This window comes from Tauraco erythrolophus, chromosome 2 (genome assembly GCF_009769465.1).
Source record: "Tauraco erythrolophus isolate bTauEry1 chromosome 2, bTauEry1.pri, whole genome shotgun sequence".
NCBI classification, from domain to species: domain Eukaryota; kingdom Metazoa; phylum Chordata; class Aves; order Musophagiformes; family Musophagidae; genus Tauraco; species Tauraco erythrolophus.
The window spans coordinates 49,143,996-49,288,174 of NC_141466.1; the positions used below are offsets into that span (position 1 = coordinate 49,143,996).

A 144,179-nucleotide genomic window follows, 5' to 3' on the forward strand; every position below is an offset into this window, starting at 1 on the left:
CGGAGAAGTAAGCATAAGATGGTTTCTTCATCTTACACATCTAAACTTGGACACAAAATAGGTATCCTTTCTGTCTGCTTAATCCACATCAGGCAAAATGAAAGATTCACAATTTCTTCTTCCTAGAAGACATCGGGCTGTGATGTCTGTAGCGTGGAAGCAGGCAATTGAGCTGAATGCTGTTCTGATGACAGGGGTCACCAAATGGTGCCCTGATCCAGAGAGACTTGCCTCTGCTCAGAGCTTATCAGGGCCTTACTCTTCCTGGGAAAGGTACTGCATTTCTTCTCTTCCTCCCACTGGCTGCAGTGGCAGTGGCATTGCTGCGATTCCCAGCTCGGAAGCTGTCGTGCAGTGCTGTGCTACCCTGGTAGCTGGAGCAAATGCACTGTTCCTGAGTAAAATTAGCCAGCAGATCACAGCAAAAATGAATCAGCCCAATCTCAGGAGGTTTGATTCTTGGTCAGTGAAGCTACGGAATTTCTCATTTAAAGAGATTAGGAATCATTTAACAAAACTCTTATTTCACCCAGGTGAAATACTCAATGTTCCAAGATAACGGGCTCAGAGCGTAGCTCACACAGGCGTAGGCAGGCTAGCTTACACAAGGAAGCAAGGTAGAATCCTGCAGGGAGTGTACTCATGGCAGCACAGAGCTGAGCACGGGGCCATGCTCAATTATTTACCCAGCTAATTAGGTGGGCTGCGCAGCTTTCACTCGCTGACTCCATTACGTTGTGGGCACATGCCCAGCACACGAGGTAGGACTGGTATGCCTACACAGTCTAGACTTGCTACCAGCATCTATGCAGATGGAAAGCTGTTGGTCGACTATTCTTTTGTATTTTAGATTGGCACAAGGACATCTTGGATAAATAAACATTGCAGCATCAAAATTCTGGAACTGACATAGGTGAAACTCGGTAGTGTTCTTCCCGCATGTACTGGAGTAAGTATCAGATATGTAGCAGCAGTAGCTGATGTTGGTGGTCCCTGCAGTACCCAGAGATCTGGTTCATGGCCAGAAGCCAAAATGTAAAAACAAACAGAAAAGGAAATCTGACGCCTTTTGCTTATCCTGTGTTTGACAGCTGAACACTCCTGTGTGAAATGCTTCTTCGTATTGTAACACAACGGCCCCAAGGATTGGTTTGATGCTATTGCTGGCACATACAAACAGCTTATTGTGTTTCTGCTGAGCAGCCAAAGATGCCTAAAATCCATTTTGTATGTCTGGAATAAAAAACCTATACGTGCTGTGGACATGTTACACAGGATGGGTTGTGTATGACTGATGCTGGCCCAAGCTGATCTGCCTTTGTGGAGTAGTATTCACAGGTCCCTGTAATACACCCAAATAGCAGAACTGAAAGAAAAGGGCTGGTTGCAGCAGAAGGGTTATCAACTTGTTGCAGCTAGAGTAGTAGTAGTCATAAGCAAAAACAGATCATAAAGATTTCTCCAGTGTTGGCTTGCATACTTTTCTGCACCAAAGACAGATCAATATTGATTTTAATTTAAGAAAATTTAAAGAAAGAAAGAAACAAACAATCATGTCAGGGGAGCACAACAAAAGAGTGTATTAGTGTAGACTTTTATCATCCAAAACAATGCTCTGAATAGGTAGAACAGCTTTTAATGAGGTTGAATGCATTTGATCAGATTAGAAGACAGAGAACATACAGCATTTACTTAGATAACAATTGAGAAAACGTGCACATCATCTCCTAATTCACTAAATAGATAATAAAAAAGAGGATTTGAAAAATAATGAAAGCTTATTCTTGCTCTTTACAGTGCTCTGAGATTATCCAGTCAACATTTCCTCCCAGCCATAATCGGCCATGGATTGTCTCACCATCTGTCTCTTCAACATGAGTTTACGACTATGGCTCTTTGGTTTGTGAGCAGAATACCTCGAGATCATTACATTTCTCCCAAAATACTGCTTTACCAATGAAATCTCATCACATATAGGTATAGACTATAATCAGCTTTGCTTGCCCAGGCAGCAGGGTTTGCACAGGGAAGTGACTGGCACACGGATCCCACCTGACACAGCCTCAGGATGTGTGTCAGTGACATCTGAAGTGCCCTCGAGTTCAGCAGCGTAGATGCAGCTTAAGTTAACTGATGGTGTCAGTTGCTTGTGATGGGGATTAAGAGCATCACAGACTGCTCTGAGCAATGTGGCAGAGAAGTTGTTGCACTCCCAAATCTTGGCTGATCTAGGGGTAATCCTTGTCATTAGTGCCCACGGTCTGTGCTATCCAGCTCTCCAGACAGAAATCTCTTTAGAAAGGAAACATTAAAAGCACTAAGCGTAGTCTGACAGGCATGTTTGCAACTTCACATGCAGGCAGAAAGAACAGAACCAGAAAAGCCCACAGGAGACAACTTCTACAGTTTGCTTTGGAAGGTGTGAGTTAATACATTTTTTCGCGCCACCCTTCAAGGCGGCCATGATGCTCAAGGTGAAACCCATAGAATTTCTCTAATGTGGAATAATAGAACACAAAAATGAAAATTCTGCAACCCCATAGCTAAGTTGTATCATTTTTCTTGAATTTAAAACCTTTCTTGTTATCTGTATTTGGGCATGTAAATATACAGATTTCAGTGGAAATTAGGTACTTCAGTGCTTGAGAAAAAACTGCTAGAGGCTCACCTGAATCTTTTGATGGAAAAATAACTCCTTAAATCGGATTTCCAGTGAATTCTTATGAAGATTTTGTCTCCCTCAAGGTGTGTCATTTTAATCCTAGGTGTTCTGGTTCATCTTCCAGGCTGGGACACACATTAATAGTAACTGTGATTATCCCTGAAGCATAACAATACGCACAACAGGAGAACTTGTAGTTCTGCTCTCAAGGCCTGTTTTGCTGGAGGAAAAAAAAATCCCTTTGAACACCTTTGAAGGTCATGCTGCGAATGACTGCCCGCCTCTATAGCCTGGTTTATGGAGCTTGGCCAAAGCACTTCAAGTGCTTTCAGTCATACATGGAGATTGTTGCATTTCAAATGGAGTCACACAGTAACTCTTCATTTGCCTAGGAAATTTTCAGGTCCTTTCAGATGAAGCTGTTTCAGTGTTGCTGTTTTGATTGTCTCTTAGGAGGCGAAGAGTGTGCCTGGCAGTTCGGTAGCTGGGCTCTAAGGAAAATGCTATCATCAAGTAAGAACAAGTACAAGGCAGCAGCAAATCAACTAATTCTGAAAATTTTTTAGCTAGATTTCTCAAAACAAATAGCAGCTAGATCTAGCAATGTGCATGCTGCATTTGCGAGGAAACGGGATGTAGATTCTACATGCAGCTATAAAACCCCTAAATCAGAAAGGTGAAGGAAGTAACCCAGAATTTTGAGCTGTGGCATGGTGCAAGCAGCTGATGAACCATCACAGACCAACACTGAGACTCCTCGTACCAACCACTGGTACCTGTATGGTAGGTGTCAAGTCTATGGTAGTACATACTTCTATCTCCTGACTGTAGGAGACTGGTCTCAAGTTCTAGGCAACCATCCCATATGAAGCAAGTCATATGGATACATGTTAGGCTGCATCAGTATCAATAAAACAGAGGCAGAGCACCTATTCTGCAAGTGGCACCACACAGTTTACACCCACGTAGTTAATCAGTCCCTAAAATATCCCAGGTAAGTGGCCTTGTCCAGGCCGTCTGATGGGAGCAGCCGAGGCCAGGCTCAATCCCAGACAGCCAGCTACTATAATTGCCAGTCAGTGCTCAGGTTGTGGCCCTGGTCCTGGCCCCTTTACTACTACAGACAGTTTCAACCACCACACATACAGGATGCCTGCGAGGAGAAGACAGTTTAAAGGGCTAATCATGGCTTAGAAGGCAGCAGTGGCTTTAATCTCTGTGCTTTTACAGACTCATCGTGAGGCTTCATGTCAGGCACACACTTTTCCACTCGGTTTCTTCCTAGCTACGGATGATATTAACCTGCCTTCTTAAGGACTATTATTATGTGAAGTATTATTGCTATGAAGATATGTAAAGCAATCTCAAAACACTGTTATCAGCTCCACGGTATCGCTCTCTGCAGTACAAATGAACTCTTACAGAACCCGCCGTTATAGTTGCACCTTTCAAACAAATCACAGGTTTTTCTCACCCCCAAATGCATTTTACAAAACTAATTTCTCTCTATGCAGTCAGGAAATAAAACAGGACAGAAGAGAGAGGAACAGTGAATTTTAAGCACCAAACCACAGCTCAGGCAACCCTTCCCAATATTCAGTCCTCTCTCAAAGGGGCAGTAAGCAACTTTCAGCCCTCAGCCTCCCCTCCACAAGAAAAAAAAAAAAAAAAAAAAAAAGAGTTGTAGATTCCCATCAGGACAGAATCTGTCTTCAGGTGAATGAATGTACGGTATCCCGCACTCCTGCGATCTGATGTTTTTCAGTACCTTACATTAAAGAGATACGATACAAAAACAGGAGCAAAAAGGAAGGTTTTACTAGCAAACACACAGTTCTCAGTAATTCTTCTTTATTTCTAATAGTGCAGGTACACACAAAAAGGCTATTGCTGAGGCTGATGAATGCAAGTCTCAGAATTCAAACACAATCATGGGATTCTATATATATCCTTTAGGGCAGATTAATTAGAACGAATTGCCAGTTAGCAACTCAAAATTAATTTCTGCTGTTAATGCTTTTGCTCTGCAATACTCATTTTGAATATTAATGTTTCTCATTTTTATGCATCTGCTGCCCAAGTGCTGATGCATACTTGTTGTGGTTTAGGCCACTCCGGCAACTAAACTCCACACAGCTGCTTGCTCACCCTGCCCCCCCCCATCCCCCAGGAATGAGGAAGGGAATTAAAGGAGAAAAGGGAGAGAGACCTGTGGGTTGAGATAAGAACAATTTAACACTACTACTACTGTATGAATATATATACATGTGCAATGATAAATATATACAAACAAGTGATGTACAGTATAATTGCTTACCACCCCTTGACCAAGGCCCATCTCATCCCAAACTAATGATCCCGAAACAGATAAGTCCCGACACCGCAATCCCGGATGAGTGAGAGGCCCGAAAACAGAGTGAGAGAGAGAGAGCACTGCGAGAGTCTGAGAGTGACAGCCCCGGAAGAGCAAAGGCCCTTCTTTCTGGCTGACCCTCACTTTTATACTGGGCATGACGCTGCATGATGTGGAATACTAATTGGCCAATTTGGCCCTCAGTCCTAAGCCTAAACACAAATCATAAGTAGAGTCGTGGACCTCCTGTCCCAGCCATGCGCCCCCCTATCTTGTTGTGGCACTGGCAGAACACGGCAGCTGAAAAGTCCTTGAGGCCTCAGTGCCAACTCTAAACATCAGTGCGCTGTCAGCGTTCTTCTCAGAGCAAGTCTCAGACTAAAACCAAAACTCAGAGCTCTTTCAGCTGCTAAAAAGAAGAGCTGACTCTGTCCCAGCTGAAACCAGGACAATACTCGACATAGACAGCACAGTAGAAATTCTACTGCTTAGACAACATTTGGGTCCATTGATACAGGGGTCAAACTTATAGCAGACTGTATCACTTTCAGAAATTGCATTTCCTGGTGCTTAAATTGTAGAAACTATAAAACTAAAAAATGTTAATCTTTGTTGCTCTAATCACATATCCTATTTTCTTTTCATGAGTCCATTAATATAAATTCTATGCATTAATGCATGCCACAAATTCTAGCTTTCCAGCTAAAGTGACGACCCAAGAAATGTACTTCTGAAGTTAATTTTTACCATGTTTTTTATTAAACATTTTTCTCAGTTTATACTTTGAACATAAATACAGAAGTTTTATGGCTCATGTTATAAACAACATTACTATGTGTTAGAAAACATATATAGAATATACTGTAGTGGTTACACTTGCTCTCCCCTCTTTTCCTAGTTTTTTCCAGAAGTTCTATTAATCTAGAAAACCAGTATCAGAAAGCAAAATCCAACCTACCTAGCAGCAGTCTACAACTGCTACAAAGACTCTTTGCCAGCTGTAAGAAAAACTTTGGTTCCTGCCTGTTTCCAGAGTAAGGTAATACCAGTTAGTCGCATATCAGAAAACAAACATTGCACCTTGTGCTGTTAGTCAGTAAAACTCTAGTTTATGACAACGTGTATTTTTCAAGACATACAGCTTCTCTTTTGCTTTACAGCTTAGTAGGATAAATAGATACATATTTTTGAAATAGTATAATGTAAATGAGGGACCCAGTTCTGCTCGCACAGAAGTCACTGGCAAAACTCTGATGCACTTTCAGAAGAGCAGATTTGTACTTTGTTCCTACTGTTTTATTATAAAACTGAAGAAAATTACATTTCAGCTGGAAGATAGGATGAATTTCACTTTAAAACTCTCAAGTGTTATTGCTAGCAGATCCTGTAATATCGCCATGTGCACATTTCCAGTCGCATGTGTGGTGGATTCTGCTTATTGCTCCTACTCATAAAGATCCATGAGAGAGCTGACATGATCCTCCAAGTCCTAAAGGCATGGGAGCAACATCCCACACCCAAAGAGCACGTAGCAAAGGGATACTAGATTATATATGCTTTACACACAGAAGAATCTTTTAACATGCTTTTCAATATACATACATTAAACTGTACAATGTAGTACTTCCACACAGTGGGCAAAGAGCAGCTCCCAGGGCTATAGCTATGGAAGAGTGTAGGAAATGCAACTGGCCTTGATCCCTCAAGGCCAGGCAAGCCCAGCCAGTAGGCCAGGGAGAAGAGGAAAAGTTTGGGAAAATGTTGTCAGCTGCCTGGCTTAGAGGCACTCTCTGCTTTTTTTTTTCTTTTTTTTTTTTTTTTTTGCACCAGGACTCATGCCAACACTAAGTCCAGGCCAACACTGACAACATCCAACTAAAGTTGCAAGATACACAGCGAAAGACACAGAATAAAAGCACAAAACGGTAATGAAGACCCTAAGCCTACAATCCCATCTGTAACAAGTGTCCTTTGTGACTCACTGAAGTCTGTGCTATTATGGCTCAAGAATCCTGTTCTGATCAGGATGGAGGATGTGGGCAAAACCTCTGAGAAGAAACCAAGGTGTGTATCTGATTTTTGAAATGCTTATTTTTGTGCCACCTAGCAGGCAAAGACCAACTGCGCTGGCACTCCCTCTGTCCCACCTATTTGGATGCAGGTGGCTGGGAAGACCTGGTGCTCTGTCATATTTGGTTAAGTGAGACCATCCACTGGTTTTTGGGGTCACCTTGATAGAGGTTTGCTTTTCACCACAGACAGACTGAAAAATTAAAAGACACACAAATCTGCTGCTAAATAAAGAAAACAAATTTCAGCAATATTTTTTTTTAAAAAATGAAACCTACTGCTATTTTGAAAACAAAGAACCAAAACAGAAAAAAAGAATCAAACAAAATAATTCAGTCTCTAGCACTGTTCACCTTGAAATGTCATGTGCTGGGAAACACTATAATTATAGTTGATGTTGATTTAAACTAGGCAGATCGAAACAAAACATGGTGGACTCAAGTATGGCACTAATCATTCTTATCCAGCTGGACTGAGTTGAGCTAATGAACTACTAATTAACCACTCAACTCAAGGTACCTATCCTGCCCACAAGAGGCAGGCCATTTCCTCCTGGCTGTGGAGGATGCAACAGCGTCCCTGGTGCCGCAGCCCAGGCTGGTGAGCAACAACTGGTGACCCCGACGTGATACATCGATGAGACCCTGGAAAGCCCTGGGAAGCCCCGACTCCCTCGCCGAGCCGAGAGCCCTGGCTGCAAAGGAGCCCGAGCCAAAAGAGCCGGAGCCGGGAGCTCGAGCGAGAGTCCTTCGGAGAAGAAGGTAAAGCCGCAAGCCCCGACGTGGTATTCGCGGAAGGGAAGCGTGCTGGAGTTGGATGAATGGGCTGGGTCTCTGCTCATCTTAAAGCCTTTGTGAAAACAAAAAATACTAAAACAAAAAGGGGGAATTATGGCACTAATCATTCTTATCCAGCTGGACTGAGTTGAGCTAATGAACTACTAATTAACCACTCAACTCAAGGTACCTATCCTGCCCACAAGAGGCAGGCCATTTCCTCCTGGCTGTGGAGGATGCAACAGCGTCCCTGGTGCCGCAGCCCAGGCTGGTGAGCAACAACTGGTGACTCCAGTGTGATACATCCACGAGACCCTGGGAAGCCCTGACTCCCTCGCCGAGCCGAGAGCCCTGGCTGCAAAGGAGCCCGAGCCAAAAGAGCCGGAGCCAGAGCCGGAGCCGGGAGCTCGAGCGAGAGTCCTTCGGAGAAGAAGGTAAAGCCGCAAGCCCCGACGTGGTATTCGCGGGAGGGAAGCGTGCTGGAGTTGGATGAATGGGCCGGGTCTCTGCTCACCCTTAAAGCCTTTGTGAAAACAAAAAATTGGAAAACAAAAAGGGGGAATTATGGCACTAATCATTCTTATCCAGCTGGACTGAGTTGAGCTAATGAACTACTAATTAACCACTCAACTCAAGGTACCTATCCTGCCCACAAGAGGCAGGCCATTTCCTCCTGGCTGCGGAAGATGCAACAGCGTCCCTGGTGCCGCAGCCCAGGCTGGTGAGCAACACTCAAGGAGTTTGTGTTAGAAGTACCAGAAATAATTTCAGGGCAAACCACCTCTTACTAGGATAATAATAGTATCAAAGTAGCCAGAAGTTTTACTTGATTCTAGTCAATGCATACATCTGATGAATGTTCTGCTTTGGATATATTTAATTTGCATGTTACTGAACTGATGGACAGTTTTAGCGTTCTTACCATAATCAACTGAAACTTAATCGTCCTAATTTCTCAGTATCTTTCAGTCTATTGATGAGGGAAAAGCATATTCCCAGTGACTCCTCAACATGTCATCTGTATTAAACATATTTTGACTGAAGGATGTGTCTCATCACCATTCTTGGCAATGTCTTTCTGAGCTGAAGTCTTTGTCTTATATTTCACAAGTGCAGAGGCTAGCGCAAAAAGCAGCTTCAGTAGGAATCCCTAATTCAAAGTTTCCTTCGGAAACACATAGATTCATTAAGAAACAACAATTAGGTCTCTATTTAGAATTCAGCCCTCTAACACTACCAAAGCAACCTCTTGTCTGACTGAGTGAAGGAAGCTGTGCACACTGTTTTCCAGTTGCATGACCATGCTTTGCTGAAACTCTGAGTGAAAAGAGGTGACCACCACTCACATATGACCATATCTCTGCCGCTGTGGTTGCGCTGTGACATTATTTGATAGATGTTTGCCCGAGGACATAGCACAAATCAATTGACGCAGGACCTATACCCACAGTGACTACCTGCACTTCCTATACATATTTCAACATCAGTGTATGTCTTCCCAGTTAATGATTTAGTAAATAATTCCATTATTCACTTACTGGATGTGCATGCCTCCTTAAAAACGGCATAGTCCATGTCTAGCTTTGAAACTGAGTTGCCAGGAGAAGAATTCATTAGCACCACTCAATACACAGCTGTCCTGTATCTGTATTTTCTATTTCCCCTAAGCCATGGCATCCTTAGAACTTTCTCTGCATTACGAAGGCGAGTCACAGACACGTTGCACATACCAAGAAAATTAACATGCTTTTCGTACTGCAACATTTTTAATAATACTGAGCATTAGAAATAATAATAATTTTAAAAAAATATCTATTTTCTATGTTGAAATAAACAAATACCAATCAATTTATATAACTGCTTTTGACCAGACCAAACTCTGGCTTGTGGAATGATGTTACAAACTATCATAGTAATTACCAAATTCATATTAGCTTGCATTAGACTACTTATTGTTTAAAAATATTTCCTAATTTGTTAAAATCTACAGTCCATGCAATATGTCACTTTTGAAAAAGAAACAACAGCTGATTTACATAAGCAAAAACCAGCATGAGACATGGCGTGTGTTCCTTTTCTTCCCTAAGTGCTATAGAACATAATTATGATACCTATAAATGTGAATATAAATAAGGTAGAGATTCTAAAACCATTTAAAAGTGTCTAACAGATCCTTTTTGTTCTAAGTAACAAGGACAGCATCAACAGCTAAATGTTTTCCAATACTCTAAGACTGCAGAATGTTCTAAGTATGTGAAGAGTCTGTGTTGCAACCCTTAATCCTGTCATCAAAGCCTAATGAAATTGCTCCCGTGTGTATAAGGTCTATCCATTTGGGTCCTAAGCTGGCATTTGCTGTAAAAGGATATCAGACTTTTTTTAATAGCAGAAAGTATCTTGGATTTAGTTCAGTTAGATATTTAACAGTGGGATTTGCCAGACCATCACTGAAGACACTAGTTCATCTTGTCGCTGCTGCTTGGTCTTCTTGTTCACTCTTCTGTGTCCTTGGCCACCAGAAATGACTAATACTGAACTTGCTTTCATTTTCTTGGATCTCTGTCTTTTACTTTTAAATGAGATATTTTGATCCTTCAAAAGCTCATAAATGTTACTGTCCTCTGGCCTATGTTCTAGGGAACTTGATCCGTGAGACAAAGTAAGGGATCCAGAAGATGATGACAAGTCACTTTTTTGTGCAATGGATCCTACTGAACCCCCCAGCCAGACTGCGGTGTCATGAGGGTTGCTAAGGGAAGAGCTTGGTCTTTCATTGTGCAGAACGTTCTTTTGGTCGTCGTCCTTAGGTTCTGAGGCAGGAGGTAGGCTACTCCTCAGTTTGTTTCTGTTCTTCTTGTTCAGAGATGCAGCCGTTACAAGAAACTTGACTGGGCCATTATGTGCATGATACGACACCATTCCTCTTCCTGGAGTCAAAAGGAAAAGACAATTAAAGAACCTTATTTATTTTACCACAGTGTTCCACCATAATTAGTTGATGAAATTTGCTCAGAAAAGCGTAACTCTTAAAACCCTATTATATGCATCCAGTCTGTCTTTCGCCTTGCGTGTACATAATTTACAGAAAAAATAGAAAAAAAAATAATCCATTGTACCACAAGTGTTTTAGGACTGTACTAATAAATCAGCTGAAACACAGCATTATGAATTTTAGTTGACTTACTCTTGTGCTCTGTTCTCACATAAGTACAGAAACGCTGCTAACTTCTTTTTGTTGGCATCGACACAAATGTAACACTGAGTTTTCTCCAGTAATTCACAAACAAAATATGTGGTTTTCAATTAATCCTATTGTATCTCTGTACCTCTCCAGAACAGCATAAAAGCATCTGTGTCATTGTAACAGACCCCTCCACTCTATACAACAGGAACTAAAACTCATCCTTCTGAATGACTGTCTAGTTACCACGGCAGTTTCATAAGGAAATGACTGAACAATTATTTTTTCATTTTTTAAAAAGTATTTAAACAGTGGGATGTTGGTGGTACACGGAAGATTTACACCATGCAAATCATTAGAATGCATGAGAAAAAATTGCATACAGCCAAATTCAGTATATGTGGCTTTTATAGCAAAAAAAGAAAAAGAAAAAGTAGGATTCTACAAAATCAGCTACAACATGGATAGCTAGGCTATCAAGGGGAAAAACCCACAACCCTACAAATCACTCAGTCCATTCCTAACTCCCTAAATGCATTCCAGGTTATAATAAAACGTATTCTGTTCTTACAGAAAGAGCAGTGATATAAAGACGAATTATCAGTATTGGAAGCACAACTGGAAAAAGTCACAATTTTTCAGTTCAAATTCCAAATATGGTACCAAAGACTATAAAATAGATTTCCAATTGTAATGTTGCTATATATATAAAGTGACAATTCTTGACCCAAAACACATGCAAAAATATACAGATGACATAAACAACACTAATCAAAACAGAAAATGGAAGAAAAAGATGAGGTTTTTTGATTTTGCAACTATGCGTTTTCTGGTATTGCATTTATTTTCACCTAACACAGGTTCCATATTTTTAAGAAGCATTTATCCTGTGTCATACTGGATGATTATTGCTACGTATTTTGCTGAACACAGAGGATTTAGTTTTCATTTTGCAGAGTTACATAAGCTCCCCCCCCCCCCGCTCCCCCACCCCGCAAAGGAAGTTGCAAACAGCTTGCCTCAAAATCTGCCAGCTTCTCTCCACAGCGCAGAAGCTCGAGCAGAATTCTGAACCCAAAACATAGCATGGCAAAGCCCCTATTAAACACAATTCTAAAATCTTGCTTCTGCTAGTAGCTTAAACATTTGCCAAGTGATGCAGCAGCATTCATGTGCTTGTATTTCAGACAGGGTAATGGTAATATGAAAGTAACTCAATAAACACATCTCTCCAAAATGCAAAAATTTTAATCACTGTCAAAAAAGTGAAATATATACTCTCATATATTCCAAGTCTCTCATTTGAGGAGAAAGGGCACAAAAGCAATTTACTGAATAACAAGTTAGTCGACATACTAACTTTCTGGTAGCTACGTCTCTAAACCTTACGTAGATATTTTCCTCAAATCTGGAGGAAAGATTGCTTGCATTCTCTCCTCATCCCTATATATTTGACTGTACTCCGACAGGATTAATGCCTATCCTATTCTTATGCCCTAAAGAAATGCAGTTGTCCCGGCTCAAACACCTGAGACAAAACCAGACAAGTATCTGGATACACTGTAAAGCTCAGGAAGAACAAAAAAATATAATTTCATCACAAAGCTCTGACATATATCTGAACAATACATTTAATTTGGCAGGTGCACTTAAACTACTGACAGAAGAGAAATGAAATCTTCATTGTAAAACCATTGTACTCGATCTGTTTGAGAAATTGCACTTACCGGTTACTTTGGGAATCCCCTGCAAGCGTGGCACTGGCAATGCTACGATTATACCCAGGTTTGTTCCAACCAGCAGTAAGCCATGGCACACCAGGAGGCTGGTCACAGAAACACGCTGCTGCCCTGCAAAGTTGAGGAAGTGCTCCCTTACTTACAAGGGACGATCCTTGCCTAGATCAAAGTCACTTCAGGCAAACATAACCAGCTGTACCGTCTCATTCTGCAAAGCACTCATCGCAAAGGCAAATATTTTGCTGGATTGTGGTATTAAACTTTACATACAGGACAATTTAAATACTATTAAACTCCTGAAACATTATGTTCTAAATCACTAAACCACAGTATCTAGAAGTAGACACAGATAATCTTTACAAATATGCTTTTACTAATAAACTATATTTGTATATACTCAATAGTAAAACTGAAAGGCATTTATTTCACTTCACAATACTCAACAATATATTGCCATAACACACTATACTCAAGACTCAAACCTGTTTGTGATTACTTTTTTCTCCTACTTTTTATTCTGTGGAACCATATGAGAAGTGCTATGTTCCCCTGTTTGAGTTTGGGTCCTCCCATACAAGAACGGCATTGGCATATTGGAACAAGTCCAGCAGAAGGCATACAAGATGGTCGGGAGGTCAGAGCACACGGGAAGGTGCACAGAAGACAGAGTCAGACTCTATTCAGATGTGCACAGTGATAGGATAAGACACAACAGATCAAATTTGGAACATGGGAAATTTGGATTTGAAGTAGGGAAACGCTTCTTCATCATACGGGTGGTCAAATACTGCAACAGGTTGCTCAGAGAGATTGTGCAGTCTCCATCCTATGTAAATATAGTAAAAATTTGGCTGGACAAGTCCTTCATCAATCAAATTATTCAGGTCTGCTTCAAGAAGGATGGACAAGATGACACCCAGAGTAATTCCCAATCAAAATTATCCTATGATTTGCTACAGCATATTATTTGTGGGATTGCTATTTTTCTAATGAAAACAAAGTCTCTTTTGCTTGCATGCTTACTTAATATGTTTGATTCAGTTTAAACGGATTTTCAAAACGGCCTTCACAGGTTTCAGAAATGGAAAATACTGCATGGCCAAACTTCTGCCACAGCCTAAGTTTATGTGGAGGGGCATTTAAACTCTGCTGGAATTCTCCAGATTCAAAATCTCCATGTTCATGGATTTATGATTAACTTCACATGCAAGAGAGCAGTCATTCCCATCTTCACCATAGTTCTCAAGTTGTTAATCACTTCATCAGTAAGTAGGGAATTTGGATTCCACGTCTGATATAACTTGGATGGACCCACATGTTCCACACTTCAGAAAAGGACCTTAATTATGGTGTATCACAAACGAATGCATTTTCCACCTCTGATGGAAAATGAGCCAAATTACAACCAGAACATATGAATCACAGACCCAATGGGAAAGCAGGGAACGAGCAGCTTGACTGTAGCCCAAAGCAGCCAACTGGAAAGCAGAAGATGGACCCACAGTTCAAGCCTTTCCTCACAGAACTTTACAAAAACAAAGTACTAACCCAGCAGTGGTGTGTTGTAAAAGGCACATGTAGGGCCAGATCTGGAATCCCAGCTCTGCCTACCCCAAACCACATTCTAAAATACCCGAAAGGCATGATGATTAAGTCATCCTTGGCAGCTCTAACAAGCATGAGTAAGTTGAAGACGCTCCATCTACTCATGCAGAACTTCAGAGACACTTATGCTGTTTTCCATAAACTGTAGGTGTTTATACTGGTAGGACTGTATCATCCCTCTTCAGCTAGATAAGCATGGATGCTCTATGCCTATCGATTAATTACAAGTCTGGAGTTTGCTTTTTTGATGGAGTTTTTTGTTTGGTTGGTTTGGTTTTGGTGGTTCTTTTTTTTGGTGTGAGGTTTTTTTTTGGTTTATTTTTTTGAGATATTAATGGGATTAATTTAGTTCCCAAAACAAGGTATACACAGGCACTCCTTCAGCACAAAAGAAGTTCCCACGGTGGTGCCTAAACACCTCTGTGTATTGGAGTTTTCAAAAATCAGTATTTGAATTCTGTAATTTAGCGCTCAGGCTCTAAACCAATGCCCAACAAGTGCCAGGTAACTGCACGTTAGCCTAACCTCACTCCATTTCACTTAGAGCTTGTTTTACAAAGTATAAACATACTGAAGTATAATTTTTAAACTCTTAAAATTATCAAAACCTCCAATTTTACATTTGCCTCTCAAACCCCTTGCAGAAGCAAGATGCTCATGTTTTTAAACAGTAGATCTTTAATGCTTTTTAAAGTGTTTGAAATGTAATATAACATGCATGATTTCATACTCCAACCTTGAAGCAACTTCTAACCAGGAATCTTTTACCAGGGAAAACTGGTAATATGCATTACTGTTTCTGTAGGTGAAAACAGCAAATTATCAGCCAATAAATTAGAACCTTAAACACTGAGCACAGCCTTAAGCATGAACCATCTACAGTGAGGTCAAAAGGAAAACAGCTTGCTTTGAAATTTGGAAAAGCAGGAAACATCTGTATCTGAAAATATACTTTGAAATAGCACATAACAACTTAATATGATATATAGATTAAAAAACCTTATTAAACTATTACCTTAAAATATTAATTTGTTATCTGCTAGCCAAGATTTGAAATCATACTTTTTTTTTGTTATTTTGTGACCTTTTATTTTGATATATTTCAAATTCAGACAAAGAACCTGTAAAACCAATTCTCCAGAATGCGTTATGCAGAAAGCACAGAAATTAATAAGAAGGAAAAACGGTAAACATAAATGTCAAAACTAAATACTCTTATCTTTAAATGACAACTTTGAGACCACACTGGCCCAATACAATGACAGAACTGTTAAAATCTGTAAAATAATTTGACTGAGATCTTGACTTTATGAAGAACTGAAGCCAACAATTAAGCTTGTACATGGACAAATGGTTTTATTGCCTATGTTCTGCTCTATGTTCACCCTCTCAGGTCTCAGTTACAATAACCACCAGACCCAGGTAAATCCTCATGTGTTTCCACATAGATCTTCTGAAGTCAACCCTAGGTAGATGCAAGGGCATACTGGTGCATGTCCTCTTACATGACCATGCTGCTTTTACTATAAAAAATAAGCCCACTGTACAGATCTATTGGCCTGACCTAAATTTTTCCCCAATCTTTTTAATGTTTCCCAGCAGTAAAATCATAAAACAACTGCATTTCATGGTCTGGCAGCTGGTGGAGTGGTGACGAAAAAAGCTGTAAGCCTCAAAGTATAGTTTGTTTTCTGTAGAGAGGAAATGATACATTTTTTTTCTTTGCTTTTCTCATCAGTTTCCAGGAAGCACACATGCCATTAGAGGATACGTGGATGTAAACAGAATATGGCAACTTAAGCAGAAATCACTTCTTTGTTAAACAGGTAACCTGTTATTGTCCATATGAGCAATGAAATTACACCTATCAAGGTCAGAGTAACCTCTTTAAAAGGACAAACTCTTTTAGAGCTGAAAGGAAAAACATGTTAAAGGTTGTTCTTGAATAATGAAATATTGAATGACACTATGAAAAAACAAGTGGACCGTCTACTTATGCACAGCATGATTTTTGTGTGTGAGCTGTGATAAAAGCTGGTGAAAAGCTGCCTTTGTTGAGATTTCAGCTACAGATCACAAACACTAAGCATAAACTTGCTCTACAAATGAAGTACATTGCACAAGTGAAGTGTGTTTATTTGTCTTCCAATGTTAATAGCTTTTATTTTTGTTCCCCTGCTGCTCAGTATGCCCTCTGTTCAGCTAACAGAGCTGTGCTTGGGCCACTTAAAAGCAATCCAGCTATACTGTGGTTTACTAGATAGTAAAATAAATATTTACCCGGACCTGTAACAATGATGGAATGATGGTGCTCCTCCTCTCAACCATTCTCGTCCTTCCTCGTATGGCATTTGTGCTTTTTTTTGGTGTTTTGGTACAGAACACAAGCTTGTTATACGTTATTAGGAACTGTTTTTGATAATCTATGAAGCAAAGGTACTGCGGAGCACTCTGGACTAAATGTCTATCCCACAGTTGCCTCTGTGACCCTGGTTTAATTTCCAGTGCTACATTCCTGCACACAAATTTCCTGTAACTCCAGAAAACAAGAGCCCTCCCAGATCCACTCCTCATAAGTAGACTGCCACAGATTCAAAAAGTTATGTCCAGCAGATAAAAGGTTCTGCCAGACACAGTCTGCTTTTTTACATTACTAAACTTTGCTGAATTGTAAGGACAATCACCTCCTGTGCCATTTCCCTTGCACTTCATTCCTCTGTGATTCTGTCCTGGCCACTGCACTGCAGGGTTGTCTTCCTCAAAGGGAAGGAGGCACATCCTTTACAACAAAGAGAGCAGGCAGGGATATTTCAAGCTGTCTTCTCCTAACAACAAAACTGGGAAAATCTAATGTTATGAGAACTGGTTACTAAGGTTATGAGAATCTCCTACTCCTCTGTCTTAATTAGTCACTAATATTATCCTTTAAATACAGGACTATAACTCATGGTGACCATTCCTGACAGTGACAGTAATTTTTTTCTTTTACTTCTACTGTACAGTAGCAAAATAATTTCATAAACTTGAAAGTGACGTTCCTCTCATTTACATTGCTTTAAACAAAGACACAGATGACGTCTCCAGGTAGCCGATCGGACCAGTTTTATATATTATTGTTTCTACTAAAATCTTGACAAAAGATTTCCAGCTTCTTGGAAGCTATACTGAGATCTTGCTTGGAAGTTATATCGAGATCTTGTCTTTTTAATCTCTCTTCTTAAGACTCTTAGCAATATTTTTACGCCATTTTCTTCTGACTCATTTCAATACAAGCTGAATTTTTACTTCTCTGGGTTGTTTTTTTTTTGTTTTTGTTTTTTTTTTTTTTTTCACATTAAGGAACTCCTGCTGGATTTCAGAGAACTAACCGAGGTGTTTCCTTCAAAACTAAAAGATGTCCTGCAGCACATACAGCACTTCTAAACATTAAGCAGAGTTCCTAAAAATCCTCAAGTAATGGTCCAATACGTATTTTGTAAATATGCAGCCATTTAACTCCTTTTCTGCTTCACTTTTTTTTCTTTTTTAATCTCAGTATATACTACAGAGAGCTTAATTTATTATTTTAGTTCCAAGAGGTCCTTACTGCTGCTTTATTATGTAAACCTCCTACTCCTCTGTCTTTTAGCCTTTGTTGTTGCAGCATTGTTGGGATCATATAAACAGGCCCGAGAGCTGCTGCTAAATAACTGAAATTCATTTCATTTTTAGAATGGATTCTCCCTTGGAACATTTGCTATAATAATGTTCTATTCCTGAAATAAATTTTCATTTCTATTCACTGGAGTGCTTTTCGTGAAGACACCGAGGAAAAAAGAGGGAAAAAAAAAAAAAAGGAACTAAAATGAGTAAGAATGACACTGAGGAGATATAATTAGCTAAAACTCTTTTACAAAAAAAATTTTTATGTTACATCAGCAGTTTTATTACCATGGCAATGAACACTAAGGCTAAGTTTTTGAAGATTTTTGTATGCAGAAAATATGTATAAGGGAGGCCCTATTTCCCCCCCCACACCAAACAGCAGAACATATTAAAAGTTAATCCTCTTTTTACAACTATCTTGATTTCTTTGCATCACTGTGATGAATTCAATCAAATGACCTATTTTAAAGGCAGGCGATTTGCTGCTGTTCAGTGTTGGAGCTACAATCAAACCCCACATGTAACAAACACCCTGTCTAGAACACGATATAAATGGACAAAATTTAAAATAAAACTTTAATGCAAAGCTAATGTCATGGAAAACACGGTAAGAGGATAGAGACTGAAGAAGTGAAACATGTCTGATGCTAGCTTGATACCTAACTCTTGTAAGAATATAAATATAATCTCAGTGTGGGAAGAATTGGCTTCTGTAGAAACGAAGCAATAAAGCTGGTGCACACATTGCCCATAAAAACTGCAGAAGCTTGGTCTATTGCAGCTTATAAACAGAGAGGCACAGAGAAAATGGTTGTCCCCTCACAGACATCTCATGTTCAGCCACGCCGTATCAGTTTTCCATCTCTTCTCCTAGCACCGCCACAACTCCCACCTGATGTGCTTGCTGATGCTGAGGTCCTAGCCACTCACTTGCAAAACTGATACGGGCCAGTGCAAGTGTCTGCGATGCTGATGATTTGGCGATGATTGAACAGATTCTGTCTTGAAACACTTAAAGATCTGTTAACCTCCATCCTAACAACCACAGGTTCCATCTTTACTTCTAAGACTAACCTTCTAATTCAACAAATTGAAGCTTCAATCAGCAAAAGACCGAACACATTCTGAAATGGCAGTGAGTGGTTCGGCTGAGTTCAGTGGGACTACCGATGTAACTAAAATTAAGTAAGTTGTTTTTTGGTCTGGATCCTAGGCAAATTGACTCCATCGTGTACTTTGATACTAAGTTCCAGAAACAAATTCTAAACTGTGCAAAGCAAACACATTTTCATGGTGGACTGCATTGTCCTGCTGCTTCACAGTCACAAAAAAAACCCAAACAAACAGACTGAACAGTAGAATCCACCTGCTTATCTACATAAGTACATTTACCACCTCTAGGGAGGAGAGCTGCTACTCAACCAGCTCACTGCACACACTGTTCTTCTGGGCAGGCGACTGACCGTGATTTACTAAAGCAAATAGTCACGAGAGTTATCAGACTCAAAGTCCAAGAAGGATCTTCTGACTCTGACCTAATCTACACCAGCCTGGAGAACGACGGTGATAAAGACAAAATAAAAATGTTATCATACAATGTGATTCAGCTACCTGGCAACATATTGTGAACAGGTGTGGCAATGTTAATATCCTGGAGGTGTTTCAGTGTCTCAGTGTGGAACAGGCGAAGCGTAGATCCAGATGTGAAGGCAATCCAGATTCCCACTCCAGCAACAGCCATGTGAGAGATTACCATCCCTTCCTCTTGATGGGCTTCGAAATGGCTCTGTAAGAAAAAAAAGGACTCTGTGGGGAAATTCAACTGAACATCATTCAACCTTCCTTATTAGCTTCTCAGTGTAGGCACTGTGTCTTTGTCCTCCATGTCAAGGTCAAAGCTAGCTTCCTCTGCTTTGCTCAGGATATGTTCTGACTGCTGCATATGATGTGTTAACCTTCCTGTTACTTTTTTTTTTGAAAATACATTATCATTAGTACGGAAAGATTCTCACCTTTTGATCAAAAGTTTTAGCTAAGGATAGAGTAACTTCACAGTAACTTAGATACTGTATTTATTAAAAACATTGCATGGTAGGGGCTGGCAAGCCAGTAACAGTGGAGGCTTCAAAGGATTTTGTATTTCTCTATTGATACTCCTTTGGGAAAACTACCACAGATGAGGTTCCTGGGAGTGAGCAGATTTTTTCCTGAGATGTTACTTTTGCCTACAGTAGGACTGCTCTTTAAATAATAAAAAAATATTTTTCTTCTGTTCTCTTATGGGGTCTTTTCAGAACAAGGATAATAGAATCAAGGAAAAAGTAATCTTTAGAAAGTAGAGTGTTTATGAATATAAATACACCATTATTTGCTCAACTACGTACATAACAATGTAAGCTTTAATACTGTGGCTTTCTTTTTGACTCAGACACTTCTGAATTTCACAACTATTAGCTATTTTCTTCTCCTGTCCTTCAAAATTTTGATGCTTCTCATTAGAAAAGCCAAAATCCTCCTTCTGAAGAGAAGCCGTAATGCAAGACTTTCAGGATAGAATCTTTTTCCTTGATCTAGTGCCTTCATAGTTACAACTTCTGCATGATTCCAGGAAGACCGAAACCTCTCTACATGCCCCTGTTAACATGCAAGATAAAGTTGTAGTAAAGTTCTTTAATCATTAGCAAGAAGTAGGGGTATTTTTTTTCCAGTTTTGTCTTGTAAGTAAACTGTCTCTGAAGTTAAACACAGCCTTTTAATGTTGTGCCAGCTATTATCAAATACAGAGAGCTATTCTGGTAAAGATAAAACTTTCTTGGCTAAATAAATGACAAACTGTTCCTTGGATACAAATCTGTGTCTGAGGGTATGGAAGTAAAAATCTGCTCTAATATTCACACTACATATTATATATACTCTTAATTATATTTGCAGATAAAATGCAAAAATACCACCTTCTTCCTTGTAAAAGCACACTTAAATTTTCCAGTATTACATTCAAGAGTTACATTTTGGTCATTTTGCATCAAAATCTAAATTACATGTTTTTCAGGCTAAGCTCTTAGCTTAAGACAGCTATGTTTTGAACATATTCGGGTTATAGACATATTGTTCAAATTCTCCACCGAAATTCAACAAACAGGCTAAGATCAGAGAAAATAATAGAAGTTTAAGCTTTCACAAAATCTAACTTTTGCTGCTATACTTAGTAGGCATTTAATTTTCTTTTCATACTTTACTATTCCATAAATTAGTACTTCCCACTGAGAAATTTTTCTTTTCATTTCTTAACACTATTCTTCAAACGTTCAGTTTTTATTAAATGAACACTGAAGTTTCTCTTCAGCTATTTGGCAGCGGTTCAGTTTTTGAGTGTGTTACTGTCTTACCTTTTGACTCTTCAAATAAAAACACTGCAAAATGCAAGGCAAGCACCTCTGGCAGGCAAATTTATAGTCACCGTTTTCCTCAAGAAACCTCCATTCTTTACCAAATGATATACACAATTTGAAAAATCATACAGTTTATTCAAGAGAAGAATTCATCCATGAACAACATCTTTCAAATCCAGAAACAGCTCTTGCGACTAAGTTTCCTGATATTCTCATAACACATTTCATTGCAAAAAAGATTTTAAAATAATTTCTGTTTACAGACTCATACCTCCCTACTCTGATGATCAACTGACTTTTGAAAACTTCTCAAGGACAGATCCTAGGCCACTGAAGTGAACCCTACCAGTAACCTGCACTATCAGGAATTAGAAGAAAAATGAAGCTGATGGTAAAAAATGAATTTTCTCCACAGTGGTCTGACCACAGCTGACAATTCTGTTGGTGCCACTGTAAACAACTTGCACAGGCATTTTTGTCACATTCCACTTTTACCAGCCAACTCATTATACTCCCACTTAATCTGTCCTGCTGCTCGTACAGCTGCCTGCTGAAACACGTAGACACATTTAAAGAAAAACTGTAATATTGTCAATGCCACAAGAAATATATAAAAAGAACTATTCTTCTCATTCAAAAGGTCTTGAAACACAGAGGAGGAACGTACTCATATCCAAACCTGTGTGTTCTTGTACAAATGCATAAGTTTTTTGTACAGAGGCTAGCTTTGACATCTGTTTCAATTACACATCTATTTGAAAATAAATAGCTGGCTTCTTTTTAATATTTTTTTTCTTCTCATAGCAAGAAATACAGGTACAAAAGGACAAAAATAACTTGTTCCATCCATTATTAAAAAATAGATAAAATTGAGCTTCATTTTACTTTTCTCTTTTAATTTTCATAGCTACATTCCTTTCTATTCAGAGCCAGCTTTTCCCCCCCCTCAGGCTCTCTCGTTCAACCTCTATAGCAACACGAGAGATGCCGAAGACATTCTGGATGCCGCAGCCTGCTTGCCCGGCAGCGCAGCCCGACACAGATCACTATTGTTTCAGCAGCACGGGGCATAGCTGCAGTCTTTCTTTTGAGGAGGTGCCCACTTGCACCAAACAGCCACGCCAGGAACTGAACCATGATTTCTCAAGCTTCATGGGACATGCATAATGGGTAACATTGTCCACGAGGTAAAGCAAATGACTTCTACTACTTTAAAGAAGTCACGGTACTCGGGCAACATACACATGTACACACACATGTATTGGCATTTTCATTTATTTCGTTTCTTCAGCTGAAGATTTCAGCTTGTTCTACTTGAATCGTTAAACCAAGAGTAACTCATGAATAGTTAGCCAAGTTTTAAAAACAAGACAAAACAAACCAGGAGGGAATGCCATTCAACTGGTAACTTTATTCTGTTAAATACTTTGGCATTTTTTGTTGTTTTTAAACAAACACGGACTGCCTGTGCAGAGCCTAAGGGTCTACAGGCACAGAGACCACTCTAGGATCGAGGTCTATACCCAAGAGCAATACAACTGTCAGAACTAGGGTCAAGACTAAGGACAAATTTCTTCTTCACAGAAAGAGTATCAGAGTAGGTAATTAATATATAACAGCAATTGATGCATTTTTCACATGTCGTTTGCCAAGGAGCTTGAGGCACTGTGCCAGTTTGGGGCACTGTGCCAATAAAAGACATTTCCTAAAACAGTCTATTACAGTAACATATCATTAAAACAAATGAATTAAGAGTCTTATCCATATCAGAGGGAGGGGGGAAAGAATCAGGAAAAGTGAGTAACATCCAAAACCAATATAAAGGATGCCAAACCTGCTCATTTACTAACAGTTACTTTAAAAAGGCTTAAATAGGAGTCTTAGAAAAGCATGGAGTCATGGAACTCCATGTTTGTTTTCAGAGGATAATGTACTTTGCACTCAATAAACCAAAGACAGTTAAATATGACATGCCTATGAAGCAGGGAGTGCCTCACAAGGACAAAGTTTACAAAACAGTCCTGAACAGTTGCTCATGGGCTTGCACAAGTATGGCCTTAAAAACCAGTCGAGTGCCTTTATAGATAACATATACTACCCAGAGCATATAAAACGTATGCATGCTAGTAGAAAGCAATGAACAAACAAGCAGCTGCAATCTGAAGAATATGGAGAAATAAAGGAGTTCAGCAAAGAGGAAACTCTGTGCAACAATTGGATTCCTGTCGATAGAGCACAAAGGAATACTATGCAAAAATTCTTGAGTCAAATTATTACTACTAATTGAATCCCCCTCAACAAGAGACGGCACAGAGGGAGAACAAACATTTCCTTGCTACTGTTTCCCTCCATATAGCAAAGCTTCTACTCTGCACAGTAAGGAAGAGGTAGCTTATACATATTCAGCCGCTGATATTCTTAAAATATTCCCTACAGACCTTTCCTCATGTATAATATAATAATGAAACAATATTGCCAATGAACATGGTACGCACATCATAGCAGATCACTTTTGGAAATATAAACCCAGAAAGTTATCAAAGCAAGTCAGGTAAATGAGCAGGTAGCAATAGAGAAAACGTTAGGGAGCTGTTTAGTCTGTTGAGATGATGAAAACAAGATCAGTAGTTGCGTATGTCTTCGGATAGGTAAAGTGACAACAGAAAATCATCATTTGTTTCCAATTCTATGAGGAAGATGACATACTATGGTATGGATATTCGATATTCGTGTTAAATAAAAAAGATGACCTTCAGCCAGTCATACAAAAAAATTATCACGTTCTTGAATAAAGTTATCTGTGCTGAGAAAACATTATTCAATCCATATACACCATTTCCAGTTGCGCTGTTTCTTATATGTTGTTTGCTGCAGCTTTCATTGCCTGTATATTAATTATAGTAGAAAAGTCAGTGGATCTATAATAATCTGAGCTCCGAATACAACGGACAGGTTAGTTTACAAAGCACTCTGGACACGAAAAGAAACCTCCTGTGATGCTTTTGTAGGAAAACTTGTAGGAAAACTTGTAGGAAAACAGCTGAAAAATGAAACTACCACGTCTGAGAGATATCGACAGAATATTTGTTATTTTATCTCTCTGAACTCCTGATTTCAATACTGCAATCCATTATGCTATGCTATATTTTGAGAGAGTGAGCTTTATACATTCTTTAATCCTCAAAGCTTGGCTAACCCTGGTTTTGTTCTCTTGTGCCAAACCAGCATAGGATAGCCCAAACTGCAGCCGTACAACCTGATCTAGGAAAAGCTTTGTAGACAAAATTAGGCCAGAATTGCCAAACTTAGTTACAGAGATCTGGCTGTATGTAACGAGCCTCACAAAGGAACGAACTGGCTCCTACCATTGCTATGTGTTTCCTGGTAAGAATCAGAAAGACTGATCATCAAAATCTGTAGGACAGTAGTTCCAGGTGTCCCAGAGGCTACCTTGCCCCTTCAATGAAGCTAAAAAAAAGTCACTTTCAAGCACCTATCCAAACCACTCTTCCAAAATTTTTCACTCATCATACCATCCAAACTATCAATAAAACAAGCATTAAAGAAATACAAAGTAGGAAAATATACGATCCAAGCATCTACTTGGACGAAACAAATCAACCCAGAAAGCACAGCTAAAGACGGAGGAAATGAGGATTTTAGCTATTTCCCTGCAAACCCATGACAATGACTCACAGAATCAATTGTACCAAACAGACGATTGTTGGGAGAAAACACGATCATCAATGAAACAAAAAAGCAGCAACAAAGCACACAAAGAAGGCAGCTGTGAGCTCATCACACTCCTGTTGGAAGAACTTCATGGCTGTAAACATCATGCAACTCAGTGTAACTGTATAATTAGAGAGGATTAATTCCTAATGTTGCATCAACTCTAAACTTTAGACCACTGAAACATTCTTTTGGTGGAGGCTGCAATTTTGACAGAAATGAGGGCTTAATGCTTTCTGGAAAATGTGATCACAAATATGAGCTTGAATCCTTAACACTCTTCTCTTTCCTTACAGAAAAGCTGACTTTGGTATGATTATTCATTGGAAAATGTCCTTACGCACAGCAAATTTTTGTAGGCCACTGAGAAGCAAAACTCTTGAAAAACATTATGAAATAATCACAAGGTAACATCTAACTATGTAGAGGCAGTCTCTTAATTAAACCTTCTTCTGGAATTAACAGACAGTTCCTACAGGCACCCACTTCTTTGCTGCCTTTCTTCGGATCTCATTTTTAAGCAAATCCCTTGGCCCAATGTGATAGTTTGATGTGTGGGGGGGTGTTCTGGTGGCAGGGGAGGGGATTTGCTCTCTGTGCCACCAGATCTGAGTCCCATCCCCCCCGGGGGAGGTTGAGCCAAATTGGCGCCTCTGCGAATTGCCCTATTTAAGTTGGGACAAAGGGGCGGGAAAAGGGCTTTTTGCTCAGGAGCGAGGAGAGAGCAGGAGGGCGCTGCCCTCGCTCCCGGCTCCCGGCCGGGCGGCGGCCCGGGCCGGCGCCATGTGCTCAAGATGGCGCCGGGGAGCCGCATGGGGGACTCGGTAAGCGCCCCGCTCCCGGGGTGCCTGCCGGGCCGAGCTCCCCCAGAGAGGATTAATATCTAAGAGAAAACAACCACAACGACCGGGTCAGCCAAGATGGAGCAGGAGGAGGTGTACTGGAGCTGAGGTTTCCCTTGCAATCGGTGTGAGATGGCAGGCGGCCCCCTTGCAGCCAGGGTGTACTCGGCGGAGCAGAAACCCACTCGTGGCCCGTGGAGAAACCCACGTCGGAAAGGAGATGCCTGAGCCCGGGAGAGGTCGTGGAGCAGGGGATGCGCGACCAGGTGCTGTTAACAATGGGGCATGGAATGCACGACGAGGTCGTGGAGGCATCTGGAATCCGTGGGACGACCCACGCCGACACGAGTGGCAGCAGCTCCCTAAGAGGCCGAGACTGGTAAAGCCCAAACTGGTGCGATCCATGGGGAGGATTGCAATCCTGTGGGCAGGACTCATACTGGAAAAGTTTGGGGACTTTTTCTTCGTGAGTAGGGGATCCACCGAAGCAAGGGAAAAATGGTGTAAAGACTCCTCCTCCTTTAAGAAAAGCGCGGCAGTTAACAGCATGGATGAACTGACCTGCACTCCCCCATTCCCTGTCCCCCTATGCCGCCGGGGGGGAGGTAGAGCCAGGAAGGAAAGAAAATAGGGGGTGGGGAGGTTGTTGTTTTAAGATCTGGCCTTGTTTTCTTTTTCTCCTCTCAAGTAACCGGTTTTCGTTCCCTTTTGTCTTTTGTTTAATAACTGTTAATAAATTGTTTTGGTTTATGAAGAAAGCCTGAGTAATGTTTTGCCCGGGACCATGCTTGGTGGGTGCTCCCTCTCGGTTCTTGTCTCGACCCTCAGTCCAAAAACCACGACACCCAAATACCCTACAAGTTCCAAGCACCTTATGGAAACCTGGGGGAAAATGGAAGCAAACCTAGGTCTAATGAGATAGCAGAGAACACGACAGCAAAATTTCAAACTGTGGGGAGTGGGATTTAACAGAACTAAAACCATATTTCATGAAAAGCTTCCTGAATCTTGAAGCTTCTTAAACAGATTCTGTTTAAATTTCACCCCTTAGACCTTGTAGCATAGTATGTGAGCAGTGCTTCTACAAGTGCTTACCTCTACTGAATGTGTCACAGTGCTGATGATAAAAATTTGTCCACCACATGCAGCCCAAATGGTCTCCTCCATCACAAGCAGACTTCTAACAGGCAGAACCCCCAGTTTAACTATCTTCTGGGGTTCCGTGTTCCATGTGCCATCTTCAACAAAAAAGAAGAAAGGTTATACACAACAAAAGGGTCATCTTTGTTTTAAAACAGTTTTGAAAACACTCTGTCCCAAGCCTACCACTAGAACCTCTGCAAGCTGCTACTTCAAGCTACATGGAGATTTACATGTTTTAACTCGAGCTTCCAGGATAAGTTTTTAAGGGTAATTCAATGTTAAGGGGTGGAAAAAAGCCAAAACCAAACACTCATACATTTGTCAACTGAACAAATTTTATATGGATGAATTAATAAACAAGGAATCTCACATTGCTGTTGTGATACAACTGCTTTCCTTTCCAGAGGAAATGCAGTCAGAAAGCCATGGCTGAAATAATTTTCCCCAACTCAGAGCTCACAGCCAACCTGTTTCAAGACGAATCAACTTCCAACTAGGACAGAATCATATTTCATGTGAAAAGTAGTCTGCAAGGTTTTTACTTTAGGTTCTAACGAGCTCAGATAACTCTCCAAGAGCATGTTAATGGAATGGACTTCCTGATACTAGATGCTTCATTTAAGAAGGAAATTTTTTTAAAAAACAAATTAAAACTTAATTTTGCATCATATCTTCACTTCTATTTTTTTTTCCCCCCTCATCTATAATCCACAGTGTTTTCTATGGACTGCATTTAGTAGATCCAAATTACATTATGCATGTTCATATGGCACAATGAATTATTCAGAGACCTTCTGATAAAAACTGCATGCTGCCACTTACTGCTCTGGTCACTCTCACTTGCTTTCTCTTTGCAACAAGGGTTAGCAGATTATTTCTCTCCAATTTTAATAGCTAGCAACATGGGCTTCTTTAAATATTTGTATTTGTCTTTTATACGTACATTTTGACATACTAAGTATGTCAGTAATCATTTCAATACTTATATTAGTTTATTTCTATTGTAAACACTCATTGAACATAAAGTCTCAAAGATCGTATTTCTATCCATTAAGCTTTAGTAATAACATCAAAATCTGTTAAAGTATCCGGTTTTACAGTCGGACAAAATACGTCAAAAAGGCCCCATTTCCCCACTTTAAAGCTTTCTTCCTGTGTAAGCTGCAAAAAAGTTGTAGTTTCAACTCAGTAATCACTTAAATTTTGATTTGTGAGACCAAGGTAAACACATTCCCAATAACAAGTGCACCTATTGTTATCTGCTTAGGTAAAGGGGGACCAAATTTCATCCTTCAAAATAACAGCAGCAGTGACAATAATGAGAAGACTCAGCTCTGGAGAACTTGTCACTGCTTCTTCCATCTGCATGATACAACCTTCGTTGAGTCATTCTCAGGATGTGTCTCTCTTCCGAAAGCATCTTTGTAAAAATGACATTTACTTCCAGGCCGTCAAAATAATTTCCATTATTTCGGTTTGCAAGCGAGAAGAGCGTTTCCAGTTATTAGCCTGCAAACTCTCTCAGCGATGCCGAAAGTCACTTGGTGTTCTTCATGACTCATATGTACCATTAGCAATAAACAAACTTCTGGAAAAGTTTGCATTTGCTAGCAACCACATTATCCTCAAATTAAATTCTTAAGCAGAGGCTGCCCATACCCTAACGGATGCTTTAACCACTGTAGGCAGCTCAGTGCAAAGCCTTCAGAGAGCAGAGCCGCATGCACGTGCGTATCCTGACTTTAATTGCGTAAGTTATACTGACTGCAGAAGCTGTAACAGCATCCATTATGCAGCACCCTCATGTTTCCTGTTTAGGGATAAAACCAGCACACTTCTAGTATATTTGCTCTAGTGAGACCCCACCTGGAATACTGCGTTCAGCTCTGGAGTCCCCAACACAAGAAGGACATGGAGCTACTGCAGCGAGTCCAGAAGAGGGCCACGAAGATGATCCGAGGGCTGGAGCACCTCTGCTATGAAGACAGGCTGAGAGAGTTGGGGCTGTTCAGCCTGAAAAGAGAAGGCTCCGGGGTGATCTTATAGCAGCCTTCCAGTACTTAAAGGGGGCCTACAGGAAAGCTGGGGAGGGACTTTTTACAAAGGTGTGTAGTGATAGGACAAGGAGCAATGGATTTAAACTAAAAGAGGGGAGGTTTCGATTGGATATAAGAAAGAAATTTTTCACTCAGAGGGTGGTGAGGCACTGGAACAGGTTGCCCAGAGAAGTTGTACATGCCCCATCCCTGGAAGTGTTCAAGGCCAGGTTGGATGAGGCTTTGGGCAACCTGGTGTACTGGAGGGTGTCGCTGCCCATGGCAGGGGAGTTGGAACTAGATGATCTTTGAGGTCCCTTCCAACTCTAACCATTCTATGATTCTATATTATCACTGTTTCTTTTCAAGGACAAAGAGAGTGAATTTGGACAGAGAACATATATGCTAAGAAAGAAGTTACCTTTTTTTCTGTAGTTGTATTTTCACGCTGAATAGCACATTATGATGTACAGACAAAACTGTTCACTGAACTCTAAAGTTCTTTTTCTTAAATACATTCAAGCTATACACTGATCTATACATAAAGCGTAGCTGATACTTCAGTTACAGGTGAACAGTGATTTTCAGGATTCTCAACTGTGGACGCTGAGATTTAAATTTTGCTTAAATTTCACTTCAAGCACGTAAGGGTTTTTTTTTGATCTGGATCTTTACATCCTTGACTTCCATGCAACTCCTCAGGTGGCTAAGCATTCAGCCATTTTATTAATTTCCATCAAGTCATTATCTACCATTTATAACAGCTTTTGAGTGAAAAGGAAAATTAGTACTGGTGTCTAATGGTGGGTGTTGATTGCAAAATAAGAATTCTAAAGCAACTTACTGGAAGGTAAGAAGGTGAAGTTCAATGTTACCAACGTTACAAATACTACCAGCGTTATGGATTTTTGATTCATCAAATACGCCTATCAAAACTCAGTCCTCACAAAACTATTTTGTGATGGGGCTGTTAGTACACCACTTAACAATCCAGTTAGCTTTAAGATTTCAATGGGATTTGACACAGGAAAAAGGTGAGAGTCAGACCCGATGTCTTTCGTGTTACCTTGTTTTCATGCAAAGAAACTGCAATCTCACTTGATACTGGCCATGAAAAATTTGAAGCCCAGTATTGCTCTATTCAGATACCCAGCCATGTGATAAGGCTATTCTGTAGCACTTTTTTTATTTTTTCCTGTAAACGTTCCAGATCAGACAGCATTTGAGACAGATGAGCAGGAAAAAAGGGGGCTGCAGGGCGGGGCAAGGGAGAGACTCTTTAGCCTGGTAATTAGGGCAGTATTTAAACGATGGGTCAGCTGTGTTCTGGTCCTTGCCTCAGTGAATGCTTAATTAATTACACAAAGTAGAATGGCACCAGAAGGAGAAATTAAGCACTGCACATCTCTCTCCTCTTATTCTGTGGCAGCCAGAGAAATCTCTTGAGAGTTAGAAGCACGGGTATAAATCCTCTCAAGCAAAACAAGGGATTAAGACTGGTAATTCAACACACTTCTGTGAATGCTTTAACCACAGGCTGCTGGCTAAAAGCAAGATCACGACTTCATTCTGCTGACCAAGAATTTTATTGTCCATCACCAAAATTACTTAGCAAGTTCACAAGTTGTTTCAAGACTATCAAAGTCACACCTTTAAGAAAACATAATTCTCTGCCTCTCTCCAGATCTCAGGAGACCCTATTCAACACTTGCCTGCACAGACTTCATGTTTGATGTTGGCTATTTCATGTTATCTGTCTGATCCAAAGTTCATTGCTTCTAAAATCTAAGTGAAAAGAAGCATTATCTCTATTCTACTTGTGTAAACACCTGCAGATTCAAGACGTACTTATGTAAGCAGGTTCAACAAGGTAATTGGTGCTATCCCTGTAGTTAAACTCAGGCGCAGCACTTGCAAAAGATATGGAATGGCTTTGTTTGACGTTAAAAATCCTTAGTTAGTTATTGTATCAATAGATTGGTTTTCTCCTAAGAAAAAAGAAAAGAAGCAAGAAACAGTAGCTGAGATAAAACTTTTGTCAACAAAATCTCAAGGCCTACAATAGGACAAAGCCAGCACAAGGAGCCCAGCATGGCTTCTTTCAGAGTCTTCTAAACTATTTTCTGAAAAGCAGGAATTGAGCAAAAGAAAAATAAGCCATGGAGATGTATATACTCAGGCTCCCAGAGACGGGCTGGAGAATACCCATAGAAGAGTCAAGTATAGAATCAAATCTAGGGGCTTCTGGAAATAAGATATCATAACTTCAGATATTTTCAGATATTTGCATGTTAGATTAACATTTAAAACACGAGAAAACAGTTTTTAAGCACTATTGTGTCTATGAACTATTATATCTGTATTATGACACTATTTGTAATAGTATCTGTAAATTTTATTTCTCTGATAGTTACATACCATAGTTTATATCCCAACATTGAATAGTATCTTGCAATGCTTGTAACAGGCTGCTTAGCTGCATCCAAGTAATATATTTTAAGCTCATAAAATATTTCTAAGACTTTAATGTATAAGGACATTATAGGAAAATGCACTAATGAAAATAAGTCTCTTGGTTTTTATGAATTTTAGAAAATCAGTTATTCTTCTAGTCACTCAAATATAATCAAACAGGTAGGAAAAGATTTAAAACAATATTCATTTTATAGGACAGAATATTGGCTATTTTATCTTTCTGTGGTTTGTTTCCATAAAATCCAATGAAGGAAAGTAACATTATTTTATAGTAATTTATAAAAATAAGTTTCTACTTACTTAATTCATAATGTATTAATTTTAGTATTTTTTTATAATTATAACTTGTTGGTACTTTCATGTCTTTATATGAGATAACCTAATAAAATACAGTTTATCACCTCAGAAAGTCTTTTTAAAGTTTGTAGTAGTTTTCCCTTCCTTTACACTTTCAGTCGAGCTGAACTGAACATACTTTTTTGTTGGTAACTTCCTCTCTTGCTCAGCAGCACTATTGATGATTTCAACAGAGCTGCCAACACAGCCCTGGGAACAGTGGTTGTTGGTTAATTTGTGCAGTGGAGCACAAACATTTTTTCCATCACATGGTACATAAACCAGCACTGTTGAGGAATAAGATGGTAGCACAGAAGTAAAAAGTTTAGCACGTTTCCTATCACATGGACATAAGCTGAGAGACTCAGATCTGCTCTTCTAAACAAAGTGTAACTAGGAATGTCCTGCGCTACACATGCATGTAGTCATTTTTTCCTACATATGCAACAAAGTCTTCATGCTAGTAGCTGACAGAGTTCTATCTAAAATTACAGAGGAGTGGTGCTGGAAGTCCCAGCACGAGGTATGCAAGTAAGACCGACAACAATGTCAACATATTTCTGGTAACAAGCACTGAGTGATACTGCTAACATGGATAACAGACTCAAGACAACACTACGTATTTCTTTTTCAGTATCACTGCTCTAGTCCTCTCCCAAACAGCTAAAATACCATTCCTTAATTTTCATAGCGATACCTCTCTCCATGTCTACTTCAAGCAGCAATCACACGCCAGAACTGCACTCTTCAGATGCGCTGGAGCCATGTGTGGATTCACCCAAGCTATGAAGTTTGACATCAGTGCTTTATATTCCACATACTCCTCCTTTCCAGCATTTGTCAAAGTACACAATTGTCTTGCCAAATTGATCAAGGTATCTTGCTACTTGTCCTGGTTTTAGCTGGGACAGAGTTAGCTCTTCTTTTTAGCAGCTAGGAGAGCTCTATGTTTTGGTTTTACTCAGAGGCTCACTCTGAGAAGAATGTTGATAGCAAGCTGATGTTTGTAGTTGGCCAAGGACTTTTCAGTGTGCCATGTCCTGGCTGGAGTGCAGAAGCATGGTGGGATAAGGGGGGAGCATAGCCGGGACAAGGGGGCCACGATTCCCTTTGTGATTTGTGGTGGAACTTAAGATTGAGGGCCAAACTGGCCAATTAGTATTCCATATCATGCAGCGTCATGCCCAGTATAAAGGTGAGGGTCAGATGGACAGAAGGGCTTTTGCGCTTTGGCTCTTTCGCCACTTTTGCCCTTTTGCGCTTGCTGCGCTTTTGCTCTATTGCCTTTTTTTCCCTCTCTTCCAGCACTCCCACTCTCAGAGTACACTCTCTCTCTCTCTGCCCCTCTCTATTTCGGGCCCTCACGTTCATCCGGGATTGCAGCTTCGGGACGAGACGGGCTTCGCATACGAGAGGGTGGTGAGCATCTATACTGTATTAAATCATCTGTATTAAATTATTCTTATCTCAACCCACGGGTATCCTGTTTATCCTTTAATTCTCTCCCTCATTCCTGGGGGTGGGGGAGGGTGAGTGACCGGCTGTGTGGGGTTCGGTTGCTGGAGCAGCCTAACCCACGACACTACTGAACTGACCTACTTGCTACCCCTTCACTATTGTAACTGCTTCCCCCTACTCTTATATTTCCTTTCAGTTTTGGTCCTTTTCCTTGATAATAATCCTCTGAAAAGGATCACTGATTAGTATCATGAGGCCCCTCTGGACAGGGAAGTCACCAGAACTCCTGACCAACTTCAGAGCTGCTTAAGTTTTCACCAGTGAAGTCTCTCTGAAGAATGTAAACTTCTGTTCTGTGCATGGCCAGAATTGCCTCAGCCGTTTTCTTGTTTCACATTCAATTGCAATCCGCAAAGCTGAGCTTTTGTGAACCTCAGGGCCAGAACCCAGCAGTGTACACCTATGGGAAAAGGCTCCGCAAAAACCTACTAGAAAATACAGCTTTCATTAAAACCTGCAAGAGGTTCCTCTTATGAGTATGCGGGCTCAGGTCTCTACAGAAAAAGAAGATTCACATCAGTATCTTTGGGCTTCCAGAAGAGACCTCTAGCCACCCAGGCGAGGGCCACTCAGAGTGGCATTCCCAATCCCTTCTTCATGTTAAATCTGAGCTAATCTCAAGGGAAAAAAAAAAAAAAAAAAAAAGAGTTAAAGACTGGGTAAGAGGCAACAGAGCAAAAGTTTACATATTAAATAATCATTTGATAAAGATCTCTTCAGCTGAGAGCCTAGTGCCTTAGCTGTTCGGATACTATAGGATAATCTACATGTCCTATTTCTCCTATCTTGTTTTTTTTTTTTGTTTTGTTTTTTGGTTGGTGTTTTTTGTTTGTTTTTTTTTTTTTTTTTAAAAGAGGCATGATTCATCCTCAGCTTAAGAAACTGATCACAGGTGCAAGTGGTGCGCTCTGACTCACAAGTGGCACTTCTCCAGCTCAGCAGCACCTGGAAGTAGGATGACATTAAGAAATGCTTTGTTTGAATTTCTCACTGGTTTGTTTGGACATTTCTCTACTCACAGTCACACAAAAATTGAGGTTGGAAGGGACCTCTAGAGGTCATCTGGTCCAATCCCCTGCTCAAGCAGAGTCACCTAGTGTTGACTGCCCAGGACTGTGTCCAGATGGCTTTTGAGCATCTCCAAGAATGGAGACTTCACAATCTTTCTGGGAAACCTGTGCCAGTGCTCAGTCACCCTCACAGTAACGAAGTGCTTCCTGATGTTCACAGGGAACCTCCTGTGTTTTAGTCTGTGCCCACTGCCTCTAGTCCTGTCACTGGGCACCACTGGAAAGAGCCTGGCTCTGTCCTCTTTCCACTCTCCCTTCGGGTGTTTATAGACATTGATGAGATTCGTCCTTTCCTAAGCTGAACAGTCTCAGCCTTTCATAGAATCATAGAATCATCTGGTTGGAAGAGACCTTCAAGATCATTGAGTCCAACCATTCACCCTGCACTGTCAGGGTCCCTAAACCATGTTGCTCAACACCAAATCTACACATTTTTTAAACGCCTCCAGGGATGGGGACTCCTCCACCTCCCTAGGCAGCCTGTTCCAATACTTCACAACCCTCTCTGGAAAGAAATTCTTTCCTCACAGGAGAGATGCTCCAGTCCCTTCATCACCTGAATGGCCCTGTGCTGGACACTATCCATTATGTCCATGTCCATGTCTCCATTGTATCAAGGAGCCCAGAAACTGGACCAGCACTCCAGGTGTGGCCTCACCAGTGCTGAGCAGAGGGAAAAGATCACCAAGCGTGCCAAGCACTGTGAATTTCGTTCCTGGGGCGAGCATGGAAGGGCTCGCTGTGGGTGCTGTACAGGAGTGAGGTGCTACATATACCAGTCCTGTGTCCAAAGGACAGGCACTGCAGTCAAAGCAGCGTCTTCTTTGTGCATATATTCTCTCATCTGAACCAAACTCTTTCTGAAACTAATAATATATTAATTCTTCTACTCTTTGCCACAATCATTCTGAGTTTTTATTTTCTTTTTCCTGTTTCTCTTCATAGTCTTTACAGGACTTTATGGAAAGGAAATGCATATCAATGTCTAAGAAAGGAAGTAGCTGGAACTGACGACAGTCTATCAGGAACAATACACCTATATTATATAAAGATTGTGATTTCCCTTTCCTAACGTGCGTTTGTGAATGGAAGTCAAACACATGCTGACCTTTTTTGCTATTACATCACTCAGAAAACACATCTGCTGAGCCGTCTGCAATCATCACAAAGGGGTTTTGTTATGTTTTTTTAAACAACACAATACAATGACTTTTTCCTTAACCTCATCTAGAAGTGTTTTGCCTGGAAATATTCCTAGTAATTCTGCCTGAGGCAAACAATAAATACACAATATTTCGGACTGATAACTGCAAAAGTTAATAGCACTGTAAACAAGTTCCCAGCACACAAGGCGTCAGAAACTTTACAATCTGCATCGCTACCATTCCTATATGTAACAGCATTTAATGCATTAGCTGTTTCATGGTTTCCCAAAGTAGTCTTCACACCCACATAAAATTAAGGATTATTAAGGATAATTATTAGGGTTCCTATTTTTAGGATTAACACATTAGCTGACCTACACCCTAGTCTTTCTGTGATGTTTTCACAGATCACCATGTTAGTTCACATTTAAGAACCAAGTAGATTTTATGTTATTAGTACCCCACTGACTTTGTTTTTAACTTATGTTCAAATACATCCAAGCTCCAGTAATTTTAAACTCATAAGTGAAAATACACAGATACAGAAGTGTCTCAGCAAAGCGTGACCACCCTCCATAAAGGAAGTCTCACTGTGCATCTTCTACCCCTAAACATCACATGTGTTCCTCGGTTTACTATACCTACTTCTTAATTTTCATTTTAAATTACTTCAAGACTTTCTGCAGCCAGAGAGCACTATGGATACTGTTGATCTGTCAAAGTTGTCTTGTGAAGAAAATCAAGAGAGAGCACTTGCTGTTTCTAAACAAGCTGGATATTTACATGCATTGAGCCATCTGAAAACAACAGGAGAAATTAGAGCTATTTGGGTACTGAACATCAAATGATAGGAGTAATGGGTCTTTGACTACATATATAAAGGCATTGAGCTTCAGTGACTGAACTGATCCACTATGCTTTCTGCGCATAGAGGAAGAAGCAAGGATTCTAATAGAGACTGTGAGGTGGATTTTCATCCCAGAAGAAAGATTACCCCTTTTCATTCATGGAGTCCCACAGTAGGCTGCACAATCATTTTACCTATGTATCCCATAGCATTTGCCCTTCATAGGCTTCAAATCAAGGTGCCTTGTAATGCAGTGATCATATTTCATGTTTACTTTTAAATCTCTATTTAATTTCCTTTATGCCAATAGACCAAAACCCAAGTTGAAGCACATAGCTGGAAAGTAACCCCCTCTGTAGAACAAACTGTGACCCTGATGAATTGCACAGAGCTCTTTGGAGGCTGCATTTCCCCTCCCTCCCGTTTCACCACTCGGATTCCTTTGTGTGGTAAAATAGGTCAGTGCTCATAAAAACACCCCTCGAGGGCTGCCTGCCTCACATGACCACAGTAGCCAACTACAAGGAGTATGAATGCTAACATGGGAGCAGCTGATTTGCACAACTTTCATGAGGCAGGGAGAACTGAAATAACACACACAGACCAAACAGTAAGGGAAAGGACTGTAAGATCTGTTAGAAAAAATAATGAACATGTATTTCCCATCTCAGAGCTTCAGCTGGGACAGGCTCTATGAAGATCCAGCTGCACAGAACTGCTGTTTTCAGAGGAAGATAAACAGAGGACGCTATGATACTGGTCAATACAACATAACCTTCAGCTCATAACGTAATTCAGTCTGGTTGACATCTCTGCCTCGTCCTTAACATCCTCTGTAAATATGCAGCCCATGCATCCTTTCTTACCTATTCTGCCAAGGATGCCACTCATGTTTCTGAAATGGTCTTTTCTGGAAGAAATTGAGTAACAGCAATTGCAGTCTTAAACTGCTTAAATACACCAGTTCCTTTCAGAGAAGATGCTAGGTTCACTTTACTACCCCACTCAGGTATGTACAGAAACTGAAACATCAAAAATGATGGTATGTGACTAGGATCAAGGCCTCACTCCTGTGCCTCCAAAACAAAGAAAAATTTGCTATTTAGTGGTAAAAAAAAAACACCAAAACTTTTAAAAAGAACTAGAATCTAATGTCTGGCTTCAGATCAGAGACTACAGCTCAACAGGAAACCTGCTGGCTTGCAGATGACAACTGGTGAAAGAAAATCTCTTTCCCAACACTTTTTTCAGATTCTTTGTTGCTTGGGGAAAAAAAAAAAAAAAGTCCTGTACCTTTCTGAAACTAAGTCTTTATATGATCTAACACTGGACATGTAATTTTTTCCAAGATTCAAGATACTGAGCTTGGCTCCTCAGAGACTGGCAGGATTTTGTAGCCAAGGTACAGGGCCACACAAATGCAACTGCAGTATTTACAGAGACCACCTCATTAGACAAGTATGACAACCATCACTATGCGGCTCATACTAATAAGGTACCCCAGATCTCTGCTGGCTCTGCACTTTGCAAGGTTAGGTGTCTCTGTGTTAACATCTCACTTAAAAACCTCAGGTTTCAAACTTTGAGTAAAGCCTTACTGATTTTGAACTAAATTAACTACGTGTGTATGCAATACTGCAGGAAAGTTAGTGAGACATCCTGGAAGTACACAGAGAAGCACACAAACCAGCTCTGGAGAAGACAGTTCTAGTTCAGAAGTATTACCTGGGATTCTCCTTTACACAAATTATTTTAGCCAATTACTTAACTAGATACAAAACAACCAGTTGTGATGCTAATGAAAAAAAGGAGCCCTACTGTGAAATACATGAGCCGCACACATAGGAAAGACTTCTATCTGTACAGTAAAAAAGGAGTTATTTCAAATGAGATATATAAGAATCTCTAACAATAGGGATTTTTGTCTTTTACAAACACCGATACTAGGTAGTTGTGTGGAATTAGTGTTGTGCTGTTGTGATAGTTTGATGTGTGGGGGGGTGTTCTGGTGGCAGGGGAGGGGATTTGCTCTCTGTGCCACCAGATCTGAGTCCCATCCCCCCCGGGGGAGGTTGAGCCAAATCGGCGCCTCTGCGAATTGCCCTATTTAAGTTGAGACAAAGGGGCGGGAAAGGGGCTTTTTGCTCAGGAGCGAGGAGAGAGCAGGAGGGCGCTGCCCTCGCTCCCGGCTCCCGGCCGAGCGGCCGCTCGGGCCCGGGCCGGCGCCATGTGCTCAAGATGGCGCCGGGGGAGCCGCATGGGGGACTCGGTAAGCGCCCCATTCCCGGGGTGCCCGCCGGGCCGAGCTCCCCCAGAGAGGATTAAGAGCTAAGAGAAGACAACCACAACGACCGGGTCAGCAAAGATGGAGCAGGAGGAGGTGTGCTGGAGCTGAGGCTTCCCTTGCAAATCGGTGTGAGATGGCAGGCGGCCCCCCTGCAGCCAGGGTGTACTCGGCGGAGCAGCGACCCACTCGTGGCCTGTGGAGAAACCCACGTCGGGAAGGAGATGCCTGAGCCCAGGAGAGGTCGTGGAGCAGGGGATGCGCGACCAGGTACTGTTGATAATGGGGCATGGAATGCACGACGAGGTCGTGGAGGCATCTGGAGACCGTGGGACGACCCACGCCGACGCGAGTGGCAGCAGCTCCCTAAGAGGCCGAGACTGGTAAAGCCCGAACTGGTGCGATCCATGGGGAGGATTGCAATCCTGCGGGCAGGACTTACTTTGGAAAACTTTGGGGACTTTTTCTTTGTGAGTAGGGGATCCACCGAAGCAAGGGAAAAATGGTGTAAAGACTCCTCCTCCTTTAAGAAAGGAGCGGCAGTGAACAACATGGATGAACTGACCTGTACTCCCCCATTCCCTGTCTCCCTGCGCCGCTGGGGGAAAGACAGAGCCAGGAACGAAAGGAAAATAGGGGGTGGGGAGGTGTTGTTTTAAGATCGGGCCTTGTTTTCTCTTCTTCCTCTCAAGTAACCGGTTTTCTTGTTCCCTTGTGTCTCTTGTAACTGTTAATAAATTATTTCGTTTTAAGAAGTAAGCCTGAGTCATGTTTTGCCCGAGACCATGGTTGGTGGGTGCTCCCTTTTCGGTTCTTGTCTCGACCCTCAGTCCAAAAAAAAAAAACCACGACAGCTGTGTAAAATACAGTATACTGCCTGTTATCATATAAACTTCTGGACTCTTGCAACACTGAAGACCTAGGGTTTAAGCTAAAGGGCACAAATCAGTTTCCATGTGTATCATATAATAAAAGTGGGAACAGTATCAAAGTATCTACTATCCTTCAAAAAGAGAAAACAAAGTGTGAAAAGTCTTTTCAGAAGCACTGAAAAGTAGAGTAACCTTACTTCAGCAGTTTTATGGAGAATTCAGAAAATGTAACAGTGGAAAACTACCTCTGCCAAAATATACTGACATGCGAGTTCCTCAGGATGTTATCAAATCATATCACTACATTACCTTCTGCTTTTGTGTAGATTGAGATGTTTCCATTTACCAAGCCAGCAAACAAGTATTGTGACATATACGTTAAGCTCATAACAGTTGATTTTTCAGGAGTGAAGAAGTGTTGAAGTCGAATTTTCTTTGAGCCTTGGCAACTTTTGTAAACTGAAATACTATAAGAAGAAATAAGAAAAAAATAAACCTGTGAAATTATGTTTTATTTAGTTCTTACTAGAATACACACAAAAGATGTTTAAAACAAAACATTAAGGGGGAAAAAAGATTTTCTCCTTCCATTCACAGGAAGACAATTATGGAAAGAAGTATCTTGACACTCTAAAATGTCTATGTAGACAATTTACGATTACTTAACACTGACATATGACAACACTTTTCATATCTTGTCTGGAGAAACATCTATTCAACAAAGAGACACGACAAAAGTTCTGCTCAAGGTCCTTATTTTGAGTCTATCCTAAACTTCTTATTAGTTAAAAAAAAAGAGAAAAAGGATTAACTATTACCCGGAGAACTAGAGAAGAGAGAAGAAAAACTCACTACTGGACATCAATTACACTTAGAATTCCCACCATTCCTACAGATTATTTCCTTGGGTATGTTAGGAATATTGATAATTACATTTGGAATTAATTGCACTTCAAAAGCAAAGATAATAAGTACAATTACACGTTGGAATTTCTGGAAACAGCATTTTCCTTGTATAATTTTTGTCTCCTTCATTTATATTGGTTAGAAATCCCTTCAAAAATCATGTGTAGTCACATACTTATGCCCTCACTAGCTATAACAAGATCTATTTGCTTACTGACCTGTAAGTTTAGTAAATGTAGCTTTGTTCTTCAATCAAGTGATGACTCAGTAAGGTCATCAGTTCAAACAGAGTAAAATAATTCATGTCAATAGTAAACAGCAATATTATTTATTCGCATGACAAATCCTGCACAATATCACAGTGTAGACAGTCAGTGGGTTCCTCATTTAACACTTTGTCATTCTGAAAATTTTCCAATATCTAAAGATTATGTTGTAACATTACAAAAGTAATATTTATATTTTTTAGACATGATGTATGATGAACTAATCCTCCTTCATCAAAGATATGTACTATTACAATTTCAAATACTACATAGTTTATTTTAATATCATGTGGAGTGTATTTTTCCTTGATTTAGGTAGAAAGGATAAGTTGAGGTCATTAGGTATTCATGGATACTTTTTAAAAAAGAAAACATACTTTCAAGAAAAAAATATCTCACACAATTTTGCTATAGAATAGTAAACCTAATGAATAAATCACACACAGTACACTAAAAATGAGAATCACCTTCCTTCTTCCATGCCAAGGCAAATAGTAGGCACATTAGAAGCTTTTGCAAGAACATTTTCAGAGTCGAGAGTCTTATTTTGCTCTTTCAGTTTCTCCTCCTCTGGTATGTAGACCATGCAGAGAATCCGTGATTCCACATTGAAGCACTCAATAACCTTGGGGCCGGAGCTTTGAAATGAGACTATTGCAATCTGGCCCATCTGATTAGTACAACTGCCAATCTGAATTGGAAAGAGGAAAGAAAAAAAAAGGACAAAGACTGATACCTGCCTCCAGGAAGATGAGCGTTAACAAGAAGGAATGACTGGAAAGTTAATCGAAGAGTGCATCTCAAGTTTTATGCATGAATATGAGTTTTCATGCATTAAGACATGAACAAGAAAATAATTCGGCACAGATACAAGAGATTTCAAAACGTTATATACACAAAATTCCCTGGTATACTCACAAAATGTGTTCTTTTTTTTGAAAGGATGAATATTATGGCCTATTCTGACATCTGACTCACAAGTGTGTACATAATGCAATGCAATTACAATAAATATCTATGAAATATATTCTATTACTGATTGGTATTCTAAGTTATCTCAGATTCTTTAAAACGGATAATATAGCTCAGGCACATCCTTTGCACAGTAACAGGTCTACAAATAAATGCTCTGTCCCAACAGAAAGAGAGATTATTAATATAACCCCTTTTGTAAACTCGCTGATACAGGATCCTGATCCTTGATCTCCCTGATCCAGAACAAATATCATCAGTAAGTCCACAAATTTGTACGTTTTAGGGATCTGCGAAGAGTAAAAAAAAAGTTTACCCAAGTAGCAATGTGTTTTTATATAGTAACTCTTTATGTTTATGTGAAATGAAAAAAAAAGTAGCAAAGAGGAAAAAAAGAGTATTCTGTGGCAGTAGAAAGATTTTATTGGCATAGATCTCTGATGACTGTTTACAAATAGCGAAGACAAAAAGACATTATATAGGTCCCTTGAAAAAGATCGCTGACAAAAAGCTATCCTAACTTCCTTAAAATTTCAATATTTTAGTAACTAGAAAAGCTACTGAAATCATTAGCTTTTTAAAAAAAAAAAGTATTGGCTATCTTACTTTGTCTGCCGGAATATCTGCGTATTTGAGGTCACAACAATATGCCAGAATGTTGGGTTTTTTCATATGTACAGACTTAAACAGATTATTTATGGCTAAAACATTTTTAAAATATGGAAACAAGACAATAGGACAGCGTGAGCTCATTTGGGTTTTAACAGCCCTTGTTATAAATGAACACATAACTCACTTCTGAATGTGCTCAACACTTTGGAATTTGTTCTGTGCCACACTAACAAATCACACACACGTAAGTGATGCCCTACAGAGAACAACGAAATCACATGGACAAAATTACTAGCTATACTTTATAGAAGTCTATCTTCAAAAAAAAAAAATCCAGAAAAAAACCAAGCCTAAACTTATTTCAAATTCCTATGTTGCTGAGAGTCACAAAAAACAATGCCAAGAAACAAGAGACAACCCCTTTTTTTAGCTTTTAAAGGTTACTCTTACCCAAAGAAAACCATGTTCCATGGCACAGGAATCTGACTCTGTTTCACCAGGCAGGTACGGTTCAGGATTATAAGCAGCACATTCAATCTTCAAACAAAGGAAGAGAGAGCAGTCACCACATTAAAAAGATATGCCTGTTTCTGCCTAATTTAGCCTGTAATTAACTAAAGCATTTAAGGTTATCAAAGAATCACAGAAGGCAAGAAGTCAGTTTAGTACGTCCAGCTTCCCCGTGGGGTCAGCTGCACGCGTGTTGCTCCTGGCACATTCTTCATCTACTCTTACAGGCATTAAAAGCCAAAGACTACGAATTCTCTACCTGATCTGCTCCAATGCTTCATGACCTTTAAGTTTTACCAAATACTCAACCTAATGTCATCCTTGCTGTCATCATTAGCCTGTTACTTCTCATCTCAGCCACCAGGTACCTCCTTCCCTTCTGCAGTGTCCTTTTACACACAAAGCTGCTATATGTTGTGACCCTGCCTAAGTCTCCTCTTCATTAGGCTAAATTAACATTATAACCTAATTAAATTTTTTAAATGTAAAAAATTTTTAAGTAATTGGGTTTTTTTATTACTCTTTATAAAATTCTTATTATCACTTTTCAAACTGGCATCTCTCCAGCAGACATATCAGCTCCATATATTTGAGAGTGCAGAACTTTCCCACCTGAACATGCTATTCTAGCAGAGTTGTTAGCAGCACTACATCATAATCACTACTTCTGAAGCCTATTTGTACACATCCCATTGATTATTTGCTCTTTGTAACAATATTACATTCTTAACCAATCCTTACCTTGCTAGTCTATTAAAAATTACTTTTACAGACTTTCTATTCAACCACCTCCTCAATCTGTACCTTGTGAAGCTACCTATTTCTGCCTGAGCATATCATGGGCCTGTTTTAGTGACTGTCGTCCCTTTCCCCTGCCCTAGCACCCCCAAATTATTTCTCCAGGTGCTTTACTCATTTTGAATGCTAATGCTATCATCCGTAACACTCCTACTCCCTCCAATTCATGTCATCATGTTACCGTCAGTAAATTAATAACTATACTCATGATTTTATCATGCGGGCCATTTAAGAAAATCCTGAAAGCTACACCAGACCAAAGATCTATATTTAAGTCCATCCCAACTCTGAGAATCATTCAAGCACCAAGGCTCTGAAAATAAGCATTTTTATGACCAGTCATGGATTTCTATTATCCCTAATTTCCCTAATGTCCATGGCAGAGCTCCCTAAAGCTTATGTAAACACTTTAAAATATATACAAGCAATTCATAACTGTGCAGAGAATAAAAAGGCTCCTGATGAGGTGTGACACTATGTTTTTTGACAAGATTCTGTATAATTCACGCTAATGTTCTTGTCTCAGACACCAATGTCATTATGATTATATTGTGGTACATATAATCATTTGTACATTATACATTTATATAATCACCATCTACACAGAGACAATTTGGTTATTATTAACTTAGACAACTTCACCATAACCTGGCAACATCATCTCACTACAGTGAATAATTAAAAAAAGGAAACAATCGGGTGTCAGTTAGTGTTCTAAATTCCCGGTTTATTTAATTTTCAAAGGTGTAAAGAATTTCACAAGTCTCCCTGAAGTCAGCAGGCATCACCAAGCGATTAGTAGTAGTAAAAAAAATGTTATGTATTCACTAAAGCCAATTCATTATAAGGATAAAAGACAGAAACTAATAGATGAGAAAAAGGAAAAAAAAGGAAAAAAAAAAGAAAAGCTATCCATGCCAGTCTTAGCGCGTCTCATTTAACACGTGCTGAAACTATCTGCTTGTCACGGTGAAATACAGTAGTTGTGACAGATAAATACATCACTAGTGAAAGAAAAGACTGCCTGCAATGCTGGATGGTTCTTGGGCTGCTTGTTACACCTCTGTTCAACTTTGCATCTTAGTCAAAACCGACGATGTTTTTCACAGTTAAACTCTGGTAGTTCTGCTCTCAATCTTGACAAGAAGCCCTTTGCCTGAGGTGTAAACTTGCTCTGATGGAAGATGATGTTACAGGCTCCCTACACTACCAGGTAGCCCAAGCAGCACACAGAGACACAACTAGCAGGGTCAGCCAAGAAAAGGGTCTCTTACCACCCCGAGCTGTGGCTGACACTCAAACTGCAGCTGAGCCTGCAGAAAACCACCAGTAATACTTAGATCATCTTTTCCAGTAACATCGAGGACTTGAGAGCATCAGGCATGACAGCTGGGCTCACACCCACATGTTGTCTTTAGGAGCTGCAAAATTGGCAGAGTTGACCTGGAGGCTCAGGCAAACACTGCCACACACTGTCTTCTGCTGAGGTGGCCAAGGCAAAGACCATCACCCAACTGTATGGGCAACAGACTTTCCTTTCCTTTCCCTTCAAAACAAACAGATCCTGTTGTAACTTGATTATAGGAGTTGAGCTTGGGCCTTCAAAGCTCCTGGCATGGACCTACAGGACTTACAAATGCATAGGCTCGAAGGAAACAAATATTTTAAGTTTCAGAAAAAAAATTAAATTAGTTTGGTGATCTCACCAGTGGTGACTTTAGAAAGTATTCAATACAGGCAGAGCTGAGTGTTTAATAACATAAAAGATGTCTGTGGTTGTATGGGAGACTTCCAGTAGACTTTGGTTGCTGTAGACTATAGCTCTGCTCTGAAAACCAGTATCACAGGAATGGTTTGATTTAACACTGTTAAACGTTTCAAATGCATTTCCAGCTATCAATTACTTTCCCCCAACATCCAGGCCTGTATACTCACACTTGAAGTGAAGTGGCCAGCTGAACTTCCCTCCTGAGTAGGCTGTCCTAGCAACGAGGGTCTGCAGACTTACTGCTTTAAGCAGTACCCATGTGATGATGTTAATTTAACATTGGCATTCTGGCCACGCATATACAATTTTATAGCCGATAGTGCTTTTGCATAAGCCTAACTGACTGATGGCCAAAAAGAAATCCTGTTGATGCATAGGAAAAAACAGTATCCAGCACCCTTCCCTTCCCTTCCCTCTGTTGGTCTGGACACCCTGCACTTATTTTCGTCACTAAAGCCAGAGGTCAATATGACTTCAAACTGACACATTACTTTAGGAAATAAGTCATTAAGACAATTTCTGAATCATTGTTCGGAACAGAACTACATTGTATATAATATCCCATAAAATCAAACTTCAAAAATTATTTTAAATCTATTACTCTCTGTGCACTAATGAAAATGAGAAATTTGAGGACAATTCAAACACAAGTACAGGACAGCTATCATGGACATCAGACTCCTGCACTTTGTAAGCTGCAGGTTACTTTGGAGCCTCAAACAAACACTTGGAAACCTCAAGACCAATTTTGACCAAAATTCCCAGCAGTTCTGTTTTTACCAAGTAATGAGCTTACACCTGAAAGTGAACACCACGCTTCGTAAAAGTAAACACCATGTCCCTTAGCGCCTCAAAGATTGCAGTATTTCCATTCCTGTGACCGTCTTGGACCTTCCAAGATCCTGCTATTGGTCTTACACCAAGGTAGTAATTCAAGAGAACTAACGGATGTAAACTAATAGATGTATTTACAATACAGTATTCTTTAGCAGTTATATCACACAGGAAAAATCAATTGTAATTTCATATAACAATTCTTTCACCTTAAACTCCTGTTGCTTGGCCATCATCACTGGCATGTGTCTAACAAGGAGAGGATGTTTCTCCTTTTTGATTTGATTCCCATCATCTTCTACACAGAACCAACCTAACAGGTTATCTTCCGCTGTAATGGAAAGAACGAACATCCCACAATACTTTCACTGAATAATTACTTACACCTCTTTACAGGAATAGAAAAGAATTTTATTAGGATTGGTTGATACTGATCAGGCTGTTCTTATGCCATATATGCATAAATGACAACTTAAAACTATGAGCAAAAATTCAATATAGTAGATAACATACATATTGATAGTATAAAAAAGGATCACCTTACACTAGCAAAACATTAGGATGTTCTCTCAATGATCTCGTCAGTAGGTTATTAAAAGAGGAAAAGGCACGTCAAACCTCTCCTCAGGCTCCAGGAAATCTGTTTTGCAAATAGCATTTCTCTGCCTGTATAACTGACATCACTTCCAAGTACTACTTATTATAAGGAAACTCCATCTGGAATGATGGATACATCCATTCTCTCTTCTTTTGTTTTTGTTATTTTACCTGCCTTCAGTGAAATACTACAAAAGCACTGTATTTCGAGGATGTGCTGATGAAGCTTGCTTTCTAGCAAGTGCATGTCCTCAATGTTTCTCAACTTAGGCATCCAAAGCCAAGGTATTTTTGGAAACCTATACCCCCTGGGCAAACACAGGAGACTAATAACATCACAGGACAGCACATTCTTTATTGCTTCCACTTAAATCAGGTTTGTTTGTGATAATCCCCCTAGTGCACATTGCAGAAATATGTTTAAAAAATGCACCTCTCTCCAAAAACCTTGAATTTTACATATCCAACTACAGAAATATTGCATTATATTAAAACCACACCCATAAGTTTATTTCATGCTCAGAAGGCTAAACAAATAAACTCAATAGCTTTACTGGTATTTCCTAGTTAAAATCATTCTGAGCTAAAACTGAGAAATTTAAACCCGAAATTCAAAGTTTAAAGAGTTCATAAGATGTGAAGAAATAAGTTTACAACGGAATAACTTCCTCACTTGTCTGTCCTGTAGTATATCTCATTCTTGTTGATTTGGAGATAACCATTAGTAATGTTTATCACAGACTTCATTAAAATACTGTAGAAATTATATTCCTTCATAATGAAACGCCCCATTCTATCTATAACTGTATTACTTTGTAGTGATACACAATCAATACTATTTATCATATTGCAATTCTAACATCTGCAGATAGATTTTTTTTTACAAAAAAATTCATTTTCTAAAAAATGAGGTTTTTTTTAAAAAAATATTACATTCTACATTGAGAGCTATCTTAACTTGATACAAAATTTAAGTAACTAAGAATTACCAAGGGCCAGTTTAGCCATTTGTAAATTGTTGATCCAAGATTGTTTGATGGCAGGGGTAAATGTATTGAACACAGCTGTAAAGAAAGTGGGCCGCCCAGACCTGCAAGACAAAAAAAAGCTACTCTAAATGCATGGAGTATGAGATACAGTCAAGGCTAGAGATGTTGAAGCAAGATGAAATTTCATTATTTTCTAATACTCAAAGACACAGCTCCGATAAAAGCATGCAGGCTACGATATGCTATATGCTCATCTTCCCACACTTTACATGAAATGGTATGAGAAGAACACGCTCTTTGATGGAGCAATATAACAGCAGCTGTTCCCTATTAGCTGTCACTGCCACAGTCCCTCTCTTGCTTCTTGCATCTGGAACGCAGGGTTGAAGAACAGGAGAAAAACTACAACACTGCCCTGGAATGTAAAAGTACCCAGCATTGTGGCATGAAAGCAGAAGTCGGAGGCTAACTGTGGAGACAGATGAGGGGGAAGAGCTACAGATTCCCAAATCCTCCGTGATACATCTATGCATAATACATAAGCCCGTTTAGAAAGTGCTGTAATCAAGATTATTACTGACTTGTCCTGTTTTCCTGGGAGTTGCAGCTGAATTCTACAGCGATCTGCCGCTCTGATTTCATCTTCTTTTTTCAAAATCAGTTTTTGTAAACCTGAGGTCCAGTCATGGGCTACAGATTGGTTCAAGTTCTGAAAAATTAAAAAAGCTGAGATTCAACTAAGGTGATCTCTGCATATAACAAACAACTCTTGGCACCTAGGCCTCATTCAGTCCACATTTTAATCATGAATAATTTAGCCATATTTGTAAACACATTTCAAAAACATCTGTAAAAAATTCGCTAACATATTTTATCTGATGATTTAATCTCATATTGCTCAGAGTTTGATCATACACAAGTCACATTCTCAAGCGTCTGTCAGATTAGGAAATGTAAATTGCATCAGATGCACGCACAACCCTTTTACTCCATTTCAGTGAGTAGTTATACAGAACCCACAAATTCTGTTTCTAAAGAAAATCTCATGAAATTGTCTACAAACCATATTGCTAATATGTTTTTGTTCAAAACTTTGAGCCAAAATGCTGAAACAACAACCCTCTGCAAGCTGAATGTTGACAGAGGGTTAAAAGCACACCTGAGTGACACTTAAAGCATCAATAGTAATGAGCATTCATACACAAAAGTACACTAATTTTCCAGTGTCAGAATTTTATGAAAATGGAAGTATTTTTCAAAAATAGAGAAGATGACCTCATTTCTCAACTAAACTGTTCTAATTATCTTTCACATCTCTATGTGGAAACATCGACTGAATTTTTAGTTTTCAAAATGTAGTTGGCTCTGACTGGCAGTACAGGCAGAAAGGCTTTGTGTATGTTAATGGACGAAAGTCTTATGGTATCTGTGCCATATATATTCCCACCAATGCAGCTGAAATTCACCTTCAAATACTTGTGAAATTTTGTCTAAAAGTACTGTTTCCATAAACTTTCTTCACAGCACATACTTTCACAAAATCTTATGTTTTATTTAATGCCCTTGGCTCTGAAGGCAAGATATCCCAAGAGAAACTCAGCTTTCATACACATATTTTCACACACACATATATATATTTACAGCCTCTGGTGGCAGGTAGAAGTCAAAGATTGTGCCTAAGCATACATAAAGCGTATAAAACACATGGCAAAAAAGTAATTTTTTTAAGTCTTAAGACTGTGGAGAACTCATTCCGAAATTCAGTGTTAAAGTACTGTATCTGTTTGCCAGAATATAAGCTAAATAAAAGGGATGTGAAAAAAGCCAAAGCAAAATTCCTCTGAAAATCCTTTTACATTTTGGTGATTTGCACTCAGTTTTAAGTACAGCTCCCCCGAAAGCCAGGATTATGAGCCTGGATGGGCATCAAGAGCTTCCTCCAAGCAACCGTCCTTCTACTACCTTGTCTAACTGCAAGAATCCAATTTCTTAAGATCAAAATGTAATTCTGTTTCCATGTAAGCTTATTAGCTACTGAGCAAATGCAGACACTTGTAGTATCCACCTACGCTTAAAAACAATAAAGAAAAACAAGATGAGAAAGACAGCTGTAATCTACTTATAACATTAAACAGTTAACTGTAAATGAATTACTAGAGGAAAAATTATTACACTCTTTACAGAGAGAACTAAAGAAATGTCTTGCACAAATCCTAGGGAGAGACAATTATGCTACTTTACAACAGGAACATATTAGAAAAATAAATCCAGCTTTGTTTATTACCTGATAGTTTCCTTTAAGGCTGCCTATTAATTGACTAATTTGACCAACTACATTCAAGTCATGTAAAAGGTTCTGCAGATCATGGTATAGTTGCCCTGGTCCCATATAGAGCTTGTCTAAAATGAATAAAAACATAAGGTTATATATAATAAAAAGATGCAATTCCCAGTTGAGGGAGGAAAGCACAACAAAGATAATATTATTAACATGTATCTCTATTTCTTAACACTATGAAAATTAAGCTTAATCAAAATTGGTGACACTCTAGATTGCAAAAACAACTAATGCATCGATGTGCAGCTAGCGTCTTCATTACTTCTGGAAATCAGAGTGGTTTATTTATACAGATATCATTGACATTTCACTTTGCTGCTCCAGGTGCTTTCAAAGTCCCTGCAGACAGATAATTGTGAAATGCATCCCAGGAAATTATACATAGTAATATAGTAATAGTAATATGTTATCACATATTAGCTTTGCATATGCAGGCACTACTATAGGTATTTACTTTGAGCTCATCTTATCATAGCCTTTTATAGTTAGAATTCAGATTCAAGTTTGTTCATCTAGTATGACAGAGTGCACTCTGTGCCCGTGGCAAGGGGGTTGGAACTAGATGATCTTTAAGGTCCCTTCCAACCCAAATCATTCCATGATTCTATGGTTCTATGTGCAGTTTTAATGAGCATGCTCTAGAACTGCGACAAACATCGAAACTTCACTGGCCCCAAATTCTCTCGCTGACGTGGAAGTTTTACTTAGCGCCAACCAGCAGACTTGCTGTTACACCTTAGTTTAAACATCCTTCCTGAAGGTTGCTTTTGGACACATGATGAAGCCAAAAAATTTATTTGTAGCCTTCACTATGGTGGTTTAGAACTCAAAATTTGTTTAATTGATCACAAGATGCCAGTTTGCTTTCACTTGGAGGGGCGTCCAGTATACCCGGAATCGACTGCCCCGGGGTGGAAACACAGTCCTACTATTTGCCATGGACTGATCCAGACTACACTGGAACAGAAGCCAGAACATTTGCAATACATTGATGACATCATTGTATGGGGCAACACAGCAGAAGAAGTTTTTGAGAAAGGTGAAAAAATAATCCAAATCCTTCTGAAAGCTGGTTTTGACATAAACCAGAGTAAGGTCAAGGGACCTACACAGGAGATTCAGTTTTTGGGAATAAAATGGCAAGATGGGCGTCATCAAATCCCAATGGATGTGATTAATAAAATAACAGCTATGCCCCACGTTGGGTACCAATTAAGACTGTGTAGGGTTTGGTTGCCCCAGAGGTCTAACCCACGACAATGTTTATAACATAACACTAACTCAGAAAAATACTCTGATTGGTAGGATAAGATGTCTATTTAAATGCACAAAGCTTGCAAAGCCCCACTAATACACTCTGACTCCCAGACATGATGTTAGGAGCAGGATGGCTCTTGCGGAAACAATGTTCTCCATTTCCCCAGAAAACCCCACCCCAACTCATACAGAGTCAGCATGTTTTCCTCTGGCTGAATGACAGGAACCGGCTGGATTATCTTTCCAGGAAACCCTGCAGATTATTTAGCTCATGCACTGTAGTATCCAAACTATGGATCCTTCATCCTTACTACAACTTTGGAAGCTAGTCTGTGGGCAGGAAACTCCACTGGAGCAGAAGGATTTCAAACCTGTGTTGGCAAGAACACGATCTAAATATAATGCTGGCTATCCACTCTACAGACAGATCAGGGGCACAGACACGAGCCATGCCACTTGGTCTGGTTGCCAGGGCACACCAGTGCCGGACAAACAGCAGCTGCCAGCTGAGACACTGCTAGCAGCCTCTGTTCCCCAAGTATGCTACAGGGACACAACACACTAAACCAAACACAAAGCTACTGATACAGCATAATCCAGAATAAACAGAAAAATAAACATGCATAAGACAATCCTTCTTAAATCATTCATGTTTTCTCAATTATGTGTCAAAATAACTGCACTGTCTAAAGACATTTTCCTATCTGGAGGCATCACACAGATTGAAGCCACTACTGGATCACAGAATCATAGAATGGTTTGGGTTGGAAGGGACCTCAAAGATCATCTAGTTCCAACCCCCCTGCCATGGGCGGGGACACCCTCCACTACACCAGGTTGCCCAAAGCCTCATCCAACCTGGCCTTGAACACTTCCAGGGATGGGGCATGTACAACTTCTCTGGGCAACCTGTTCCTGTGCTTCAATACCCTCACTGTAAACAATTTCTTTCCTAGATCTAATCTAAATCTGCCCACTTTCAGTTTAAAGCCATTGCCCCTTGTCCTATCACTATATACTCTTGTAAAAAGTCCCTCTCCAGCTTTCCTGTAGGCCCCCTTTAAGTACTGGAAGGCTGCAATAAGATCACCCCGAAGCCTTCTCTTCTCCAGGCTGAACAGCCCCAACTCTCTCAGTCTGTCTTCAGAGGAGAGGTGCTCCAGCCCTTGGATCATCGTTGTGGCCCTCCTTTGGACCCACTCCAGCAGCTCCATGTCCTTCTTGTGTTGGGGACCCCAGAGCTGAACGCAGTATTCCAGGTGGGGTCTCACGAGAGCAGAGTAGAGGGGCAGAATCACCTCCCTTGACCTGCTGGCCACGCTTCTTTGGATGCAGCCCAGGATACGATTGGCTTTCTGGGCTGCACGCACACATTGCTGGCTCATGTTGAACTTCCATCCTCCTCCAAGCCTGTACTTGTGCTTGGGATTGCCCCGATCCATGTGTTTTTCTTTATCGTAATTCACTATATTAATCTAGGAGCCTGCCTTAAACCTTGAGAAGTATAAAATTTCGAGGCTCAAGGAAAGCATCAAGGGTTACTTTATCTCTGAATTCTCGCCTTCACTGTAGGGAAATGCAACATAAACTTGAGATACAACACATTCCCATAAAATTTCTAATTATTCTCTTGCCTTTACATCTTCCGGTAAATTGAATCAATGAAAGGATTTCAGTGTATTGCCCTTGAACATTAAGGGGATGACTGCACTTAATACTATTTACCCAGCCAGAGAATAGATGAAACTTTAATCCATCCTTCTTTGCCTGTTCTGAATGTTAATTAAAAGAACAATCTAGCCTTTCTTATCTTAAAAACAAATCATTCCATTAGAAGAGATCATTATATTTATTGTATACAATGAAAAGAAATTACTGTAAAGTAGACCTCAGAGGAAGTGTTTTAAGATTATGGTCAGCAGAGTATGTTTGCAGATCTGTTTAAAAAAAATTAAACACTTCTGGAACTGCAGACTACATACTTTCGTTAAGCTGCATTTTCACTTTCTTCAATCCAAACAGTTGAAAAATCAACATCTGAAATTTGTAAACACTTGTCTCGTTGTATCCCTCTTCTGCTAGCTTACACCTCTTTTCTTACTAACGTCTACAATACTTATAATTTGTTAAGCACAAGAATCCCTAGTTCCTAGACACATCAAACTGCTGATTTCAATGAGGCTACTTGCAAAGCGGTGGGTCACTGTTACTAGAAGACTGGTGAAATCTAGTCAAAAGCCACAATAATGTGTTTGGCATTGTAAAGAACACAAATGAAATAATTCTTGCCTCAGATTTATGTAACAAAAAGATAATTTCTGCAAAACAAAATTTAAACTGCTAAGAAGTAAGTAGCAGTTTAGTTGAGTTTTTGGCAGAAGTTGATTCACTTACCTGTCATTTATAAACTCCACTACTAAAAAAACCAAACTGCTGCACTGAGAAACTTCCTACAAATATTTCTGAAATGTATATCTGAGTTTGAATCAAGAGAAAATTTACAGCTATGAGGCTGTGAAAAGCTGAAGGTTGTGAGGATTCCCTTGTAGAGGAAGGATATTTTCACTCAAATGAATCACATTCTCTGTGAGTTTTAAAAGCCAGGATCACTCTTTGCAGCTTCATAAAGACAGAGTTACTGGACATTTCATTTCATTACTGAAAGCAGGTTGAAAAACGGACACTAACCTGCAACACATAACTAAGTATTCAGGCAGCTCTTCGATGCTGTAGGACTTTATACCATAGTCTTCAACTGAGGCCATAAAGAAAGCTTTAACTACTTACACAGATGGACTTGCCCTATGCAATATATACATCCACCATGCCTGAAAAGAGCTGTCCTCTACAACCCTCTTTCTGGAGCTTCAAATGCTCTTACAAATATCCTTGTTCCAGCCTTGGGAGTAAGGTATAAATCTTAAATTTCATTCAGTAATTGTCACCTGAGTCTATTTTGTCTGCACAATGCATATTTTATAAGCTTTTAATAAGTCAAGATAAAAAGGATGCAATAAGACTGTCAAAGCAAATAAACTAATCTGGCATCTGAAATTCTGTCACACATAAAAAACAAATGGAAATCATCTTAGGCTCATTCATTAAATACCACGTTCTTAACACAGGAAAGGAAGCCAAAAAGCAAATCAATAAAGAATTAAAGAGAGCCTGCTTCCACCTTCTGATGTTCTAGAAAAGACAAACGGCCAAATTAAGAAAAAAATTTAATAGCCAATCCAGGACTAGATCAACAGCCACAGCTAATATCATTCTTTCACAGAGGTCCTTAGTGGGCACGAACTGGAACACAGAAAAGTAACTGGGCTTCAGAGATCAGCAACGATGGACTCATCAGGAGAGAGTTCTGTGAGAACTGACCACTTCGTTTGTGTCTGGGTAACGAGTTACAACGTGAAGCTATAGCAACTTCATCTCTGAACTGGGTCCTGTAAAAGTTACTCACAATGTCCTTTGAAATGGGATTAGCTTCTCAGTGGTTAACAAAACGTGGACTACCAGTTCATCTGACTGAGAATTGTCTGATGGAGGGTTTTTTCCTGGGTGAAGGTGCCGGGATCGGGGCGGGGGGGGGGTGCAGGCAGCACACCAGTCTGTTCATCAGACACGTTTCTCAGTTCACAGCCAAAGACTGGCTGCTTCAGCCCACACATGTTCCCTGATCATTTGATTACTGGCTATTTTGGGGTGTGTGTTCACTCTTTCTTTTTTCCATAGAAAGCACTGAAAAACTCTTGGCTTTACTCCAAAGCAGATACGTGGCTGGTTTCTTTTTGTACTTTGAAACGTTCCACAGATGATAAAGCCATTTCCTTCCCATTTCTAAGCTTGCTAATTATCAAGCTTCAAAACAACTTACTTTTCCAATGTGAAAAAAACCCTCCATGAGTTTAGGGAAGGTTCTCCCCAGCTCTACACACTCTACACATCCTACATTTTACAGAGGATGGTGTGCCTGGGCAGGAGAGAAGGCAACGTGCTGTAACCTATAACCACATATGTGGCTTCAGAGGCAACGTTTTTTGCATTCCACCTACAGATCAAGGGTGAAATCTTGGCCACATGTAAGTTAGCAGGAATTTTTTTCATCAACTCCTTTGTTGCTAAGATTCTACCAGAGGAATTCGTGCCTCCCTGCAACAGGCAAGTTTACTGCCAACAACCAGTAATTAATGCAAAATACTTAATTCCTTGCTCAGCATTATTATGAAATATATTCAAGGTTAAAAAATCCCCACAAAACTGCCACTTGCTTTAGAGGGAGGAAGAGATGTTAGAGTTTAAATTGATTTTTGCAGCTATGTAGAACCAGGGTGGGAAGATTCTGCTTTTTATAACAATTGCTCCTTAGTCAAGATGTATTTAACACTACACACTTATTTTACCTGCTCATTTCCCAGTGTTACTCTCAGCATTTCCCAGCGTCACTCTCAGCACCCCAGCTTTAAATGAATCATTTTTGCCTGGTTTGAAGTAATTCGTATAATTGAAACAGAAGCAATTTTAGCCCATTTACATCCAGCCATTTTCAAAGCCCGCAGGAAACTCCCTGGGTGTGGTTAAAGTCAGTTTAACTTGGCTCAGGCAGAATTAGGATTTGGAAGGTTGTGCACAAATATACACATGCAAGAGAAGCGTCCGTGTGCTAGTGCCTGGGTGTGGGCAGAGAGGGAGAATTCCCACCTCTGGCAGCAGGCTGCTTTGCCAGGGAGCACAGCCAAGCAGCTGCAGCTCTTTCCCTGCACCGCCAACACAGCAGCAGCTGCTTTCATGGGCACTGGCAAGGCAGCCGCTCCCTTGGGATCACTGTCTATCTACTTCCTCTAAATTTTCAATTCATAGAATGGCATAGGCTGGAAGGGACCTTAGAGATAGAATCATAGAATGGTTAGGGCTGGAAGGGACCTCAAAGATCATCTAGTTCCAACTCCTCTGCCATGGGCAGGGAAATCCTCCACTACACCAGGTTGCCATTAGATCATCTAATCCAACCTCCCTGTTATGGGCAGGGACGCTTCTCATCTAGACCAGGCTACTCAAGGCTCTTACTGAGGGTGCAATTCTCACAGGCACCGCAAGCACACTGAACGGATCACGCTCTAGCCTTCCTTTCAAAGAATTACTAAGGGACACATTTATCTGCCGTGGTGATTTGTGACTTGTACACATTTTCCACTAGCTTTTGCTGTGTGTTCTGATTCTAACTTGGGAATTGCAAATTTGTGCTACTAAAGGGGAAAAAAGAAAGCGTTGCAATTCCTAGAGAGCAGATGCAGTCACACATAATTTAAACATCTATTCCTGGGTAAGCAAACATAATGGCTCAGGTGGTCCCTTCCCATAATAAACTTCTGTTTATTCCCAGTTAGGAGGAATTTTTTCTAGTAATAGAATTACATAAATCCAAATGACATGCTGTCCTGGTTTTGGCTGGGACAGAGTTAGTTTTCTTTTTAGTAGGCAGAATAGCACTGTGTTTTGGATTTAGCATGGGATTTGTTATGACAAAAACGTTGATAATACACTGATGTTTACAGTTCTTATTGAGACATCAAGGACTTTTCAGCTTCCCATGTTTGCCAGTGTGCAGGTGTACAGCAGGTTGGGGTGAGCATGGCTGGAGCAAAGAACCCACAACTCCTAGCTCAGGATTTGAGCTTAGTTTTAGGACTGAGGCCCAAACTGGCCAATGGAATATTCTATATCATGCAATATCGTGTCCAATATATAGATGAGGCTTGGCTGGGAAATTTGGATTCTCGGATTCTCTCGTTCTCTCTCTCTCACTTTTCAGATTTCTCTCTTTTCGGGCCTCTCGCCCTTCTGGGATTTGGTTTCGAGACTTCTCTGTTTTGGGATCTCTTGCCAGGACAGGACAGGTGTCGGTCTCCAGGTGGTGAATTACATTGTGCATCACTAGTTTGTACATATTATCATCATTATATATATTTTCACATACTATTATTTTCAATTTAATTTTGTTATTATTATTAAATTGTTCTTATCTTAACCTACGAGTCTCCTTCGTTTTTCCCCTTTAATTCTCTTCCCCCTCTCCTGGGGGTGGGGAGGATGAGTGAGGGGCTGCGTGGTGTTTAGTTGCCGGCTAGCTTAAACCACGACACATGCAAATAAAATAAAAGCCTCACTCAGTATACTCTCAATATTGCAACTATTCTTGCAAACATTTCTGTATTGTATATCATGTTAAAGCTGAAAACCGTCAATAGACACACATCTCTTCTACCGCAAAGTAACTAATCTTGACCAGATCTGCCTTGAGTGTAACTATAGTAATGACCTTTTCCCCACATGGTTCAAAACCACAATACATCAACATAAATTGCTTTGAAAAAAAGTCATATTGACATGAAGTGAGAAGAGATGCGTCATGGAAATTCAAAGTTCTTTGAAAGATTAATTTGCTTCTGAGAGACACAGAGCCCTTAATTCAGAATAGGTGTTACAAGAAATGGAAGTTCACGAATGCTCACACGTGAAAACCACAACCAAAAGTCAGAAAAGCTACATTCTGGACTATAGTTCCAGCAGTATTGAGGGGTAACACAAAACAAACGATACGCTTTGAAGAACATGACAGATTTGAAGACTACTCAGAAAGGCTGGTAGATCCCAAATTTGACTTGCCATTTGCAATCTGGTCTTTGAGGCTGGGCGCATTTGTATTACTTCCTCCCACTGAGCCATCTGCATGCAGCCAGGCAGCATACTGAAACATCAAGCGTAATGAAGGGAAGAGATTTGGAAAAGATTCAATCCTCACTTGAGCATAAAAATCACCTGGGATGGAGGGCAAAAGTTATGTATGTGGGAGGTAACTTAAAAAGTTGCTGTGTCTGAGGTACCGACTGGTACTTGTACAGAATTACACACTCAGAACAAATAATAAAAAAATCGGTCCCTTCTGCAATATTTAAGTCTACATTTAAACCTGAGAAGCTTGTACAGTGTTCTGGAAAGCAAAGCATCACGACACTGGATGAGTTCTTGATCAGGTCATAATAAACTGGACAGATTTCACAAGATAGTTTAGGTTGAACATACTAACAACGATGATACAGCAGTAAACCAGGACATACATTTAAAACTACTTAAGTGCAGACACAACTGTTCAATTGTTTTGTTTTAAATGTGGCTTTGACTGTCCTGGAAATGTTTCACTGATTTTTTTTGTCAAGTAACAATGGGCTGACAGCATCCCACTGCTCAGTTTAAGATGCCCACATTTAAGAAGGACAAGAATGGAGAAACTTTGAGAATCAACATTATACTTGAGATAAAATAGTATTCTGTTCTCTGGAGTCTTGAGAATTAATTTAAAGAAGGTAAACCAGAAGTCATTAAGGCGGCCCAAGATTCAGTTACTGCAATTGAGGAATTCCTCTCTTATACTTGGTATTGGATCCTACTTCTACAGATACACTGGTATGCAAAACACAGGGCAAACACCTTACAGTTGCTCTGGGAAAGAAATCTTGTCACGCAGAGGAAAAACATTCTCCCTAAGGAGGTCTAGTGGAACTAATTTTCTCAGTGCAACTAGAAAAGGAGACCTTTATGTGACATTTTCACATACAAGCAACCTATTTCAGCAACAGATAAACAGGGCTGGCCAAAAGATTATGAATACTGGGAATACCAGGAGCATTATCATTCATTTAGCAACTGATACTGATGCCCATTGTTAAGTGTTATTCCCTTTCCCTTTACAAAACCCTTTGCACCAGAACACCTAGCTTTCACTGGAAGGCCGGTGTGAAGATCACATGGAAACCTTCTCTTGCACAGAGCTTGACAAATCCAAGCACCAGCTATACACAAGGGAGGCATCTCCCTACCTCTGATCCCTTCTGCCTGTAAATTTGGTATGAGTGTTAAAGCCAGTGACAAAGCAGATGAGATTTTATTTTTAGACGTTGAACTACAAGCTTCCTGCATGTTGCATTATGCAAGCAAAGCCCAACAGCTCCCTCAGCACCACCCTCCTCCTATCTGTGTCTTTCCACTTGCTCACTCATGCTGCTCCTGTTTCCATAGACACCTCAGAGAAGCATGTGGGTGGGTTATGTTTTCTCATTTTTCCTTCACAAGAGCATTTAACAGCCAATTGGAATTTCAGTAAAATTAAAAAAAAGAAGTAGTCTCATGAATCCTAAATCCTGGTTTAAGATGTAAACAAGCCCATAAGTCAATTTAAAGTTCCTAAGAGAAAAGCAGACTTTCTGCCTTACCCCTGTTTATTCTTTCACACCAAATCCAGCTCATGATTTCCACAGTTGCATGCTCCCAAAAAACCTGAGCCACCATAGCTCAACTATACCTCACCTGAGATTACATCATACTCTCAGGTTCAAACTACACAAGTATTTAGAGGTCAGTATCAGTCTCCTGGTTTGGAAATCAAAGCAAACGGGAAGTCAGGAATGATCTCAGAAAGCAGGAGCTTAGTTGGCAGCTGTCAATGAAAAGCTGAGCAGCTACTCACATGTAGATTTACAACGTAGCCCTAAATTAAGTTTCGTAACCTAGTGCACAAAGAAGCAGCACAAACACATACATAATATTAACTGATAGGCAATAAACCCCTAAGATTACCAGAACACAAACTATGAAGTTCAGACATGGGGTAAGCAAGCCTAATTACCAATAAAGTCAGGACATATCATCATCACGAACCAACATGAAGAGCATTATCATAAACATGAAATGACATTATTCAGTGTAATCATACTTTAATCATGTAAGCACCTAAAGGTAATCTTTATGAGCTTAATTATTGAATCAGATAATCTGAGCCTCTAAAACTAATGTATTTATTCTCACTGCAAGACGGGGGAGTTCTTCAGGTTCTAATCACAGACAAAGAACCAAGTACCACATGTCACCCAGTAGTACACAGAGCAGAGCTGGGAAACATACCTCCCAAGTCTCAACTCTGAACAAGTATTTTTAACGTGCCTCACCTCCCTGTCAGCTGTTAATACCTTCCTCTCAAGTGGTAATTACATGAATGCTGAGACCTGTCTTGCTATGTGCTCATTGTATCAGATCTGAACACCGAAGAAACAAGTTGCACAAAACCTGCAGTCCAACCACAGAACTGTTTATGCACACAGCTTGAGCAACACAAAGATAAAATCAACAGCTTGCAATTGCAAATACTGAGCAAGGTATTAAATTTGTACCATTGTGAGTAAAATTATGCAAGTACACCAAAGAAACACTAAGCCTCTTGAGAGGGTGAGAAGTAGCTCACACACTGAGAGCGTGGCTTCAGGATTACATTAAATTCCAGCTAATCCCGACTGCGCAGGGAATTTTAGAGATAAAATGCCATAAATATTTTTCCTGCTGACAGAAGCAGCTGTGATGTGCCAGAGATGAGGAAGGAAGCAAAAGCAGTATGGAACACGAGGAAGAAACACAGAGCCCTGATATGCTGACAAGTGGGGACGCCACAGCCCGGTTCCTCAGCATCACACTAGCCAGGACAACGGTCAGGTGTCTTCCTGGACTATTTACTGACTACAGGTATGGATCAGAAGAACCCTAGCTCCTGGCTTTGTTCTCACAAGGAAGGAAAATCCTGGAAGCAAACAGACTTTAGAGTGAAAGAGAAGAGGTGCCATGGCCCTTTACTCTCACCGGTCTCAAAGGGGAAGGCTGAGGGCAGCACAGACCTGGAAGCCTCTGCCCTCCTAAGGAGGACCTTTGGGGTGCACTTGCATTGGCACGAAGGGTGAAAGAGGAACTGGATGCAAGAAGATGAATGCTGATATAAACAGGCAGTGAAAATACACATGTGAAGATGTTTAAACTATGAAAGTACTGCAGGGACTAGGCTCCTACTCATTTTACTACTCTGTGTCAAGATGTGGCAACACTGAAAAAGGTTTGTAGGAGGTGAACATTAAGCCCTATAACCACTATAAAGAATACGAAAGGCAAAGAGAAGAATCTCATCCTAAGCGGGTGAGACAAACATGTAACACCTAATTTATTCTATGCCTAATCCACCAGCTAGTAAAATATATCCGCTTAACAAGTGAACTATTTCATGTCATCTGGTTTGCTCTGCTGAACAGACTGTCTGGAGTTAGAATCTCTGGTCTTTTGTTTGCATATATTAATGCTAGTTTACATTTATGAACATATTACCTCTCCTTTAGTGTACAGTATTATCATCAATAGTTTTAAAATAAAGATTTACATTATTGCTCCATATATATTACACAGAGATGAAAGTTAGGTCAACTAGCAATTCATGCCACATCATCCTTTTTAGAACCTTATCACCAATGCTACAGTTGATACGCCACTTAATATTTAGTCTCGCTTACTCTGGACATTGTATTACAATTGTCCAGCTTTAAAGCAATGATAAAGCTGACTTTTTAAATTCCCTTCTCCAATTCTATATTTCTCATTAGACAAACCAGCAAAAAATCAGCTTTAACGGCAACAGCTATCACAGCAGCACTAATTTCGTTTTTGAGAAGAGCTGTCCTTCCACTGAGCGAGACATTGACAGAAACACAAGCACACACTGTAGTCCATCAAACATCCCTACCTGTTTCCCTGGCAACACTTGGAGACCTACACAAAGCGACTGCATCAAGCACAAGGAAACTCGGAAAAGAGGAATCACGCCTGCACTTCAGAGTCGTGTCACTACTTCATTTGACAATAAACAAAACGCAGAGATCAAAACCACCGGCAAGTGGAACTGAAGCACAAATCTATCCCTGAAAGTCTGATCAGCAAAGGAGAGAAGTCACGGTTTACCAGTGCTGAGGTTTGATCTCAGTTATGAACTGTAAACCTGTGAAACAAAAAATAACACTAAAATGCAGCTGACGACATAAACATGCTAACCTGTTTGTTGTTTTTTTTTCCATTTTACTGTTATCTCCTATGCTTATTACTGCACGATATACAGTACAGATGGGTCTTGCTCATTTTCTCTTTCAGTCTTTAGCCATATGGCTCAAATTAAATAGTTCTTTGCTTAAGTAATAGTCTATGCTGTGTATGGCTTCTAATCAACGTGATCAGCAGCAGAACACTGCTGACGAGCACTGGTTTCCCACTCAGAAATGGCAGGATGCTTAGCCCTCTCCCTTTGCTTCTACAGAGTCCCTGTAGTCTGGTCTTCTTAAATAAAATCACTGTTAAAAACTTTTACAGCACACCCTTTCCACTGTTGGTAGCCAGAGAACGGACAACTCAGGGTGGTCCCCATCAGTGTGGCACCAAACAGGCATTTGTCTCAGCACAGAAACCGCACTTCACGACCCATCAACAGTTTGCATAAAGTGCTGCAAACCCATAATAACGTGTGCCAGGGGTCTGAAAAACTGCAAGTCCGGCCAGTGTATTTGACTTTTGCTCCTATATTCTCATTTAAAGGGCAGTGAACATGTGTATTTTCAGTGATTTTATGTATAGATGGAAGACTTGCAACTGAAGGTTGACTTCTGATTCTTCTAGAGACCGATACAGTATATTTTGATAAGAAGCTACAAATTTGTCTTTGATTATACTTTTTATATTTTTGGAAGGCATATTTAAAATATGTCCTATTAATACAACATATTAAAAAACAAGTAGTATTCATTACTCTTTCACCCATCCTCTTTTTTATCAGAAAAGTACAGGTAGCATTTAACTTTCCTGGTGCCCTCTTTCTGGAAGTTCAATCCAATTTCTCACCCATTTTGAACAACTGAGTATCATTCACTAGGATATAACTACGCAGTAAACTTCCTCAAAAGCTAAATAAAACAAAATAATCTCTATAAACCAAAACCCAATGAAATAGCCAGCAGATAAATCTCTTCAACTACTAAAGACCATTCAGGATGAAGCAGCATATATTAGCAAAAAAGATAACCTCAGAACAAATGTGAGAATTGCTTTAGAAGCTTACAACATTTAAAATAACAAATAAAGACAGAAAATTCACCAAAAAAAATAGTTCACAATAACCTAGTACTTGAATAGTCACTGATAATTCCTTCAATTCACCTGTGGGCACGTGTAAGTGATCCGTGGCCTCCATTAGACTCCCTCCAGGCACATTAGATGTCTGAGGTCCACTGAGTGCTTAGGGTTCCTACTCAGCGCATAGCATATTTTATAGGTGGGGAAACAGGTACAAAAGTAGTAAGACACACCCAAGAACATACAAGCAAACCCATGACAGAGCAAATACTGAAATTCAAGAGTCCTTAAACTTGATGTTCATTTCCCCAGGTCCATAACAAACAGGTTACCTATAGCTATCTTGGGGGGAAAAAAAAAAAAAAAAAAAAAAAAGGAAAACAAAACCTAACCAATATCTCAGATGCGCATGCTGAATCCATTACTTTCAGTAGTTTGCAGACAGACAGAGGAGGTGAAATCAATGCATGTATCAACAAAAGTGTGTGGAAGAATAAAATTCACTAGTTAACATTACATAAGAAAGACGTGTAATTAAGGGAAGTGTCTCCTTTTGAGCTTTTCAACCATTTATAACTGAGGGTCATCCCCACATTACATAACACTTCTGCTGAGTTCTTTTTGGGTCTTGAATCACAGTTCTTGTTTCACAGAATCATAGAATGGTTTGGAGTAGAATAGACCCTCAAAGGCCATCTAGTCCAACCCCTCCCTGCAGTGGGCAGAGACATCTTCCCCTAGATCAGGTTGCTCAGAGCCCTGTCCAACCTGACCTTGAATGTTACCAGGAATGGGGCATCTACCACCTCTCTGGGTAACCTGTTTCAGTGGTTCACCATCCTCATTGTAAAAAACTTGCTTATATCTAGTCTGAATCTACTCTCTTTTAGTTTCAAACCGTTATGCCTTGTCCTATCACTACAGGCCTTATTAAAGGGCCTTCCACTTAGCAGCTTCACCTACCATTATGGCAGTTTTCATATCTCACCATAAAAGCAAGTCAAACACTCCCATAACCACCTAAAACATGCTTCAAATACCTCTTACTGAACTTCATTACACAACATAATTATTCCAGCACAAGTAGATCAAAACCAAGAATATATAACTTTCTGTTCATGCTGAAAATCATAGAATCATAGAATGGTTAGGGTTGGAAGGGACCTTAAAGATCATCTAGTTCCAACCCTAGAAAATAAATTTTCCAACCAAAATACTCCTCTTTTCCTATATTAATTCAACTTGTCGGCACTACGAATGTGTCTATGCTTCTGCACATAGATCAACGGGGAAGGAGAGGACAGCAATAGCCTACCAGAAACAGTAGGTGGATCTAATAGGGAAAAACTTTATCTTGCATCTTTGTGCACATGGTTCTACAGAGAAAAATTAACACATCAGGCCTCTTTGGCACACAAAGTTAACTACTTCCACAAGAACCATCCAGCTGGAATGCCAGAGACTAATACTCACAGACTTTCAAGCAAGACTAACTCCAATACATGCAACAGGACTTTTTCTGATTTGCTTACAGAAGTGTGATCTGATAAACACTATTTTTTTTGTGAAGACCGAGAATGTGAAATGTTTTCTGCTTTAAGCATCATTACAGGAAGCAAACAAGTTATGACTGCACCTCACTGAAAAACAGTATTAAGTACCATACAAATAAAGGTCTCTGGCAAACAGCAGAGACTTCAAACCCTCTCCTTATTTATAACTAAAAGAACTCACAGTCTGCTTGGTGATAGGGGAGAACAACAGGAGTAAGACAAAAGCACATCAAAGACAGAAGCAGCATAGCAGAATACACTCCAAGAAAATTTTCCTGCTTTCCCCACCGAACCCTCAGGCCACAGAGTTTCTTCGACCAAAAGACAAAAGAGTTAAAAAAAAAAAGTGAACTTGACAATCCCTACATGTGTTCTTCTCCAGAATTCAGAGACAAAAGACTGGCATACAAAGCAGAAACTGCAAATTTATGATTTTGCCAAGTGAAAACCAAGTTCACATAGCCCTTGCTTTCCACCTTAGAACAGTGCTACAGCGCACCGTTGATTTATACGTGCTCATAAAACCTTTCAACCTCTCAGCAGTTGCATATTACAGCCTGTACGAGATGAATTAAAATTCAGCTATTAATTTCATGGTAACACCCAAAGTAAAGTTTGTATCTTTATATTATCCTTTCTGGCAAGAAGCTAAAATCACCAACTGCATTTAGCCAATAATAAATAGTGAGATACGATTCTGACAGCTGCTTCCTCATAAAAAGGATTTTGGCAGAGAAAAAAGTGCCATGATAAGAGAAATGTAACTAATAACCAGTAATCCTCACAAAGACACAACCAGAATCCGTCAAGAATCCTTGCTCGTCACAGCAGTCATGTGAGAATATCAACCTTACAAGGGTCAAGTTCTTAACGTGCTACAGATACAACAGAACTTTTCTCAGTCCTCCAAAAATAGAAGAGGTGACTCCTCTACTACTTAATGCTTTTACACAGAATCATCATGATTTTGCGTCTCTCCAGTTCCCACAAACTGGAAATGAGAGCTGAAAATAAAGTCTGAGACATGGAAGTCTGTCATGGAAGCAGGATTTTGCCTGCAGTATCCTAAATTGTTCTTGATCATTAGATGTTATCAAAACTCCATTCCATGAGACCACGGCAGTTTCACCACAGCAGTTCCTTGGTACACTTTGAAAACAGAGGGAAGCATAACACAATATTATGACAACTGCGAAGTTATGCCATTTCAGGCAGAAAAAATGACAATATTTTGCTGGTAGTGCTTTGCAATTTGTGGTAAATACCCAAGAGTCTCACCAACGATACGATACTACCGTGATAAAGATTGTGTCATCAACTATAAAATGAAGCATGGTGGTGGGCACAAATGAACAAGCAACAGTGAACCATTTTGTGAAGTCTTACTAGTCTTTCCCCTCTGCAGGAAGGCTGTTACTTTCTGAGCTTCTGTAACCTTTAGCAGCCAAGACGATTGGAACTAAGCGGGCAACTCTACAGAATAACTACCGCAATTAGGTGTATATTCAAACTTGTCTACACAGGCCAATTCGCACAAGTCTGCATTCAGAGTTAACAGCTAGCAACAAACACAGCAGTATAAGCAAATAGCAAGGATACGCTCTTCCTCTTCCACGATTGGTTATATTCAGCTTAGTTGGATCATTGGCAGAAACATCTGATTAAAGCTGAGAGAAGATTTATTCATTTGCATAACCAGTATCATAGAATCATAGAATGGTTTGAGTTGAAAGGGACGTTAAAGATCATCTAGTTACGAACTCCCTGCCATGGGCAGGGACACCTTCCTCTAGATCAGGATGCACAAAGCCTCATCCAACCTGGCCTTGAATACCTTCAGGGATGGGGCATCCACAACTCCTCTGGGTAACCTGTTGCAGTGCCTCGACACCCTCAGAGTGAAGAGTTTCTTCCTCAGATCTAATCTAAATCTACTCTCTTTCAGTCTAAAGCCATTGTCCCTTGTCCTATCACTACATGCTTCATATTCTTTTTAATTTCCATACCTTTCATATCCTTTTTAATTCTTATCTTTTGATCTCTCTTATTAGGAGAAGATTGAATTAATAGAATGACCAGAGCTTTCCAAGAGAACAATTAGTTCAGCTCATCTTTTACCTATTAAGTACCATTTAACCTGAAGATTGAGACTACAAGTGATGTACAAAGTCATGTCATTTTTTGGTGATACTGTCACCAAACATCATGAAGCTGAGAAACCTCAAAGTCAAGAGGTTCAAGTAGGTTCTACAGGACTGTTGAGGGGAGAAAGAAACTCTCACCCAATGTTCCACCTCCCCATCTGATCTTGCTGACAGGCAAGATTTGGTCTAGTCGGCTGTGAAGCTGTCGCACAAAGTCACAGTAGGAATATTCAACAAGCTGCTCCTCCCGCACTCACCTAGAAGACAGACCCCCAATTCTATGTAATATGCTCCCTTATATACACTCCTCTTGGGGTCATGCATACCCCCAAGCAGCTGGTCAATGATAACATAAGAGCTTTAATCTCATTGTCTAAGTAGCCCATCAATACTTCAAAGAAGTTACAAGAATGAAGTCATCCTTGAAACTGAGACATAAGTACATACAAAAATTTTCTGTGTCTATTTACAAAGGGAGGAGTACGAAGAGCTGACAATAACCATCCTAGAGAATATGGGAGGTACTAAATGCTGCAACTGCACCTCTGATCATTCTGAAGTGTAACGCTTATGCCTCCTTACAGCTCACTTGCAGGAAAATTCATGAGTCCAAGGGTGTAATATTAAATAAATGTAGTGTGAAATAATGTCCAGAGCTAGCACTGAAACCCACGTAAATTATAGTCCATTAATAGAGATCACAATCTTGATATAATAAATACACTTAAAAATAGAACATTTAGGCAAAATATACAGGATACAAAAATGACTCTCTCATGAAAGGCTAGCTACTGAGCAAACTCTTGAAATCCATACATCTCTCGAGGGTAGCTGGCAGGCTTCTAGGAAAGATTAACAATCACAGAAAGAATTCGCAAACTTTAGAGCTTGTCGTCATTTTTAGAGAAAGGCTAGGACAAAACTAACTATTGGCACATTGTTTCTAAAACATTCATTAAAATTATATTTTAAGTTTTTTTCTGAAGTGCTTGTTACTATGTTTGAAGGGTGGGATACTACGGGCTTGAGAGAAGTAACTTCTACCCTGCAGTAACCACTTGTGTTCAGACTCTGATTCCACAGCAATGAGGTGGCTGCTCATTCAACTTGCTTGAACATCCTTGCTTTCACTATGGGATAAAGAACATATGCATGAGCAGCTACCATGACACAGCTGACACATCACACCAAAACAACCTTTTTGCATGCCCACGCACATTCACGCTTTAAAATTCTGTATGTATTCATGCATAAAACTCTAAACCAGAACAAATACAAGTAATTCATTCTGCAAGGCAGGAGACTGGCTATCACTTTATGGATTCTCATTTTCCAAAGAAAGAGGTTATACTACTGTTCATGTTACAGAAGTTATCATGCACAAAATGCTTTTCTTTGTAGCCCACTGAAATTCAAGTATGGATTTTAACAAAAAAGTCTATAAAAGTCAGTAACTCCTGTCACTTACTTGGCTTAGAGTTAATGACGACATTTTCAGCAGAGTGCTGGGGTGGAAACCTGCAGTTGTCTCCTTGGCCCTCACTGCTGCCATACTCTATGACTTCCACTTGTCCCAGTGGTACACTCCACTTCAATAAATACCTCTGGCCAGTTGTCACGGTGCCACTGCTTTCACAGGAAGAGCTGGAAGATGCAAAAATTACAGCTGTGACAAGCAACTATGTTTCATGGCTTCCTATTTATTATTTTAAGCTTCTAAAATCTGCTGTTTATCAGTCTGAGTACCATGCACAACTTGAAACAAATACATGCATCAGGCTGACTTTTGTGACTGACCTTTCTTGGAGTGCAAAGAGCAGCTATGCAGGTGCAGATAATCTTGTTTACAAACAGCATAGGACTGCCAACAACATTCCCTAAATTTCTATAACAAAACATAAATGACCATCTTTTAAGATCAACATGCATTTTGACATCCTAATATGAGTGCTTAGGACGATACTGTAGCTCCGTATTTTTCTAATTCTTTTGGAACAGTGCTCAAAAGAAGTAAATGCTACATCTAGGGAAGTGTGAAGGATGGGACCTTTGAACGACCACTGGCAGCAGACGGGCAACGTAAGCTCCCAAGGACTGACAAACTAACACTTCTGCTGAGCCCCACAGACTGGGATGTTTACAGAAGACCTTTGCAACTGCTGTGGCTTCTGAGAGCAACCCCACGTGAGCTGCTGCTAAAGGAAGTGTGTATCACAACAACAGGCATTTCAGAGGACAGAGCACACTGAGGAAGCTCACTTGGAATAGAAATGGCATTAATACTCCTTTTCCTTTGTTTCCTTCATTCCCTTCTTCACATTCAAGTGCACATAACTAATGTTTATTATAAAGGACAAAAGAGACGTTGAAGTGAACAAAAAAAAAGGTTTACTTCACGGAAAGCATGACTGAAATAGAGAAGTTAAATGCTTGGGAGAAATCAGCAAAATGCATTTATTTAGCTAGTCAGCTACCTATTCGCAACACATAGTTTTGTTCCAAGGAAGAGGCAAGTATGAACACAACACAAAGTGCCACAACTTAAGCAAATATTTATAAACTCTTGATCTAGTTCAGAAGAAAGAAAACAAGACTAGGCAGAACACAGCTATTCCGTCACTAGGGATAGCATCCACCTTGTCCAACTTCTGCTACCTAAAAGTTAGGTCTCCAGTTCAACCTACATGTGAAGAAGGACCTTCTGTGGGTCATGTATTCTGTAGAAATAGTCACAAACCCCCTTTTTTTTTTTGGCTAGAGAATACTAAAAGTGCATTCAACTATTCTAAAATCCAATTTTTATATAAATAAGCAGGTTGGAAAGCAAACCTTAACTGCTAGTGGAAACCATAATTAAACTTCTTCAGAGTTGGCAAGCCCCCATGACACGTACATGCCCAATTACCATCCCAAAGGAGGTTGCACAGAACCAGTTAACGCCCACAGGAACAACAGTGCTGTGATAACTAGAACTGTCGACCTGGCATAATCATGAACTTTTCACATGGAAAACAAAAGCAGACTGCACGTAGCCACTTCAGGGACAAATACGGAAAATCCAGGATAATAACGGTATGGAAGAAGATAAAATATAAATGGTTAAAAGCAATTTTCTTGCAAACAACCATGAGAAAATATCCAGGTGTTACTAAGGAACTGAAGAATTTGTAAAGGAAAAGAATCACAGAATAATTGACATAACCTTGTTGATAAAGTGCAGTTATTACATGTCACTTCTTACTAACATGAGACCAAGCATTCACACAATTACAAAAATATGTACTGTATTCATACTTCAGCAATAAAATAAGGTATCAACAACTCATATTAAGAAAAGCTGTTCTTGGAAGATTTTAATGGTCCACATTTTCTCTGTCAGAATGCACCATCATATAAAGCAATTTACGATACAAGCAACATTCGAATGTGTGACCTTGGCATACACAGAGGTATAATAACAGTAATGGTTACAGCCAACTAAAACACAGAAAACACTATGAAAAATTGCTTTCTTCAAAGCACCTCAGCTTTAAATCTTCAGTGTTTTGTCTCAGAGACAAAAACCCTTCCCCAGCTGGAATTTTGTTAGTGAATTCCAGGTTTGTTCTGGCTACATGCATTAGCTTTATGTTTCGGGTTTTCTAAAATTTTCAAATTGTGTCAGTACACACATACAGATTTGGGTGTGTGTGTGACAGCACAAATTTAAGGATGAAAAGAAAAAAATCCTACCTTGGCATTCCTGCGCTCCGCTACACACTAATACACAGCAATAACCAGACACTATAGAGCATTTCTATCTGTAATCTCCAACTGACATAATTTTCTCACAAATTTACTCTAGAACTTCCAAACATTATCAGGCAATTTAGAGGACTGTAAGAAAGCTAGTTATCCATTCATTATAACTACTGCTAGAAATCATTAGTCATAGTAAAAACAATAATAAAAAAATTCAGTGTCACTTCCTCCACCTGAAGCTTGAATGCCGATTTAAAAAATATGAATGAATCTTACCGAATATTTACTGTTGCACACATCAGCACATCATTTAACATGAAAAGTCGTCGTTCTTTGGTTTTGATAATTTCTCCTTTGTCATTGTAAACCGTCTCAACCATATCATCAGTCCGTATGAGGTATCTGCTTCCACTGCTGAGTAGCTAAATTTTAAAAACAATCAACATTGTATATTATACGTGGTACATCTAGCAACCAGTGCAAACAATAAAAAATACAACAGGTTAACACTTGCCATCCTAGTGCAAGTGTTCACAAGTGGATTTGCCAAGTGAATTAAGGCTCTTAACTGACTTGCTTTTTATTTAGAGAAACAGTAACTGTTGCTGCCAGCAATATGGCCTGCAGGGGATGTCAGTCTTAACATGGAACGTAACTACTCTGAAAATCTTCCACACTGATAAAGGTCCCCTACCAAAAAAGAAAAAAAAAACCACACAAAAAACCCCAACAATCACAGCTTCCAAAATTTCTATGGTTTCCTTCCCAGCCCATTTAAGTGCTATACATGGTTCCAGCAGCCCTAAAGGAGGAGGTCAGCCTGGGAGAAGGAAGAGGTGCTCCTGCCTGCTCTGTCCACCCTAGCTTGCAGATCTAGAAGAGAACTGCTGGCAGGTTTCCACAAGCTGCCAAGAAGATGACATGTACAAAAGATGCATGGCCTGTAAATTGCTCCTGCAGTTTGCCTTCAAGTGCTGAGGATCAGCACTGTGTGCAAGCATGAACTGATTCCTCACAGGTCAAACACACCACTGTAGCAGCCAAGGGAACAAAATGGTCTATAACTCACCCACTTCCTATCCATCCATCTCCTCTACTGCCTGTTTCAACCTGCTTGTCACTGTTCCAAAACTATTAAGCCACAAGGCACGCAGGGCCCTACATGACTTGAAGTGACTGTCCACGTGATCTCAATTTGTCCCTCTGGTGCAGAACATACAGGATTTTACAGTTTATATAGACTGACAAAAGGAAACCTGGACCATCTCCTAGAAAGCACATTCTATGTCTTGAACTCCTTCAGCCATTTGTAGATGATTAGTAGCTGCTTCAAGAAGCAGGAGTATGAAAACTGGAAAGTAAAATGTCTGAATTCATCTTCTAATGCACTTAGAATGGAAATACTGTTCCAGTATGACAATGAATTCAGTATCCCATTTTTAATAAATAGCTTAAAACGAGTGTGTTCTGGTTGACTACTTTCTTTCCTGAAAACTATGCTTTTACGCATCGCTAACAAAAATACTCCTTGCACTCCTTCAGCATGTCCCCATTACTCCATCCCAGAATGAGTCCAGTATAATCATCTGTAACTTCATGAAAGCAATAATTGAAGTATTTATGCCCCATCTCATGGGAAAGAAGGAAACATGTATGATGCCAGCAAGACAAGCATACATATATCCACACTACAGGCAGCCACTAAAAAACTCAAATGAAGAAGATGGTTCCTTCCTTCCTATTGAATGTCTTCTACAGTTCTTTAAAAGACATTTCTACGGAATTATCTGAATACATGCATGAAATAGACTAGGACGTTCCTTGAAACAAGGAAGATGTTGGACACATTCAACAGTGTATCTTGAACTGCTCCACTATCGGAAGCACTGGAACTATCGGAAAAGAAGGAACTGGTTCCTTCCTTTATACAGGAGGGATTCCTCAGTTCCAGGATAAATTCAAAATTCAATTTCGAATTTATCAGAAGATGTGCATGAGACTTTACTACAGGACAAGGAAACAGCTTTATCTATACGTTGCCAAAGAACACTAATACTGCTGCTGCTGTTTCAGCACATTGCCCACTCCAGCACACAGTGATTTAACCAGTGAGCCTGTTCAGTCCTGGAGGTTGCTCACATCTCACACCTACCACTAGAATGACCCCACAGAAAAACCTCAGGTGTCTCTCTGATGTCTGTTCTGAAGATTGCTCAAGGCTCAGAAACAAACAATATAGTAAGTCTTGCATCACACCTTCTTACTTCCTAACCTTGTTCAGATAACGTTCGTTCATTGCTTTTGCTATTTGTTTTACTTCACAGCGCTGATCTGCATCCCTTTTCCTTTCATTTAACTTCTCTGCCAGTGTTTCGAGTTCTGTAAGAGCCATCTGCAGAGGTAATCTGTCAGGATGTCCTTTGTTAGTGTTCTTCAACATATCCTGAGGGGAAAAGATAAAACAAACAACAACAAAAATCAGATTTAATTTCAAAGTCAAGTTCAAAAGATTACAGAACGTAATGTTATTGCTACATTCTTTATGCAAGTACCACTAAAGAACAAGACCAATGAACATCTTATGAATATTCAGACAGCACATCACTTATTTTCCTGAACACCTTAACAGTTCTTAAAAAAAGATACTGAATGAGGTCACATATTCCTTATCTACAGGAAGAAAGTACAGCAAAGGAACTTGAAAGTGTAAAAAATGCAAATGTAAAGATAAATTTAAAAATGCACATAATATTAAAAACAATTTGAAAATCAATATCATAGTATAATATGTAGGTGTCTAAAGAATGACTTAAAATAAAACTTTTCTTATATTTACTATCATAATAATATTGTATTATCTTTATTACTGTTATTATTCCTCACTAAAACACTGACAGCACACTCATCCCAAAGTAGCAGACATTACTTCATGGAGGTTACAAAAGCCTCTACAAATCTTTCCCTTTCGTAGGCAGGCAGTGGAACAATTTGAATGAAGTTTTTGCTTCTTTCCCACAGCACTTAAGAATACCTACGTATTCACTATGGCTTCCTGCCACAACAAACCCCATTTCTTCTGCTAACTCAGAAACTCTCACCACAACTAGCTACCTGTGTGCTCCCTCCATGACTATCTCAGCTCCTTCTCCCACAGTAATTCCTGGATCTGCATCCCAAAGCCTGTCCTCCTCTGTGGCACCTGCAAAACACAGCTAACTCATAGTGCTCGCTAGGATAGACCTGCCGTAGTCTAGAAGGAGTTACAAACAGCATTAAGTTGATCTGGAGCAGGTCTGCTTTGGGGAATTGTGCTCTTCCTACAGCTCAACTTCCTATTAAGAAGAGACCTGGGGACCCCCTGTCAAATTTCCAGTTTCCATGGGAAGGAAAACATGATGCTGCAGGTCAGAAGGAAGCTGCAGCACACTCCAGCATGTCCTGTGAGCCAAGTAGTCATGGAGAGAGCGCTCTTTTGTTCCACATCCCACATATATTCCGAACTATCCAAGGCATGAACTACATCCATTCGTATTTTTCTTAAAAGCAAAGTAATGTCACAAAGTTCGTAGTGGTGTTTTGAAGCGTTACTAGCTAATGAACTGATATGAACAATTAGAACATTTGAACTACAGCTTTACTGCAAAGTGACTTACAAGCTAAATCTAACCTAGCAAGTAATCTAGAGTAAATTTAGTTTACTAAGATTTTCCTGCAGTATTTACTGCCTGTCCCTGCAATCATGCTACAAGAGCAGCATGTTACGACACACTGAAATTTTTTCTTTGTTATTTCCCCATAAGCCAGAGATCACTTCCGCTGAAGTGTGCACCTCCAGCAGAAGACAGCTACCATGCAATCCCACAAGCCAACCACGTAAGAACGCAACAAGAGCACCCCTTTGGTAAACGTTATTTACCTGCAATAGTAGAATGAACTGTGGAAAGCGCTGGATAGGTTTCATCATTAAACCATATAGCGTAATTCGATCAGGGCTTGACTCTTGGCACTGCTGCAAGGTATGAAAGCCACACTGTTTACTACCCATGAGCATATTTCCATCGGTTACAGAATGAAAGTAAAACATTTCCCAAAAATTCTTCTACATCATTTATGTTAATTATAACAGTGGTACTGTAAAGATTTCATTTACTATAAATGATTTGATTTTAAAGTATTATTTTTTTAAATCACTATTAAAATGATGGCATGTCACTGAACTGAAATCTCCTCCTTAAATAAATACGCTTGCGATGAAGCCACAGCAGCAACGCAGCACTTATGTTAAAAAGCATGAATGTGCTGTATCGATATATCCATAAGCAGTGCACTGAAACATCTGCTTAACTTCAAGCACAACAAAGGGAATGTGCTTGTTCGAGGTCTTAAATTCGAAAAATGTAAGTGACCTGTTGATTTATAGTCCTTAATTTACTATTGTTGCTCTGTTTCTTGAGGCTAAGAGACTATAAATCTCTAACTACTTATGTGTTTTTAAAAGGAAATCTAAGGAAAACACCATAATCTCAGTGCTATGCAAACAAAAATAGATTTTCATTTTCTTTATTAAAAGAAACTACGGAAAAGAACATTGATTTATGTTTGGAAAGAAAAACGTAAGAATCCGTTATTTTGGTTATCGGGACTGGCAGATAAAACCAGACAAATTTCATTTGCATGTGCACAAAAGCCTTGTTTGTAGAAGACATTTCAACATTTGGAAATATTGTGGCCAGAATCACAGCTGACCCAAAATATGGAGAGGAGAGGAAACACTCAACATTAAAAACAAAGCAAACTCAAACAATATTAAACTGATGTTGTGCTTAAATTGCTATTTATTGCTACAACTGTCGGCTTCATGAAAATTTGTTTCCATGCTTATCTCCACAAACAATTTTTTTGCCCAAACAGCAGCAGTGAAGATTCTGGTCTTCATTGCCAATGGGCAAACAAAAAAAAAAGAAAAGTACAGAAACGTCTTCTGTCCTCAGCATTTGGTTGTGAGCCCCCAGCTCTGAGCAGCACTGTGCTGGCACTGACAAGCAGTGAGAAGAGGTGAAAGTTATGCCTCTATTGGAACAACGGGCTTTCAACGGTGTGAGAGGTATGAAATGACTATACACTCACTAGAGAGTTCTAGAATATAATCCTGTGTAGTGCTGGCCACATGCCAAAAAGTTGTTAGCTAATTTTAACATCTGAAGACAGTCTAGGAATCAGTCTCCATGATACCCTCCTCTAGGGTAAGCTAAGAGCTTCACTATTTGATTTGCCCAGGGCACTCAATTTCAGTGTTTGGTGGACCACTGCAACAGGCCTGACAGGGTGACAGCTCTGAGAAGCACAGCTCAATCCAGGACTCTCAGGCAAGAGGACAAGCAGAGCTTCCAGGCTCTCAGCAGTGTCACAGCCTAAAAGGCTTGCAATGGATTTTGTGTACTCTCTGTAAGGTATCATTCCTAGGGATTCACAGCACTCCTACTGCAGGTACCAGGTTTTCAATGCACATTATCAGAAGCATCACATTCATCAGGGTAGTGTGCATTCCACATAAAAATTTTCCATTTCAAACTCAAATTGGAAACATGATTTTCAAATCACTAGGAAATTGTTGTGGAATGGAATTCTACTTACATTACTCTGCACAATACAATAAATAAGTAAGAAGTAAAATAAAACCCAAATAAGAAGAGGCCTCAGATGATGAACTGTTATTTGAATCTCACCTGCTATGAAAGAATACCAGTGTTTTGCCTAGTACAGACATGCAAGCACCCATAAACTGATCTGAACAACAACAAAACCACTCTGCACTTCAAAATACATCCTAGATCTAACATCATGTTATTATTCTGTAAATACAGTAGAAGTGAATTCTCTGGGATTTTTGTGCCAAACCCATATAACACAAAGCCAAAGTCCTTAAAACAGTCACGTAATATACAGTATCAGCAGTCAAATTTCATCCTAACTTATAATTTATACTGTTTTATTTATACCATATGCCCAGCTGTTTTAAGATTGAATAAACTCACCTTTAAGAAATCTAAAAAGGCAGGTTTGGTGGCACATGTTTTCTTCAGAATCGCTACTGCTGTACTGAAGTTGTTTACATATTCGCTGTACGCATCCAATACCATAGATTTAGAAAACTGAAAACATAAAAGGGTAAACCTTAACTATAAATACAAAAGAACCCTGAAATCACAACTATCTAAACCTCTGGCCCTGCTCAGAGCTAAGGGCTTTGTCTGGCCTAGTGCTGGATCTACAGAAATACTGGTGATGCCCAAAATAAAATTTCTGTAGAAAACAGGTTGGAAACCTAAAGATGTAACGGCTGTGAATTACAAAATGCAAATTTACAGAAACAGTTTTATCTTGGCTATGACACTAGGGCAGAGCCTGAGGACTACGGGCAATCAAAGGGTATCCGTTGAGATTCAAAGCGGCTGCTGTGATCCCCTGATCATCTCACGGCTGCCTATGTTCCAGATCTGGTGAACCAGCGAAGACCCAGGGCCTTCATGCCCCATCTTCTGCTGATACGGGTTTACCAGGAAAGCAGACAATTGTGTGGCCTGCAAACAGCCATGTAAAGGGTAAGATCGCTGCCCATTACCTCCTTAGTAATTTTATCCCTCTCTTCTGCAGCTCTGGTCTCGTTAATGCTATCTAACTCCCTTCAGTCAAAACAAGACAGGTTTGCTTTAAACAGCAAATCTTTAGTAGCCGTTTCATTTTGACTGAAATGGGGCCAAAGCAACAAAACAAAGTATTCAAACCAGCAGGTAGGCAGCCTTTTCCATCCACACACTCACGGTGGGAAAAACGTCTATCAACCAAGGTCACTTCTTATATTCTCTAATTTAAAGCAGTGGCTAATTCAGTCCTTTGGATGGATGCCCATTAAGGGTGGGATAGTGTTACACAAATACTCTTTACCTGTGTCCCAGGCTCAGTTCAAATCCAAGAATTCAGGACATCACCTACTGTGTTTTTTTCTGCTCCAAACAAACATACTATGTATGACTACCTACTTTTTAAGACATGTTGAACCTCAGTCTCACCTTAATTTTAGTGGGTCAGTGAATCTCTATCTCCTCAGATACCTAAATGTCTGAAAGCTTGATGAAAGCCTGAAAATTTTGCCCACAATCCTTTCACATCTGCCAACCAAACTGAAGACGTGTTGGTGTCAGTTTCCTTACCAGGATGGTACATACATACTCTGACAGCTGCCATAGGCATTGGAGAATACGGAAATAAAGTAGGCAAGTTAGACAGAGAGATATGGAGATGGAATAACAAGCCCAAAATAAAAACAGATTATCTGTTCAGATGCATTTGCTTACTGAAGCAACAAAGACATCACCAATCATTTCAACAGAGTCCCACTCAGATACACGACTCGCCAGCGCAATCTGAAACATTGAATGGCACTGAAGAATTTCCTTAATTCGATAAAAGACCATTTTGAGTTTTCTTTCACTCAATAACTTTGGTTCCATATCTGAAAGGGGCTTCTCATATTGCTGCGGGGAAAAAAAGATATACATAAATAGATTTAAGCAAACAAAAAAATGGGTCTTTACAAGCAGAAAAAAAAACAACTTATGCAACAGTATACACGCACAAAATCTCTAAACATTTGGCATGAAGCATCTGTAGCAAAATCTGTGAGTCATACTACAGATTCTTCAAGGATTTGACTATTTTTTAAATTTCCAAATTATAAAATACAAATATATTGAGGTACCTCCAGGATTCTTTTGAGAGCATCCACGTAATTCTTCTCACTGTCAACTACAGAGCCCAAAATATACCTTCTCACAACCTGTTAAGAAAGAAAGTTTTGTCTGAAGCTCTAATCAGGTAATACGTTCATCATAGTTGGGAATGCTGATGATAAAATTATCACATTAATAAAACACAAGAAATACAAAATTCAATTTCAATACTGGAATGGCAATAAAATAATATTGTAACTCTTCAAAAGTAATTAAATGTACTATTACTCTAAAACTAATTATTTATTTTAAAGAACGCAACAGTTATGGTATCTATATCTAGAATCTTTGGTGACTGTTGCAATTCCAAGCTTTACTTTCAAAACTTGTCTTTTAATTTTAGAATTTAGGCATTAATACAAATAATAATAGGTATAGACAACGTTGGCTACTTCAGTGAATTGCAGCAAGAAAATTGGTAACCAGTTTTCAAAATCAGTCTTCAAGATGAATTTTCTTTTTTTCTATGTTTTATAAATTTGTTAGGAGTAACCCAAAGGACAAATAAGCAAACATTAATTGCGTTTTTAAGGTAAGGCCACTCAGAAAGCCTCTGAGTAAGTCAGCTCTTTTTCAGGCATTACTATGCACAAGTGAAAACCCTGTCTCATCTATATTCATACCAATTGACAGAGTTGTAAGAGCTTCAGGAAGCACTACCATATTTCATGTTTACAAACTGCAGGCTATTTATCACACCTCCTTCTCCACCTCCTGCTTCCGCAATTCAGCTGAAACGCACATTGTATGCATGTGCGGGTGACATGACAGAAAGGACTGGGGAACCTATTTGGCTTAAGATTTCAATTTCTTACTGTTATTGATTAGATTTCTTGCTGGTTTTAAGGATTTGTTTTCACCCAAATCCATTTCCTGATCCAGCTCATCCCAGGGCTTTCAAAAGCAGGACTCAGGGAGATGGCAGCACAAGGGCAGGATCAAACCACCCCCCACAACTACAAGAGAAGGTAAAACCGCTTCTTTTGCTATTTTAAACCAGCCTAAATGACCACAAAACTCAAACCTTGGACTTACTTCTCTCTGCTCCTCATCTCCACGGCCTCCTGCCTCCTCCCTCACAGCTGCCTTTAATTCTTCACACTTGTATTTTGCATTCTTATGTTAAGTGGAGGTTACGTAAGGATTCTTTCAAGTACTGGCATTTCAAAGGAAGACTTCAAAATTATCTGAGGCCTTGCTTAAAGATACATATGGTAAAATTAGTTGTGTCTAATTTGTGCTTGGAACGGATTTAGCCGTGTCTGATTTAGTATAACGTATCAGCTGCTCTGGTAAAGGATACTAACTCTACTCTTAGTCACAGTTCATTCTTCTGAAAAGAATAAACATCTGTAGAAAATGGTTTTTTTTTTCAGGCTCTGTAATACACAAAATTGATACTTAATAGCACCTACAGGTTACTGCAACAGATATGCACAACTTATGAGAGGCTTGCGTGCAAGCCTTACGTTTATATCCGCGTTTTTGCGAGAAAAGTACGAACTACTGTGCTAGTAGCACACAAACACGAACAACTCGCCCTAAGAACTCAGGTCCCAGCATTAAACGAAGCAAAAGCTATCATGACTGAGACCCAAGGCGAGACACGGCATTTCAGCAGGCACCGGGAAAAACCGAAGCTATCGTGCCACCTGCTGTTTAACACAAGCACATCCATCCATCACGCCAGCTCGCTCGGGGCTGAGCAGTCCAGGCTGGAAGGAACTTCTGGCCGTCATCCCTCCAGCTGGGATGCCCAGGGCTGTCGGGCAGTCTGCCGGCCCCCGGCCTCTGCCATGGCACGGGGTCACTCTGCCCCAGAGCCAGGATCTGTGCTGGCCTCTGCTGAGCTGGCTGTGTTTTTCTGTCAACCTCAGCAGCCCCACTCTCCCACACATGGCCTGCTGCACCCCTGCGATTTGGTATCATCCCCAAATGTGCACCTCAGCTGGTATCTGGATTGTTACTGTAGGCATTAAACACCATGGGCGCAATATCCTCTCCTGAGGGACACCACTAACACTGGCCACCTGCTGGACTTTGCACCATGAGCTACAACCTCCCGAGCATGGTGTCCTCACCTGTTTTCCACCCACCTTCTAGTCCACCCGTACAAATCCTATCTTATCTACGCAGGTACAAGGGCACTTGACGGGAGTGCCCTGGGAGCCCTGCGAAAGCCGAGGTGAATGACACCCTCTGCTCTCCTCTCTCCACAAGTCATCTCAAAGGCACTCAGGCAGGTCAGCCACAAATGGTCCATCTATGCTGACTGTCCCCAATCACCCTCCTGTCCTTCAGAACCCAGAAATAGCTGCCAGAAGCATTTGCTCTATCACTTTCACAGGGAATGAGGTGAGGGCAGGCTGGATCGTTCTTGCTCTTCTTGACGACAAGAGCATGACATTTACCTTTTTGCAGTCTTCTGGCCACTGTGATCTTAGACAACAGAGAAAGGCCTTACCATCAGCACCCTTAAATCCATCCCACATGGTCCCATGGACACCTGTATGTCCAACTGGCCTTAGTATCCCCTAGCTGCAGGTAACACTTCACTTCCAGCAGGACCTGCCTCTAGGCTCAGGGGCTTGGGAGGCCTGAGGACAAAATCTCACCAGTAAAAGCTGAGGCAAAGGTGGCTGCGAGTACCTCGGTCTTCTCAGTGCCCTTTTCCACCAGGTTCCTGCTCCATCAAGCAGCAGATCCATATTTTTCTTAGCCTTCCTTTTGCTGCCAATATACGTATAAGAAACCTTTCACTGTTGCCCTTCACACCTCACCAGTTCCAGCTGAGCTTTGACTGTCCTAACTCCACTCCTGCCCACTTGGGCAGCTTCTCCTGGGTCAATAAGCAACATATATCATGACCTACACAACAATTACCAGTTTGCTCCAAATTAAGAGCACTATTTTTCCAAAAGAGAGCATATTTATTTTTAATTCCCAACAACAAAAAAACAAACAAAAAAACCCAACAAACCAACCAGTGAAACTTTCAAATCTCTATTTGGAAAAGGAAAACACAGAATTCAGACTGATGCTGAGATCTTACATTATAATGAAATCTTATTGGTAGCTGCATTGTTGCAAGATTAGCACTTCACCCTGCTAAACACATTAGAAAAATACACCTCACCAAGCAAACCAAAAACCCATACCACTCTCCTCAGCTGCCCCTTAATTATTTTTTTTTGCTTATTTTCTGAAGGTACTGACCAACTCATGACTTGATGCCACAAGAAGCTAAAAACTCTCATATACTTATTACTTGTCATAATACTACAGTAACATGAACCCACAGGACTTATTTTCAGCAGAAATGTCTAACCAATGCTGATTTCAGTGTTTTTTGAAGTGGTTTCCACAGTGACTATAGAGTTTGAGGTGGAGAACAGCAAAATACACTCTTCTGTAGACTTGACTTTATTGGGGACAAGCTTTTTTAATGTCAGGAGAAACCTTAAGATTCAGAGAGTATACAGGATATTCCGTACATTTGAAACGGAAATGCTGGAGCACCTGGAGCAATGTCTTCTGACTCAATAAAAATGTTTAAACTCTTTTCTTTTTCACTCAAAACCATCACATTTAGTTTAAGTGTTCAGGCAGTGAAAAAATATAATCAGATAATTTTATAATGAATAACAGCATTTTGCATCTCTGGCTGAATTCAGGACTGATGCATCTACATGCACACATACCAATTTTCAAAAAAACTACTTATTCAGTTCTGAATTTGATGTCCACTTAATTTACGTTAAACACCGGTATGTTTGAAGAGCAAGGCACCTGAAAGACATTGATGTAAAGGAAAAGGGGGAGGAAAAGGAGGCAGAAGACCATATTTCCAAAAGCCTACTACCTGCTGCTGTGATAATCCTTCAGGCATAGGAGTCATAATTGCCTCTGTATGCATACAGTCCACATCAATAAATAAATTTAGCTCTTCTTCTTCCAGACATGATGATCTATGATCTGCAAATAATTGAACAACCAAATTGTCAACTTTTACAACATGTATATTGAAAGGAAAAAAAAAAAAGCCGCAAAGATCCAATTATCCAAGCACAGTAACTACACAGCAGTCTTATTTTCATTTACCAAACAAAAGAAACTTCCTAGCACTTCTGTATCACCTGTGAAATCACATAAGTACCACCACTAATAGGCGCTGTAATACAGAACATCTTTCAAAGGTATCTCAAAATCCTCAAAAACACAGCAGGCGACAGCCTATGCATCTTTTGCTTGACTTCTACTCCCTCTTCACAGCCAGGAGAACAGGGCTGTCCAGAGCACGAGACATGACAACTAAAGTTAAAGTACTGCAGCTCCAGGGCCAGCAGTTTTGAAATAAATGACCTTTTGGAAGAAATTAAACGCACCTATAATACGATTCAGCTTAAAAAATTCCATACACCCTTCCATAACTGAACTAAAATAAATAGCCAAGCGTACCGAAATGTTTGATTTCATCAGAAAACAGAGTAGGAGATTCTGCATTGCTCCCTACATACTAATTTTCGGCAAAAAAGCACTACCAAAGTGCAGTGACAGGTGGCAGTACGCAGTCAGCCAAACAAGCAGACACCAGCAAAAGAGATCAAGAAAGAACAGTATGAGAAACTGTGTCATAGAACTAAAAGGGAAGTAAGGGAAGCAGATCTGCTGGCTGGGAGGAATTCATGAGTTTGATAAATTTGTCACCAGCTTCCTGCTGATTTGATAAGTAGCTGAGGGATTAAACCATCCACAGATCTCCCCTGTCTGCTACCTAACCTCTAGAAATGTGTGGAGGAATGCCCAGTACACTGTAACACTGCCCTGCTGAAGCAGATCATTTTCTCCTGTGCAACAGCAAGAAGCTGAGGAAACATTTTTGATCACTGAAGTCTGTGCAACTAACTTTCTATTTTCCGTCTGTCAATTAGGTAAGTTCAGAAGCAGAGGCCATGACAGGGAGGTAAGATGTGCCTTACAGATAAGATGCAGCTTTCTGTTATCTTGTTCACTGAAAATGTCTTGTTCCAGTCTTGTGGTTTTAGCTTCCTAAAATTGCAGCTTTATAAACTCTGAAGTTACAACCATTCAATTAGTTGGGCAGGAACTTGAGCAGAAAGACATACTACCTCTCAGACTTATCCCAAAGAATAAATAGGTTTGTATTCAGTTACTACCCTCTGCCTCTTGCAAAAATTAACTGTGGACCGGTGCTGCTGAGGCTTGTGGCAGAGGACAGATGTTTGTTCTTAACTAGTGAAAGAACACAAATATTTTTAGCTTTTTGATTGTAGGCCACTTTCTGTTTTCCCAGTTCACACTCAGCTTTCATCACAGCTTCATCACCAAACTGTGATAAAGCAGAACAGTGTCCTCCTCTACTTCTACTCTTAAGCACAGAAAGCATTTTTTATCCCTTGGCCATGAGAAGCTTTATAAATAGTCAACTATTACTCCACTGAAAACCACGTCATATCAGCAGACTTCCCTGACATTCAAGAGTTACCTGATGGAGGGAACGGGACAGACTAACATGATTTCCATACTCACATACACCAATACCTAGATAGTATCTATGATAGTGTTTGGTGGCATTTGTTGCTGTTAAGTGGACTCTTCTCTGTGGTCCTCAGGTTTCTCAGGTCACTCAGGTTCTTGCCCTAAACCTAAAACTACTCAAGACACATTGACGATACTGTCATCTGAACTGTATATTATACTACACTTTACTGATAGAAAGCTGATTTCATGCATTCAGTACTCAGCTCCCAATATAAACACCTGCTAGGCCATTCACTTCCTTTCTCGGAAATGACTAGAGAGTAACAAACACAGTATAATTGGCACATACCTTGAGAAATAAAAGATTTTGTTCTAATGAAAGAACGACCCTTTTTCACAGCTGCTTTTGTCTTTTCGAGCCCATCTTTGGTACCTTCTTTAGCAGCTCTCATAAGCTTTTGCATCTGTAAGATAAAAAATACAGTCTACGTGTTCAGTGAATAATAGGAACATGTTTGAGCATACCACGCAGAATACTTTCGATCAAAATATCTTTAAAAAAAACCCAACACTGTCAAGTAGTTTAGGCTACAAATATAGCCCAAAGTCAAAGGAATATATAGTCACAGATCCATCAAAGCTCAGATTTGAGCACCTGTACTTTTTCTTAATAAAATCATACCTGGAGAAAGGGACTTACTTCACGTCAACATTGTATGCAAGCCTAAAATAGCAGAGATGCTTAAGAACATTTCTGCATCAAACATCTGAACTCAAAATAGTCTAAAACGCTCAGCTTTAAATTATGTAACAAAAAAAATACTACAAACAGGTCATTAATGGCCGGGGTTCCTGTCCATCTTCCAGTGTCCCACTAACTCTGTCAAAGTATTTCCAAGCTAAAGATAATCCTCTAGACTCAGTTCTATACTCGCTACATTCTTAAATAAACAGTTTTGCAGAAAATGTTACAATTAATAATTTCATTAATTGAAAAAAGTTGTTTTAATTAAAAATTGCATAATTTTATAGTACACTACTAGAGCAAAAAGAAACTTCATGAAAAAAATAAGAATTAAGTGTTTTGCTAGCAAATGTTTATTAAAAAACTGCTTTGTACTTTTGCTTTCCTAAAATGCCACCATGGCAAAAAATCACTACTACTGCCAGAGCTGTGCTGACATCATCAGCGACATCAGAAAACAAACAGAGATGTCTTGCTGCAATGAGGCAATTTCTCGATTTGAGCCAAAGCTTTTAGTAAAAACGTAGCCTTTTCATGCTGGCTTTGTTCAGAACGGAGAGCACCGAGATTGTGACTCCTGCAATCTGATCCTGCGTGGCTGGAGAGCCAGGGCCAGGGTGGCCCTGCAGAGCTCACCTAGGTCTGAGAGAGAAGTCAGGGCTGTGCACCTGGCTCACACTCTGGGATAAAGGCACTGGTCAGTAGGGAAGGACAATGCCCCATCTCATCTTCTGAAACTGTTACCATTAAAAAAAAGTCATGAGAAAAGCTCCTTGAAAAAGTACTTTTAAGAAAAACTGCATAACAATCCAGCACATTTAGAACTCATTTCATACAAACTATTTCCTGCTTTTTCAAGTTATTAGTAAAAGAAAAAGACAACATTGTCTGTGTTGGAAAAAGCAATCATTCAAGCAAAGCTAGTTACAAAAATCAACTACACTACCTTCAGCTCATGTTTTTGCTTTAGTTGCTGAATCTCTACTGCTCCCACAGTGTTTGCCATCAAATCTTTCATCTTTTTTTCATAATGCTCCTTTAAACGCGTTAGGTCATGAGAAAGCTACAGTGTACAAAAAGACACAATCTTTTCAAAAAGCCTGCAGTGCAAACTTAATGCTAAAGTACTCGCGTATATCATGTGTATTGCTTGGTCTGCCTACTGATAAACAGACAACTGAGGGAAAATTATCATTTAGGGAAGCTCTGACCGTCACAATAGACTCACTGTGGCACATCACTGTACTTTCTGAAACTCAGGCAGGCACCTTTGCGCTACGCTGGCAAATATGTAAAGAGAGGGACAAAGTCGCTCAGTCTAAGCTACCTGCATATTAATTATGTCGTGCACATCTCTTACGAACCATACGGAAATGATGCATCAACTTTACGCATTAGCATCGTTCAGTGGAACACATACTCTAGTGAGTTTATTTCTGACTATCCTTCAGAATGGTCAATCAAAAGAATTTTTGAAGGCTGAAGAACCTGCAGAGGTTGTTGGCACCGGAGAAGATGAAGATTGACAGTGCCAGTGAGTTGGGCAAGGAGACACTAAGAGGGGAGGATGCACAGTCTTGTAGTTCTCGAGTGCATGGGAATCACAAAGTGCATGTTTTTCCTCAGCTCTCTCACAGCCTCATTGTATGACTGTTGTGTAACCATCTCGTACATGAATGTATCCGTTTGCAAGGTAAGGATGATATACCAGAGAAATGCTCTGGAATAATAATTAACATTTGCTAAAGATTTTGAGAAAGTCAGATGAAAGAGGTTAAACTGTAACTAGAAAAAAAAAAGAAAGTATTTGGTGTGTCCTATAATATAAGTCTAATGGAAAAACCCTCAGCTTGATGTCAACGGAGTTATTTGGCAAGAGATGAAAGCATCAGGAAATAGAAGGCCTACTGAGTTGAAAACAAAGGGACAGGTCCATCATTTAGCTCCACTAGGCTGGGTCAGGATGCGATTACCTCCAACACGATGATTCTGGCATTACAGCAATATAATTAAGAACAGCATCTGGTTCACAGACTAGAAATATTTAATAGCAAAAAAACCATCCCATCTTACAATAAATAAATAAATAATCAAAAGTCGTAATAAAAAAGTTTGAGGGAAGTCATACCAGCATTTACAATTAAAAATCCTACCTCCATCCTTCTCATATTTTTCAACGAACAGAAAAAAAATAAACAAGGCAAGTCCCTTCCAGGCTCCGAAAGACTATAGAAAGAGATGTGGTGGGAGAATACTGTAACATCCATCACAAGACCTGAGGAGAAGTGAGAGTGCAAGGAATGGATACAGAGAATAGGTATAAAGCGAAGTGGTTTCTCAGTGATCATAGTTTCCCATTTTCCTCATCCTCTGTCAAATCTATTCTCTAGTTTTCTGACTTAGAATCATAGAATGGTTAGGGTTGGAAGGGACCTTAAAGATCATCTAGTTCCAACCCCCCTGCCATGGGAAGGGAAACCCTCCACTACACCAGGTTGACCAAAGCCTCATCCAACCTGGCTTTGAACACTGCCAAGGATGGGGCATCCACAACTTCGCTGGGCAACCTGTTCCAGTGCCTCACCACCCTCTGAGTGAAAAATTTCTTCCTTAGATCTAATCAAAATCTGCCTCTTTCAGTTTAAAGCCATTGCCCCTTGTCCTATCACTATATAACCTTGTAAAAAGTCCCTCTCCAGCTTTCTTGTAGGTCCCCTTTAAGTACTGGAAGGCTGCTGTAAGATCACTCCAGAGCCTCCTCTTCTCCAGGCTGAACAGCCCCAACTCTCTCAGTCTGTCTTCATAGCAGAGGTGCTCCAGCCCTCGGATCATCTTTGTGGCCCTCCTCTGGACTCGCTTCAACAGCTCCATGTCCTTCTTGTGTTGGGGACTCAGAGTTGAATGCAGTATTCCAGACTTCTCCACCTCCCAGTAACCCATCCAGCTGCAGCAGTCCCTCTGACTTCTTCATCCACCAACTAACATGTTCCTAGGCTCCTCATCCCCATCCTCACAAGGCAATCCTCAAAACTTTTTGTCACAGGCCTGGAACAGCCAGCTGCCGGGCAGGACCCTGCAGCATGCCTCTCTCCTCCCACCACTCCTTGGTCTCTTGCTCAGAGACACTGTGCCTGATCCTGGCACCATCACTCAACCCACTGCCAACAGTTTCCTGTGACAGATCAAACTATACTCATAAGCATTTAAAAAAATAGCTTTAAACCTTGCTCTGTGCACATGTGTAAATAGATTCCTACTACTATGGCCAAGGCAGAAGCTACAGGTAATAGGAAAAGGTTAAAAAGAAAAAGAAGAAACTAGCAGCCATGTTAAGACTTACAGAGTCACATGTAAAGTTATTTCCCAGTCTCTTTCAAAGGCATTAAAAAACCAAACCAAACTCAGTTTTCTTCAGTCTAGTTAAACTCCCCAGAAAGAAACAGCTGCAATAGCTTAAACTTGTTCTACTCAGGACAAAACCAAAACAAAACCAGAAGATGAGCTCACAGCTTACAAAGTGCTGATTTGGATGGGCTCGAGCCTTGCAGTTAATTGTTCACTCCCTCATTTCCAAAGGGTGAGCAGCAAAGGTGGAGGTGGGGAGGAGAGCAGATAATGTGTACTGGAGGGAAACACAGACAGTGAGAAGCTTTTACTCTCCTTAAGGTAAGAAACTTGCAAAACAAAGATCACGGTCCATGGATGAACACCCTGGCCGCTACCCCTACATCCCCCAGCCACAGGGTGCTGGAGCAGCCAGCAGCGCAGCTGTGAAGCGGCTCCTGGGTGTCTATCCCCAGCCAGCACACTACCAGGGGCTCTGAGGACTTTGCAGTGTCTCCAGACACTGAGCCCAGCCCTGCCTGTCCCATCCCCATTCTCCAAGCGCTCACAGCAGAGAAGGGGCTCCAGGCAAGACTTCCCTCTCACAGAAAGGGTACGAGGGCAGAAGGAGAGAGTACAGGACTCCAAGGCTCTTCCCGATGTGCAGCCAGAAAGATGCAGCAAGAGCAGGCACCCATGCCGGCAGCGCCTTCCTGCCTCCCACAGCACAGATGTAGCCAAAGATACTAGACCAGAGATGTGTCACAGATGCATCATTTTGATCACAAGACCTCTCTTCTCTCCTTAATAAATGGTACAGACTTCTTTTTCATCACAAAAACCTTTATTTTCAGTGGTTTTTTTAAGCTCAGTCACCTTCAAACTACCGAAGTGGTATATATCTAAGACAGAAAGGTAAGGAACACTGGCAAACTGTTTCATGACTTTTAAGCACCTGAAGGATCCCAAAACTTCATATCTTGTCAGGCTTACCCCCATTTGTTCTTCACATTATTTTCCATGCTCATTTACCACTTACACTAATCCAGCAGCTGCAAAAGAAGAAAAGGTGAGGAACCGCCAACAAGTAAAAATTATTTCATTTTTAATTTCAGTATTATCCAATTTGAGTTTTTTCTTTTTCTAAGAAACTTCTGTTTAATATTTTCATCTTTTCTTTTCCCAATTACATTTTGTTATGGACTGCCACTTCACATTGATTCACGTCTCCTTTAAAAAGATGCTGTTGGCATTTGAAACTGGATTGAGGAGAAGGGAAATACGGGTGATAAAGGCAAGTGTTGGAAATCAGGGTAACCTCAACGACTGAGCAGCACTGTGGGGTACATACATGTCTCTTGTGGTTGCCTCGCAAAAAGGAGCTGGGAATTCCATTTTTACACTCAGAATCACTCTGCTCTTCATAGCTTTCAAACTCACTTGAACTCCACCCATATTCCAGTGAGCTGTTTCCACCATCATCACCATTTTCAACATCATCATAAATCATTTCCTCTGCAAGAATTAAACCAAAATATAAAAAAGGCACCATTGAAATTTGTTTGTTGAAACACCAAAAAAAGTTGTGCAGGATGTACTATAAAAAACTATACAGACTTTTGTATGCACATTTTTAAATGTGAATTAAATCCAATATTCAAACAGCCAAAAGAGGTTGTCTTTGTTGAAAGAGAGTACTAAAAGAGGACAGTGCTATGGGCACACACCACGATCCTTTTAAAAACATGCCCTACTCAAACTACACTGTTTTGTCCAAATCCCATAACACGTTTCAGAAGAAATTCAAAGTTCCAACTGTAGCTGTGAACATACGTCTACACTGAGAAGCATCCTTCCATTTGCAAGCTTGCCATTTGTCCCTAGGAACATCTTCATGATCAGCTCAAATGACAAACGCTAAAGAATCAAACGAAAATGTCACTAACTCCAAGCAGAACAGATCAGACCAAAGTAGCAAGGAACATGTTATACTATGATACTTTACAACTTGTCATTCTTGCAACTCCACCAGCCACTAGAAGCTTCCCATATCTGCAGGTTACCTTGCCCATAATCTAGTCTAAGATCTTGAAGTATTAACCTTTTCAAGAGACAGAAAGCTGTATTGCAAAGGCTGACCAAAGTATCACCTGTTAAAGACACGGGTCTTCTCAAGTATGACAAACTGACTCAAAACAAAATGGAAAATTTTTAGTGCCAATTACTTGCCAGGAAACAGGCATGCACTCTACATGTAGCGTCATTTCTCATTACAAGTAGAGAAGCGTGGAGACTTCTGCCAGGGATCCCTACTGTCAGAGGTTATAATGCTTCATTTAAAACTGTCTCATATTAAATTCAGTAAACAGAAGCTGTGTTTTCCTTTTAACACTGAAGTTTTATTTAAATTGAGAAAAAAATACATACTTGAAAGAAAAGCTGACGTACCTCACATATCTATCGAAACCTTGGATTCTGTGATTTAAAAAACTACATTTTGATGAATAATAAAATTTTAATAATAACTAACTAAATTCTTTAGAATTAATACAGAGGAACCTCCTCTAATTTGGAAGAATCAAGTTTAACAATTTCTGTTTAAACCTCCATGTATATCAAGATTGTCCTTAAAATATACTTATTGAAGAAGCCATTTTAGTGGTAATCTAACACAATGAATAACTCGAGATTCATCATACTAAGTCAAAATGAATCAAGACTCATATAAGACAAACTTTTGCAGTGCCACTATTGGGGCAGGCTACCCAGTGATTTGGTGGGCATATTTTGTCCCTGTACTAATGTAGACTGAGCTCTGACTGTGACTTTTTTGGTACAGCCGTGTCTCCTTGACAAAACATACAATTAATAACCATTAAGACCATGTACTAAAAAGATGAAATTTCCTTCACTACCTATTTTATCAGAAACTTCTGATGTCTTTGGGGACAAACAGAAAGCCAAAATTTAATTAGTATCTTCTGAGTTAAGCTGAAAGCTTTGACCAAGATGCTCAGCAGAGCTTTGCTCCATGTCCCATATCCCTCTCCAGCTCTGCCTCCTGGCCTCAGCATACATGTTTCCTGCCTGAGCAGTCACAGCGCAAAGATGTCCCTGTCCAGAGCAGCACAGTCCACTGAGGGACCTTCCAGTAATAAAAGCATTCAAGTCATGAATGTAAGATAATATTTCCAAATAATAAATGAAACAAATCTCAGTAACAATTTGTAAAGCACCTTGCCTGAACACCACTAAGGCCAACAAATGAAAATGTTATGGCTTTAAAGCTAAATGCGGTTTTCACACAAGAAAGCTTAAGTGTTTTCTTGAATCATTAACAACTTCAGTATCAAACACTGAGATGAGACACGTCTCTCAGAGCCGTGAAAAGTAGATGCTGAGTTCCTAACAAGCTGATCTACTCAAACAAAAATCAGTTAGTAGCAACCAAGATTTAAGCACAGTCTTCACTATAACCAAAAATGGCAAAACAAATCTGAGAACTCAGTGAAATAAGTTTCTTGAGTCCTAGCTCCACCATTCCCAGTAACAGCAAAATCTTGGCTCCAGCAACACTACAAGAACTATCCTGCCCCTTCCAACCACGGTCATACCACCAGGAGCTGGACCACTCCAAAGCTGAAATAAAACATTCCTGTAGAGTCACCATCAGGACAGTAAATAGCCACTCTGAATCTCCTCTTCCATCTATCAGGTAGTTTTAGGTTGAAGGGAGACTTTCAAGAATAGAGCAGTTCTCTGTACAACCATGACAATGATGCATTATCATACATTATTTAACTTTTTAAAACACTCTTTTCCTAACTACCTTGTCCTGCTCAGGTCACTATATCTATAACATCCAACATGGTAATTCTCTAATATACAGAATACTCAAGCATTTGGGACAGCATCTATAGAACACAGAATTCAGCTTCTGAGAAGAGCCATGTAGGAGACCTGCTGAGATCAAGTCTTTCAAGAGTTAGTTTAATTCCGAACTTTGTAAGACCTACTGATTATTGACACTGTTAATTCTACTTACATGTATTTTTGGCAGTTAATGAACATATCTATTCAGTACACATGCATATAATTCCATATTACATTGCTTTCAATGTGGTCTGTATTACAAAGACCTCAAACCTGGTTCAGAGTCTGAATTTTCTCTTGGCACATCATCGTAAATTACTTCATCTGGGTCTAAAAGCAAAACAGAAAAAAAAAGAAAACAAGCAAATGAGAAACCCTGTAAAATTTGAATGGGACCAACAAGTAGTGTTTAAGAAGCATTTGGACAATACCCTTAATAACGTGCTTTAGTTTTTGGTCAGTCGTGAAGTGGTCAGACGGTTGGACTACATGATTGTTGTAGGTCCTTTCCAACTGAAATATTCTATTCTAAAGAATTTTGGTTATATTGGCACACATAAATACAATGGAGATATGGCTAATTCTCCACTAGCATTTTGCTAGTACATCTAATCATCATTCAAATAATTCAATAACGTACAAACCCAGTATAAGGTACTCATGAAATTTCACATAGTTTTATTTGCATTGTTTATGATGACTTTTAGTAGCCTGAAAACAGAAATCCACTTCAACAGCCAACATTTCTCCCTCCTTTTTATAGCACTATGGTATATGTTTTGTGCTGGTCAAGGACTGCTTATTGCCTTCCTAAACGGCTGTAGAGAAGCTGTAATAAGACATTTTTTAAAAAGAACCAAAACTAAATAAAGCAATGATCATTGTAGTACAGTAACAGGCAGGATGAGGACGCAAATTCTTCAGTCGCCGCAACTGACATGAAGAACCACCTTCACTCCAGTGGGAACAGCTGAGAACAAGCAGGATAACCTGTCCTCAAACCACATGGTGTCTGCTCTGGTTTAAAACGCAGCTGCCAGCCAAGGGTACACGCTAAGAAAAAGCGGTAATTCCTTCCCTTCCACTCTCTCCAAGAACTTATTTGCCAATTACCGCATGAGAAGAACAATTTCATATACAGCCACAGAGCAGACTCTGAACTTGAGCAAATTTCCATGGTACTTGTATTGATGGAGTCAAATCATTTCCTTAAGACAGTGACGAATGATTCCATTGACTCCAAAAAGCGCTCCACAGAAAAATGAATGTTAACTTTATTTTAACATACACTATTTCATTAGACTGCTGAATGTTTTAACTGCTATAATTTGGTTCTGGAACATATCTGAAAAAATACAAAAAAGTGAACATTGACATTCCTGTAAAATATATATGTGCATATAGATACACACATGCTGCTGATGACAACTTATAACTTATCTTCTTCTACAGCTGTACTTCAGTGTTCACTGATACTTACTTTCCATCCATGCTGTATTTGCAGGATCTGCAACCCACTTGGCCAGAGCATCATCCTCTCTCTTGGCCTGGTTATCTTCACTTGAAAAAAAGGCCATAAAATAAACGCATTAAAAGCTACACCACAATGTTTTTAAGCAACTATGAAGATAATAAATGTCTTGCTGCCTTCCAGCTCCTGCTCTGAGCCTGCTGATTACTCAAACCACTGCTTCAGTATGTAATTAGGAGATTAATAGGCTATTCTATCTAACAGTCTGACAATTTGTCACAAAGTTGAAAACACTTCCCTTCCAATGTCAAGAAATATTTTGCTTTGAGGTTCTTCTACTAGAACAAAGAAAATTCCCTCTTAGAAAGCACTGAAGTGAGAGCTGCTCTTTCACTGTAAATAAAACTAAAGATGCGCTGGGCTACATCAGGAGCCAATGGGCTTGACAAGGCTGTTATCATCCTCCAGTTAGTGCTGGTAAGGCTGAAGCTGCAGCAGCAGATCCAGTTTTGGCTTCCCAACACCCCCAACTTCTAGAGAGTTGAGGAGAAAGAGAAGCCACCTCGAAATTGAAGTCAGGGACTAAAGCACATGGCCTACAAGGAAAGAAGTGGGAGACAGACCTTATTTACTCTGGTGAAAAGAATGTTACAGAGTGATGCAACAGCAGCTACAAGTATCTGAGAGAGAGCTACAGAGGTTAATTTGGTTTTTTTTGTTTGGGGGTTTCTGAGTCTGTTATTTTTCAGTGCCAGGTGACATACAAGGGGGATGGTAAAACCGCACACTGGAAGATTTGGTCACAGAATCACAGAATGTTAGGGATTGGAAGGGACCTCAAAGGATCATCTAGTCCAATCCCCCTGCCGGAGCAGGGCCACCTAGATCAGATCACACAAGAACATGTCCAGGCGAGTTTTGAACATCTCCAGAGAAGGAGACTCCACAACCTCTCTGGGCAGCCTGTTCCAGTGTTCTGGTACCCTTACTGGGAAGAAGTTCTTCCTCACGTTTAAGCGGAACCTCCTATGTTCCAGCTTATATCCATTTCTCCTTGTCCTATCATTGGATGCCACCGAGAAGAGCCAGGCCCCATCCTCATGACAGTCACCCTTTCCATATTTATAAACATTAATGAGGTCCCTCCTCAGTCTCCTCCAAGCTAAAGAGACCCAGCTCCCTCAGCCTTTCCTCATAAGGAAGATGCTCCACTCCCTTAATCATCTTTGTGGCCCTGTGCTGGACTCTCTCAAGCAGTTCCTTGTCCTTCTTGAACCGAGGGGCCCAGAACTGGACACAATATTCCAGATGCGGCCTCACCAGGGCAGAGTAGAGGGGAAGGAGAACCTCTCTCGACCTACTAACCACACCCCTTCTAATACAGCCCAGGATGCCATTGGCCTTCTTGGCCACAAGGGCACATTGCTGGCTCATGGTCATCCTGCTGTCCACCAGAACCCCCAGGTCCCTTTCCCGTGTGCTGCTCCCCACCAGTTCAGTCCCCAACTTGTACTGGTACATGGGGTTGTTCTTACCCAAATGCAAGACTCTAGTCAAGAGTAGTACAGCAGAAAAGACTGCCCAGGAAGGCTGCAGCACCTTCCTCCTTGGAGGTTTTCAAGGCTCAGTTACCAATGCCACGGCTGATCTAATGGCATGTTGGCAGTGGTCCTGCTGAAAGCAGCAGGCCAGACTACAAGATCTTGAGCAGCCTGTTGCAGCTGATGTGCTATGATTCTACAAAAATTAAACCTAGTTCCTTAAAAAATGTCATGCACAGTTACACATACAAGACCTCACCAGTGCTGATTTTGGTACATAGAGTTACAAAGTTAAGAAAATGAAAACACACACAGAAGCACCACACAAGGAAAAATAAAATATTTATCAAATGTAAGCTTTCTTAGGAATTAGGGTTTTACAGATCATTAAAACATGCTGAACTGGCAATCACCTATTTTGAGGCTCCTCTGAGTTTACAGAATTACAATGACATTCTTCAGTTGCTGACTGCATACCTGCTATGTAGGAAAAAAATAGAAAATATTAACAAAATGCTTGGAATAAAATGTCAGTGCCATTCAAATGGTACATTTTAGCATAAGAAACTGATTTTACTAGTTCATCGCTAATTAATAATCTACTTCTCTATAATATTTTTATTCTTAAACAAAAACATCTAAAAAAATTTAGAAGTTTCTTCACACTATCCATTTTTGCAAATGAAAGAATTCAGAGACACAGCAATTTGATATAAGATCTGTTAAGAGGAAATGATAATGTCTGATGCATTTAATTCCAATCTCTCAAATATGTATTTCTCTACAGGTAATAACAACCACACAAACACATTTGCTTTTACTTGCCAATATTCCTAATGGTGGTAGACAGCAAAGGCTGCAAAAAAAAAGGTATCACAGTACATGGAATTACAGTGGAATTGCTACCGAGCTAAAGAACAGTATATTCAAAATACAACAAATAAAAAAAGGCATGCTATGAGGAGCTTTCTGTTCCTCCTGCTCTCTTGACATTAAGCTGTCAGTTTTGTCAATTCTGGTTACAAAATGGGGGATTGTTCCTGTTTCTGTCATAATCCATAGTTATTTCTCTTTCAAGTTTCCTCTTCTGTCTTAAAATTGTACTAAAAGGACAAACAGAATTCATCAAATCATCAAGGAAAAAAAAATATCATAGCAACTCTAAATCCACAAGGATTGGAAAAATAAACAAACAGAACTGCATATAGAAAAGGTACAGAAAAGGGACAGGAACTCTGCCAGGACCTAGATAAAGCATGATAAGGTATGAGAAGAAACCATTTGGCTTGAACACTGAACTACAGCTCCGGAATTTATTTAATGACTCTGAAAAGGAATTAGCATTAATCATTCTTAATGGCAAGATAAGACAGGAGTCCTCCCTTGTACTATACGTTGTAATATGATACCAGTAAAACGAAGGTCAAACATCACCAACTTAAAGAAGGGTTGAGAAAGAACTGACTGTACATTTGTTTTTTCTCATGCATCTTTACTTGGGTATCTATCCTAGTATGGCAAGTGGAGTCTCACAGGAACTTTTTTTAAAAAAAAAAAATAAACTGACATTTTTCTTATAAGTCTGACAAGAAATTTTAGTTCATACTGCAGGATAGAGTTCTTTTTCTGTTTTGACATAAAATCTCCCCTAGACATCCAGGCTGAGTGTTACACAAGCAACAGGTACCTGAAGTTAAACAAGGATTCCCCTTTAAATAAAGGTGTGTAAATACAATACCTTCTTCATCTACAGAAACACTGCGTATTATGACGGGACTGGAGTACGCTGGCAGTATCAAAGGTAAATTAGACGGCACAGCATAGCCACAGGGAACAGGAACAGAATATCCACCAGACAAGTTTGGACTTGCACACTCGTCTTGAGGACTTGGTTCTGGTGAGGAGGATGGATCCTTGTCTTCGATCGGTGAAATATTTATAACTGAGTAGGGATTTACTTTGGCTGGAGTGCCTTCTGCAGCAAGTTCTGATGTTCGCAGCTTCTCGTTGTTTTCTAAATTAACAGCCCCTTCAGTTGAAAAATTAAACAAAAAAAAATAAAGGTTTTTTTTTTTCCATACCTGTTCAAGCTGCTTAATATTACTCTTTGCAAATATCCTAAACACTGATACAATCATAGAATAGTTTGGGTTGGCAAGGACCTTTAAAGGTCATCTAGTCCAAACCCCCTGCAACGGGCAGAGACACCTTCCACTAGATCAGGTTGCTCAGAGCCCTGTCCAATCTGACCTTGAACATTTCCAGGGATGGGGCATCTACCATCTCTCTGGGCAATCTGTTCCAGTGTTTCATGACCCTCATTGTAAAAAATTCCTTCCTTGTATCTTATATCTCATCTAAATCTACCCTCTACACCAGTTGCTTACAACCTATGACTCAGAATTCCCACACAGAAGTGTTATCCTCCCCATTTGAAGGATGAGGAATAAACCAGCAACAAAACAAGCTGTGTTACAAGGATCCCTATGGAAAACAATAACTGGATTCTAAATCCTTAATAGGAGTATTTCTGACAAGTAGCCAGGGTCCTCTTTCGCTTGTCCTAAGCACGTGGCTGAAAACAGCCTTAAACCTTGAAGGTTAAAATCTGAATTCTAGATGAATTTGGATCTTATAAACAAAAAATACAAGAAACATTTTAGGAGTAGCCATAAGGAGAGAAAAAGTTCACTGAAGGGATACTCTTAAAAGAACAGTCCTGAAAATGCTCTGTTAAGAAAAGGAGAAAGAAAATAACTTCCTGAGTTTTCCTCTTTGAAAATAAGTTATTTTCTGTTATGCAAAGTTCCAACTATTTCTTGAGACACGCTGAGGTACAGCGGAACCAAAGGCCCCTCTGAAGTGAGCTGCAGAACTGCAACCCAAGCAATCAACAGTTTTTGAGTTGTTAAGTACAACTTCACAAAAGGGTGAGCGAGCAACAAACGTTCCGGAAAAGACTGTGTTTAAGTTCCCAGTTGTCAAACTGCATAGTGACCTGAAGAGTTATCCATCTTTAATTGCCATGAGCAGAATGACTCTGCTTACAAAAGAAAATTGGATCAAAGTCAACAAAATCAGTTGTTATCGATTTGAGCAGAATACAGCAATTTCCAGACTACACCTCAGCACTGGGGACATCTCCATATGTTTTAACAAGTGTTTTAATGTTCAACAAAGTAAAACTTTTGTTTCTTAAGATCAGCAAACAGCAGGCTTAGCTGTGAAAGCAGCTTATCTCAAGCCACCCACATGCCACTAGAGCTGCAGGGGCATAAAGCTTTCCTGTAGCATGGCACTGTCACTGAGACTAACCCATTGGTTTGGATGTCCCACTTGGATGGGAAACCTCATAGGAATTACATGTGATGGTCATTGTCAAATCTACCATGAGCGTAACTAGCAGGAATATTCAGAATACTTGTATAGTATTTCCATGGAAACCTTTTTTTACAAGTATTTTTATCGTATTGTCAAGAAAAGGCATCCTATAATCAGTCTTGACTATTTAGCCGAGTGGAGGCACAGCCTGACGGGTTGACTTACCTGCGGCGTGAGCCTCTTGGTGCTCTATGTTATTTCCAGGATCAGGAGGAGGCAGCACAAGGGTTTGCCTGTCTGCTTCTGGTATCTCATCTCCACTGTCAAAGTCAAACTGTTCTCCCTCGTCCTCCTCTTCATCATTTGTACCCGTGGCTTTTGGTTCACGCTCTAGAACTGTGCAGGAAGACACATTTTTGGTTGTTTGCTCTAATAATGATTTCATGAGACCGGTAAGTGTTCTACATTACAAATGAAGCTCATACAGTGAGCCCTTAGATTTTTAGGTTACTGGAACAGAACAAAAGCTCCTTGACATGTTGATAACCTCATGCAGTTTTCAATAAATCCTTCAGTGTAAACAATGAAATTACTTGGAAAGCAATCAAGAACTGATAATGCAAATACCTGTGCTTTCGTCACAATGATCCAAAACCAAAATATTTTTAGGAAAACACTTAAGCAGCCAACTCTTTAAACAAGGAAAGTTCACAGATTATTTTATTTGTTCAAGGGACTTTGAGATTTTATAACTTCAAGTCATTTTTCCTTTCTAACTCAAACGTTTCAGCGTATTCTTTCTTAACAGCATCAAAATGCCAGTGACGGTAACTTTCTTCACACACCATCATGAGAGACCAGTAGATTGCTTTTCCTACTCCAATCTGAGACAGTTCTAAACCAACGACCTTAAGCAACATGCTGTCAGCCTACTACCACATACAAGGTGCACTTTGGTGGAGGTGGGGGGGTTGACTTTTCAGTTCTTACCTTTGAAGAAGTAATGACTGAAATAATCGCACCCTAATACAGATAGGAAATCAGAGCACGGAAGGTATTTTTGTCTTTGCTTGTGAAGATCCTGCAGCACACATCTGGCACTGTACATGGGGCTGGAGAGGAGGAGCAGGAAGAAGCACCGAGCAGTTTCCCTCCGTGCTACTGTTCTTACCCACAGGAGCCTGGAGAACCTACAAAGATTTTAAACCCCTTCATTGCCTTACTACTGCTGTTTTGCTGTGCGTTTGCACCGCAAGAAGCCTGTTCGCAGCATCCAAAGGTTCTTCTGTTAAGCAGCTGCAGGGAGAGATGACTAAACTCTCCAGCCTCCTCTCTGCTTCCAGAAGCCTTCACCACAGCTCCCCAAAACAAAAGGGCTTCATACCTCCCTCCCTAAACTGCAATTATACTTTCAAGAGGAGAAACTCTCATCAGCAGTCTCCCTGAGGCAGAAATGTCATCTGTGGAAATTTTTTGACCTTCCTCCCAAGCTTCCCCTCAAACCCATGATGGATGTCTAAATTTTATACAGGTGTTCAACAACATATTTAAAATGTTATAAAAAAACATGTAACTATAGCATAAAAATATATATACTAAAATAGATAAATACGTAAATACACCAATATGTTATAGAAATATACCTGAAGTTGCTAGGGTTCCCCCTGCCCCCTCTTCAGGTAACACAATATGAAAAACAAAGTCATGCAAGGACAATTGGATCTCCTGAGTCATGATGATATTATCAGTTTTTCTACCATCCAGGACACGGTTTGTATCTTTACGATAAAACCCACACAAACCACAGATCGAGACTGCTTAGATTGTCATGGTAATCAGCATTCCTGCCAAGGCTTCTGTTTCTCCAGGCAGGCTGAGCCAGCATATTTTATCACAGCCACAAATAACAAGATCTTTCATGCACTGTCTCTGTAGGAGAAAAAGTGAACTAATTGCAAAAATAGTAAGGAACAAAAACGGGGTTATCCTGCATTTATTGTCATGGTTTATGGCTTAAGCAGCAGGATATTTAATTTAATTTTGATGCTTTTCAAAAATCCTTCTGTACAAAGTCAGTCTTTGGATTAAGGCTTTTCATGTTTGCTTTTGTCCATTAGCAATATTTTTTTCTTCTGAAGCTGCAAAAAATCCTGCAGAGCGCTTCCCAGTGATTCAAGATAATCACAGCATTCTTCACAATTCAGCATCCATCCGACTAGGCTTCATACTACTTGCTGCTTGACAGTAATGGGGAAGGAAAGAAAAGGGGAGGAGAAGTGGTTTAGTTCTGTTTTTTTTTCTTTCAGTTTATGTTTTCAGTATGTCTGCATACTTCAAATCTGGAAAACACCAACCTATGAAACACTAAGTAGAGTGGTTTTAGCAATTACCGGCGCAGGAAACATTGGTTAGTCACGCAGGCTAGGCAGACAACTAAGTAGACAGCAGTCACAACAGGCCACAAACCCACAACTTCTCATGCACATGCACTGCTATCCATCGCTCCTCTTGCTGTACTTTATAAGTGAACCACACCAGCAACCACTTCAAACACATAAAGTAGCTCTGTCTGCACTTCCTATGGCGGGAGGAGGGGGAAAGATGAGGTTACTGTAATGAGTTGATCATTTCTGCAGGATGAGGCCACTCGGGAAGCTGGGGTGCTGCTGGAGCAAGGCTCAGCTGAGAGCTGTGAACCCACCTGCTCACTGGAGGTCAGTTTTACACATCGGCAAAAGAAAAAGTGCATATGCTCATGAAATGCCCGAGCCACACAGGGAAATATTGTGGGAGTAGCCGGCACCTCGGTTTTCAAGGCTGCTAGGTTAGGGAGCTTCTGGATCCAAATGCTTCCTTAGGGCATATAAAGGTAACTTAGGTATCAGGTGCCCGGTAACTGTCTGCTCCAGCACTTTTACACTGATTCAATGCCCAGGCGCTCAAGTCCAGCACAATGTCATTTGTCGGAGACAGACAAGATCCACCACTGGCAAAAAAAAAAAACGTAATTTGAGACACTAAAATCAAAAGGAATGTCTCAGGACCCAGGAGCAAAACCTGGTCAACGGACGCACAATTCCCCTTCAACACGCCTCCCTATTCCCCCTAAAAAAGGGAATCAACCCATATTTTATGATTGTGGGAAGAAATCCTAACATAGGAATTGATTTTCTCAACTCTGATTAAAAAAAAAATTGAAGGTGCCACCTAATTTTTTTTTCCTGTTATGGCTGTTAACGCTGCCTTGTTTCATTTATTCAGAAACATTAACTTTGCATCAGAGATAACCCTGTAATTGGGCACTACAGCCTGGAAAGATCACCTAAATTGCACCAGAAAGTTTTAAAACTGTATTTCAGCTTTGCACCACTTCCGCATTTGCTTAATTCTGCAGGTATAAAGATAAACTTTAACCCTTCAAATTTACTGATCCCTTCAGTTTCATACTTCATAAAAATATTCTCCTTTAAGCTTTTAATCTTAATGGCATACTATGTCATTTCATGGAAAAAGTACTTTAATAACAAAAATAAAAAGAGGGTGGGGGGCTTTTTGCTTCAACTGAAGAGCTGCTCAGCACTGTAGATAAACACAGATTACGTCATACAAAAAAAGAGATTGTGAATAACTCCAATTTTGAAAAATTTTTTTTTTTCTACAGTTGTTGGTGTTACGTCAAAACAACACACACACACGAAAGCACTTGGGAAGTGCTACAATAAAGCAGGAAGACACACAGCACAGTTACACTTGGACTGAATCTGGCTACAAAAAACCACTACAGATCTTGCAAAATTTCCTACTCATGAAGAAAGCCTCAGTTCCTCCAACCCTTTAAGTGTAAATCGAAAAGATCAAACCAAAAAGTACAATTCCAGGCAATTGTGCTTGCAGAGAAAAACTGGGGGGGTGAGAAGGGTATTTCCAAAGGCACAGCCCTTTCCCCCTCGCAAATCACGTAGAGGACAACTACTGTTTTTGGTTTTTTTTTTTGGGGGGGGGTCCACATAATTTCAAAATCCTCGATTTTTTTTGCCAAAGTAATAATCACAGACTGCTCAGCACTACACAGTCTGCCTCAAATAATTAAATTAGTTACTAAAAATCCAATTTGTCCTTTCACCACTACTCACACCCTTAACTTTATGCATGTCAACCAGAGCAATGAGAATGCAATAACTGATTAAACTTTTTCATCTGATGTCAATACTATTCTGCAGCATTTGCTTTGCAAATGCTTCAGGGAAATTCTTGCATTTCTAAAAATCTCTATTTAGAGTTTTAAAGCATGAAAAATAAAAATAAATCTGATATAATGGAAAAATTGTCTTCAAGTTAAATTAAGTGTGAAAGTGCAAATTTAGGACTAGAAAAAGGAATATATACTCTCATAATTGTTAAGTATTATGACTTAAGGACTTATGACTTTTTTCTGTGGTATGTTACCAGTGAAATGACTCTTTCTTAAGCTTACTTCAAAACCAAGCTAACTTAGGCTGTGTTTACAGAGAACTGCTAGGGAATAAGTAAATTTAAACAATTTTTGGTTGCTCTGTCAATTGCAAAGCATTCTTGGCACCAGCAGCTTTCCCATTCATTTTCCTTAAACTATTTATGCTTCAACACAGCTAAAGAGTTACAAGCTTAAGAGTGACATTAAATTTTAAGGCTGAGATTAAGCTAGTGAAACTTCATTAATCGTTTTCTTCAACAGTTTATTTTAGAGATACAGAAGTAAGACAAAATAGCTCTGCACTTACTATCACGGGGGAAAAAGCACCCTAAAACTGTCCTCCTTCGCAAACATGTTAATCAGAGATGATCCTGATGAAGTCAACAGTTTCTTCCATGGAAAACCATGGTAAAGGAAAAAAGAAACAGAACTCCAGGCAGGACTATTTCAGCAGTCTGAAGCACAGTAACAACAAATCTGGAAGCACTGGACATGCATAGGCTCACTGTCATCAAGAAATATAAATATTTTATGTTATGTTTTAAGGTTTGAAAAATATCTTTAGAAATCAATATAAGTCTTCTGCATAATTAGGAATGTCATCCTTGCAATCACAGGGGTCTTTTTTATTATTTTTAAAATTAAGGTTAGTAGAGAACTATGGTACAAAAAGAGAAAATGCGTCTATTATATTTGCAAGACTCAATGACAAAAAATTTTCTAAAGACTGCAGGACATGGTAAATATGCATGTTCTCAGGAGGGAAAACTATTTTTCCTTTCTCCCTCCAACAGTTAATTTTCTTCCAACATATTAATTTTTATAATATGGGGGAGGAGGGCAGGGAAGGGCCTCTAGAGTGTAATCTATCTTGTATATTCACTGAATGCCTAATTTTCTTTTTTTTACTACATGATAAACATTCGTAGTCACTTTTACCATATCACCACCTTACACTGATCAACGAAGAAGTCTACAATGCTTCAGATGGAAAATATCTGACTATCATTTAGTGAAAAAAAAATAATAACACAATTGAACCTAAAGCAGAGTGGCAGGAGCTGCTTGTTCTTATTTCGATGTGCAGTTTTAAAACATTTATCTTTTTTACTCATTATTTTGGATTGCAACAAGACATTTGGGACTGCATAAACCCACCTTCCTTCAAACTGAATTCTCAGAATGCTTCAGCTTTCTAGAAACTCTTGAGTATCTTGAAATACACAAAACTTTTCAATACAAAAATATTTTCAAAGTTTACTATCTCGGAATATTTTTAGGTAAAAATTTGATAGCTTACAAAGGTTACAAATCAAAGCAACCAGAGCAAACAGCCAGGCATAGCAATCCGAGTGCTCATTATTTAACCTTGATACACTCCAGAGATTTCTCAAATGTGACACACTTGCCTTTTCAGATCCTTATTTCTAAAGAGTTAAAACCTGCCCAGCTTCTTACATAAGTGTACAAGGCACTAGATAGAAATAAGAAATGGAAGTGTGCAGATACCAGGAAATAACTGAATTTTTAAAGTTGTCATAACTTTTGTAAAAACAACTATTTGGGCCCAAACATACCATGCTGACCGGGTTCCATGATGAATGAGCTCTTGAGCTGTTCTCTTTTATTTCAGGTGAAATTTCGTACCAGAGGCTTGGCTCAGGAAGGTGAACCTTGTGCTGGGCAACACTTGTGCCTCCAAAAATTCCCTGATTCAGCCAAGTTGTAAACATTTGGAAAATAACAGTTGATTCATGTTCAGCAGGAGCTGGCAAAACAGTTTTAAGAGACTCAGTTGCCACTGGATAACCTCTAGTTTCTCCCAGCTTTTTAGCACTGATTAGACTGCATTCCTACAGCTAGGAAGCAACACAGTATTTTCTACCTGCTCACGTCTCCCATTTAGGACCACGACTTCTTCAGTATCAGGAGAGAAAACTAAAGTTAAATATTCTTTTGCTCTGGTATTCAGCTTACACATATCTCTTCTTTCTGTCATCCCCAAATGACAGCTCTACTGGCACCTGCACAGGGAGAGGGGTGCAATGTGCAGAGTGAGTGGGCAGGGCAGGGCAGGAGGGACCCCACAAGAGAAAAGCAGGTTTTAAGAGCAAGTGTTCCTGCCAACAGTGCCCTTCACTGACACAGCGTGACATTTGCCAGCAAACCAGTGGCATCCGTAAACCAGCTCCTCCTATGGTCACGCGGGTGGAAAGCCTCTGTTTTGCCAGGGGAAAGAAAATACTAAAGCAAAACTGTGTATGCAAACACACATGGGTAAGCACTCATTCCCCATGGGAAGCTGATCGGAGCCAAGGACTTTCATTCCCCTTTCACTTGCAGTGGAACTAAGCTGGCGCTGCAGGAAAGCCAGGCCCCCGTGGTACAGGCACGCTGCTAATTACACACAGCTCGTGCACGCATCCAAAGCATGACCACAACGTCACCGTTACAAGTCTCTGTGGAAAACAGCTACAAAAAAACCCCCAACAAAACTAAAGAGTACACATTCATGCAAAAAGAGTTTCCAGTGATGGAAACAAAAGTAAAACCACATGAATTAACAGGCTTTTCCTGTAAATAAACAACAAAGAAATAAGTAAAAATGCCTCTTTAGTATTTCATAAACACATCCATTAGATACTAATTACATTGTCAAGCATGTACAACAGAGAGTATTCTTCTGGATAAAAAACAAACCCAGAACTGAAGTCAGAAGAACGATGAATCTGCATGCTCAAGTTTCAGAGAGAGACTGCTAACAACAGCATGTCAAATACCAAAAAATTTTATTACTTGAAATAAAGCCTAGATCTGTGGATGTCAGGAAAGATTTATAAATACCAAAACCATTGAACCTTCTAAACTACTCACAACACTAAAAATTAAGCTTAGAAGGTAGCTAAAAATTAAAAGAATTGAGTTGCAAAAAAATGAAAGTCTAAAATAAAAACGATAGACTTGAACTAGGCTGTCCAGAGAGCAGTGGCAGCAACACCAGCAAGACTTGTACTCCTTTGTAACTCCGTAAGATGCTTTTCAGTGCTGGCTATGGTAAAATCAGAAAGGTTGCAACGTAAAAATCAGCATTTTGTGCCCATGTACTTTAACTGCCTTCATACCCGGCACACTGGCGACACTGGTATTGCCTGCCATGGTCAGAAACATAGACCAAGCCTGGTCCCTGGCCAAGCAGGTCTGTTCCACTTCAGCACCATATTGGTAGATACTGCCATTAAAATTTCACCAAGAAATGCTGCTGATGCGCAACAAGTGAAGTTGTAGATGCTGTAACGAAAGTATGTACAGTCATTATTTGGAAAACTGCATAAATACATGATACATCCCTATTTACATCTGTCCATATTAAAGGCTGTTAGCTTTCCAACAGCATTAAAGGCATACTAACACACTTCACACTTAATAGCATCAAGGTTAACAATCTGAATTAGCATAAATGTCACCAGGCACCTAACATGAGGTATAGCAGTCAAAACACAAAAGCTACCTCGCTGTCTGACATGTCTGTCGGTAGAGGTACGTCCTGACGATGGCTGCGTAGCCAAGCTCATCCTCGGCTACTGTGCATAGGAACCGCTGAACCTGCCTACACCATGCTGCCGAATGGACAGTCCACACAGGGAATGGAGAACCAGAGGGCTTTAATAAAAGAGAATCAAGCAGCAGAAGGACTCCAAAGTCATTGGGAAAATAAAGCATCCAGCCCTGGCCGTGCAGGGATGGAGCATGTTGGCTAACCATAGGATGCAAGCATCATGTGAAGAAAAAAGGAAAAGGAAAAATTCCTAGGAAATTTAGTTTTGAGCATGTAGATGATATATTTGTGAGAAAAGAACCATTTTCAAGGAAATTTCCACCAGTGAGAGCAGTCTGGCTTGTTCTTAATTTCTTCGTATCTATTAATACCTAGTTTTCTAAATAATTACTTTTTACATTGAAGCAATTACTGCTCAATGGTTTGAGGAATATGCATTTCTCTAATAACGTCTGTTTAATTCTAATTAGCAACATGAAACTGCTGAATCATCTGATGATACCTTGGACTGAAAGGAAAGAAAACATATGGTTGAGATACATAAACTGTATATCATACTAAAAAGAGCCGAAACCCATCCAGAGCAAATGCTTAAGTATCCTAAGTCTTGGATCATGTCTAGCAACACCTTTCTACCAGGCTGACATATTTTAGATATGAAGTACTAAGGGATTTGACTTCATTTTTGGGTCATGTTTCTTTCTCTACCTTGCCAGCAACTGTACATACTTCCTAGACCAAACACCTAAAAGGTATCTGACATCTTTATCAGCAATGGAGGCGTTCATACGCTCAGTCTCCTTCCATGGTGACAGCCCAGGCGGGGCTCAGAAGAGGCACGCAGCTTCAGGGATTGATCTTTCTTTTCAGACACAATGCCACAGGTTGCTTTTTCCCAAAAACAAGTCTATCTAACACTCTCAGAGCACTGCACGCAACCTGTTCACACACTTAAAAGTCTTAGATTGAAGAGAAAACACAAATATTTCAATGTATTCTGAACAAGGAAACAATCTAGAGATGACATTTTACAGCACCTTAGAGTATCTTTTACTACAGAAAAATTCATAGGCTAGAACAGAATGGTTACGTTCTGTAAATCCAGGACAATACTGGAAATATTTTGGATTTCAGTTGGCTTCTCACCTAGTAATTTCTGTTGTTATCCCTTCGCCCAGCCTACAGAGCACCATACAGATCGACTAATTTGTAAGCAAAGTTTAGCATATCCAAAGTTTGACAAATTCATTATCCCAGCAGCTAATGGGGAGGGAGTTTTACAGTATCGCCTTTCTTAACATTTGTTTTGATTATTGTTTTAATGCATCTTGCTCTTCTTTGCCCTGACATAACTAAGGTCCTGTTATAGCTCAAAAAAGTATACTTGTGGAATTCAAGCAAACTCATAAAACCAGTAATTCTTACATCAAGACTCACTAGCTGAACTCCCCGAAATCCTATTCTACAGCACCCTTTTAACACAGCTTCTACCAGAAATTCTATCGCCTCAGCGGACACTGGCTTGAACTGGGCAACGCTGGTGTTTCCTTGGGACCTTTCAGTCCATCAGTTTCCAAGTCCTTCTCATCATCTCCTTTCATTAGCCATGGAGGGGAAAGAAAGCCCTGCCTTGGCCCCAACACTGTCCAAAGACAACCAACTCCAAACTTCATGATTCGGAGCTTCAACTAGTCCACAGGAGAGTCAGTAAGGAATTTCTTCCAAGACAAAGAGTCTTACTAAGCAGCTGGCTGGCAAGTGTTCTTCATGTGCAAACATGAGTGGGTCATCATCAGATATGCAAGTGAGAAAGAGCAATACTAGCCAAAGTTAGTTTTGCTTCCATCTTCCTTTGCAGTCCAGGAGACTGCTAAGATCCTCCGGACATGTTACACTGAACCAATTCAGTGCTTCCAGGGCAACCTTTTGCACGCACAAGTCCATAGGATCTCATGAGATGCATCCATGGGTCCTGAGGGAACTGGCAAATGAAGTCGCTAAGCCACTATCCATCATATTTGAGAAGTTGTGGCAGTCTGGTGAAGTTCCCACTGACTGGAAGGTGGGAAACATGGACCCCACCTTTAAAAAGAGAAAAAAGAAAGACCCAGTAAACTACAGGCCAGTCAGTCTCACCTCTGTGCCCAGCAAGATCACAGAGCAGATCCTCCAGCAACTTGTCGTGATCTAGGGCGGCCGGCACCTAAACTTCACACAGCTGCTCGCTGACCATCTCCCACCCCCAGTGGTGGAGAAGAGAATTAAAGGGGAAAAGGGAAAGAGACCCGTGGGTTGAGATTAGAACAATTTAATACTACTACTAATACATGAATATATATATATGTACAGTTATAATAATATATACAAACAAGAGATGCAGAGTGTAATTGCTTATCACCCCTTGACCAAGGCCCATCTCGTCCCAAATTAATGATCCCAAAACAGATAATTCCTGACACCAAAATCCCAGATGAGCGAGAGGCCCAAAGAGAGAGAGAGAGAGAGAGAGAGCACTTCGAGAGTGCTAAAGTGAGAGCCCTAGAAAAGCAAAGGCTCTTCTTTCCGGCTGACCCTCATTTTTATACTGGGCATGATGCTTCATGATATGGAACACTAACTGGCCAGTTTGGCCCTCAGTCCTAAGCCTAAGCACAAATCATAAGGAGAGTCATGGACCTCCCATCTCAGCCATGCTCCCCCCTATCCTGTTGTGTACCTGCTCACTGGCAAGAACACGGCAGCTGAAAAGTCCTTGAGGCCTCAGTGCCAGCTATAAACATCAGTGCGCTGTCAGTGTTCTTCTCAGAGCAAGTCTCAGACTAAAACTAAAAGACAGAGCTCTTCCAGCTGCTAAAAAGATGAGCTGACTCTGTCCCAGCTGAAACCAGGATACACGCTAAGGCACACCGACATCAAAAATAAGGAGGGGATTAGTGACAGCCAACATGTTTTCACTGAGGGCAAATCGTGCCTCACAAATTTGGTGGCCTTCTATGATGGGGTTACAGCGCTGGTGGATAAGAGAAGAGCAACTGATGTCATCTACCTGTACCTAGACATGGACAGTGGGATCAAGTTCACACTCTGCAAGTTTGCAGATGACACCAAGCTGCGTGGTGTTGTAGACACGCTGGAGGGAAGAGATGCCATCCAGAGGGACCTTGAAAGGCTGGAGAGGTGAGCCTGTGAGAACCTAATGAAGTTCAACAAGGCCAAGTGCAAGGTCCTGCACATAAGTTGGGGTAATCACATGCAGAAATACAGGCTGGGCGGAGAATGGATTGAGAGCAGCACGGAGGAAAAGGACTCGGGGGTGCTGATGAATTAGAAGCTCAGCATGAGCTGGCAATGTGCACTGGCAGCCCAGAAAGCCAACTGTATCCTGGGCTGCATCAAAAGAAGCATGGCCAGCAGGTCGAGGGAGGTGATTCTGCCCCTCTACTCTGCTCTTGTGAGACCCCACCTGGAATATTGCATTGAGCTCTGGAGTCCCCAACACAAGAAGGACATGGAGTGGCTGGAGTGAGTCCAGAGGAGGTTCATGAAGATGATCCGAGAGCTGGAGCACCTCTGCTATGAAGACAGGCTGAGAGAGTTGGGGATGTTCAGCCTGGAGAAAAGAAGGTTCCAGGCAGCTCTTATTGTAGCCTTACAGTATCTGAAGGGAGCCTATAGGAAAGCTTGAGAGGGACTTTTTATAAGGGTGTGTAGTGATAGGACAAGGGGCAATGGTTTTAAACTGAAAGAGGGTAGATTTCAATCAGATCTAAGGAAGAAATTCTTCACTCAGAGTGGTGAGGCACTGGAACAGGTTGCCCAGAGAAGCTGCGGCTGCCCCATCCCTGGACATGTTCAAGGCCAGGCTGGATGAGGCTTTGAGCAACATGATCTAGTGGAAGGTGTCCCTGCCCTTGGCAGGGGGGTTAGGACCTAGATGATCTTTTAAGGTCCTTTCCAATCCAAACCATTCTATGAATCCATGATTTTGCATCAGCACCTGGATTTCCCTTTGTCTCTCCCTGCGACATACAGAAATGGGAAATACAGAGACTGGGAAGTTGCCCATCATTGTGGACATCCCAGCAACACGGAAGCACAGACGTCCTTCTTCCTGCCCCCAGAGAAATCTGTACGAGCATAACAAAAGATTTTTCAGGAACAATCATGCTTTCACCTAAGCAAAATTATTGAGGTCAACAACAGACTATTTAACAAACAAGATATATTCCTGCAACAATCCTTCTCTGACAGACTAAACCATCTTCTGTGTTCATTTTAATGAAACTATGACAAGGTCGCATCTCCTGGAAAGATTAGTTCAATGAGGAAGAAGAAAGAAAATCTACACAGAGGTCTGAAGGGTTTCTCCCCCCAAAATATTTACCAAGTACATTTTCCTCAGATTGCTAGTTTCATTTCCTTCCTGCAGCAAAAGCAAGCGGCATCTAATAAATGTTTTATCCAATAATTCAGACACTTTATTTAACTTACCGTAACGCAAACAAGTTTTTACCCATGCTCATGCACGTTATAAAAGAATTATAACAACGTATGAAAAAAGTTAATCTTTCTATAAACTCTAGAGTAGAATCACTACAGAGGCTTTAGGCATAGTTAGCGAATGTTGACTGGGATCAGCGAAATGAAACTAAAAAAACCCCTCAAAACCAAAAACCCCCTCAGTTCTTTGGCAGCAACTTATCCTGGCCAGTTAATGCTAGATACAAGCGCTAAAAAGACAAAAGAAGCAAAGAAAAGAAGTAATTCACACCTCTCCTTATACGTTAGCTGGCTCACTGTTCAAAATTGAAATTTCAGAACTTAGCTTACACAAATATTCACTGCAAGAATACCCCCCAAATCAGTACAAATTCCTTTACAATTAATTTGTCTTTTAGGCAAAAGATACTAGCTACCCCAGACCAAAGATAAAGTTTTGCTGTCATCCCTCAGAAGCTCTTTATCTCATCACCAATCACTCTTTTCGATCAACGCATCTGGGCCTTGTCCTTGCACATAGCTAGCAACTTACGTCCAGCAGTAGTCACCTTACAGAGCAGCTGAGTGAATGGGGGGGGGGGGGGGGAAATCAACTATAACTTATCGTTCAGGAAAAAACTATTAAATACTACTAAAAGGATTCAGTCAACCTCTCAGAAATCTATGACAGCAAACCACATTTGATCATTTAATACATTATAAACACTTAGCAAAGATTTTACTGGATTACCTCAAAACAAAATAAGATATAATTACATCTATGTAAACTGTAGGTTTTTCGTAGATGCTAAAAACAGAAATAAGTTAATTAATCTATTTTCTTTCTATTTCTTGTTTTTCCCTAATGCTCAAATACACTTGGCTAGAAGAAAAAACACAAAATTAGGAATGACATGGGACACTATAGCTGCATTTTTGCAATGGGAATTTTCTTGGTTTTCTTTGTTACACAGCTTGTCTGCGTTGTCACACAAAATGATCGATCCTTACCTTAAACAATACATTTTCCTTTATTTATTGAGAGAAATGTGATCTTTAGAAATAAATAAATTGTTCTGCTACAGATGGGATGTCAGACACCAACAAGCTACTGCCAGCTTCTAAAACAAGGGACCATTCATAACTACAATTCATATTCTGTTCTCATTCTTCTGAAATCTTGGCTCCCCTTTTACCATCATTTGTAACTGTCTGTATGCTGAAAATAGATATCTAACAAACAATGCTGTTAGCTCAAGACCAACTCCCTTTATAGCTGCAGCTTAATTTAAGCAGAGTTCTTATTTCAATTCCCCAATCATAGCAAGTAACGTCTTTTTATTTTACTTTAGTCTGAAATACAAGGTTATGTTCCCCCAGTGTTCTCCACTTCCATAAACTAAATCGTAAAACATTCAAGTGCTTTTCTTGTCAATACTGTAAAAGCCCCAATTTAACTGCTTCTTTTCTCAGTCTCAAAATTAGCTTGTTAAAACAGTTAAAACCTAAATAAACTATGAAATCATTCACTAAACAGCACAAAATGTAACTAAACTGAAAGAAATATATATAGTACACAGAATAAAAAGCAGTTCCCCTAGCATAGAAATACAGTCATCTCTACAGCAAAACACAGCAATCGCCCAGCAACTCCCTACTAGGGTTAAATAAGTTTTTTGTTAGACTACATAAAGTCATCCCAATGGTAACTTTTATGAGAGTATAGTTGTTCCTACTTCGCTCTTACCCTCAGACTCAAGCCAGACTTCCTTCTCAGGGACAGAGGAACTACGACTATTTTAGTGTTCCGGTGCTGGCAAGCAAACGACAAAAAATAACCGCGGAAAGACACAATCACAGCACTCGATCGCATACAGGATATCCAGATTTAAGTCCTTGGCCTCCTTGCTCTATGTCTCTCCATATCAGGAACAAAGAAACATCCCACTCACAGCCCTGGAGAGCTGATCATTTATATAAAAAGGTGTATAAAATGCTTTCACAATCAGTGTCTAGGAGATATCCTCAGTCTGTTTTCAGTTTAAAAACCAATAAATTTCATCCCACTGAAGAACACCTTAGATCCCAAACTTCAGCAGAACAAGGTTTCTCACCTAGCTTTACCCTAAGTACTGAGGACAGCATGTAGGTGAGTGAACATCCAGCTCTCCACTACACCTGGTCTTTAAGGGCACTTCACACTTCCCAAATGAAGAAGAGTTACAAGTGATTCTCTCTCAGTTAAAGAGAGCATTTGGCATTATTACAAAGACTATGCTATTAAATTCCTTTTCATTGAATTTAAATTTTAATTTAATTTCATAGAATTTAAATTTAATTTCATTAAATTCCTTTTCCATTCCTCCTAGAATACTGTATTCAGCTCTGGAGACCCCAACACAAGAAGGACATAGAGCTACTGGAACGAGTCCAGAGGAGGGCCACGAAGATGATCCGAGGGCTGGAGCACCTCTGCTATGAAGACAGGCTGAGAGAGTTGGGGCTGTTCAGCCTGGAGAAAAGAAGGCTCCGGGGTGATCTTATTGCAGCTTTCCAGTACCTAAAGGGGGCCTACAGGAAAGCTGGAGAGGGACTTTTTACAAGGGTGTGTAGTGATAGGACAAGGGGCAATGGATTTAAACTGGAAGAGGGTGGATTTAGGTTAGATATAAGAAAGAAATTTTTCACTCTGAGGGTGGTGAGGCACTGGAACAGGTTGCCCAGAGTAGTTGTGGATGCCCCATCCCTGGAAGTGTTCAAGGCCAGGTTGGATGAGGCTTTGGGCAACCTGGTGTAGTGGAGGGTTTCCCTGCCCATGGCAGGAAGGTTGGAACTAGATGATATTTAAGGTCCCTTCCAATCCTAACCATTCTATGATTCTATGATTCATGATGTCCTTGTATGGACACTGAAATTTCAGTATTTCACTTTAAGTTTTTAATATGAATATGTTAATTTTCTATAAATAGGAAGCAAAAATATATTGTCTGTTCACAATTCCAGAACTGTATTGCAGTTAAGCCATACTCCAAATCTCACTATACATTAACCTACCTTCATAGAATTAATTAATTATAAAACAGAGCTTAAAGCTTATTTTAGGGCTTACGACTGTTGTAAAAGGCAACTCAGTGCAGGAAAACTGGGACGAATTGTTGGCAAGTATACTCAGTATGTGGAAATACACTCAACGTTTTCTAATCGTTTTCAGAGAAAAATCATATGAGGTAGAGAGCCATGTACCAGAACTAGTAAGAGATGAAAATTCAGAGATGAAAATGCAAAACCAGAAGCCTATTTGAGACAGAGAGCACACCCCCTTATCTTCCCTTAGGCAAGAAGCTGTTTGTCAGGTATCCATCCTGCTGAGCAAAGAAAGCTGGTTTTCCTTTTGAAACAGGCTCCGATAAACACCTCTTCAGGACTCGCTTAAAGAAAAGGACTTCCACTTTGCAAGATCATAGTATGTTTTTCAAGTAAAAAAAAAATGAAAACCAGTCAGAGATCACATCTCCTCACAAACTAGTAACAGCAGGAGCACAGCCCATCACAGGTAAACACCACTCTAGCATTAAACATCCAATCTCCAGTTCTAGCCAGTCAGCATGAAGACGACTGGCTGAAGGACAGAAGCCAGAGAGTAGTGGTCAATAGGACAGAGTCCAGTTGGAGGCCTGTATCCAGCGGAGTCCCTCAAGGGTCGGTACTGGGACCTGTATTGTTCAACATATTCATCGATGATTTGGATGAGGGAATAGAGTACATGGTCAGCAAGTTTGCTGATGACACTAAACTGGGAGGAGTGGCTGACACACCTGAGGGCTGTGCTGCCATTCAGAGAGACCTGGACAGGCTGGAGAGTTGGGCGGGGAGAAATTTAATGAAATACAACAAGGGCAAGTGTAGAGTCTTGCATTTGGGTAAGAACAACCCCATGTACCAGTACAAGTTGGGGACTGAACTGGTGGGGAGCAGCACACGGGAAAGGGACCTGGGGGTCCTGGTGGACAGCAGGATGACCATGAGCCAGCAATGTGCCCTTGTGGCCAAGAAGGCCAATGGCATCCTGGGGTGTATTAGAAGGGGTGTGGTTAGTAGGTCGAGAGAGGTTCTCCTCCCCCTCTGCTCTGCCCTGGTGAGGCCGCATCTGGAATATTGAGTCCAGTTCTGGGCCCCTCAGTTCAAGAAGGGCAAGGAACTGCTTGAGAGAGTCCAGCGTAGGGTCACAAAGATGATTAAGGGAGTGGAGCATCTCCCTTCTGAGGAAAGGCTGAGGGAGCTGGGTCTCTTTAGCTTGGAGAAGAGGAGACTGAGGGGAGACCTCATTAATGTTTATAAATATGTAAAGGGTGACTGTCATGAGGATGGGGCCAGGCTCTTCTCGGTGGCATCCAATGATAGGACAAGGAGAAATGGGGGAAATGGATATAAGCTGGAACATAGGAGGTTCCGCTTAAACGTGAGGAAGAACTTCTTCCCAGTAAGGGTACCAGAACACTGGAACAGGCTGCCCAGAGAGGTTGTGGAGTCTCCTTCTCTGCAGATGTTCAAAACTCGCCTGGACGCATTCTTGTGTGATCTGATCTAGGTGGTCCTGCTCCGGCAGGGGGATTGGACTAGATGATCCCTTGAGGTCCCTTCCAATCCCTAACATTCTGTGATTCTGTGACTTGTCTACAGGAGAGGCACAATGTGATTCCTGATTCTCAGAATTACCAGCTTTTTAACTCCTCGCTGCATAGTTTGCGGTCCACAGTATATCCTTTTCTTGTCTAAATCGGTTTGGTTAAGGATAGTCCATTACAGCAACCACTTAAAAACATAATTATAACTTATAGTCATTACTAAATTTTCCATTTTCATTTAGCTTTTGAAAAAGCTTTTAGCTTTTTTTTTTAGCTTTTTTTTGTTGTTGATAGAAAGAACAACAATCAAGCTCTATTGTATTTCGCAAAATAGTCATGGAAGCTTTTTATGTATGAAATCTTAAATACTAGCACTTTGTGCATAAACTCATATGCACAGACACACTGAAGAAGGGAACTCCAGCGAGTACTATCATCTGAAACGTCAATTTCAGAAGCAGTTTTTTAGATTATGCTCTTAGCCAAGGAAGTCTTTGCATCCATCCCCCTCCAACTGCTCCCCAGCTACTAACATACACATTCATTCAAAACATACTGAGAAAAACATTTGGGAATTTTTAACCATGGCTAGAAGAATCATCTATTTTTAAAGCAGTCTGCAGGAGGGAGCATACAGGCATTATTTTTCCTAAAGTTCGTCAGTACTTGAATTTGCTCTGGGGTAAGGGAGTTAACTAGCACAGACTTGTCACTGCCTAATTACCAATGCTTGAACAGAATGTCCAAACAGGAGATAGGTTGCATAAGCATAATCAAGGAAATAAATAAAGGTAAAATATGTTATCTTCCATTATTTTGTCGCATGTAGTTTCTCCCTATCAAGAAGTGGCAGAAAAAGCTCTAATATTGACCTTAACTGTACCTTAACTGTAACAGGGTAGAGATTCAGACGGCAATTGCTAATAGAAAGACATTATTTAACATGAATTTAATCACATAGCTTTCATATACATTCTCACAACATCCCCATGACGCAGACTAAGGTTTACTATTATTTTTCCCCTTTGTATACATTAGGATTGATACAAATAAATTTGTGGAAGTTACTTGTCAAAACCATAGAAAATCTACTTCACAAGAACAAAACGGAGATTTACAGGCATATGCTTGTATACACGTTCACAGGTATACACTTGTAAATGGAAAGGAACCCATGCAACTTTCAACACTACAGCTATATTTGTTAGGACAACCAATACGTAAAAGAAAAAATTCCCATGGCATCACAAGAACTTTTTTTTTTTAAAAAAAAAGTAAGCTGTTTCTTCTGTGGCCCCAGTTCTAGATTTTAGAATCATTACGCAAAAGCTAATAATACTTTTTTATGATGTATCAAACAGTCCTGTGTCCAGCACACAGCAGAAGCTTCATCCTCACTATGAATCACAGTAACCCACTCACGTGTCCGCTGTCTGAAGGCACTGGCAGGTGCTGCTCAACCCTTCTGAGCAGACATCATGGGCGGTCAGTGTATATGCATGCCAAAAAAACCCTCAACCATTAAAAAAAAATCCTGTATGTTTCCTTCCTTTAATTGTTATGTGCATTTGCAGTTGTAGTTGGCCCTAAAATGCTCACTTATTTTCCACCTGCAAAACGGCTCACGAGAATTATCTAGGAAGTGAACTAAAGTATATTTTAGTTTAACAATTAAAATTTTTCTTCACTGATATTCCTTTTATTAATATGCTTTTTTAAAGAGAGTCAGCAATGGTGAAGTAAAAAGAAAATAGACAAGTTCCAATAGTTTCAGACAAAGCTTTTCGAGATGACAGGGAAAGCATCCATCAACGCAAAAATCAAGTAGAGTAGAATCTCAATTTATATTAAAGCAATCTAATTCCAGCTTATTAAGGAGTGACATGTCTGAAAATATGGATGCAATACACATAGTTCCACATGTCACAAGGAGCTTTACAGAGAAATAACCTGAATTCTGGAACCGTACTGAAATACGTCACCCTGAATTCTTGTCAAGGGTGTCCCACACACTGACATGCTGCAGAAAGTTGGAGCTGTTGCTGCAATTATTAGCTGTGTTTGAAAAATGGCAGCCCCTGCTCAAGTGGAAATATTGATTCCTTAGGGATGACTCTTCCCTCACAGCACTACATTGCTTTGGAGATGGATTATCCAGTAGAGACTGTCACTAAACAAACAGAGCTAAATTCAGGGTCCTGACCACATGGATTAGGACAAGGACAGGAAAAAGCATTTTTGCCAACAATAACCTTGGTGATACCTCAGAGCATAAATAAAGCTGTCAGCCATGCTGGCCAGAAATCTAACCCATTAAAAGCTGGTTTCACAACTCTCTGCTTCTTTGACACTCTCAGTTTCCTAGGTAGCATCTAGAAACAGACTGTGGCAGTGTCTAAGAGAGAAAGCAGTTTTGATCTAGGATGGTAATTCATAGAATCAGAATTCCCAAATTCCTAAAGAGTTACAGCTGAACAAAACTAAGATAAAACCCCTTTTATACTTAAATGGCTTCATATAAGTGCTGCGTGAACAATAAGCAAAATGTCCTATAAGCAATAATGTGTATTATTAGTATACATATATTAATATATACATATATCAACATATATAATAAGAGTGTAAGTCCATAAGTAATAACGTCCTATATGAGGGACAGATCAAAAATTTATGGGAGAGTCACTATCTATACAAACTATACTAGCAACTTTACCAAACTAATAACAGCCGTACTGGGTTCAACCACAGGTCTCCACAACCTCCATGAACTTGTGCTTTGGGACGATCAGAACAAGCGTATCATTCTTCTCCTAAGAAATCTCCCAGCATCCAACTATCAAAAGCCAAATCCTTTTAAGACTTAAAATACGTAACACCAAGCACTAAACAAAGATGCGTTCACAGAAAACCAAACAGGAAAAAAAAAAAAAGAGCCATATTCTCTTACACAGAACATAAATGCAGAAGGCAATGACATGGTGTCTTTGTACATCCTACCTTTATGCCCTCTGAAACCTGGGCTATACAAGGGGCCATACGGCTACCAGTATACATTAGGCAAGTGGCACTGAGTGCTAACTTTACAGAACCAGCTCCATAGTCCAGCATACATAATACTCTTTGAAAATCTCTGTGCTCTAACCACGCAGCTGTTCAGATCCACATGCTTTCCCGCTTCTTCCCCCATGTGAATGCATGCTGGCTAGAGGACTGCAGCATCAAGAGAAGGTCCTTCAGCTACAGCCCTCAGCAGACACTGCCAGATTAAGTATGCTTGGTGGAAGCAGCATATGCTCTAACAGAAAACAACTCACCCCTCTCTGCCCTCTCAATTCAAACTCCGAATCTGTCTGGACATTTGAGACATTGGTCCAAATATCCTGCCCATGCCACAGGCTTCACTTGCTTTTTGTCTACAGAGCACCATGTGCATGAAACCTTGAGGCTGCCAAAGCACATGATGGAGGTGTGATGATACAGTCCACACGATGTTGCCTTAGAAAACATCTATTTGCAGATCTGGACTGTAAGGACCAATTGTTCCCCGGGTTTCTTCCCACCATGCTCTTGCAACACCAGCAAGCAAGGTCCAAGAACAACACACGGTAGATTACAGCAGCTCATGTTTCAGCAAAACACCACTGGGACCGAGTCTTAAGGTGATATGGGGAAAGGGAGTGTTGGGGAGGTAAAAACACTTTTGAAAATATAATCAAATTGTTACAACAAAATTGGCTTTAAACCCCAAACCATTTCAAGTACCTTCTGGTGGTGGGGGAGGGAATTCCTCTGTGTCCATCCTAGTGTATCCACCACGTCTTTAGCAGACTGCAAAACCCTGCAAAAATGAAGGGAACATGTTTTGTAGATGAACATAATTTCCAAATGTTGAGACACTCCTCTTCAATTTGGCCAAGCTCATACCTATTAGCTAATACCATTATGGAAGAGAAGAAATGTGCCTGGCTTCTTGCTTCAAAATACATCTAGTCCAAATTTTTATGTACGCAGCCCTCAGTATTGGAGCCAATTCTTGTAATGATCTCAATAAGTCAGCTGAAGAAAGATGAAGTTTTTCAACTATTTGGTACTCTGCAGCTCCCACTGTGACAATCACAAGCAGATTACTAAAACATGTTATTTCAAGTCCTGTTTGAAGCATATATTCTGTTCCAAAATCTTCATGAAGGAAAGGGGGAGAAAAGGTCTAGGAAGCTCATCAGTTTTTATGATGCTTTTCTACATTTGGCAAACAGAAATCACAAGCTTTAACGAAACGCTTTACACACAGCTGCTTCTTTTCTTTGGCAATCTTAAAATCTCCACTTGAGTCCCTTTATTTCCACTTCTCCTGAGGAGAATGAAATACCAGCAAGCAGCTGCCTGAGCTTTCCTTTCCTGAACTTTCTCTTTCCTCCTCTTTTCTCAAATGCCATCAGTCTCATGTTTTAAGAAAAAGAATAAACCTCTAAAGCATTCCCCTGCTTAGGTCCTGAATACACGCCAGGAAAGGGCAAAGCCCAGAACCCGCAAGAGAAATTTCTCTTCCTTCTCCATAACAGTACTTAACAGTGATATTCCAGCACCATCTGGAAGAACAAACCAGACCTGTTGCGCTGAGCAACGCGCACACTTTGTCCCAAACTCATTTCACTCTAACTCCAGAGACTGCATATCAAAGAGAAAGATTTCAGAACAAGGCTGAGGAGGAAAAAATCAGTTTCCAAAAGCCACACAAGACAGTGGAAGAGCCAATGCTAAATTTTCTGTCCTACTCTTGGGTAGCCCATAGATGATAACCTCAATGAGCTACCATTTCTGCTTGCAACAGCATGCAAAGCAGCTCAAGCCCATGGAAAGTCTCCATAGCCAAAGCATGAAAAGAGTAAGTTGAAGGAGACAGTGAAATTTAAGTGGAGAAATAATAAACTAAATGAGTCAGAATACAGAGGTTGTATCAATTGCTGCTTACAAGAAGAGGCAGCAGTAAATAGAAGAGAGTGCCTCAAAAAAGGATCCAACCTTAGGAGGTACCACCCAATTTACCTCCCTGACATCAGGTATGCAAGGGCAAATCACCAGGACAGATGTGGCAGGAAGGACAACATATCTTGATAGTGCAAGATCCTCATACGATGAGACAACTCATAACACCTTGCCTTTTCTAAGCACTCAAAATTCCTTTTTAAATTAAGAATTATCAAAGCTTAAGAAGCTTAAGATGAGTGCTAGACAAAAACAAGTATCTGCAGAGCCAAGACTCAGCAAAGACTCACACACATATACAACATCTGTCTACAACACAAAGTATACTCCATTCTATGCTTTCACTATACAGTGTCCCTTCTAAAGCCTCTCTCTACAAGTTATAGCTGCAGAGCTCAAAGGCGTGTTCCTGCTTACAGATGTCTGGAATGCATCTTGTCACACCAAAACTGTCAGTCAAAACAAGGGAAAACTATGGTTTGAAGAAAAAGCTATTTTTTTTATTACTTTAAACTTGAATCATCACGGGAACATAGATTTTTCAAGTGCAAAACATGCAATAACCAGCAAATCTCTGAAAGTCAGCCTCAGCATTTCCTCCAAATACATCTTCAAGAGAGTAGCTAAAAGGCCTTTGGAATTTTTTTTTTTAATATATGATGCAAGTTTTTAAACACCTGTGGAAGTTAGCTTCAACAGTGATCAGTTTCTTCCTCAGAAGCAAATGCTAACAACAAACAGATGAGCTATGGAAGTTTTCAGCTTGTTTTCTGTTTTGATCTAGCTCACAGTGACATGCTTCGAATTACACAAGAATTGTGTCGAAGAAGAACACAGACCCAGTGTTGGAGTCCTAGCCACTGACCTGCTTGCTCCCATCTGAACAGTGCAGTTATTCACAAGAAGAAAGATACACTTTCTCACTTAAGAATGCCTTAGGGGTTGACTTAGACATTGCATTAATTCATCTTGAAGTTCCACAGATTTTTCCCTACTTTTTAGATGCTGAGAAAAACACTGCAGCACCAAAGAGAGCTTGTGTATTGTACACTCCAGTAACACTCTCCATAAAAATAAAATAATTGCCATTTTATGTAGTACACAGCACGTTCACGGAACACTCTCTAACAGTGCTATACTTCAAAAGAGTTTTTCACTCTTCTGAGAGGCAGTGGAACTAACTCAAGTAGACAATGTTTAAATCAAGATTAAGCCAGTCAACATAATTTGGCTGGCAGCAAACTGCACGGTTTGCCTATGTATCTCAAGTGGTTTCCCCACTGATTCTGCGGCTAACAGTGACACACCACACAGCTATACTGGCACATTCGAACAATAATCATGGAAATCAGAGCTCAAATTAAGGTGAAAGAGACCTCTTGAGTCTTCTCTCATATACTCAGGACAGGTGTCTTCAGAATTAGATCAGGCTGCTCAGCGCCTTTTCCACCTAAGTTCTGAAACCCCCTGAAAGTGGAGGTTCCACCACTTCCCTGGGCAGCCTGCTCCTGTGCTTAACCAGCCACACTAGGAAGAGCTTTTCCCTTACGCCCAACCAGAATTATCCTTGCAGCAGCTTGCAGCCATTGCCTCTCATTCTCTGCTGAGCACCTCTGAAAAAGACTGGCTCTGTCTTCTTCCCAACCCCGCCTTAGGGAACAGAGGACTGCCATTCAATCCCCCTCAGTCCTTTCTCCTCAAAATGACACAAACCCAGTTCCCTCAGCCTCTCCTGACCTGTTCTCATCCCCAACCACGGCAGTGGCCTTCCCTGGACTCACTCCAGTTTGCCAGTCCCTCACTTGTACTGAGCCCCACATGGAACACTGTATTCCAGATGCAACACTGTGACCACTGAGTATATATTATTTAGTTTAACATAAAATTATTTAAGGAACTGAACAACTATGTGCTTTTAAGACACAGAACACCAAAATTTTGTTTAGGTATTTAAAAATTCCAATTGGAAAAAAATAACCTAAACATGAAACATATGAGCTATTATATTCTATATTGCATTCTGTATTGCATTCTAAAATTATGAATCTGAATAATTGAACAACTGCCCTGACATACTGGACATGACACAAAGGTTATCAAAATATGAAGCACTTTTTCCCCTACCAAACTGATTTCTCAAACACGGTATAAACTCTAGTTAATGACTCAAACTGCTCCCTTCCAGGCTCTACCACAATCACAGAAACACAGGGACAGAAAGCGGCCCTTGAAGTTGCCTACCCCAAAGGTTAAGATCCCCCACTGCCTTCCAGCTGCCCAACAAGTCACCTGACTCAGCGCTCATCACTCTCAGCTCATCACCTTAGGTAAAGGGGTAGCAGTGGGCAGCATGGACCACAGTGGTGTTCTACAGATTGCCTTCTTTCCATCTCTTCCCCCACGTTTCCCTTGTGAACCTGACATACAGCAGATGCTGGGAGAGGCCAAGGAGCGGGTCCCAGACGCTTCTATGAAAGGCAGGTGACCAGTTTTGACCAACGGACTGGCCCTTCCTTCCTCTGGCTGCTGCTTGATGTTTTCACCTCGTCCTTTCCCATCAAACTGTTAGGAGGAACATGCAGCTCATTCATATTTACAGGCTGGAAGAGGAAAGACAGCTTTCCAACTTCACAGGTTCCCAGTTTAATTGTCTGCTTATAACAGGTCAGTCATTGGAACAATCTATGTGAGCAAACCTACGTAAAGAAAATATTCCAGACTACTGCTGTTAAAAACCTCATTTGTAGCAGGACAGCATGGTTTTATTTCAGAAGTTTAGCTAGTAACATTGTAAGTTTGTCTTAAAAATGCACAATAACCATGTTAAAGGCATGTATTTTGAAAGAAAAAAATTCAGATCTCTTAATACGTTGCAATATATTTAGGCCTCACCAAGCCTGTAATGATTTCTAAGTCTTAAATCAATATTTAAGAAAAAGAAAATGTAATTAAAGTATTACATCAAAATCTGACGCTTCTGTGCGATGTTTCTCAAACACAGAAGTCCCTTGCAGTGGAGGCGGTCAGATCTCCAATGGCACTTGCATCAGAAACCAGAATCGGCCGAGTATGAACTGATGCCCAAAGTCAGCTCCCAGCACTTAATCCCAGAGGGCAGGAAGGCATGTCCTGTGAGGAGCTGGTAAGGACTTTAGGCTTCTCTGGTTTGGAGAGAAGGAGGCTGAGAGGTGACTTCATTGCTCTCTGCAGCTTCCTGGGGAGGGGAAGTGGAGAAGGAGGTGCTGAGCTCTTCTCCCTGGCATCCAGTGATAGGACACGTGGGAATGGTCCAAAGCTTCATCAGAGGAGGTTCAGACTGGATATTAGGAAGCATTCTCTTACAGAGAATGTGGTCAAACTCTGGAACAGGCTTCCTAGAGAGGTGGTTGATGCCCCAAACCTGTCAGTGTTTAAGAGGCATTTGGACAATACCCTTAATAACACGCTTTAACTTTTGGTCAGCCCTGAAGCAGCCACGCAGCTAGACTAGATGATCACTGGAGCTCTCTTCCAACTGAAGTATTCTATTCTATTTTCCAAGTTTTCCACCAAGAGCACTCACTTTCAACCATAAACGCTGGCATGGAAGGAGGCAGGAGTCTGCAGTGTCCCACAGCACACCTTACAATCTCAGAGCACTTACATCTATGCTATAATATATCCTATACTAGACATATATACACACACATACTATAAAGGCCGCTGGACTGTCATCCATGAGACTGAAATGCTGATTCCATGGCAAATGGCAGTCTTAGCAAAGAAAACAAAACCACCTCTATACTTGTCCAAAGACCATAGAAGAAAGTTGGTGTTCCTCTGTGACTCAGTTTCCACTCTCAATACCCCTGGTAACTCCTTCTGCCTCCAAGACTAGAAGGTCTCAGCTACAGCTGCACACCAGATTTCATCTGATGATAGTTTCCTCTAATTGTGGGATGAACAACAGATCACCAGTTCTCAGCTACCCAGATACAAATACTGATCAACATCTGCATTTCCACTCCATCAAAACTGTTTTCCAAAAGTCATTACTTATACAATAGTCAGAAGGCGACAGAAACAGGACCAACGCAAACTCCACCAAAACTATGAGGCAGCGCAGCGTTCGTACCTGGTGGCACAGCACCCATCCACTGAGCTCCCAAGAGGCACACCCTGCCAAGCTTCCCAGCTCTACCACCCTAAGAACTGTAAAGGAGACATACCTCCTCTTGAAGAAGGAGCGCACACTGTAACTGCAGCAACATCAGGATTCTTCATTCTTAATGGTGCAGAAAGAATGAGCCAGTGAGCATTTTTTAATAGAGAACAGAAGAGATGAAACAAGGAGACTGAGTTCCAAGGAACTGTGACTCACGGAGAAAGCTTAGTGCAGGCATGCTGCAAAGTAACTTCTCTGAGAAAGCCTGAAAGCCTAAAACCAAAAAAACCCTCTGTGAATACAAATCCCATGAATGTCTAAAATTCTCTTGTGTCCACATCACTTATTGAATATTGCTACGTAATGCCCAATTGAGTCTTCTTCCACCTATAATTACAAAGCTCCTGCTGGGAAGTAAATCTTGCTGAAACTTGATATATAGACTCTTTTGAGAGTGCAGAAAAGCAAAGAGAAAAAAGAATGCAGAAGAGGTTAAATTTTTTTTTTTAAGTACCTCAAGATGGCTCTGTTACGCAGGAAAAAAAAAAAGACAGCATAATTTGTTCTCCATATAAAACTGTTCCTAAGAAACACAGACTATAAACCCTTCTTTTTTTTTAAAAAAAAAAAAAAAAAAAAAAGAGATGTTTTTATACTACTGTGGGTGTGAATGAAGCAGGCATTTATATTATGAAGTCTCACCATCACATGCTGCGATGCCATAGGAGAACGCTGTCTCAAGACTGGACCATTATTTCTCGTAATGTATATTTGTTTTTTTAATAGCTAACAGCTCTATATTAATACTAATTTTATTCTTAAATTTATCACAGAAAATTACCTAAATCAAAAGCAATGGAATAATAAGGAACTGCATATATTCAAGTAGAAAATTAATATGAAGCCCAGCTTCTGGCTCAGTTAAGTCAGAGGAAATTCTATTACCAGCTGCAACCAAACAAGGTCAGATCCGCAGAGATGCACATTTTTCAGACTGCATGCAGAATCCACTTCCCCAAAAGCTACTTCACTTCTTTTTCTGCCATCCTTTCTCGCACCAAGCAGCATCCTGCTAAAAGCTAGAGAACAACATGGCAGCAAGCCCTGAGGAAGCAGCAAGCTACAGGGATACCCTGAGAACATGCCTGAAGATTGGCATTCTGATCCTCCTTTTTAAAGGGTATTATTTGCAACATTTCTTCACCCAGAGCAGATTTCTACCCAGTACATCATCTGCAGGAAGGGAAAAGAGGAAGAAAGCAAAGACTGCATTTGCAGATTTGTCTGAGGGCTCCTATCCACAACGCAAGCAGAAAGCACTATGGATTTTTTAATATTTCTATTCTTCCCCTCTAAGGGCAGATTACTGCAAAGCAAAATACAGAATCACTGATTCACAGACCTAGTCAGGTTGGCAGGTACCTTAGGAGGTCACGTAGTCCAACATGTTGCTCAAAGCCAGGCCAGCTATCAGGTGAGACCTGACTGCTTGATCTACTGGGATCCTGAAAACTTCCAAAGACAGAGACTGCACAACCTTGCCAGGCAACCTGTTCTCCTGCTTAGTTGTCCTCCTAGAGAAAAATACTGCCCTTTTATCTAGTTAGAACCATCCTTCCTTTAGTTTCTGACCATTGCCTGTCGTCCTGCCACCTTCTTGATAACCTGACTGACAGCAGGCACGGGCAGGCTGCCATTAGGTCCCTATGAAGCATTTCTTCTCCAGGCTGAACAAGCTCAGCACCCTCAGCCTCTCTTCCAGAGTAGTGCTACAGCTCCCTGACATTGTGGTGGCCTCATGCTGAACTTTCTCCACTTTATCCACATCCTTCTTGCACTGAGGTGGGGTGGGGTGTGGACATAAAGCTGGATGCAACACTCCAGGTGTGGTCTGACAAGTGCTGAACGAAGGGGAACCCTTCCCTTCGAAGGGGCTCTTCCTTCCCAGGTGCACAACCTGTGCCTCATCCTTGCCGAATTTCACAAAGTTCCTGCCAGTCAGCTCCTCCAACCTGCTCAGGTCCTTCTGAATGCCAGCCCTGATCTCAAGCACATCCACTGCTCACCCCTTCCCCCGGTTTGGTATAATCCGCAAACTTCATGAGCAAGGGCTGGTCACCTTCCAAGTCATGCGTAACATTAAACAGGACATGTCCTGTAACAGACAGCCGAGGCACTCCACTGGTTATCACCCTCCAGGTAAGTTATAACCAACTAGCCACCTCGAAACCCAACCATCCCACCACTTTTTTACTCACCTACTAGTACACCCACCCAGATCATAAAGACATGCTGCAAAAGACCTTGTTGAACTAAACACGAACAGATTATTTTATTAAGCTTGGTAACATTACACTGAATTTACAGATAAGAAAGCTGAGAGCTACAAACATTTAAGGAATCAGAGGGAGTATGCATAACAAGTTATCAAAACCAGGGAAAGGAACAAGTTCCTGAACATGCACGTAGGGCACCTGACTTAGTGAAGAAGTCTTTGCTCCTTCTTTTTGTGCTGGTACTTTGAATACTCAAAGGAAGAAGAGGGCATCACCTCGGGTTTTGGAGGCCACTCTGGCAGTCAAGTGTACTATAGCAATCGCAAGCATCCAAAGAATTAAAAGTGAATGCTGGCGTCACATACTTTTAGTCAGGACTGATTTGTTTGTTTGTTTGTTTTGTGCCACACAAACTAGAGGACTATGTTCCTGATTCAAGACCCTGGTCTTCCATGTTGCACGCACAGGTAAAATAAAAATATGTGAATATTAAGAGCATTTTTCTTAGTTTGCTCTAAATTTCATTGTCATCAAGTAGCTTCATCCGGAAAAGTAAACTCATTTCTGAAATTTCCTTTTAAACTCAATCCAAATTAGTCCCTTCCAATATTGGAGATCAAGTATTACCTTAACTGGAAATATCCTCAAGAGGATTTCTATTTTCAAGTCAGAGAAGATGCTTGCATGCTGCATAACACTTCAGTTGTGATGTAAACTATGTAGGTTTAGTTGTGTACATATTATAATACACATGTAATTAGAATTATTATGTAGCGACTTTATATTTTTTTAATTAAAAAATGCACCAAAATACTCATTTACTCTAGTAATTCTGATCAGCCTCACATGTAAAATACAAGATTTTTGTCACAGAGAAAATGGCCCCTCCTGAAAACTATTTTGATTCCTCAGTAAATCAAGTTATTGGCTTCCAAAAGAAAAAAAAATATACAAAAGAATCTTAGCTTCCAAAAAAGAGGAAGAAAAAAAAGCGTGTGGGTGTGTGGAGGGATTTTTATGGATGCAGACAATAAAACATTTTTTTCCCCTCCAATCGTACTTAATCTGTATATCTACCGCAAAAGCAGAAAGTCCTGGTCAAACTTGCATTAAATCCATAAGTCCTTGTTTTACAAAGTATAGGTTGTCTTTCAAGATCCTGATGACAACGAAAACATCCATCAGAAGTTCTTTCCAATGACACAAGTGAAATGATACACTGAACTGAAGATTCAGATCCTACCATTTTCTGCAAACCTAGTCCTGACAGAGAAACTTTTCCTAAACGTTTTCATTTTTGGGGTACTACTGTCCTTGGAAAAGTAACCATACTATTTCTCATCAAGAACAATGCATTACAAACAACGAATCACATTTGATCATCACAAAAGCGTCCAACTGAACAAATTTATTTCACTAAGCTACTAAGAATATAAATACAGACTCTTAATCCTGTGTTTCTAAAACTATTTGGAGTAAAATATGAAAATACATTTCTAACATAAATTAGAGTCACAACGCATGCTCTACAAAAGTAACACAAACTTCATTGATTTGGTTTTCGTAACACCAAAATATTATTCAAATAAATCAGGAATCAAGTAATGCAGCCGTTAAAACATCAATTAAAGTAAGAAAGAAAAATAGTAATAGCACTTGCATGGAACAGCCTTCATCTTCAAAATGTGTACAATGGAAAGTAGTTTCCCATGGAAGTCTGAGTCTAGTCCTACCATCAGTGGTCTTCACTCTTCCCTTGATTTGGAAACGATCAAGTAGACCTCATCCTTCTCTAGCTTCTATAGTTCAAAAGTGAACTTTAAGACTGAAATTAGTCATAGAATCATAGAATGGCATAGGCTGGAAGGGACCTTAGAGATCATCTAATCCAACCTCCCTGTCATGGGCAGGGACGCCTCTCAACTAGATCAGGCTACTCAAGGCTCTGTCCAACTTGGCCTTGAACATCTCCAGGGAGAGGGCATCCACAACTTCTCTGGGCAATTTATTCCAAAGTCTTACCACCCTCGTACTGAAGAATTTCTTCCTAAGATCTAATCTAAATCTGTTCTCCTTCAACTTAAACCCATTTCCCCTTGTCCTATCAGTGGACACTTGTAAAAAGTCCCTCCCCAGCCTTCCTGTAGGTTCCCTTCAGGTATTGGAAGGCAGCTACTAGGTCCCCAAAAAGTCTTCTCTTTTCAAGGCTGAACAATCCCAGCTCCCACAACCTGTCCTCATAGCAGAGGTGCTCCAGCCCCTGGATCATCTTTGTGGCCCTCTTCTGAACACGTTCCAACAGATCTATGTCTCTCTTATGGTGGGGACACCAGAACTGGACACAGTATTCGAGGTGGAGTCTCACAAGAGCAGAGCAAAGCGGGAGAATCACCTCTCTTGACCTGCTGACCATGCTTCTCTTGATACATCCCAGGATGCGGTTGGCCTTCTGGGCCGCATGAGCGCACTGCCGGCTCATGTTGAGCTTCTCATCTGTAAACATCCCCAAATCCTTCTCTTCAGGGCTACTCTCAACCCACTCTGTGCCCAGTTTGTGTTTGTGCCTAGGACTGGTCTGACCCAGGTGAAGGACCTTGCATTTTGACTTGTTGAAGCTCATGCAGTTAGCACTGGCCCATTTCTCAAGCCTATCAAGGTCTCTCTGGATGGCATCTCTTCCCCCAAGTGAGTCCACGACACCACACAGCTTGGTGTTGTTGGCAAACTTACTGAGGGTGCACTCAATGCCATCATCCATGTCGCTGACAAAGATGTTGAACAGCACTGGACCCAGAACAGACCCCTGAGGAACACCGCTTGACACGGGTATCCATGTAGACATTGCGCCATTGACCACACCTCTTTGAGTGCGATCATCCAGCCCATTCTTTATCCACCGAGTGGTCCATCTGTCAAATCCGTGTCTCTCCATTTTAGAGACAAGGATGTCATGTGGGACGGTGTCAAACGCCTTGCACAAGTCCAGGAAAATGACATCCGTTGCTTTACCCACGTCAACCTGCACTGTAGCTTTGTCATGGAAGGCCACTAAATTAGTCAGGCACGACTTGCCCCTAGTGAAGCCATGTTGGCTGTGTCACCAACCACTTGGTTATTTTTTATGTGCCTTAGTACAGCTGCCAGGAGAATCTGTTCCATGATTTCACCTGGCACAGAGGTAAGGCTGACTGGTCTGTAGTTTCCCAGGTTGTCCTCAACAATCTTTTCGGGTTGTTGTAGTCAGTCCACGGTTTGCAACAACACTGAATAATATGTATAAAATTCTAAAAGAACACTGAGGATTTGACACCAAATGTTTTAAAAATGGTGAAAAACAAAGTCAAGACTCACCACGGTCCGAGCAAGAGATCTCGATACTGCTGTTTACCTCTCACTAATTTAACGATCCCATTTTACAGATAAGGAAATAACGTTTATCCTCTTCCTTGAAATTTCTGAGATGTATATTCTGTATCTCTAAGGAGAAAAAAAATCGTATGATTTCTGCAATCTTTTTGAAAGCATTTCTAGAAAGACATTACAGAACAGAAACGAGAGTGAATGTTTGACCTTGAGCTTGGATCCTAATAGTTTGTATTCATGCTTCAGTCCCAAGTAACAAGTATTGCACAGTACAGTAAGTCACTGAAACAGATTTTCCCAAGATAATGCCCCTATTCAGCACCACCTAAGTAGAACAATTTATTTTGCTCTGGTTAACTGCTTCACCCACACATTTGACATTAAGCTTCAGGCTTCCTGACTGAGCAGCGAACATGTAGGACATGAATCAATGTTGTGCAGTTATGCATCACTTCCCACAGTCTTGCTGATTCAGGCAATTCAGAGTAAAACATGAATCAAGTTTTTGATCTAAAAACAAAAGTTTGAAAACATATTCTTCAGTTTGTTTAGCATTACTTGTCATCATTCCCTTAAAAAACAGTTGTAATTTTACATGTCCCTGGTTTCAAAATAACCTGAAGTATTTTGGTGAGACTAAAACTCAGATTCTTTACTGGAAGAAAAGGTCCAAGTGATTTAAATCTCAAAAGATGCTAATAATGCAGCAGTTTCCTTCCACAGATATGTGACAGACCTTGAGTCCCAAGATTCTGCTCTCTACAAATCACATATGCACACAATGACATTACTGAGAAAGATGTGAAAGCAGAAAGAGTATTAAGACACAATTGTATAGGTCTATAACAAGAATTTTGGTTTATCTTGCTCACGTACCTTACCTCCTTATCATAATCAATGAAGTCACATTTATTGCCCTGTTATAACATACAAAACATTCAAAAAGTAAGACGCACTCGATAACTGCATTCATAGAGCTTAATTTAACACTGTAACTCCAAAGGAAGTTTCTCTAAGGGAGAACTGCTGCAATAGATATTCCAGAAGAAGCATCCAAGGATAGTATGGAAATGCACTTGCGGCTCAGAAAGTCACCAGGAAGCTGAGCTTATGGAAAAACAGCTTCAAAAACGCCTTTACATTTGGAGGCCATAAGACAATTCCCCATGAGATCTCTTCTACAGTTCTAAACTAAAACTGTAAAATGGAAAGATATTATTAAGGAGAAGGCAAAAAGTGAAACAGAAGTCCCTTTACAGAAGCAGAAAGAAAATTACTATGCAACATATGTAAAGATGAAGAAAGAACTACACACTGCTCTTTTCTCCATCACATACAAAATTGAGACCAGTGTAGTGTTACAGATCCACGAATAAACTGACTGCAGCTCTGCACAATATATAAATTTTAATCTGAAAGTCTGGATGAGAACTGCTCCTCCTCCTGGATTGCAGAATTTGTTTCCTGGTTTCTTCAGAAATACACTGAAGTTTATAAATTTTCTACAACAGATTCTAAAAATAATTTCTACTTTATACAGAAGCAGTTTATAATAGACTTCCTGTTTTACAAATGAGCTATTCCCAGTTGCATTAAATTATGTTAACAATTATGAAGTTTGACAATAGCCCTTCAGATTTTAGACAAGCTTGTTGTCTTCCTTCAAATGTTTATAAACTATGCAAGAACTCCTAAACAGCTCAGAATCAACTGAAGAACCTCTCTGGTGCTGAGATTTCTTCATATCAAATTTATTAATGTTAAGACTAAATACTGTTAATTGTAAAAGAAATGGAAAACAAAAGACAATCCTGTCACTCCCAGCAGTAAGTACTAGGGTCCTGGCAAAAAGAAAAAAAACAACAAAACCACAGTACAAGATTTTATACATATAAAATAGTAACCAAGAAAAAAAAAAAGCTGAAAGATACTAAAATAAAACCCTCCAAAAGCATTTAAAAAAAAAAACCACAACTGTGATGTCTAAATTAAAAATTCAGCCTACTCAAAACTAAGGCTGTACTTCACAAAGTTCGGATTGGGAAATCTTAAAGACATGCTATATAGCTACTAGGTTTAGGATAATTGCAACCTTTTATATTTGAAATATGACTGAAGTAATGTTTAGTCTTAGTATTTCAACCTGGTATATATCAGCACACTCCCACTGAAGTTAATGGGCTAGAAGAAAAAAACAGACGCTGAGGTACCTAGACCCTCGATTTCAACCACAATAAAAATGAGAAGCTAAATACTATTTATGTAATACTGTGGATTTTTAGAGTTAATCTCAACAATGTCAAAGCTCCTTTCAGAGTATTCTACTCCAGGAAAGGATTGTTGCAGTCTACTGACGAGCGAAACCATATCCTATCTGCTGAGAGTGACCATAGCTCCTGGTCAGAAGAGGGCTCCTGTGCCTGGGCAGGGAGGGAGGCAACTGCCTCTTCGGTACTTTGCTGTGCTCACCACTGACCTGCCGAAGCAAACAGCACAAGGCTTGCACGTTTGGTCTCAACGTCTCAGAACTGTGATGTCAGCCTGCGCACACCCATCACGCGGCACTATGGCTCCTCTCCATATCCTGTGGTGTATAAACTCCTGAAGATCAAATCCACAGGATCCTGCTGAGTCCTGGCACTCAGCAGGAGCTGACAGATGCTTGAGGAACGTGCTGGCCATCTGCTTCCACAGTCCCTTCTCCCACCACACCCACCTGTGGGTATCAGCCACAAAAGCCCCACACACTGGACACCCAGTGGCTATCCCATCACAAGGCACCCATTGTCACTCAAGTAGCAGGTCATGTCTCACATACAACACCACCAGTAAGCCAAGAAATCTGTAGACTACATTATAACAAGTCTTGCAATCTCACTGTAAAGCCTTCAGAAATATCAGATATCAAGGTAGTGTCTGCAGAACTACTGTTCATAACCACATAAGCACATGTAACTAGTTCATGGGCTACTGAGCCTGAGGGTGAGGAAAAAAAAAAAAAAGAAAAAGACAAGATGGATTAAACAAAGCAAGTCAGACAGATTATCAAGATCAGACAGATCACCCAAGTGAAAGGAATGAAGGGCCCACTGAAGAAAACAGTTGAACAGCCAGAACCCCTGCCTGAGTAACGGGCTTGCAGTTGTAGGTGTCCAACTCATCCCATGTTCAGGCAACAAATCTGTGTCTCCTGAGCACCAACAGAAAATTTAAAAAATTTTCATTTTCTTCACTTCATTTCTACTGCTGAACATGTTGCTCACTGAGATTCACTAAGCAAAGCAAAGGCTTCGGGAAAACACTTATTTTGTTTGCAATAGTCAAAAATTATCATACACTGGTATATCCTCACCGTATTTATTCAGCATGAGAGTTTTTGAACAGTCAATCTTTCTTATTGCCTGACTCATGCAAAAAAAAGTATACCTTTTTATGGTACCAGTTGAAATACACAACTGAAAAGAAAGAAGCTACTTTTTACAATGCAATTAAACAACTTCAAACCTGCTAGCACAAGATAAAAGCCCTGATCTTAGTAGCTTTGGGAAGAAAAAAAAAAAAAAGGATTCGAACAAATACTTAAATGAAAGAGGACAGAATACAGGATGGATAAAATCTTTTTGGTCAAAAATACAAGCACCACCTAAAGGCCTTTAAAATAAGCCTTTGCTGTTGGCACATTATTAATAGCTGTCTCCAAGCAGCTGGTATTGCCTACTGACAAAGCTCACTCACTCGCCCAGGTGAACGACTGGCCAACCTTTTAAAGCCGTTCTCGCCTCACCCTGTCAGAACAGGACATCTTTCAAAAGTAACGACATGGTCTGAAATCACCACAAGCAACTATATAACTCCTCCAACAGTTAAAGCGTTAATCACCAAGAAATGAAAGACAATTCTAAGACTTCTTTTGAAAAAAAAAAAACACAGAAATGGATAGCTGTTACCGTGCCGAAGGATTTTTCCCGTTCGAGAAAGCTAATTTAATTGCAGATGCCAACGACAAAGTTGGTGTTGAACAGTTTTTAAGAAGGGAGAAGGAAAGAAACTCGAGTCCCCCTGGGAGTTCGGATTTTCAATAGCCTCCTCCGTACCTGATTAAAAGGAGAGGGAAGGCGGAGCCGGGCAGCTCCCGATGCCGAAGAACACGAAGAGGTGCACACGCGAGCAAAATGCCGAGGAAAAACCCTGGGGAAGAAACTCCACCAAAAATCAAGAGCTTAGAAGTTTGGCAAAGGAGCAAACACCTTCACGAACGACCCCTTGCACGCTCGCCGCAGTAACTCGCCCGGCCGCGTTCCGCTGGCAGAACCTCTCAAAAAACCCACGGGTTCTCCTCTCCCACGCCGAGGCGGGCAGAGATTCCCAGCAGCCGCCCGCCGGATTCTCCAGCCCCGGGAAGGCACTCCCAGCGCGCCGGGAACGGCGGCGGGAGGCGGAGGAAAGACAGCTCCCGGGCGAGGAGAGGTGTCTCCGCACGAAACACCGAGCCTTGCCTCGAAGGACGAAACTTTCCGTGACTAACAGCGGAGAGAAACCCCGGCGCTCCCCGCCAGCCGCGGAGGGAACACCCACCTCCTCCGCCACGGCCAGGGCCGCCGCCAAGAGCTCCGCGGCCGCCGCCCGGCCCGGCCCGCTCCGCCGGGGCTCCACCGGCTGCCCCGCTCCACGGACACGTCACTCATCCCCCCCCCCGCACCCCTCAGCCCGGGGGCTGCCACCGCCGCCCAACGCGCACTCACCGCCGAGCGGAGCTGCCGAGTCCTGGCGGGGAGCCTCCCGCCCCCGCTGCCGTTACCGCCTCCCCGGGGCCGCCGCCACCACGACGGGCCCGCCGCGCCCCGCCCGCTGCCGGGCTTTTCGCGCAGCGCCCGCCGCCATTGGGGCAGCGCGAGGCCCCGCCGCCTCCCGGTTGGCGCAGCCGCCCGCCGGTCGCGGCGACGCGGAGCGGGGCGGGCGGTGGGCGGTCGCCGATGTGTCCCCCCGCGACCCCCGCCGCATTCCTGCTGCCGCACGTGACACCGCCGCCGGGGCGGCAGGCCGGCCCGCTGCCCGCCCCCGCGCCCCCGGGCCAGCTGCGGGCGAGGGGCAGCCAGAGGCGGGTCGGGGGCTGCAGGCGCCGGGATGATGGGGGGGTCGTGGGTGCGACGGGAGGTGCGCGGTGCGTGAGAGCGGGAGCCCCGGCAGCCCCGGGGCTGGAGAGCTGAGCACACGCGTGACACGAACTAAGTTTTCTCCCCTCATCCTCATTCTCACGAGTGGCCCATGAGCATGTTACGGGCTGTGCTATGGCGTACTGGGCCACGGCAGCTATTTCGGAATTTCATTTATCACTTGAAACACCTTAATACTTTTCAAAACTAAAGGTTCTCTAAAGATGCTGGCACTTTGTACCTAACCTTTAGATCTTTGCTCTTTTCTCGTCCTTCTCCTGTGACTCTGCTCACAGTGGGCATTGCTGCAGACCAGGACTGACCAAGTCAAGCACAATCACTCAAAAGGCAGCGTTGCACAAGCGCAGAATGCATATCCTTCTGAAAGTCATAGAGTCATCGAATGGTTTGGATTGGAAGAGACCTTAAAGATGGTCTAGTTCCAAACCCCCTGCCATGCTTCCACTAGATCGCGTTGCTCCAAGCCTCATCCAACCTGGCCTTGAATACGCCCAGGGATAGGGCGTCCACAACTCCTCTGGGCAACCTGTTCCAGTGCCTCACCACTTCCAATGTAAAAAATTTCTTCCTTGTATCTAATCTAAATCTCCCCTCTTTCAGTTTAAAGCCATTGCCCCTTGTCCTATCACTACACAGACTTGTAGACCTCTCCAGCTTTCCTGTAGGCCCCCTTTAGGCACTGGAAGACTGCTATAAAATCTCCCTGGATCCTTTTCTTCTCTAGGCCAAACAACCCCAACTCTCTCAGACTGTCTGCATAGGAGACATACTCCAGCCCTTGGATCATCTTTGTGGCCCTCCTCTGAACCCATTCCAAAAAGTTAATGTCCTTCTTGTGTTGGGGACCCCAGAGCTGAATGCGGTATTCCAGGTGGGGTCTCATGAGAGCAGAGTAGAGGGGCAGAATCACCTCCCTCGACCTGCTGGCCACGCTTCTTTGGATGCAGCCCAGGATATGGTTGGCTTTCTGAGCTGCATGCGCACATTGCCAGCTCGTGTTGAGTTTCTCATCAAACAACACCCCCAAGTCCCTCTCCTCAGGGCTGCTCTCAATCCATTCTCCACCCAGCCTGTGCTTGTGCTTGGGATTGCCCCAACCCGTGTGCAGGACCTTGGCCTTGTTGGACATGTCAACTACTTGTACACTCACATGTATACAATTCAGGACTGAACATGCCCACATGCCCCTTCCACAAAACCGAAAAAAAAACCCCACCTTAACAAGATGCAATTATTTTGGAAATGTATACTTTACAACATATCCATGTACACATCTGTCACACTTTCATGAAAATAAATGCTCTTAAGTACATTTTAAGGCTTTAAATACATTATAAGTCCTTGGTATCAATTACAAATATTTAATATTGCTAAACATTATTTGAAATCTTTGGGCCACTTTTAAGTATGAAAACTTCAAGCTAAATGCTGTTCAGAGATCATCCAGCAGTGATCCTTGCCTATTTAAGTGCATTCATGCTACAGCCAGTAACGAAATACGCCCAGATACAGTAAATTCAGTATCATTACATGAAAATGTTAGCAGAAAATGGTGTCATTTCAAAAAATATTTGATTAATCCACCTTTTTTCTACTCTTTTCATTTGTCTGTAGTTTAACAACACACATTCACAACTATCCCATGTTTTTATGTGCGTTCATACAACCGGAATTACAAATTAAGTATATGAAAGTATTACTTTCAAAAATGTTTCCGTTTTCACAAAGTTATTTATTTTTAATGCGCTTCATCGCAGTGTGAACTTAAAATACTTCTCACATAGCTCTGTAAGATTTACTTAAAGAAAACAAGAAGAGAAAATTGGGCCATATGTAAAGGTCTGGCCAGGAATACCATTATGGCATTCAGTTTGGCTTCCAGCAGAGACCATTTTATCCTGTTGTTGCTGTAATTTTTCAAATATGTTGCACATCACTCACATCCAGCTGTCACTTCAGGAGCTGAAATGGCAGGGAAGCAGTGTTTGGCAAACTGTTTAATAACTGCTTGTTGTTAGAGGACATGTTAAAGAACAGACATATCTAGAATATGTACAACTGGCTCAATTCCATGATTAAAGGCCAAGTGCAAGGTCCTGCACGTGGGTCAGGGCAATCCCAAGCACAAGTACAGGCTGGGCGGAGAATGGATTGAGAGCAGCCCTGAGGAAAAGGACTTGGGAGTGCTGGTGGATGAGAAGCTCAACATGAGCCGGCAATGTGCGCTGGCAGCCCAGAAAGCCAACTGTGTCCTGGGCTGCATCAAAAGAAGCATGGCCAGCAGGTCGAGGGAGGTGATTCTGCCCCTCTACTCTGCTCTCGTGAGACCCCACCTGGAATATTGCATTGAACTCTGGAGTCCCCAACAGAAGAAGGACATGGAGCGGCTGGAGTGAGTCCAGAGGAGGTCCACAACGATGATCCGAGGGGTGGAGCACCTCTGATATGAAGACAGGCTGAGAGAGTAGGGGCTGTTCAGCCTGGAAAGGAGAAGGCTCTGGGGTGATCTTATTACAGCTTTCCAGTACCTAAAGGGGGCCTACAGGAAAGCTGGAGAGGGACTTTTTACAAGGGCATGTAGTGATAGGACAAGGGGTAATGGCTTTAAACTGAAAGAGGGCAGATTTAGATTGGATATAAGGAAGAAATTTTTCACTCTGAGGGTGGTGAGGTACTGGAACAGGTTGCCTAGAGAAGTTGTAGATGCCCCATCCCTGGAAGCGTTCAAGGCCAGGTTGGATGAGGCTTTGTGCAACGTGGTGTAGTGGAGGGTTTCACTGCCCATGGCAAGGGGGTTGGAACTAGATGATCTTTGAGGTTCCTTCCAACCCTAACCATTCTATGATTCTATGATTAAAAATACCATTTATTAGCAATATCCTTCTTCTTTTGGCAGCCAACTCATTATCCATGTGCGTTAATTTCTCCTTTCACTGTTAGAGAGACAAACTTCAAATCCATCTTGTAGTCCTTTTTGGAACCCTTTTGATCTTTGAGAACCACTTCTTTGGTTCCGATGACCACACTTAAATATCCTTCTTTAATTCCAATAAAAAGTCACTGGGGAAACCTTGTTGGACAAATCCAAAAATAGCAGATCAACTTACAAAAAAGCAGAACTAACTTCCACTCTTCCTACTGTTTTCTAAGGCAGCATCCTATTAGAAGTCGTAAGCTTATCATTGCAATCACAAATTCATTATTTATCTAGCCATAATTAGTTGTCAGTAATTAGAGCACAGATAATGGCTGTCTCCAGAGTTAACGTGATGCTTTTCATAACTGGGTCCTACAAAGACCATGTTCAAATGTGTTTTACTGGTGATACATGTACAATGAGACCTCACCAAAATTTACTTACTCTCATTGCTGCTTACTGAGGCTTCGGCAAAGATACCTCTCGCCTCCAAGCTACCATAGGTCACGCATCTACTCCAGAGCACGTACTGGGCATCTTAAGGACACCATGGACACTGAGCACTGTTCTGGCCCCATGTGACACAACGCTGTGGAGAAGGGACCCCTTTTTTCTCTCCCTGGAAATTGAGGTGGTTGAGTGAAGACTTAAATTGTATGACACTTAAAGACATACAATGTCATTCTGACAAGATAACTACAACTCAGGTTACCAAATTGTCCAGTGAAGCCTGATACTGTCAGTTTCTTCCTTTGTTTACTAGCTGACGTAGCTGGCACTTTCTCCTAGGGAGTTTTCATCCACTGGAAATTCAGAAATTGTTTCTCCTGTTGTTCTCAACTGTGTCTCCCGCAAAAACAGTATGTCATCTGCTTACTGTAATGCCTCAGAAACAACTCAAACTCAGGACATCCAACAACCTTGCTTAACTTGAGCATCTGCCGAACTCCTGTTGGAGCCTTGTAAAGTTACAGGTCCCCTCTGCTTCCCTTACCAACAAGGTTGAGTGACAATAATTTTTTAAATGTTTACATAGATTTGTTTGTTTAAAAAGGCAAATCATACAGCTTTCTTAAATTCATATTATTACATAAAAATAATATTTGGTTTTATAAAAGCATTGTTCATTCACATTCTGGTATGATGCCTACTGCTGGCCTGTCTCCCAGGTCTCTCTAAAGCACCAGCGCCACTACTGGGAGATAGCCTGTCAGTTCTGAGCATACCAGCACAGGTTAACCTGACAACTGAGTTTTATTACTGTGATGTTTTACCAGCACTAGAACTTCTTTCATGAATGTCTTTAAAAACTCTCTGCTTATGAGGAGTATTTGCAAGGCAAATTCTTAGACTGTCAATTCAGACAGACTAGGTACAAATTTTCCTAAATTTAGTATTCCTCAGCACCAGAGTCCTTGTGTTACATCAGTTCCTTGTTGTCGTGGGTGGCACACAAGTGATAGAACAGCTGATGCTATAACTTATTGTAGTGGGTTGACCTTGGCCAGCAGCCAGACCTCAGCCGCTCCCTCACTCCCTCAACAGGACGGGGGAGAAAATAAGATGGAAAGTTTGTGGACCAAAATGAAGACAGGGAGATCACTTAGCAACTACTGTCATGGGCCAGACTCGACTCAGGGAAATTTCATTTATTGCCAATTAAAATTAGTGTAGGATCGTGAGAAACAGACAAAAGTAAAACCACCTTCCCTGCCTCTCCTTCCCCAGCTCAACTCCACTTCTTCATTCCTGACTCCTCTGCCTCCCTCATCCCAAGGGCATGGTGGGATGGGGAATGAGGTTTGTGATCAGTCCATAACAGCTCATTTCTGCGCTCCTTCTGCCTCACATTTCTCCACTGCTCCAGTGTGGGTCCTTCCCACAGGCTGCAGTCCTTCAGGATAAACCTGCTCCTTCGTGGGCTCCTCCAGAGGCCGCAGGGGAATCTGCTCCGGCGCCTGGCGCACCTCCTCCCCCTCCTTCTCCCCTCATCTCCATGTCTGCAGATTTGAGTCTCTCACTTTTTTCCTTATTCCTCATTTTTGCCTGTATCATATTTTTGCCCTTTCTCAAATACACCTTCCCCGAGGTGCCCCACCTCAGCTGTGGAGCTCAGCTGTGCCCTGCGGTGGGTCCAGTGCGGGACAGCCCCGGCTGCTCCTCACAGAGCCGCCCCGCAGCCCCACACCTGGGCACTGCACTCAGTACAATAATGTGCATGTTATTTCTATAACATAAAATTCCTACTTTTGGTTATTCTGCAGCACTCTGATGGCTCTGCTTCATTCCGAAGCTGAAGAAGGGAAAAAACTTGAATGCATTCACTGTGGCAGGAGGGCCATGAAGCACTAAGGTCATGCAACCGTGGAATACAAACATGACCTTCAGCTGAAGCAGAGCTCTTTCCAGAGGGGAAAGGAAGTACTGGTGTAACACAAGGTACTGAGGCTTTATATGAAATACTATGGACAACTCTAAGCCACCAACGTTTAAGAAAAAGGAATTCAAGTGAGAAAAGTGGCAAATTAAAAGTATTGGGATGGGTAGGAAAATAAAGGAGTAGATTGATTTGTACTCGTGAATGTGCAAAAGAGCCTCCAGGGAAAAAAAAATAATTATGTAAGACCAAAAGAGAATGATAACACGATAATAAATTACTTTAAATTAGAACACACTGTAGGCTCCTTCAGCCTTGGGCAATACATTGCTTGGGAACTCCGAAGTCCTAAAAAAGGTCCTTAAACTTATCCTCAACCAGTGTCACAGTGATACTTAAGACAATATGTTGCTGAGAAAAAAAAAAAGAGTTAAAGCATCTGACAAGCTGCATATTCAGCTGCAGCCTGGTCAGCACTGTACAACGTAACAGCTCGTCTCAGCTACCTCGTCCCAAAGCCTCCTTTTTTTTTTCCATATGTATTTCCTATGACTCCTAAGCAAGGTTACTGCTGCTTTCTAGGATACACTTCCTGTAAATATGACCCACAAGACGATTAAGCTGTTGTTAGATGCTCCATGTCTACTCTTGCAAAGTACTTCTTTGTACCTTTGCAGTTTTGCTTGTGTGGCTTTGTTTTTCAAGGTATTTAAAAGATTGTGACAGCAGAACTGCATGGTCCAGAAACATAGGAAAGTCAACCCTTTATCTTCTACAAAATTAGTCCTTTCTTAGATAACTTTTTGCCCCTGCTCGGTGCAAGCCCCATGCTTAAGCTTCAGTGAGCGCAGCTTGGTGACAAAACGCGGTGCTCACGTGGTGAAGTGCTTTTGGCAGCAGAAGTAGCAAAGCAGGGGAGGGAAGTTTCAGACCTATATAGCAATATAAAAGTCAGGCTGAGTGAGCGACTGGAGCTGCCACAATCAATTATCAGTACAGAAACAAGGCACATCCTCACAAGTCTTTACAGTAAATGTCAGAGAACATATTGGAGAAAGCAGTGGCATCTTACACAGCACTCTAACGTGAACTAAGCATTCAAATAAGCGGAGGCAGCTAAAAAGCGAATCATATGAGGAAATAAATATTTCAGACCAGAAGTAATGCATCCTTTATCTGATAAAGCTAGTATTAAATTTCCACTCTCTCTGCTCGGGTCACATCCTTAAGGACTCAGAAGTGACCCTAGCTGACTCATCAGAACACACACACACACACACACAGATAGCACCAAGCAATGGCACAGCCAATTTTCTCGCTTTCTTCTTCTGTGTGGACACACGATCAAGGCTCGGTCCTTCCCTTTCAAGCTAGGCCTGTCTGCCACCTTGAACACTGTTACATCCTTGCACATTTGCCTCATCATTATCTTTGTCATTCCACCTCATTCAGCACTGTTTCTCTTACAGAAAACAGGAAGACTCAATGTGCTGCAAGAACACTTGTTTCTGCTCTGTGACTACCACTAGCAGAACATGCTCATCAGTCAATCGGATCCAGAGCATGCAATGTCTCTTCCAAAACTGGAAACCCATTTGGGGGCTGACAACTAAAGCAACAGGAATAATTTACTTAAATACAATAAAATAAATTTATCACCATCATCACTTATCTTTTTGTTCCAAATTATAAAGTTAAATACCAATGCCATGACACAAGATCAAAAGATTGTAATTGCTGAATAACACTGTCAGGGTAAGTGTGCTCTGATACTTTCCAGGAGTACTGCAAGAACTACTACGTAAAATATATTTACCTATTAATTGAAAACATCTTAGTAGCAAAGCATTAGTAACATTTAAATTCCTTTTACAGATTGTTTATGAAAAAAAGGACGTTATTCATACAAATACTATTACGTGTTGTTCTTCTTATCCCAGTCTGTACCCACACACATTCCACAGTTAGTGGAGCTTTACACATGAACATCTTAGTTCTGCTTCAATTCATCTCAGGGACTTCACTGCAGAGGCAGCCAGCAAAATTATGCCAGCCAGTTGCTTACACAGTGCATTCTTGTAAGAATAATTAAAATGCCAGTAATGACGCTATTTTCCTTTAACTCACTAATGCTAAAGAGCATCAGCAATTAATTCTTACAATGCACCATGCAAGACACACGAGTCTAATGCTTAGAACTGTATTTTGTTGTTTAGCAATAAGACAAGGTTTTTGTTTAAAAATTTAAGGTGGCTCATACTCAACCATGAAGTGTATTCACAGTTAGAGCCTAGTGCAAAAATAGAACACGCACTTGAAATACACATGCCAGAAGGGTCGTCTCCAACTGATGCTTTTTAAGCCGTTTTCAATACATCCTTACATCTAGTGCAGCTTCTAGTGTTTTAGCCATCTAATGAAACATGCTTATGTTAGTAGTATGTTAAATGTTGCTGAAGGGACATCAGTTTACAAAGTTCTATAGCTATTTCCATGGATATGACATTACTCTAGTCAAGTTTAACACAGTACTTCAAAACAAGTAAGTCATCTTTCTAGTACATGCACTGCAAAAAGTTTAAGCTACAAATAGGAAGTAAAAAAAATAGGCATTAATTTCATCAGGAAATGAAACTTACGGTAGACACTTATTCAATAAAATACTTTTATTTATGCACACAGTATGAAGATGCTGTACCATTCAACAAACGTTATACTGTACAAGAACAGACTTCAATTTGCTTAACACTTCTAAATTCACTTTAAGTGGGAGTCTCCCTGAGGTTAAGAAAGATATCTCATGTACATGACTGTCGGTATTTTATCATTGTTATTGGGGAAAAGCAAAAAAACATGAAAGATTTGGACATGGGTATTTAGCAGAAGAAGGGCCCAACAGTACATACTGAAAACTATTAGACAAAGACATCACTGTGGAGATGTGCCTGCTGCACGATGATGACCAGTACTGGAAGTAGGAGTAAACACTATAGACAAACTGGGGGGTGGGAGGGGAAATGATGACAGGTTTTGGAAAAAACATAAGACAGGACACAAATAGAGGCAAACACAAACCATGATTTAGGAATGTGATATGAAGACAGCAAGAACCAAATGCCTGGCCAGGGTGTCTTAGATTTGACATTTTTCTTAAAAAAACCTCAAACAGACAAACACCTCTCCCCTCGCCCCCGCAAACCTAAACACCCCCACCAGAGTTTGTTGTTTGTTCTGTTGAGATTTTTTTTGTTAAAAAGCTTCAGCCAGAAAGGTGA

At 40.6% G+C, this 144,179-nt stretch overlaps 1 protein-coding gene across 1 annotated transcript; it reads right to left on the reverse strand.

Annotated features, from left to right (window-relative positions):
* Positions 1-10,273: 10,273 nt before the first annotated feature.
* On the reverse strand, positions 10,274-106,579 carry ARHGEF10 (Rho guanine nucleotide exchange factor 10). The gene is made up of 30 exons (XM_086625353.1): positions 106,516-106,579; positions 104,585-104,775; positions 99,505-99,577; positions 98,780-98,950; positions 96,972-97,262; positions 95,647-95,713; positions 93,702-93,781; positions 92,495-92,551; positions 89,700-89,863; positions 85,971-86,087; positions 84,629-84,743; positions 82,640-82,752; positions 78,747-78,824; positions 78,343-78,522; positions 77,023-77,139; positions 74,904-74,996; positions 73,260-73,430; positions 71,264-71,409; positions 68,715-68,890; positions 50,257-50,372; positions 48,554-48,681; positions 47,973-48,073; positions 46,596-46,717; positions 42,927-43,013; positions 41,360-41,583; positions 40,030-40,187; positions 27,090-27,232; positions 19,643-19,817; positions 12,770-12,892; positions 10,274-10,788 (listed from the first exon to the last, which is right to left on the reverse strand). Exons 1-30 carry the CDS (start codon positions 106,577-106,579, stop codon positions 10,274-10,276), a joined length of 4,356 nt encoding a protein of 1,451 aa, XP_086481479.1.
* Between the last annotated feature and the right edge of the window lie 37,600 nt (positions 106,580-144,179).

What these genes read in the sequence shown, in the direction of transcription:
- ARHGEF10 (XM_086625353.1), bottom strand. Translation starts at nt 106,579, where the DNA reads ATGAGCTTGGCTACGCAGCCATCGTCAGGACGTACCTCTACCGACAGA. An exon ending in AAAATCTTTTATTTCTCAAG is followed by an intron (nt 82,753 to 84,628) that starts GTATGTGCCAAT and finishes AATTATTTGCAG; the next exon opens with ATCATAGATCATCATGTCTG. An exon ending in CTTGGCATGGAAGAAGGAAG is followed by an intron (nt 40,188 to 41,359) that starts GTGATTCTCATT and finishes TTCTTCTTATAG; the next exon opens with TATTTCAGTTTACAAAAGTT.